Source organism: Chlorocebus sabaeus, chromosome 25, assembly GCF_047675955.1.
Source record: "Chlorocebus sabaeus isolate Y175 chromosome 25, mChlSab1.0.hap1, whole genome shotgun sequence".
NCBI lineage: Eukaryota > Metazoa > Chordata > Mammalia > Primates > Cercopithecidae > Chlorocebus > Chlorocebus sabaeus.
The window spans coordinates 66,095,646-66,239,824 of NC_132928.1; the positions used below are offsets into that span (position 1 = coordinate 66,095,646).

The 144,179-nt window shown below is 37.4% G+C and overlaps 2 protein-coding genes and 1 pseudogene across 4 annotated transcripts; 1 reads left to right on the forward strand and 2 right to left on the reverse strand.

Annotated features, from left to right (window-relative positions):
- Positions 1–11,859: 11,859 nt before the first annotated feature.
- NUF2 (NUF2 component of NDC80 kinetochore complex) lies at positions 11,860–43,038 on the reverse strand. 3 transcript variants are annotated; one of them, XM_007989720.3, is made up of 14 exons: positions 42,909–43,038; positions 38,504–38,646; positions 37,093–37,167; positions 36,140–36,216; positions 35,546–35,607; positions 30,148–30,245; positions 28,904–28,977; positions 27,496–27,592; positions 26,548–26,610; positions 23,112–23,249; positions 21,181–21,321; positions 19,048–19,223; positions 17,927–18,062; positions 11,860–12,265 (listed from the first exon to the last, which is right to left on the reverse strand). In XM_007989720.3, exons 2-14 carry the CDS (start codon positions 38,624–38,626, stop codon positions 12,131–12,133), a joined length of 1,395 nt encoding a protein of 464 aa, XP_007987911.1. In that variant the 5' UTR covers positions 38,627–38,646; positions 42,909–43,038; the 3' UTR covers positions 11,860–12,130. The 3 variants fall into 3 exon arrangements, with proteins under 3 accessions (XP_007987911.1, XP_007987909.1, XP_007987910.1); XM_007989718.3 differs by having other exon boundaries at positions 42,767–43,022; XM_007989719.3 differs by having other exon boundaries at positions 42,849–42,955.
- LOC140710172 (uncharacterized) lies at positions 42,349–72,309 on the forward strand. Its single transcript, XM_073011407.1, has 4 exons — positions 42,349–42,421; positions 42,774–43,355; positions 58,520–58,616; positions 71,726–72,309. Exons 1-2 carry the CDS (start codon positions 42,349–42,351, stop codon positions 43,226–43,228), a joined length of 528 nt encoding a protein of 175 aa, XP_072867508.1. The 3' UTR covers positions 43,229–43,355; positions 58,520–58,616; positions 71,726–72,309.
- Positions 72,310–120,857: 48,548 nt separating this feature from the next.
- LOC119619744 (CCA tRNA nucleotidyltransferase 1, mitochondrial-like) lies at positions 120,858–123,737 on the reverse strand (annotated as a pseudogene).
- Between the last annotated feature and the right edge of the window lie 20,442 nt (positions 123,738–144,179).

The window sequence follows — 144,179 nt, forward strand, 5'->3', positions numbered from 1 at the left end:
AAACAAACAAAAAGGAAACCTGCAGAGCAGTATCATTTCACATCCATCACACTGGCAAACATTAAGAAGCCTGTAGTCCCAGCTACTCGGGAGGCTGAGGCGGGAGAATGGCATGAACCCAGGAGGCAGAGCTTTCAGTGAGCTGAGATCCGGCCACTGCACTCCAGCCTGGGCGACAGAGCGAGACTCCTCTCAAAAAAAAAAAAAAAAAAAAAAAGAAGTCTGATTATTCCAGCGATGACAAAGATAGGAAGTAACTTAGTGCTGCTAATGTAAAATTTGGCAGACTACTTTGGGGACCCCATAATTCTACTCTTTGTTATATATCTCAAAGAAACTTTACCATGTATGTGCAAAAATAAAAATAAATGTTAACAAATTTTCATAGTGCACAACATGTTTATAATAGCAAGAAAAAAAAGAAAGATAAAAAGCAATCTAAACATCTTTCAAGAGAAGTATGTGGCATAGCCATGCACTGAAATACCATTCAGAAGTAAGAAATGAGACAGGATGAGCTACACATATAAATAGGAAAATTGGTCACAAATATAATGCTTATTTATTCAAGAAATACTTGAGTTCCTCCTATATGTCAGCCACTTTTCTAGGTTCTCTGGATATAGCAGTGAACAAAACAAAGTCCTCACTCTTAACTTGCTCCCATTAAGCAAAAACAGCAAGTTGTAGAATGTATAAAGCAAATCATTCAAAGTTTAAAACACACAAACAATACTATATATGGGTAGAGTTACTTCACAGTGTCAGTAAAATTCTAAAAAAAATTCATGGGAATAATAAATTTATATTTCAGGATACTGGTTACCTGAGAGCAGTGAAGGGGCTTGTAATTGTGGAGGGCTATAGAAAGGGCTTCTGTTGCAATGCTAATGTTTTCTTCTTTAAGTTAGGTAATAGCACATAGATGTTTATCATTATTCACAATGTGGTAGTCTTGTATAATTCTGGAATAATTCTGGAATATACCTATCTTAAAAGAAAACAGAAATGTTTTCAAAACCAATCATTATGTAAAGGTTTTGATTATTAAATGTTTCAATCAATTTTTTTTAATTCAAAATTAACAGTCCCTTTGATATTCTGAAGATTTACTTCCAGAATAGGAATATTTGACTAGCTAATGATAGATGAAGTACATAATGGGTTTTTATTCCATTGAAAAGAGTGTTGGTTATTGTGGCTTGGTAGAGTATCAATTGATGTGTAGACTTCACTTCTGTTGTATCTGAATTTCTGGACTGAGACCCCATGTCAGATGTCTATCATTTCTTAGAAATTTCCTTTTAACCAGGAAAAAAAAAGGATGGGGACCTCAGGGAAAATAAAAATGAGGAATAATTTTAGCTAGAAGAGTTAGGGAAAACGTCACAATGGGCAATTAAAGGTCTGGACCTTAATTCCTAACCCTCTTTCACTGCAGCAATGATACCGGCAAAAGAGTTAACTTTCCTCCCAAAAGTGACTGCCGATCACCTATTATGAAGACTTTCAGGCAACACGCCCCCCGGGGTTGATGGAAGCAGGGCTGACTTGGAAGGCCTAGCTTATTCTGCAGTCACTTTTGGGAGGAAAGTTAACTCTTTTGGACGTAGTTTTTACCTGTCAAATCACTGGAACTAGTGTAAAATAGACTGGTCTTGAGTCCTCAAAGAAAAATTGCAATGAACAGACATACATAGTGCAAGGAAGTTGGTGGTAAATCTCAGACTGCTACAATAGAAATGACAGTGAGAAAAGATTCATGTTTGTCTTTCTTACATAGGAGTCTGAGCAAAAGAGCTAAATTGGTCTTCCCCAAATTTTCAGATTAAATCTCTAGAATTGCACCTGGCTTGTAGAGTTTAGGATATGGGTCCCTGAATTCTGGAAAAGTGACTAATAAATGTCTGATTTCTTTTATTAAAAGTTGGAAGGTGGTCAGATCCTATTTGGAAGCAAGCAACTCATGATATTGTTCTAATATATGTTGAACTCAATAAGGAAACATTTGATGAAAAAAAATATAGGTCCAGTTTAAAGAGGACTTGAATGCCAACTAAGTAGTTCAGACTTGAACTAATGAGGTCATTGGCAGTCGTTTTAGGTTTTTGGGCAAGTGAATCAACTGGTTGCCACTAAGAACCTCTTTGAGCCAAAGTTTCCCATCTGTTTCACAGGAGATAATGAGTGCCTCATCTACTAAGTCGTGCTGTGATCACATTAGGCAAGTGTAACGTTCCAGTCAAGAAAAAGGTACATTGTAAGAGATGCACTAGCGTATTGAGAAGATATATTCAGCAGTGTGAGTAGACCAGTCAAAGGAATAATTCCCTAATTTTATATTACCTTAAAATATTGTCTACATGCTGGTGGTAAGGGTATAGAAGTCCCAGTCTCCAGTACAGGGATTGGGAAGTGTGGTAGCCAACTCTACAAGGTGGCTCCCAAAGAGCTCTGCCTCTTGGTATTTATGCTTTTATGAAGTTCCCCAAAACATACACATTGTACCATAGTTGGTCTATGTGAAGAGTAGAACATGGCAGAAGTGATGGTATGTCATTCCCAAGATTAGGTTATAAAAGACATTGTGTCTTCTATCTTGGTTGCACTCTCTCTCTCTCTGCTATCTCTATCTGCAATCATTTGCTTTAGGGAAAGCCAGCTACCATATCAAATAGCTGTTTGAAGCCTGTATGGTGAGGAACTGAGGCCCCTTGCCAGAAGTCATTGGATTAAGCCATCTCGGAAGCAGATCTTCTATCCCTAACCAACACTTCAGATGACTGCAGCCCTGAAGGCCAGATTAACTGCAACCTCATGAAAGTACCTAAGCCAGGACTAGCCAGCCAAGCTACTTCTATATTCCTTGACCCTCAGAAATTGTGTGAGATAATAAACTTTTTGTTTTAAGCTACTAAGAGTTGGAGTAATTTGTTACACAGCAATAGATACAGGGATTTTGGCCAAAAGAAGGACTAATATACCTGGACGAAGAGAGAGTCATTAAGAGTTTACTTTGTCCATGGATAATTCTTGAGAGCAGGAATTCTCTTTTTCACCTTGGCTTTTTCCAACACACTCAGATTGGGCCTGTGTGTAGTGCACTCTTAGAAATATCTATTGAGTTATTGAGGGAAGAAGACCAGGCCTAAATACAGTGAAAGTAAAAGAAGCCTAACCATGGGTATAAGAGGAAGGTTGGGCCAAATAGGAGCTTCATGTAGAGCACATGTCCAGAGAGATCAACCATCCTGGTTTGCCTTGAATGAAGGGTTACCTTAAATGTGGGTTATTTAGTGCTAAAACTGGGATAGTCCTTAAATGTGGGTTATTTAGTGCTAAAACTGGGATAGTAAGAGGACAAAAGGAACTCATCTAAGAAAAACAGAGAAAGTTCAAGGGATACACTAACAAAAGACAGCCTATTATTTCTTTGAATATGGTAGGGTTTCTTCATGCATTTGTTCAGCACATATAATTTTGATTCTATTACATGCTAAGTTCTGTAGGTACAAAATGAATTATAATCTCTGGCTTGAAAGAGCACGGATATAGAGTTGTCCTGATTATATAAGAATAAATTTGCCCTCCCTGCTAAAATGCAATTCCTCTCTAAAAACTTTTGAGAAGATATTGTTTCTGTAACTCTTTTTTTTCTACAAATCTAGTTTTAAATGATGGTTGTAAATTTCTCAGTACTTTGAGTCCTTTCTCCTTTGATGGGTGATACAACTGCTAGCAAAAAATGAACATTAGTATTCTAATGGGTGCCATGTGATTTTTTTTCTTCCGGGTAGAGTCTATCTCTTTCAAACAGTAAAAGCTCACATAACACCTGTTGCAGTCATTTTTGTCGCTTTAATTTCTTCGGTTTTACTAGCAAAAATGGCCATTTCCAAAGAGTGCCAAGTAGTTTACATTTATTATCTGATTTAGTCCTTACAACAGTCTTGTGAAGTAAAGACTACTAAACTCCTCAATTTGAAAATAAGGAGCCTAAGCCTCAATGCCATTTTGTTTCATGCCCCAGTTTACAAAGCTGGTAAGTTGCAAACATGGAATTCAAATGTTTGTCTCTCAAAAATCCACATTCTGAACCACTGTACTAAATACCTCCACATAATAATTGCTAACATATGTAATGTGCTTGACCATGCACTGGGTGCTGTGCCAAGCATTTTACATCTCTCATCACCTCAGTCTTGAAGGGTAGAGAACTTGGTGATGTAAAGGTAGAATCAATGACGAGAAGCAGGAAGGCTATTCAAAGTGTGGTTTGTGGTCCAGCAACCTCAGCGTCTCCTAGGAGATTTTTAGAAATGCAGGATCACAGGCTCCACTCCAACTTACTGAATCAGACTCTTTGTTTTAACAGGATTTCCAGGTGACTTGTAAGCACATCAAAGGGTAAGAAGCATCGCTATGGAAGACCTGCGAAGAATCTGACCCCAGTTGTGGTTAGATTTCTCTAATGCAGTGCTTCTCTAAATGTTGATCCCTGAACCAACAGCATCAGTTTCACCTGGGAACTTGATTGAAATGCAAATTAGAGTCCCACCCTAGACCTACAGAATCAGAAACTCTGGGGCAATAATCCGTTTTACTCCTCCAGGTGATTCTGATAAATCCTGAGGTTTGAAAATCCTCTTTCTAATGTCCTGCAATCTTTACACCTATGCTCAAACAGAAAAGAGGAGTTAGCAGTGACACCCAGTGGAGCCAAGCGAAATTTGCAACTTTTAAAAACGAGCATACCTGGTTCTTTTTTACCCTGGTAGGATAAAACTGTCATGATCCTTGTTCTTTGCACTAAAAATACAAGGCTGACTTCTTTTCCTGAAAACTCCTTGCTTTAGGGTCTCATTCTCATTTTGTATATGCAGATATATTCTTTAATTCAGCAAATATTCATTCACCACTAACTAGGTATAAAGAATTATGGCAGAAGTAGTGCAGAAGATATAAACCATACCAAATTGGCCCCAGAGCAGTCTAACAGCATCACCTACCATTTGAGTGTTTGAGGTGTGGCAGGCACTTTGCTAATTGTTTTCCAGAATTCACTCAGTATTTTCATGCTTGAGATACACATTTGACCATTGAACAACATAGGGTCGAACTTCACAGGACCATTTATATGTGGATCTTTTTCAATAAAAGTTACTCCTAGATTGCCTGCCTCCCCTTTCACCCCATCCACCTCTTCTGCCTCTGCCTCCCCTGAAACAGCCATACCAACCCCTCATCTTCCTCCTCTTCCTCAGCCTACTCAACATGAAAACGAGGATGAAGACCTTTGTGACGATCCAGTTCCACTTAATAGTAAATGTATTTTCTCTTCCTTATGATTTTTTAACATTTTCAGTTCTCTAGCTTTATTATAAGAATACACTATATGATACATATAACATATGGAATATGTATTACTTAACTGTTTACATTATTGGTAAGTCAACAGTAGGTTTTTAGTAATTTTCGGGGAAGTCAAGAGTTATACGTGGATTTCCACTGTGAGGAGGGTTGGTGCCCCTATCAGTCACATTGTTCAGCACTCAACTGTATTTGTTATTCTCGTATTTGTTATACTAGAAGTAGTGTGAGGACTTATTCTAGTTTATGCTGTTAGTCACACAGCAGTTCTTAAAATAATCTCCAAGGATTATTCTTATTAGAATCATTTACAATGTTTGTTTCATATGTAGAACCCCAGAAACCCACCAAATCAAATCTCTCGGGGGTGTGGCATATTTAGCAAGTTTCCCAGGAAAATTTTACACACACTACAGTTTGAGAACTGCCATACCACACTATATGGTCTCCATCAAAATACTGTGCTTCAAAGTATTATGCGTTAGCATCAAAGATTTGTAGAGCAGTGAGGAGAGATGATCAAGTTTGTATTTTAGAAAGTTCTATGTCATGGCAGTAAGAATGGATTAGAGGTTGGTGGTGGTAGGAACTTACTTTATAGGATTACCAGAAGGAAAGAATGTTACACAGAGAATCCCAGGTGATATTCTAGTTTCATTTCCTAAGAGACTTGCTTGTGGTATGAAATCTCAAATTCTTGTCTCAGAAAAATTCAATTTTAAGAGTTACACGGAATCTGAACTAGAAATCCTGAACCAATTACTAAGAGGATGATTTAGACCAAAATATATATACACACACACACACACACGTAATCTTTAAAAGATTACATATGTGTATCTTTAAATTACATATGTGTGTGTGTGTGTGTATATATATAGAGAGAGAGAAAGAGAGAGAGAGATGGAGTTTCACTCTGTAGCCCAGGCTGGAGTGCAGTGGCATGATCTCGGCTCACTGCAACCTCTGCCTCCCGGGTTCAGGCGATTCTGCTGCCTCAGCTTCCTGAGTAGCTGGGACTACAGACGCATGCCACCATGCCTAGCTAATTTTTTGTATTTTTAGTAGAGACGGGGTTTCACCATGTTAGCCAGGATGGTCTCGATCTCCTGACCTCATGATCCACCCGCCTCGGCCTCCCAAAGTGCTGAGATTATAGGCATGAGCCACCGCACCTGGCCAAACTAATTTTTAAATGATAATAAACATAAGGTCAGAATTGCAGCCTTGAGATGAGTCATCCTTTTAGCAAAATTTTAAAATAATCTTAGGATATGATTTAGAACCTATTTCAACTTTAAACAGACTATCTCTAAATTCTGACACACTTGTTTTTTGCACTGTTACTATAATTTAAAAATTTTCAGCTTTTAAGTTTCAAACCTTAAAATCCACAGCTATTTTAGCATTGGTTATGCAAGTTATGTTATGCCCCCTGGTGGCAATATGGAGAGGAAGATGAGAAGCATATTTCAATCAAAGGGAGAGAGTGCCAACTTAATTCAAATAAGTGGCAGGCCCAGAATTTGAAATGGAATTTCATATAAAACTTTTCTGGTCTTACTAAAAATAGGAAACATCCCGTTAAACTAAAATCAGATGTATTAACTTCAGCCTGCAAGGTGCATATTTCAATTTCCCTTGCTTTGTCATAAAATGGATTAGCTCCTTGAAATATGTCAGTTGAACTTGAAATTAAATATTTGCTCTACATATAGCTAAGTACCTGAACTCATAAATGATAACTAAAGTCTGTGTCTGCACAGTATTTCCTTTAAGATCAGGCTTCACCACATGCCACATACCATGAGGCCACTTGCTTCTGCAGAGTATTGATTTTCCCACATTAATAAACTTTAAAAGATTACATGGTCCAAGCAGTCATTTTCAAGAAGGTGCTGGGGAAAATCCTAAATTTACTCAGTTATTCTTTAGTCAAAACAGCCAAATGTGGATTATACTGAAGACCTCTTAAATAAGGCTTTTTACCTCTTTGGGGGCAAAAATAGAAAGTGAAAATATCAAACTGCTGAAATACATGTCGTTACTCGGCATAAAAATATGCCTAAAAGATAACGTTTCTTGCTGGGATAAGATACACCTGGCCTCAAGGTTCTATGCTTTGGTCATAGGAGAGAGATGGCTATTCCTTAAGTAAACATTCAAGTGACTACCAGGTGCTTGGTTCCATGCTAGAGGAGAAATACTAAAACAGATGAGTCACTGACCTTAAAAAACATGAAGTCCAGCAAGGTGTAACATGTGTAAAAAGAATACAATGATACAGATTACAGTAAAAATAAAAGGAAAAAGGAAAAGCTGACAGTTAAAAAAAGTATTAGATTTGGCCAGGCACGGTGGCTCACGCCTGTAATCCCAGCACTTTGGGAGGCCAAGGCAGGCGAATCACTTGAAGTCAGGAGTTCAAGTTCAGCCTGGCCAACATGGCAAAACCCTGTCTCTACGAGAAATACAAAAATAAGCTGGGTGGGATGGCGTGTGCCTGTAGTCCCAGCTACTCGGGAGGCTGAGGCACGAGGATCATTTGAACCTAGGAGGCAAAGGCTGCAGTGAGCCGAGATTGTGCCACTGCACTCCAGCCTGGGTGACAGAGCAAGACCCTATCTCTCTCTCACACACACACACAAGTCTTAGACTTGAAAAACAAGTATTTTCCAGTTGAACAAAGGAAAGACATTATAAACTATGGCAAAAAACAAAACAAAACAAACAAAAAAACCCAAAAAACCACCACGTGTAAACACATTAAGTGTGAAGTACTGTGAATGCCAAATAGCTCAGTATTGCTCAAGGACAAAGTTCAAGTGAGAAGTGACAAGAGAAAAGGTGAGAAAGTCTAGATTATGAAGGGTTTTCAAATTCCTGCAGGTTTACTTTATCCTATAAGGGAATGCTCCTAAGCAAAATAATTATCGTTCTGTTTACTAAGTAGTTAGGTCCAGAAAACTTAATCAGCATTTATGTCCTAACAATGTTTTAAAATAAAGCACAAACTGAAAGAATATTTTTATTATTTTTACTCTTAACCCGTTACTAATTGGCTATCTGTGCCTATTGGGCACCGTACTACTACTCGAACCTTGGAATCAGAATGAACATCGTTATCTTCATTTCCTATTCTATGATTCTAATGTGATACTTGCTTACCTCCTCAAATTCCAAACCCAGCTCCACAAAGATACTGTGTCCAGAACTGGTGGGTTCTTGGTCTCACTGACTTCAAGAATGAAGCCACGGACCCTCGTGGTGTTATAGTTCTTAAAGATGGTGTGTCCGGAGTTTGTTCCTTCAGACGTTCAGATGTGTCTGGAGCTTCTTCCTTCTGGTGGGTTCGTGGTCTCGCTGTCAGGAGTGAAGCGGCAGACCTTCGTGGTGAGTGTTACAGCTGTAAAAGGCAGCGCGTCTGGAGCTGTTCGCTCCTCCCGGTGGGTTTGTGGTCTCGCTGGCTTCAGGAGTGAAAGTGCAGACCTTCCCGATAAGTGTTACAGCTCATAAAAGCAGCGTGGACCCAAAGAGTGAGCGGCAACAAGAGTTACTGCAAACAGCAAAAAAAAAACCAACTTTTCACAGAGCCGAAAAAGACCCCAGCAGGTGGTTGCTGCCTGGCTCCGGCAGCCTGCTTTTATTCCCTTGTCTGACTCCACCCACATCCTGCTGATTGGTCTATTTTACAGAGAGCTGATTGGCCCATTTTGACAGAGTGCTGATTGGTGCGTTTACAATCCTTGAGCTAGACACAGAGTACTAGAGGGAAAAGTTCTCCAAGTCCTCGCTAGGTTAGTTAGACACAGAGTTAGCTAGATACAGAGTACCAATTGGTGTATTCACAAACCCTGAGCCAGACACAGAGTGCTGATTGGTGTATTTACAAATCCTGAGCTAGACACAGAGTGCTGATTGGTGCACATACAATCCTCCGGCTAGATATAAAAGTTCTCCAAGTCCCCAGTCGGTTCAGGAGCCCAGCTGGCTTCACCCAGTGGATCCTGCCCCAGGGCTGCAGGTGGAGCTTCCCGCCAGTCCGGAGCTGCACCTGCACTCCTCAGCCCTTGGGCTGTGGATGGGACCGGGCGCCACAGAGCAGGGAGCCGCGCCCTTCTCGGGGAGGCTCAGGCCGCGTGGGACCCCACCGCAGGGGGAGGAGCTCAGACATGGTGGGCTGCAGGTCCCGAGCCCTGCCCCGCCCGGAGGCAGCTAAGGCCCAGCGAGAATTTGAGTAATTTGAGTGCGGCGCCGGCGGGCGGCACTGCTGGGGGACCCGGTGCAACCTCCGCAGCTGCTGGCCAGGGTGCTAAGCCCCTCACTGCCCTGGGCCGGCGGCGCCAGCCGGCCGCTCCATGTGCCGGGCCCGCCCAGCCAGCGCCCGCGCACGCCGGAACTCGCACTGGCCCGCGAGCCGAGCGCTGTGTGCAGCCCTGGTTCAGACGCAGGCCTCTCCCTCCACACCTCCCTACAAGCAGAGGAAGGCAGCTTCGGCCTCAGCCCGCCCAGAGTGGGGCTCCCAGGATGCCATGGCAGGCTGAAGGGCTCCTCAAGCACCGCCAGAGTGGACGCTGAGGCCGAGGAGGCGCTGAGAGGGCTGCTAGCACATTGTCACCTCTCAATATGATGTCATTGAAAGAAATGTAGCATGCTTTAACATTGTAATTTTGAATGACCTTGAACTAGTAGTTTGTGACGGCATCCCACAAATATCAAATATGTTGTTTCTTTTGGAAATTTAAAATATTCTATGATTCCCCTGTGAGTTCACTAATATACCCTGGCAGGACAATTTGAAAAGCTAAAAAACTGCACAGATCACAGACACTATCTAATTTGCATGACGGAATACTCGAATGCCTTTATAGAAATGGGTTGGAGACTGAGAGCCTGGTAAGATTATTGTCAGTACAGTAATGATGAGGATGCAACTTGCAACGTAAGCAAAGGAGATGTGAAAGGGAGATTTGGGTACATTAATCTGTAGTTCTTGCTAACTAAATGGATATAAGGGAGTGAGGTGTAGTAGCATAAGAAAGTGGATGAGTCCCTTTCCCAACATGGCACAAGTGTAGCTAGTGATACTAGTAACCATAATATGTTTTTAAATATTTGATAATCATATTTCAATCTAATTGGTTTCCCTTTTTATCCTGTATTTTATATCATGTATTAAACCCATTATTCTGAAAGGGTCCATTATTAAGCTTCATCAGAATGCCAATAAGTTAAATACCCCTACTGGCCATTGGATATGCAAGTCTGAAAATCAGGAGATATGATAAAAGAAACATAAATGTAGTTAAGTTTACAGGTGTTTAACTTGTGCTGGAAGCTGTGGGTATAGATAAAAATTTTCAAGGAGGAATATAGAGGTTACAATAAGGAGAGGCAAGGGTGGAAGCACAGAGAACAGAAACACAAGAGGTGAAAACAGAACGAGGCTCTAGGGTGGAAAAATTAACAGGGAATTAAGAGAACCAACAGAGAGGTGTTACTGAGACAAAATGAAAAAAGCACTGGATAGGTAGAATTTGAGGAAAGCTTAAAAAGTATGCATGAAATTTTGGTAACTAGGAATTTTTTGGTGACCTTAGAAAGTTCAGAAGATTAGCATGGATAGAAATAACATTTCTGTGATAAACAAGGAATGAAACTAATTCACAAGTATAGATTAGGTTTTCTAGAAATCTGGTTGTGAAAAAAGGTGCAGTAGTTAAAGGTGGAGATAGGTCCAAGGGGTCAAACTTTTTAAAATACAAGAGATATTTGGTGATGTTTATACCTGTTACCTTGCCTTAGAGGCAGCCCTTTCTCTGAAGGAAAACTCATGAATATTTAAAGAGCAGCTAGGAAGGGAAAAGGCAATAGCTCAATTTTGTATCCCCATCTGTTCTTCCCTGCACACCCAGTTTTTGCTGCTCCTTCCACTCCAGGGCTTTCCCTTTCATTGAAAGCCTGGTCACTCCCTAAAATAACATTTTATTATCTCTGACAAACGAAAGTACCTAGAGCTTCCATGACCTTAAATACTAATAGATAAGAGCTATCGAGTGTTTACCATGTGCCAGGCACTGTTTTAGTCACTTTACACATATTAACTCATTTTTCTTGAAAAAAATGCCAGTCGCATCAATGAAGAAATTGACTACTAAACTCAAACTTTCTCTTTCAATTAACTACATTGGAAAGTGTGGTACATTGAAAACATTCTAGACTTCAATATCATACAGAGTAGAGTTCAAATTTTGCTTCAGCTATCTGATCTTTTAGGACCTTTATAATTACTTTATCTATGTAGTAATAAAAATATCTACTTAAGCAAAAAAATTGCTTAAGTAAGGATCAAATGATATCTCAACCACAATGCTGAGGGCAATGTGGACTCAATAATGCCACAACTCTCTATGTCAATAAACAAAACAACAGCCATTACAGTAACAGAAAACATATATATATATATATATATATATATATATATATATATATTTCAAAGGTAACTAGTTTTTACTCAAACTATTTACAACAAAGGGCAGAGTAGAGACATGAATGGCTGCACAAGTTATTTTAATTATAAATTAATAAAAGCCTACATTAAATTCATCTTATTAACTACTTATGAGAGTGTATAAAAACTGATGAAACCAACATTTTTTGGTACTTCTGTTACTTCCATTCGCTTCAACTTAACTATTCTTTCTAAATAGAAAATTAAAAGATGGCAAGCCATTTGTAAAAAGACATGTAATTTTGTTAATCAGGTTGACATTTTGAACATCTTCCTCTTCAGTTCAGCTGTCTTCTCATCTATCTTAGCATAAGAGTCCTCTGCTGCCTTTTCAATACCGTCGTGGTATTTCTCCAAAGCAGTTTTCAAGTTTAGAAATATTTCCTAGGTAGAAAATGAAACAGAATAATAATTATTCCATGCAACAACCTAAACTACAAATGAGTTATAAGAATTCCAAGTTTATGCATATTTATTAATATTTTAAAGCCTAAACTCCTATGCACACACATACAAATGTGCATGTCCATGTCTGCTTTGATTAAAAATTCATTCTATAAGCTCTACAAACACATCAAAAAAGTTTGCTACTTAAAGAACAAAGGAGAGACGTGAGACAAATGGTTAGGATTATAATATATTAAGAACAAACATATTTATAATTATCAAGGAAAAATTTACTTTAGAGCTTTCCATGTTAAACATGGAAAATAACTACATGACTGTAGATAACGATACTCTCTGCATTTGACCCTGATTATCATTTAAAAGGTATGCAAACAGATTTAATAAGCAATCTATAAGACTGAAAAATATATTAATACCTTTTAGAGCTGTTTGAATAAACTGATCAGATAGTTCAAGCCTATATGGATGTGCTAAGAATTTTAAAAAATAAAAAAACAATTTTTATAGATTAAATAAGAAGCAAATTAGCCTGTACACATTTTCTTCTATTTCATACTTGTCAAATATAATATTGATCCTCCTTTCATTATTTATTTCTCTTAGACAAAACAATTCTCAAACTATAATATACATAATACCACAAGAAATTGGTATTTTACAAGGTTACAGGATGTGTTTTGCCACTGAAATAAAATAGCCATCTTTTTCCAGTGGGGGAAGAAAAGCAGTATATGAATACAATGTTCTCAATTTTAAGTGTCTCTCCCACTAAATTTTTCTTAAGCCTATAATTTTGGCTACTATTTATCTTAGTTTAAATTCTAGCAGAGATACTATCTGAATAAATTACATAGATTATAATTTGATATAGTATAAATTCAGTGTTCCAAAAAAGAACACTATTTCCAGCAACTCTGCCACCTATGCAAGTTTGAGAGCTATTACTACAGATTAAGTGAATGTAAATATAGCTTAAGACTAAACATTCTCCAAAAATCCAAACATAGTTATTAAATCCTAACACAAAAATAGAAGAGTGTGTTTATATTTCTGAGATCTAAGCAGGTATCAAATTACTACAACTATGATAGAATATGAACCAATAGGAAAATAAATCAAAATTTTTGAAGGCTTTATTTCTTAAATCTTGTAGGAAAAATAAGGTGAATTAGTTGCTAGCTTGTGTGAATGCCATTATAAAAAAAAAAAAAAAAGCACATTCAGCAGCTATAAATCAATTTAATTTTCTAGTTCTATATGAGTATATGTTTATTCATTCCAAAAAAGAAAGCTGAATAAATTTGGTAGAAAGATATTACTTATGAGAAACTATCAAAACTAAGTGTGACTAAATTAAGATATACAATCTGTACATATCTGAACCAACCATTTCAAAATACCCAAAGGAATACTTTCCTTCTGAGAACAAATAACACTCTCAAGGAGGAGCAAAATCCTGCTGGTAGAGCCACAAGTGAATGAAACATTAAGGCCCAATTCCAGTGGCACAGGCACAGAGACAAAAACATTTGAAGTTCTAAGCCAACCCTCACAAGATGTTTAATGGTGACAGATCGTATCCCTGACAAATACTATGTATTTTAGCATTTTCAATTAAATTCTATATCCAAGTGGAATTTTATAATATTAATCCACCCTAATTCACATATAATAAGTCTTACTGTGATGGCCTCATTGAAGCTAAATATTTTTAAACTCAAAGGCTAGTTCTGTGCTGTCGAATATAGCCACCAGTAGACATATGTGGCTACTTAAATTTAATAAAAATTAATTTAATCAAATGAAATTAAAAATTCAGTTCCTCAGTTGCACCAGCCACACGTCAAGGACTCAACAGCTACATGTGCCTACTGGCTACAGTATTGAGCAATACAGAAGAACATTCTCATTACAGCAGAAAGTTCTGTTGGACAGTGTCAGTCTAGATAACTATCTCACTTTTCAAATCAGAAATATTTAAAACTATACACTATCCATGGAGTCTTATAGCCAGTGTAGCCATTTATCACATACGTATAAATTAACCCAATATATTATTGGGTACTTTGTATAAGTAGCACTGTAAATAGTACAATAGTACAATGAAAGACGCCAGTTATGCTTTCTTCCCTAAATGAACATATAACCAGAACAGACTGGATATTGAGCACCTGAAATATACCTAGTGCAAATAAAGAACAAAAACTTCTTATTTTATTTCATTGTAATTAATTTAAATGTAAATGTAAATAGCCACATATTACTAATAGCTGTCCACTGGACAGCACAGATCCAGATTATTTGAAATAGACTGAGAGTGCTATAGTATTTGAGAGAGGAGAGAAAGATACTTCAAAGAAGTAAAAGAAAGTTATGTGGAAGACATAATTTCTACTGGGCCTTAAATAATGGAAATGATTAGCTTAGACAGACAATTTTAAAAGTCCTAAGGTGGAAATCATTCCTGCCTTGTTCACAACTTACTCTCCGAATCCAGTGTGAAGCCTGACACCTAGCAGATACATTGGCCATTTGTTGAAATACTGACTGGGTGAATGAATGAACTGAAGGAAAATGGCCCTTGTTTTGAACAAGAAAGTGTAGTATTGAGAATAATATTTTAGCAGGATAAATGTGGTAGTACTTAGTATTCAAGGCATATTTGATGCAGAAGAATCTAAAATCAAAGAAACTTGGCAAATGTTGCTGTAATCCATGACTACTACAAAATTATGTGATAGATGTATAATAGTAAGAGCGCTATATGTATGAAGGGCTATGTACATGTATGAAGAGTACCACCATGTAAAAGCAATCATGAAATTAACTTGGTGATTATCTGGATGTCAGGATTATCTAAAGCAAGTCCAAAATTTCAATGTTTTGTGATAGAAAATGATGCCATTGAGAAATACAAAGAAATTTATGAAGAAGTTGAGCAAAAGAGAGAAAAAGAAAAGGGAAAGACAGAAAGTGAAGAAGAGGTCAGATGTGGGAAAATGTTGAATGTAATTTTAAAATATTATTTTTGTTGTGAGTGGCCAGAACAAGAAACAAAGATTTTTGAAAGCTATTTTTCCAAATGAAGATAATAATTAAAACTAGAAGAGATAAATTATCTATGGGAAAGAACATTTAATGAAAAAAGACTATGATGATCACAAAATGCAACAGAACTGCACAAAGAACAATTTGGCAATCATAATATATCCTTTTTTCTTTTTCAAGGATGATTATAAAGTAAGTTAAGGAGAGTTCTTTGACACAAAGTATTTGATTTTACCAAAGTATTTAGAGATCTTCTCATTTGTGTAACAAATAGATATCACAATGTAGCCTGAATCAAGGTAGGTAAGAACAACTTAGCAAGTTGAACAATTGTACCCACAGTTTTGATCAATAGTTCTATGCCTCTAGGATGAAAAAATTGCAATGCAGCAAAGGACCTTGTTCTAGTAAACATTTTTATTTTGAAGAAAAATGCATGCAGATCAAATCTGAGGTGACATTAAGCAATGAGAAATAGTTACGGTGGAAGATAGAATGATAGATTTAAACTAACCTTGACATTTTGAAATCTAGGTTGAAATAAATAAAATAAAACCTAAAATAGTAAAATTCTGAATTAACAGTAACAGTTGCACTAAAGTATGGTGAAAAACTCTTAACACGGCAGAACTGTATGTGGAAAAGACAGGAGTCCTTTAGTTGATCACAGGGTCAATATGAGTCAAAGGAAAGATGCTGCTGCTAAAAATCCACCCCAATATTATGCTTTATTAAAAATGTGCTTTGGGTCTTGTTGGTCACATCATTATTTTGGAAGATTGTGTTTAGCACTGGGTTCTAAATCTTAAGCAGAATAATGACAAATAGGAAATAGAGATGACAATAAATAGGATAGTAATAAATCTGAAAATGAAGCTATATAAAGAATGGTGGAAAACTGGGACTAATTATCCTGACTATGAGAAGGCTGAAAGAAACCATGATCATTATCCTCAAATGTCTGAAGGGTTATTAAGCAGAAAAGGGTACACATTTGCTCCACAGAGAAGATCTGGGCTGACTACAGAGTACAGAAATAAATATTTTAAACTCAAAATAAGAGGCAGAATTTTAACAATTAAAGCTGCCCTAGTAGAACAGCTTGGGTGACCACACCCATTGAAAACTCTATACCACTGAAAACCATTAAGCCAAGCCTATCAGTGGTTCTCAAATGCCACATTAAAAAACACAATTTCATGGGCCCCATTGCTGGAGATGCTAATCAATGTGTTTGGGTTAGGATTTGTTCATTTTAAAATTCCTCACTGAATTCGAATACACAGCTAGTTTTAAGAAACACCATGCTAGATGACCTTTCAATTCTATAAATATTTATGGAAAGCATACTACCCATAATGCAGCATTCTAGGAATGGTTTGACATGATATGCTAAGGTTAACATTAGACAGTTGCTACTGTTAAGAAATGGAAAATGTAACTGGCAAGACATACAGGCATAAAACTCAAAGTAATATAAGGCAGGCATGGGTATCTCATAACTGACAGACAAAGATGCCTCGAATTTGAGTTAGTAACTAGTTACTAATTTGTTAGTAACTGGTTCACTAACTGTTCCTAGACCACATTATAACATATAAATATTTGTTGATTAGATTTGGTTAAGAAGCAGGATTAAATATCTGCTAAGTCTTTCTAATCGCCATACTAGACAGACTGACTCTTGGTGAATATCAAGTTAAGAGGCAGGAAAAAGAAAAGTAGTTGAGGTATACAAAAAAAAAGAAAAAAAGAAAAAAAAAAGAACAGAAAAAAGCAGGCCAATGTATTGGGAAGACCATGGAAGTGAAATCCCAACCATTTTATTTCTTTTACTTCCAGTTTCCCTCTTCCTTTCCTTGCTCCATTCCCTTTTCTTTCCTTCCTTTTAACATAGCCTTAAGATAATGCTCACATGTGCAAGTGCTAACAACACAATTTTTCTGGGGGATAAGGTACTGAGAACAGATAAGGGAATTGTCTATTGTGGCTCTGTTAGTATTAAGAATTTTTACAAATTGGGTGTGGATAGCAGAAAGTAATGGCAGCAGATGTTTAAATATTTATCAGGTATCAGCGGTTTTAGAAATCTGGATGTAAGTTGTCAATGTAGACAAGGTAAAGAATGAAAAAAAAAAGAGGCTAAGGGATTTTGCATAATAAATAGCAATTTTTTGTGATTTCTGGCAGAGCAGTTTGAATTATTGTTCTGGTAGAACACTCTTGAAGATATAAATCAAACTTCAAAAGATAAGGAGAGAATAAATATATAATAAATATATCAGAAATAGACTACTTGTTAGAGACACTGGCAGTTAAAAGGATAGAAACAGGTAAACCTTTTATGTTTAGCATTGTACTAGCATTTTTGAAGATAAAAATGTAGGAAATGAGACGTCTGTTCTCATTAAACTCAGGACTGTTTATGAAGCTTTATGGTAAATATATTCAAAACAAGAATAAAGAGTAAATAATTTTAGGTATCATTAAAAGTCTCATTACACACAGAGACCAAGTAAGCTGTTTTGTTTAACAACTCAAATACATATGAGATTATCTGAAATTAACTTCTTATGAACACATATTTACCTGGGACTTCAGTTTCTCCCTTTCAGCAGCATCTTTTAGTTGTTGAATTCCAAGTTTAATTTTTTGGATTTCTTGATTAATTGTGGTTACTCGTTCATAGACAGCACCTCTTTTTTCTTGAACTTTATTGCAATCCCTAAAAGAAAATCAAGACAGCTAATATTTAATCCTCTTCAGTAACTAAAAAGGCAAACACAATTCTAGTTTTGATTCCAAAGTGATCATGTGTATTTGTTTGACAAACCTAAAACTCTTCTCAAGATATAAAAGCAAAGGCATGAAAACCCCAAAGAGTGGTGCTATAATCACATCATAACATAGCATGAACTATTTCTCTCAATATATTAATGAGATTTTTTTTTCTCATTGGTGGGTCAGTGAATGAGTAAATAAACAAATAAACACATTTTTTAAATGAAGATTTTTTAAGTTACATTTCCCCAGTTGTACACACTTAGGTGTGAATCAGTTTAACTTTTCTACAAGGCAGTTTGGCAACAAATATAAAATCCTTAGGTTCTGCCCTTTTTCATCTGCATGAGGCAGTATAAGGAAACACTCAATGATCCCTAACATACCTTTTAGGAACTGAAGGAATGACATCATAGACATGTCTGGGGCAGGTATTTTAAAAACACATTCTTACAACCGACGGGTACTTCACCAATAAAGGACCCTAACACACTGGTTAAAAACATGCTTGCATACTTAGGAAAGTATTACTTCTTACCTGAATATAAGACTGTTTCTTAAAACACAAATGCTGTAACTCTACAGACCAGCTGGACTATAAGATAGGCCAGTCAGTTCATTCTGATGCAAGCTAAACCACTATCTCTAAAGTGCACTGAAATAATCAGTAGCATCGGAACCCTTCTGAAGAATGATGCAAAGGAATTGGAACTGTATATCTAGGAAAAGAGTAGCTAAGCCATCTCTATATCTAGACCTAGCAGTATAAGTTTTATAATTAACTCGTCTGTTTTAGTCAACTAAAGGTGAAATAAAGATAAAACTGTTTAAACTCTTTTTGAAAATAGAGGTTTTGAAATCCCGGGGGAAAATGTATTTGCTTTTCATAATTGCTTTCTAATACACTAAAATTGAAAACAACTTCATACTCAATTACTGTGCGTTTGTATTGCTTAACGTCTTCATGTTTCTTATTTATTTTGAATTGTGCTGTGGCAAGTTTTTCCTTCTTCACAATCATCAGTCTTTTGAACGAATTTTCTTCAGTCTTCAATTTCTTCAGTTCTGACTCATCACTCTCAATTTGGTCCTCTAAGTTCAGGCTCTGTATTTTATAAGAAGTATTTAAAGTCAACATAACCAATGAGGATTTATAAATAAAATGAAAGAGTATTTTCTAGGATGAACTATAATTAAACACAATTTTTAAAAGAGATAAAACTCTAAAGCCTGAAAGCCTGGCAGAAAAATGCAGACGAACCAGAAGAGACAACAGGGAGGCACCAGAGATATTGAGAAAGGATATGACAACTAGAGAGGTATTTTCATCACGTTATTTATCAGCATAGACTGAAAGGGAGACATGTTAAGAAGATTAGCTAAGAGACTAGAGTTGAGGGGGTTAGGATCTGAACTAAAGTAGTAAAAATAAAGGGAAAAGGGTAGGTGTGAGAAACAATTCAAAGCAGTAGATACACATCTCTTTTGGGTGACTCGATGGCAGATGAGGGGACTATGTAGTTGGGAAAGAATACCTGGGGCAATCTCACCTTCTAATCCCTACTTATCTCAAAAAGGAAATTGTTTATCAAATGTAATGTTAGTTATCCTGGAGGCACAGTCTGGATGAAGATGATCAAGTTAAGAAGTAAAAAAGGATTTTCAAGCTTGTAGCCTGAGAAACTGCCATTAGCTCTCATTTCTTCAGTGCAGAGGACTATGTCATAAACTTTAAACTTCTCCATAGGTCCTAGATACAGTGTTGGGCACTAAGTTGGAACTTTCTTTCTGATGCTAACATCATTTCCAACTGGTAGAACAAATTTAAAATCCCATGACAGTAGTTCGTTCCCCTTATCCATGGCTTCACTTTCAATGGTTACAGTTACCCCTGGTCAACTGTGGTCTAAAAATGTTAAATGGAAAGTATTAGAAATAAACAATTCATCAGTTTTAAACTGTGTGCTGTTCTGAGTACTGTGACTAAATCTTGCACCATCCTACTCCATCCCACCCTGGATGTCTGTGTGTGTGTGCTTTTGAGATGGGGCTTTACTCTGTCACTCAGACTGGAGTGCGGTGGAACGATCATAGCTCACTGCAGTCTTGACTTCCTGAGCTCAAGTGATCCTCCCACCTCAGACTCCCAAGTGGCTGGGACTACAGACATACACCATCATAGCTAGCTAACTTTTTAAATTTTCTGTAGAGATAGCATCTTGCTATAGTGTTCAAGCTGGTCTCCAACTCTTGGTCTCAATGGTCCTCCCTCCTCAGCCTTCCAAAGTTCTGGGATTACAGGCTTGAGCCACCATGCCCAGCCCTGACCCTGGAAGTGAATCATCCCTTTGCACAGCAGATTCATGCTGTATACACTACTGGCTCTCTAGTCATCAACATCCAACTGTCAACATCATAGTGCCTTGAGGATCTAGGATCACATGAAGCAGATGATCCTTACTCTGATATATGGTCAGAAGGTTAACAGTAGCCTAGCAATATCTCACTTCAATTATTTATCTAGGCATTTTATCATCTCACATCATCACAAGAAGGGTGAGTTTAGTACAATAAGATATTTTGAGAGAGAGACCACATTCACGTAACTTTTATCACAGTATATTGCTATAAATGCTCTTTTATTAGTAATTATTAATCTCTTACTGTGCCTAAGTTTTAAATTAAACTTTATCATAGGTATGTACGTATAGGAAAAAACACATATATAGGGTTTGTTACTATCCACAGTTTCAGGCATGCCCTGGGGGTCTTGAAATGAATCCCAAGAATAAGGGGGAGCTACTGTACTATTTTCCAAACTATACACAGCAATGTGCTGGGTTAGTTATTACTAATTTCATCTGAAGGTTAAAAATTGGGTCTTGCTACTGCTATATTTAAAAAGAAAAGTGTCATTTTCATAGCATACACTGCCACATCTATTATATTGTAGAATGACCTGCTTTTCTTTAGGAAAACAGCAACAAAAAGTGAAAGCAAAATCCAAGGAACTATAGTAAACTGTATATAACAAAGACATAAAAATTCCATACAATACAAACCTCCTTTAAGATACTGGCTAATTTTTCCCTATTATCTGAAAGGTCCTGTATTTTCTTTTGATATAACTGCACTTCCAACTGACATGAAGGCAGGCAGTCAACTGAATCTCCATAGATTTCATATTTCTCCACCACTTCTTGCTTTGAAAGACAAAAAACAAAGACCACAGTTTGATATTCTTCTTAATGAAGCTGCAGTAATATCAATTTGTTTGCTCTTAAATAATTTCTGCATTTAATACTGAAACCTTAAGAGCAGGGAATAATTAAATTTCTAGGTCAGTAATACAGCACTATTATTGACATGTGTTTAAGCACAAATAATTGTTTTTTAATTGCCAAGTATCTTCAAACAAAGGAAAAGTGCCATAATTTTACTAAATTACTCGATGAAATACCTTCCAAAAGTTATTAATGATGATATTAAAATAGTTTATTTTGCTAATATTCAAACTATTTCTGATTACTCCTGGGCTATCAATCATATTACTCATTTATAATCTTCCTATTCATTTGTATAATAATGACTACTACAGTTAATTCTTTTAAAAAGATTAACTCCTCATCTAAAATTACAAAATGAACATATATTTACTACAACCATAGTAACAATACAAAGACTCCTTCCCTTATTCTCATTAGCCTACCCCTCGATCTACCTTATTTTTTTCTTTTTCTTACTAATTTGTGATCTTTGAAAATCATGGATATAATCCCTCTACCTGTCATATGCACTGTAATTATGTTCTAATATGTCTAATTTTCTCTATAGATTTTGTGTTTCCAATCTTAATTTTAAAAATCTATCCCAGTCCAAGATTATATAAATGTTCTCCTAAAATCAGTAAAACTTAAATTTTTTAAGGTAAATTTTTAATACATATAAAATTTATTTTTGTAAAAGAGCAAAGTGTAGGCCCAACACCCTTTTCTTCTAGATGAATAGCTAATTGAGCCAGAACTGTTTCTTAAATAAATCATCCGTTTCTCATTAATACTCAAATCTATTTCTGGATTCTCATTTCTGTTCTGGTGATCTTTGTCTATTCTTGTGTGATAATCTTAATTTTCAAGAAAGAATTGGATAACAAATTCAAAGACAAACCACATATGTTTTTTAAATTAATAGTTTAAAAACAATGCTTCACAAAAAATGGTAAATTATCTGCCCACTTCTAAGTTTGTATTACACCATGTCAATCCATCTCCTACATAATCCATAATCTTGAACATACCTTACTCCCTACTACCTCACAGAATTCACATATGCTGTTCCCTCTGCCTTTCATGTTCTTCCATACACAATGAATTGGGCCTTGGTACTGCTATGTTTAAAATGAAAAGTATCTTTTTTAATGCTAGCATCTGAAGAATGGTAGCATTCTTCCTTCCCTCTTCCACCTGTACTTCCAGCCCAATACTAAACTGGGCTCCCCTTATTACATTATTTCAAAGCACTCTATACTTCCTTTCCTCTTTCTGATACTATTAATAGATTTTAATTTGTCAAGCAGTTAGACATTCACAGAAAAATTAATCAAAAGGTACAGAGATTTCTCATATACCCCTATCCACACACATGCATACCTTATACTTTGTCACAGTATATATTATAATTTATAATTACAATTGTTTGTAAAATTACTTAATACTTTTCTCCCTTGTAATAAAGTAATTAAATCTCACAACCCAGCATTTCTGTTTTGATCTCCCAGAGCAAAGCCTTGTTGCATAATTGAACATATGTCTTGAAATTATAATTATTTTCCCCATATCCACTCTAGAGAAAAGCTACAAAGAAATAAGGTCAAAAAAAGTTTAAGAGGAAGTATAGATAATTCAGAAATCCAAAAAATAACACATAATTAAACAATAATTTGCTTTTTTTTTTTTTAAAGATACAAAAGCATTAAAATAAAAAGAAAACTCACTCTGGCGTTTTTAAGCTTCTGGACCGTATCTTTCATTTTTTCTTTATAATTTTTTAGCTTCTCTGGAGAATCTACAATTTTTGTTTTCAAACTCTCTTGTATTTCTTTCAAAGAAACCACTGACAATTTTAGTTCATTCTGTTGAGAAAACATTTTTATACATTAGATATAATAAACTTGGTGATTTACCATTCTAGTATAATGGGAAAGAACAAAGAAATTAGGTCCATGTTCTCTGTAATGGGGGTAAAAGTAAATTCTGAACACATCACTTACCTACTTAATTGCTCACATTTGTCTGTAGGCCAAAGATCAAGCTCCTCCTTAGCAGGACATTGAAAGCCTTTCATTACATGGCTCTTACTCTCATCCTGTCTAGTCTCATCTCCCACCAGTTCCCTACTGCACCCTACAATCTGGTAATTCTGATCTTATGTTTAGACAAGTATAAGTGATCTTTCTTTGACCAGTAGGGTCCTCCTAGAATATCATTATCCCACTCCTGTCTACCTGCTAAATTTGTACTGATCCCTGAAAATCCTGCTCCCATTTTCTCTACGTTTCTTCTTTAAATAGTACAATTTTTGTACGTGCAACTCTATAATTACATACTTAATATGTGTTTCATAAGACTGAGCAAATTGGAGTTGTGAAAATGTATCTTGGTTTTCCAAGTACCCAAATAAAGTTATAGCACTGAGAAGGTGCTCACTACATGCTTGCTGAATGAAAACAAATTCCCTTCTCCTGAATTTCAAAAATGAATGTAACTATTCAAAGAATCGAAGTGAAGGGTGGCTGGAAATTATCTTGAAAGTTCGTTGTTTTAAGTCTGAAATTATGTCAAAAAAATTCCTATGAATTTTCTTCTCAGATATTTGTTGGTAAGTTGTATTTACATTGTCTGGGGACCCTCTATGACTCTATGTACTAACAGGAAAGATTTTCCAGATATATTAAGTGAAAGAACCAATTCACAGATCAACATATAAGACATAAATACATTTCTATAAAAACAGAACAAAATAGTGACACATGATTATGTGCCTCTATATGTGTATACATATGGTGTCAGAAAAAGGAAGGGAATAGTATTACCCCAAGGTGAAATGGGCTGAGAGGAGGGCTTTCACATTTCGTACCCTTCTCTCTCTCTCTCTCTCTCTCTATATATATGTATACTCCTCTCTCTATATATACATATATATACGTGTGTGTATGTGTGTATGTAAAGAGAGAATATTTCATAACAAGAATGTATTACTGTATTGTGTAATTTGTCTAAATATTTTTAACTTAAAAGAAAAGATTCTTACTTTTTGATCAGCTAACTCAGAGGCCAAAACTGCATGTTCGATATAATGTATTCCTGTAATTTCTGTATATTTTGTTATTTTATTCTTAGAGTTCTGCAAATCACATTATCTACTCTCTTTTAATGCTCTACAAGATTAGAGGTTATTTTCCTTACAATAGTGTTAACTTTCATCACTTTTCTCCTCTTTATAAAAGGTCTAAACTTGATAAGTACAAAGTGTTTGTTTTAACTTGGATTTAAATGGGAAAGAAAGAAGTAAATAATAAAATTGAGCCATAGTAAGTACTTCTCAGATGAAAGCATTTCCCAATTAAAAAAATGATAGAAAAATAAGGGAAATATAATACTGCAGTAAGTTTCTCAAGGATCTAAAGTATACATGTTAAAATAATAAGGAAACTATAAAAGTACAATGAGAAAATATAGTATTAAAAAATAATCTGATGAATAGGGCAGTCTTTTTTATGTACATAATTAAAGCCAAAAACCATAAAGGCCTTATCTATAAATTTTATTACATAAAAACATAAACCTTTTAATGGGCAAAAAATATATAAATTTGACAGATAAATAAATGGAGAGCTAAAATCCCTAATTCATGGAGTTTATTGAAAAATAAATAAGTGGCCAGGTGCGGTGGCTCACACCTGTAATCCTAGCACTTTCGGAGGCTGAGGTGGGTGGATCACTTGAGGTCAGGAGTTCAAAACCACTCTGGCGAACATGGTAAAACTCTGTCTCTACTAAAAATACAAAAAAATTAGTCGGGAGTGGTGGCGGATGTCTGTAATCCCAGTTACTTGGGAGGCTGAGGCAAGAGAATCCCTTGAACCTGGGAGACAGAGGTTGCAGTGAGCTGAGATCATGCCATTGCACTCCAACCTGGGCAAAAGAGTGAGACTCCATCTCAAAAAATAAATAAATTAATTAATTAATTAATTAAATAAATAAGCAAGGTACACAAACAAGTAACATACAAAATAAGAAATTACAAGAAATCACTAAGCAAGATGGCCAAAATCACTAGAATTAAAGGAATTGAATTAAAATAAGATTTTTTTGGCCTGGCGTGGTGGCTCATGCCTGTAATCCCAGCACTTTGCGAGGCCAAGAAGGGTAGATCACGAGGTCAAGAGTTCGAGAGCAGCGTGCATAATATGGTGAAACCCCGCCTATACTAAAAATACAAAAATTAGCTGGGCATGGTGGCACGCGCCTGTAGTCCCAGCTGGTCAGAAGGCTGAGGCAGAATTGCTTGAACCCAGGAGGTGGAGGTTGTGGTGAGTCAAGATCGCGCCACTGCACTCCAGCCTGGGTGACAGAGTGAGACTCTGTCTCAAAAAAATAAATAAATAAGATAAATAAAAATAAAATGAGAATTTTTTTTTCAATATAACAGTAACAAAGATTTTAAAAGCCTGAAAACATCCAATTTTGGCAAGGGTGTAGGGAAAGGGACAGTCTCTTGTTCTACTGGTAGTAATATAAATTGGTATCTTTCTAGAAATCAGTTTGGCTGCATTGGTCAATTTTACATGTGTATTTCCTATGACCCAAAAATCCTAACAAAAAAAATTATTTTAAATAAAAGCAGTGTGTTGCAGAAATGTATGTATGTACATATGTATGCATATGATACACACATACATATATTTCTGTTTAATAGCAAAAAATTAGAAGCAATGTGAAGTCTATCAGTAGGGGATTAAAAGGATCTACAAGACAGCACATACATATAATGCACAACTAGAAGCAAGCATTAATATAACAAGGATCTATTTAAAACTCATACCTGTGTTATATTGCTAAATGGGGAGAAAAGCAGGTAAGACGTATTGAGCCTAATATCATTTATGTAAAATTACACACGTATATTTACATATACATAGCTCAGATTGTATAGTGAGCTTTCAGGTGATTTTTACTTTCTTCATACATTCCTGTGTTTCGGTATTTTTAAAAACAATAGTCATCTATTATATTTAAGTTGAAAAAGATTGCTTCATTTTGAGGGAAAAAAAGGGAGAAACATTTGACAATAATAACACACACAGCTAAAATACTCCTCTACACAATATATTCAAACTTTAAATGCTAGTGAAAAGAAAAGATGTTTACCAAACGCTTGGTTTTCTCTGAAATATTTGACTTCTTTTGGGAATTTCCCTCTTGCAGCACTATCTAAGGGAAAAAGCAAACACGTGTTTTATAATGATTCAAAACATTTAGATTTAGCCACTCACTGCTGTCTCATAAAATTAAGGTAACAAAGGAGTTAAATGTGTTAGATCAGATATTCTTTAAACTTTCTCTGTTCATGATGCTCCTAAGCCAAAAGAAATATCTAAGAGCTCCTTTACTAAGTAGTTAAGTCCAAATAACGGCCTAAGTATTTATGTCCTAACATTGTAGCCCTTTGAAAAATAATACATATAAGTTGAAATAAAAATTTTTTATTTTGTTTTTAAATAACCTCGAGTACTTCCTAGTTAGATGTATGTACCTACTGGGCACTGCATACATTCATGTACCTTGGAGCGTATATTTCAGATTAGATATAGAATTCTCATTTCCTGTGTCACAGTGATTTTTACATTGTACTTGCTTTTACCACAGCAAATGCCAAACCCCAGCTTCACAAGGATATGAAAGGAATGTGACCAAAAATTGAAACTGTGAACTTCCTTGAATTCAAGAAGGATATGCAGATGCTGAGTACTACAGTGGTTCCCTTGAAAATTCAAGATACTTTGAGGCATTCTTGAGAGTTTACTGCAGTAACCAGGGCGCCACAGTACATGGTTTGGAAGCAGCAAAACTAGACCTAAGAAAACCCTAAAAAATTCTATTCAATAAGACAACAAAAAACTTTGCCAACAAAACCCATCATGGTTCTAGATGGTTGAGAGAAGTATATATCCATTATAAGGGGCACAAATAGGCACAGAAATATATTCTATTTCTTTGGAAATTGAGAAAGCACCTGCTGTTACCTCCACTATATGTCCCACCACATCTACAAACAAATTTTATTTTTTAAAGTTTAAGGTGCCCCACAACAGATACCGTTTTCTGATGAAAATCCTGATTTAGTGATTGTTGTAGCTCCTGAATACCATCTGAAAGTTGCTTGAACTCTTCTTGCTCTTCAACTGGAACAGAACTTAACACAGCAAAATAGATTAAAATACCGCTCTTCAGTTTTGAAAGGCTAAAATGAAATACTTGTCCTCAAATAACTTAGATGAAGAAATCGTCTACTTTTATGTTTCTGAATTACACCCTTTCATGTGGCAACCATTTAAAATGAATGATCTGGCCTCTACTACAGGCAAAAAATAAAAATCAAGTGAGCTCCTTCAGTTTTCTACTATCAAATCTATGGATCCATCCACATACATACCTACCCTTTCTAACTTCACTCCTAATAAAATGCATATTGTATTCCTTCTGGTAATGCTGATTTCTCTACCTCTGTACTGGCTATCATCGCCTCACATCTCTTACTCCCGTATCATCCATTCTTCCACTACTAGTCCTTCCTTACAACACTTACACGTGTTCAAGTCTCTTCTATATGAATGTTTTCAAATTTAGTTTTTGCCTATCTGATATATTAGCTGGTTTTATATAAACTCCCTGTTTAAAGCCTTTGTCTATTTTTTTTAAAGTTATACTTTTTCCTATCAGTTTATAGGGCTGCTTTATAGTTTTGTATATTATATTTGCATATTAGGAATATTACATGGGTTTTGTTATTAGAGTTGTAAGGCTTTGTGGCATGTGCTGCAAATATTCTCTCCACTTTGTCATTCTTCTTTTGATTTAGTTTGTGGTATCTTTTACCCTGTTACAGTCTAATGTCTGCCTGTCCCCAGTCTTTTCAGCTTACTGCTGCCTGTAAAGGCAATTTTAACCAGGGGCAGGTTAGAAAATCTCTCACCTAAAATAGATAACCTCAAAGACATCTCTATAAATTAGAAGAGATTTCAAAAATCCTGCTCAAAATCAATATATATATGAGGAAGGCCAAGAAATCACAACTGTTGAGTGATTCTTTTCCCTACATTACCTATAAGTCAAAAACAAAACAAATAGACAAAAAACTCTGTGGTAGGAGTAAACATTTGATGGAATCAACTGATCTGAAGGAACATAGTCCAGGCAGTTACTGCTCACTTACATAAGACGATATTCCAGACACAAATTAGAAGAGTAAGCTAAAGGCTTTAAACAAATCAGGCTAACACATCAACAACAGAAAAAGCCAAAGGATGTATCATATAATTAAGAGTTAGAAGAAAAACTAGTTTTTCTTTTTTCTTTTTTTTATAAAAGGCAAACTCAAATACCCTGCTATTTATTAAGGGAGATAAAAGAGACTTAAGGTGGACTATAAGGTTGTAAAATACTACTTACAATTCATTTTGCATTTTGAAATTGCATTTATTTTACTTGTAAATCTCCCACTTACTCAAGTCTCTCCAGTTTCATTAATGCCTCCTGGTGTGCAGCGTTTAACTGTTGCATTTTGTCCGCAGAGGATTTCTATTAAAGCAATTTTAATCATCTCATATTAGTGCATTTCAACACAATCAGAGTGTCCAAAATGCTTACTCATACTATAGTTTGAACCATCAGAAATAAGAAATTTAAGATAGAGTTAGGCCTTCATGACAAATGAATTAGGAATTTCTTTACTCAACACAAATGTCGGGCTCTCATCATAGACACTGAGCTCAGTACTGAGAATTCTCAAGAAGACTAACTTATAGGTCTTGAACGTAAGTAGCTAAGTCTCCTTGAGGAGCCAGATACAAGAATAAAAACCCACAAAATAGCTTGTTGTTTTTAATATAATGGGAACCAACAAGAGTGACATCTAACCCAACTTGGGTAATGGCTGGGAAGAAGGGTGATAGGACATCATAGAGGTGATAGATGTCTGAGGTGTGTCTTAAAGATAGTGGATACTTAACCAAGCAAAATTATGAGTGTGTGTGTATGTTGGCACATGAATGTGGTAAGCTTTGAAGATTATATGATGTTTAGGAGGTATAAGCTTAGCATGATTTGTGCAAAGAAGTATGGATCCATATAGCTCAGTGAAGCTGAAGCCTAGGGTCTAAGTGTTTGGAGTTACTCTGGTGCTTTTCTAAGAGTATGGTACCCCATTACCGAAGACAAATGGGAAAAATCACACAGATGACTCATAATCTTCCCAAATTCTCTAAATTGTTGATGAAAGGAAAATGAGTTTCTGTCTGTTAAAGAGATTGCCTTGGACTGAATCTGAGCAACCATGATAAACACCACCACAAACAGTCCAATTATGCCATTATTTAAAAGGCAATATAAACCTCAAATATGTCCATTATTTAATAAAAGCTACATTATGCAAACTTCAAAGAAAAAAATGTAAACATATCAATATTCCCTAACATTTCCTCATAAACGAAAACAAGCCTCAGCTACAAGATTTTAAAACAAGCAGAACTCAGCCTCTCCATAATGTTACCAAATTTCAAAGAAAATCCGATTCTGAGATATGCTTTCCAATAACTAAAATCTGCAAGTTTACATAAATATAAAAATGAATTCAATTCTAAAGGCAATACAGCAATTTGCTATCTATGGCAATCATTTCAAAACAGATTATAAGTTCATAAATAATGTTACTGATCTGGCATGTAACCCCAAAACATATTTAAATCTTACATATTGCCAAAGAAATTCCATATACGTCTCACGGCATGCTTCTCTGAAGTGAATAAAGTTGATAATGCCACTTAAAAACCGACTCGTCCGTTTTGCTTCTAAAATAGAAAGCAACACTCTTTAAATAAACCTTTGAACTAACATAACATGAAAATGAAAATTCATCCTCTTCCACTATATATTCTGCTCATAATATATAAAATAAAACTGTATAGGTTATAATAAAGTGTAGGAAATCTGCTCAAACTTAAAGGTAAGAATTATCTTTGTATTAATAACTTAAAAAAAAAAGGCAAACCACTTTTGGTCATGAAGAAATAACAGAAACCAGAATTAACCCTCCCATATTAAAAAACTAGAAAAACAAATAAAAATACATGAAGCAACAAATTTTAGATGCTGGACAACAGGCAATACAGTATAGCAATCTCCAAGAGAAACAAATGAGGTGAACTCTATTACTGCACCAGCCTATGACTGAAGAGTTTTCAGGCTGTACTCCAGAGAAAGAGAACACAAATAAAACTTGTGAATCTTGCTGGATCAAGAAGACAGAGTTTAGAGTTAGTAGAAGCCAAAGCAACGAAGATTTATGGAACTGAGTATTGAGACGAGGAAGCTGTAAATAGAAAGAGTTCTGGAAATCTGTAGAGGAATCCCCTCAAGTTCTCAGTTAAGTACTAATTAGTTCATGAATAGGAAGAAACTACTGAGGCCAGGAAAACAATCAAAAATATTTAAAGGAATAAAAAAAATCCAGCAACTAACAATGTAAAATTCACAATGTCTGGCATGGGCTAAAAATAACCAGACACGCCAACAAAAAGGACAACATGATCCATAAGAAAATATAATCAATCAACAGAAACATATTAAAAAATAACACAAATAAATAGATGATAGATTTAGTAGATAAGAATGTGAAAACAGTCTTTATAAATAAATAAAGGGGGCAGAGAAAATAATCAGCCATATGAAGAAATAAAAGGAAAGATTTTTTAAAAAAGATCTGAATTAAGAGTTGAAAAATACCTGAAATAAAAATTACACTGATAGGAATAACAGATTAGACCTAAAATAAAAGGATTCATGAAATTGAAGACATAATAGAAGTCATCTAAAATAAAGGCCAGAGAGAAAAAAATGAATACAATATCTGAGCTGAGAGACAGTATCAAGCAGCATAACTAATGTGTAATTGGAATCCTACAAAAAGAAGGGACAAAAAAACTTTTACAGAATAGTTTAATGTTTTCCAAATTGTATAAAAACAATAACCATATCCAAGGAAGTGAACAAACCTAAATGGGGGGCAGGGGTGGAGGGGGAGGGAAGAAAGAACAGAAAAACAAACAAACAAAAACACCCAAAAGTCACATTACATTCAAACTGCTAATAACTAACTTAGAAGGCAAAAAAAAAAAAAAATCTTAGCAGCAGCCAGAGGAAAACAAAACACATTATAGAGAGAGAAACAAAGATAAGAAAAGCAACAGACTTATCAGAAACAATGCAAGTCAGAAGACAATGGAGCAATATATTTAAAGCACTGAAAAAACTGTCAACTAAGAATTCTATATTGTAGTCCCTCAGTATCTGCTGGATATTGGTTCCAGGATGCCTACAGAACCCAAGTCTGTGAATGCACCAGTCCCTTACACCAGGCACAGTGGCCGGGTGCGGTGGCTCACACCTGTAATCCTAGTACTTTGGGAGGCCGAGGCCAGTGGATCACGAGGTCAAGACATCGAGACCATCCTGGCCAACATGATGAAACCCCTTGTCTACTAAAACTACAAAAATTAGCTGGGTGTGGTTATGTGCACCTGTAGTCCCAGCTACTCGAGAGGCTGAGGCAGAAGGATCACTTGAACCTGGGAGGTGGAGGTTGCAGTGAGTCGAGACTGTGCCACTGCACACCAGCCTGGTGACAGAGTGAGACTCCGTCTCAAAAACAAAAACAAAAAAACCCGAAAAAACAAACAAAAAAAACACACAAAAAATGGCATAGTACAGTCAGCCCTCCATATCTGTGCATTGTGCATCTGCAGATACAACCATGGATTAAAAACTTGACTTTTCATATCCACTGAGTGCTTAAGAAAAATACCTTTTATTTATCCATTTTTCTTTCTTTCCTTCTCAAAAAGAAGCGGGTCTCACTGTATTGCTCAGGCTGGGACACAGTGGCATAATCATAGCATAGCTCCCTGCAGTCTCAAATTCCTGGACTCAAGTTATTCTCCCATCTAAGCTGCTGGAATAGCTAGGATTACAGGTATCCATCACCACACCTGGCTCATTTTTAAAGTTTGTTTTGTAGAAAAAGGATTTTGCTATATTGCCCAGGCTAGTCTCAAACTCCTGGACTCAAGCAATTCTCCCACCTTGGCCTCTCAAAATGATAAGATTACAGGTGAGAGTCACTACACCTGGCCTCAAGAAAAATATCTTTCAAAAATTAAAGTGAAATAAAGGCTTTTTAACATCACTACAAGAAGTGTTAAATAAAATGCTTCATGTGTAAGAAAAATCATACCAGATGGAAATTTGGTGTACTTAAAAGAATGTGAGTTAACATAAAAGACATTTTTCCTCATATAAAAAAATCTCTTTAAGAAAGAAATCCTATCAAAAAAATGAATGCACTTGTATGTTTATTGTAGCACTATTCACAATAGCAAACATATAAAATGAACCTGTGTCAATCATTGGAGGATTAGATTTTTAAAATGTGGTATGCATATACCACAGAATACTACTCAACCACTAAAGAAATAATGTCTTTTGCAGCAATATGGTTGGAACTTGAGGCTATCCTAAGTGAAATAACTCAGAAACAGAAAGTCAAATACTGTACATTGTCACTTATAAGTGGGAACTAAACAATGGGTACACATGGACATACAAAGTAGAACAGATATTGGAGACTCCAAAATGTGGGAAGACAGGAGAAGGATGAGGGTTGGAAAACTACTGATTTGGTACAATGTTCACTACTTGAGCGATGGGTGCACTAAAAGCTGAGATTTCATCACTACACAATATATGTATGCAAGAAATCTGCACTTGTACCCTCTATGTGTATTTTTTAAATGTCAAAATAGAAAATCCTTTAAAAGATAACTGTTTCACACAAATCTAATATCAATGAAGGGGTTTATGATATCTTTAAAAGTAAAATTTATGACACAATAGCACAAAGACCAGTAGTGGAGAAAATAAAAGTGTATTATTGTAAGGTATACTATATTTGAAGATAGATAATGGTATGCTAAAGATATATACATATATACTAAAACTTGGAGCAAATACCATTTGAAAAAGACATATAGCTGATAAGCCAACAACAGACAAGGTAGAATATCTTTTTCATATATAGTATTACATAAAATAAAATTTATTTTAATAAACCAAAATAAGGCACGAAATGGAGAAAACAGGACTAAAGAACAGGACAAAGAGAAAACAAATAGTATAAAGGTGGATTTAAGCCCAATCATATCAATAATAACATTAAATGTAAATGGTCTAAGACTGATTAAAAGACAGCGATAGTGATGTTGAATTTAAAAAGCAAGACCCAACCATATGCTGTCTACAAGAAACCCATTCTAAATATAAAGACACAAGTTACAAGGATGATATGGCATGGTAACACTAATGAAAAGAAAACCTGAAGTAGCTATGGTAATATCAAATCAAGTGTATTTCAGAGCAAAGACTATGTCATCAAGAGGATATAGCAATTCTAAATGTGTATGCTTCTAAAACTAGAGCTTCAAGGTACATAAAACAAAAATTTAAAGAATAGACAAAACAGACAAACTCACAATCATAGCTGAAGATTTTAACATCTATCAACAGTTCAATAGAACAACCAGCAAAAAAAAGTCTGTAAGGACCCAGTAGGCTTGAACAACGCTATTAACCAACTGGATCCAATTAACATGTTTAAAACACTCCACTCATCAACAACAGTGCTCATGGAACTCTTACAAGGGTAGACCATGTGGTGGGCTGAATAATAGCAACCAAAGATGTTCAGGTCCTACTCCTTGGAATTTGTGCATGTTACCTTATTTGCAAAGTGGCTTTATAAGTATAATTAAAGATCTTGAAAAGAGAAAATTATTATAGAATAACTAGGTGGGCCTTAAGTGCAATCACAGTGTCCTTATAAGAGGAAAGTAGAGAAAGATTGGACTATACACAGAAACTAGAAAGCAATGTGATCATGAAAGTGCAAAGAGATTTAAATATGCTATACTGCTGGCTTCAAAGACAGAAAGAAGTCATGAGCTGAGAAATGCAACCCTAGAAGCTAGAAAAGGCAAAGAAACTGACTCTCTCCTAGAGCCATCTGAAGGAGTGCAACCTTAGTAACATCTTGGTTTTGGCCCAGTGAAACCAGTTTTGAACTTCTGACCACTAGAACTATAGGAGAATAAATGAATGTTATCTTAAGTCACCAAGTTTGTGGTAATTTATTACAACCACCATAGTGAACAAATACAGACCATATTCTGGGTCATAAAATAAGTCTGAATACATCTAAATGGATTCAAATGATACAAAGTATATTCTCTGATCACAAAAGAAATAACTTAAAAATCAGTAACAGAAAAAATTGTGGGAAAATCCCCAAATATTTGGAAGGTAGACAACACACTTATAAATAACCCGTATATGAAAAAAAGAAATCAAAAGGGAAATTAGAAAATATCTTGAACCTAATAAAAATGAAAATACAACATATCAAGCTTTGGGGGATGAAGCTAAAGCAGTGCTAGAGGTAAATTTACAGCAATACATACTCATTAGGTAAGAAGAAAGGTATCTAATTAATGGACTCGGCTTACTGCCTTAAAAAAAAAAAACTAGATAAAAAGAGTAAATGAAACCCAAAATAACCATGAAGAAAGAATAACAATAAGTTCAAAATTCAATAATAATAAAAAGACGTATAATATAGAAAAGTCAATTAAGTCAAAAGGTGGTTCTTTGAAAAGTGATAAGCTGAAAACCAGACTGGTTAGGAAAAAAAAAAAAAAGAATAAAGAAACAAATTATTAATGACAAAAATGAGAGGGAAGATGTTATTACCTACCACAATGACATATTGTTTGTACTCATATTCCCAAATTTATAGAACACTTTTTAAATGGAAAGAGTTTCTAAAAAATCAGAAAAACAGCTTTTCTGTGGCTCTTAAAAGGAAAAAAAAAATCCAACATGATATTAAAAATTCATACTTAAAAATGGGATATACTTTTTAAAGGCAATTTCCTTGAAGTTGTTTTTCTTTTTTTTTTTTTTTTACATTTACTGATGGAAAGGTGAAGGTGAAATGGTAGATTGAAGCCAGACATTAAAACTGTTTTGAATTCTCACTTACTTGGACATAGAATATCAGCAGTCTCAAAGTCATTCACCCGACAGATGGGCAAAAATGAGTCCCTTGAAGATGAAGTACAAAAAGACTATTGAAAAGTATTTCGCACATTAAATACTAAGCCATAGGATATAAACATCTTATTCTCAGAAAGAGATTTCTGGATATACTTCTTAAGGTCAGGGGATGAAGCCAGAAGTCTACTATAATGTATAACCCTACAGCACTGAAATCTATTTTTTCTGTATATTAATCACATAGTCATGCAATACTATAGTTATAGATTCTAATAAACAGTACATAAACTTGGTGACACTAAGACTCTTTTAAGAACTCAAACCTCTTCACAAAGATGGTAAACAATTTTAGACTTACAGTATCTTACAAGTTCAACTGAAAATATGCTGAGAAAGTGGCACAGTTGGAGGTAGTTCTGTTTTGTGGCAGTCTACAATTTTGAAATTTTGAATGCATATGGGATGAAATGAAGAGGAACATAGTAGGTATTCCTTCCCAAAGAAAATTATGTCTTTAAGAAAACATAATGCAATATAAATATGAATGTAGACTAAGACAATAAAATCACTCTTTACTCACAGATGAGTAACTAAATTGCTGAATGGTAAGAAGCCTTCCATTAAATGTGGATACATGACTTCAGAGTTCACTGGCATCTAAATGCAATAAACCACAAAATCAACTGTACACATTGATTAGACAAAATGAGAAAAATCTTCAGCTAAGATCAAAATATATTAACTTATTATCATTAAAGACCTTAATACATATTCTAGTATAAATACAGAGTTTTCATTATTATTAATGCTAGGTTCATAGTAAGTGCTTAATAAAGATTTTTTTTTTTTTTTTTTTTTTTTTTTTTTTTTTTTTTTTTTTTGCCGCCACCTCGCCCGGCTAGTTTTTTGTATTTTTTTTAGTAGAGACGGGGTTTCACCGTGTTAGCCAGGATGGTCTCGATCTCCTGACCTCGTGATCCGCCCGTCTCGGCCTCCCAAAGTGCTGGGATTACAGGCTTGAGCCACCGCGCCCGGCCCAATAAAGATTTTTAAATGAATTTTTAAAATGGAATAAGGTTAGCATTTACTAAATATCAGGTACTATGCAAATACTTAATTTGCTAAAAGCTCAGTTGCCTCATTTCACTTGTTTCAATCTTACTGCATATCTTCTACTCTAATTTGGGAGTTCTTCCTGAGAAGAGAACAATATGAAGACTTAGCTATTGTTTATTATAGTCTCTGAAGACAAACCTATAAATCTGTAACAACTGCATAGCATCAATAATCTGTGTCATTTAAGTCTTTTACTATGGTTTTCAATAAAGCTATGGATATAAACCATTATTATGCATAAGATCCCAATGTAACTGACACTAATTGTCTATGTCTTTTAATTTGTTAAAAATAAAGTCAATAACTTCCCATCATAAAAGCCAGTATGCATTGTAAGCAGAACTGCAGCAAAACAAAAAAACAAACAAACAAACAAACAAACAAAAACCCCATAATTTTGCCTCATCTTAAACTCACCATGTAAAAATGCTCCAGTCGAATTCCATACACTATTTGTAAGGCTCTCATGTAGATCATGTGCAAGACTTCAGGCTACAGCAAAAACAACTTTGAATATTCTGATGCATAACTCTAAAGTTTATCATAATGATGATAAACTCATACTATCATCATTACCATACAATATTATAGTCAATGAAAGCAAAGAAGAAAAAGGCAACAAAATTACTCCATTTCCCTTGAAATACTCCTTAATTTTTCCAAATTTAACACAAGATGCTTAGTTTGCTCATACATAAGTGGTCAAGGGATCAGCTGTTTAAGAAGGAGAGGGCAAGTATATCCAAATCCAATCCAAGCAACCCAATCCACCTTAGGAAATGGAAGAAGAAGAGTTAGTCTTTCAGAACAGGCTGTCAGGCATGTGGCAGAAATAATGGCACATTGAAAATGTGTGTGTGTGTGTGTGTGTGTGTGTGTGTGTTTTAAAGAACACAGGAAACCTTGTTTTAAGATTTTAAAACAGATATTAAGGTTTCCTTAGATGTGAAGTTTAAGGGAACCCTTCATCAGGAGGTATAAATGTAATAGGGTTATATATGATTTTAAAAATTGGATCTTCTAAAACAGCAGTTCCTAAATGCAGGCGTGTGAATCTGTTCTGATCCATGTAGTAATACAACTGTATTGGGTGAGCAGAAAGACGAGAAATATAGGGAAAATGTGGTAATCTTTTTAAGAAAGCTGAATTTACTCAGTTTGAAGACGTCAGTTATTCTAAAAGTATTTCTTCCATTTTCAAGAATCAAAGGGGGTAGCGATGTCAGAAAGTTTGAGTTCTACATCATTAAACCAGGTTTTACTATGTTATCACTTCAAGTCCAACACAAGAAACTGGAAGGAGACTTTGGGATTTTCTGTGACACATAAATAGTTCACTTTGCATTTAATAACTAAAGATAGAAAAAAAAAGTACCTGTCAAAACAAGTCAGTTCCCCCTGGGGCATAATACATGAAAATTAATCTGTAAGCTTCCAAAGAGGATTATTTCTAAGCATTTTTTTTGTGGTTGAAAACCACTTGGAATAAGTTCCTTCAACCCCTACCAATAAATGATACTCTCAGACCACCATTCCAATAATAATAAAAAATTTAATATACTTTAATATGTTTTAGAAGCTGTTTTTTGTTTTTTTTAAAAAAAGAAAACGACTATATTAAAGAGTTGAATCCTAATGGGAATGTAGAAGTCACCACACATATAAACTTGGTGTTATTTTTAAATTACGCTAGGTGAGAGATTCTCTCTCGATGAAAATGGTCTCCATCAAATAGGAGGGCATATCCCTTTCTTGCCACACTATAGACCTAGTAGCTTACTTTTTTCTTAAATACCATTATCCACATGCAAACATAACCACCTTTTACCTTTGGATTCGGATAAAGATCATTCTTGGTGAGGTTTTTACCATCAGCTCCTGTTAAGATCTTATTGCGAATATGAATCACAATCTCAGCTACATTGTATCTGGGGAAAGACAAAGTTTCCATCTTGGAAGTTTCCTGTTAATCTGAAGGAAGAAAAAAATATTAGAAATATCACATAATCAGTAGCTCTCATTATCTGAAAACTAATAAATATAAGGACAAAATGAACAAGCCAAAGTTGAACTATTCATAGTAGTGTTAACTATCATCAAATATCTTAGTAAAATAAAGACAAGTATTTATATATGTATCCTAAAATTACTTTTATTCTAAGGTGACACAGTTATTTTCTACTCATTTTCCTAGTGTTGTTCTCTTCTGTAGGAAGAGAAAAACACATTTGGGAAGGAGGACTTTGGTTGAATACATAGATGGGAACCATGTGCTTTTCTTTTACATGTGAGGGCCAAGGAGCTTAACAAGACCAATCCTAATAATTAATTCTCAAAGCAAGGCATATAGGCAACATTATCGGAAGAAGCTATATATAAACAACAGTAATATAGGGCATAAAAAATTGTATTCAGTTTTGACATCCTATTCAATACATATATAGTGAGATGGCTAATCAGGTTGTAGATGCAAACAGAAGAGAGAAAAACAACTGAATAAGAATAGATTATATAATTGGTAGCAATTCCTATCACCAGAGTGAGAACTTCAAGAAAACGAAAAACCATATCTCCTAATGTCTTCACGTAGTAAGTTATTCCTATCTGTGTGCCCCTAGAGTAGTAGTTCTCTAACTTTATCCTCAAGGGCACATCTGGCAATGGCTGGAGACGTTTTTGGTTGTCAGCACAGGAGTGTGGGTGCCACTAGAATCTAGTGGGTAAAGACCAGGGATGCTACCAAACGTCCTGTGATGTATAGGGTGGCCCCCACAGCAAAGAATTATCCAGTTCAAAAGGTCAATAAATGCTGATGTTAAAAAACCTTGTACCTGTAATCTCAGCACTTTGAGGGGGACCAAAGCAGGTGGATCGCTTGAGCCCAGGAGTTTAAGACCAGCTTGGGTAACATGATGAAACCCTATCTCTACAAAAAACCTAAAAATTAGTCAGGCATGGTGGCCTATGCCTATAGTCCCAGCTACTTGGGAGGCTGAGGTGGGAGGATCACTTGAGGCTGGGAAGTAGAGGTTGCAGTGAGCAGAGATTGCACCACTGCACTCCAGCCTGGGTGATAGAGACCCTGTGTCGAAAAGGGAAGGGGAGGGGAGGGGAGGGGAGGGGGGAGGGGGAGGGGAGGGGGAGGGGAGGGGGAGGGGAGGGGGAGGGGAGGGGGAGGGGAGGGGGAGGGGAGGGGGGAGGGGAGGGGAGGGGAGGGGAGGGAAGTGGAGGGAAGGGGAGGGAAGGGAAGGGAAAGGGAGGGGAGGGGAGGGGAGGGGAGGGGGGAGGGGAGCAGAGGGGAGGAAAGGGAAGGTGAGGGAAGGGAAAGGGGGAGGGGAGGGGAGGGGGGAGGGGGGGTGGGGAGGGGGGAGGGGAGCAGAGGGGAGGGGAGGGGAGGGGAGGGGAGGGGAGGGAAGTGAAGGGAGGAAGAAAGAGAGAAAGAAAGAAAACCTTGTCCTAGAGCCTTGCATTTAACCCTGTTATGATACTAGTTGCAACGTACCAAAACTATGTTTAAAGAACTCTGACACTACATTGTGAGATTCCAGGATCTTTTCATTTTCTTTGTATCTCTCCCTGTAACCACAAAAATAGCAGTAGTAACAGCAAGAGGGAAAGAGGGAAATGAGCAGCAATAGCAGCCACTGCTCAGCCACTCCCTTAAATACCTGTTGTGTTACCTTCAGATCCCCTACTCTCCAGTGAAGCAAAATGATCTTAGAGACCCAATGTGAATATATTCAATTTTGCAAACACATTGAAATGGCCCACAATTCTGAGAATCTATTTCTTTAGGTTCCTAATGTTTTTCAGCATTTTAGGGTTAAAAAGGGGAGCTTTGGCAACTTGCCAAACCTCTAATAAATGGAAGCCATTCTAAACAACGATTAACAAATAACTTCCCAATTCAGCTTGAACATGTGACATCATCACAGAATTCACTCTCAATGCAACTTTTTCCCACTTTATGATGATTCCAAATTAAATAACTCTTCCTTACAGTGTGTGGAAATATGTTTTGTTGTAATTTTACCTCCCGGTCCAGTCACTGCAACTAAATAGAATATATTAATCTCCGTTTACATGACACCATTTTCAAAAATGTGAAGAAAGCTATTACACCTCTGCTAAGCCCTCCCTTCTTTAAAGTAAGTATAATTTGTTTATGTTTGGCTATATGTAACTTTAAAATACTCCTTATAAGGACATTGTTTTAGAAACTACCATCTTATTCATCTTCCTGTAACACACAGTATTTTGTAAATGTCTTCTTAAAATGTAGTGCCCAAACTGAACACGACATGGTCTGCTAGGGCACAGTATTAATGGCCTCTGCTGTAGCACTTGTTGATCAACTGGAACTCCAAGAACTTCACCATGACCCTCCTGTATCAAGACGGCTTCTCCCTGTTCTTTTTTCCCCCCTTTTCCTCTTTTTTGGTCACATCTGCTGGGTCACTTGTGTTCTTGTTGTATAAACTGATCATTTGAACCTTAAGCAAGAATTTGTACTTTCTACCATTAAATTTCATGATTGCAAGCTTTCCTGTTAGAGCTAGGACCTTTTGTCTAATTTTTTTTTCTTTGAAGCAGGGTCTGTTTGTCACCCAAGCTGGAGTGCAGTGTGGCACAATGACAGCTCACTGCAGCCACGACCTCCCAGGTTCAAGCTATCCTCCTGCCTCAGCCTCCCAAGTAGCCAGGACTACAGCAGGCACACACCACCACGCCCTGTTAATTTGCGTGTGTGTGGAGATGGGGTCTATGTTGCCCCGTCTAGTCTTGAACTCCTGGGCTCAAGTGATCCTCCCACCTCAACCTCCCAAAGTGCTGGGATACAAGCATGAGTTACTTTGCCAGGCCATTCAGCTGGGATCTTTTGGAATCCAGATTCTGATGCATCACATATTAGATGTCCCCTTCGGCATAAATATGCATTCTACATTTTCATGTAAGTCATAGACTTAAAAGCTGTTCATAAAAGGACTGGACCAAAGAAAGACTTCAGAAAAAGTCACTTTTCCAAAAAACCTGCATCTGAATCACAGAATATTGCAATAGAAAGCGTAGGTGTAAAGTATCTTCAAAATTATTATCACTCGTTCCTCTCTTCTCTAATATTTGGCCCTCTACTATCAGATTAATCCTTATAAAAACACTTAATGCATCATATAATATTTGCACGAAAATACTTCAATTACCTTACCCACATCAAATTCAAATTTTTCTGCTAGGCTCCTAAAACCTTTAATAATTGAATGAAAGTTGTGCTCCAAGTTAGTCTCCTAACTTTCCCAAACTTCCAGTATTTCCTTTTGGAACCTCCTCCAATATCCAAATTCTATCATTCTTTCGGAGTACCATTTCAGTTACAATTTATTCATTAACGAGAGATGAAGAAAGACACTTTCCAACTACACAGTTTGAGCTCCTGGGTGGCATAAAGTATATAAATGACTTAATATATACGCAGTAATACTCTGTCTAACGAGTAGCAGAGATTAACTGCTAATTATTCCTCTGGTTTCTCACTTATTTGCAGCACCACGATGCTGAGCAGAGTAGGTACTAAAAGTATTATCTGTTAAATTTTACACACTTCGTTTTGTTAAAATAAACTATTTGTGGACATCACAGTTCCAGGAGGCAGAGATTAAACAAAAATAAACAGAAATGACTCCCAACTTCAATGAATTAAGTAAAACGTTCCTTGAACTTTTAAAGGGAAAAAATGATCGCGTTACGCGTGCGTAGTGCTATGTATACGCTGCTCTCTTCCTTTGAATTTTGAACGTTGCATTGAGAGTGATATTTTTGTCCTTTCATTCATGGTTTTGGATTTGGTTAAGAAACGTTTGGCAACAGAGATGTGTAAAAAGCTGACAAGCATCTGCAGCCAAATAAGCCACATCACCACCACCTTTCCAAAAATCACACATAAATGTATGCCTAAGTTGGACAATTTCAGCTCAAGCTCGTCTTCTTTGGTCTATGCTGCACCAGAAAACACCCATTAGTTTCGTAGGAACTGAACTCTGGTTGTTTCTGGGACTAAAATCCAATAAAAAGTAACGATGGGCCCGCCCCTCACCTCCCAGGCGCTGGTTTCTTCCGCCTCCTCCCACCGCTGAGCACAACAAAAACACCGCCAGGCCCTGCGTCCCGACACTTGCCCGCGCCTTGGGATGGCGAAGGTGTCCGCAGGCTTCCTTCCTCCGTCCTCTCGCGCTCACCTACAGTGCCGGCCGCCGACAGGAAGGCGGCGAGTTCGAGGAGCAGCTACAAGCAAAGTAAAAAATCAGCAAACATCGACCGTTGTCACTTTTCAAACTTGCCGCCTCCTACTGGAAGTCCCGCCCCGTTCCGGCAAGCCCACGTCCAACCGCGACGGATACCGGTTGGGCTCAAGAGACGCCAGGCAGGTGGGGCTGGAGTTGTCATGGAAGGGGCAGGGCGCAGCGCGGAACCATTGCTCGCGGAGCTGGCGCCGAGTCGGAACCTCGGACTGCGGGAAGTGGAAGCGCCGCGGTTTCGGGGAAGAGACCGGGGTTGAGCATATATAGCCCAGCTCAGCGTGACTTCCGCCGGCGTTGAGCGCGTTTTCGGGGTCCGAGTTGAAGAGGAAAACCAAGTGGAGGAAACTTCACTAAGTTCAGGGTGACAAGGGAGGAAGTGCAGAGGTAATTTATAGAATTCCAGAGTAATAATAATTTGTTGAACATTGATTATGTGCCGGGTTCTGTTAGATGTTTATAGGCATCATCTCATTTAGATTTCATTAAAGGGGAGGAAAGGGAGAATGGAGAGATGCTATCATCCCCTGAGGTGAGGGCTCTGAATCAGAGAATACAGTTATCTGCGCACAAGTAGCATAGCTGGGATATGAACACACATCCTCTGACTCTGTGCTCATAAGCACGACTTCAAGAGGTGGAAGGAACGTAACATTCATCTGGTCAAATCCTCTCGCTTTTACAGACAAGAAAACTGGACTCAGTGAGAAGTGATTTGTTAGAAGTTATACAGTAGGTGGTACTGTCTAAAGTAGAAACCAGGTCTCCTGATTTTAGCTTCTCCCTCTTCGATCAGCCCTCAGGAGGAGCCAGGAACCTGAGGTGCTTTCCACCACTGAACTGTTCCCCAAACTTGCACATTCCTGAGTGAGTTGCATTCTTCAGATAAAGGGCCCTGAAATCTGTATTTTTTTTACATGGTATTTTGTTTGTTTTGGCAAGAGTGGAAACACTGCACTTAATACAAGTTAGGAAACCACGGCAGGCCTAGTTATCAGGGGAGAAAGCCATTAAGTTTTATTGAGGTTTGGGACACGAGAGAACGTAATAGAACTTATATCTGGTCACAGGCTAGAGCATCATCTGGTGACAGTCGTGTGTTGGATGGGGAACCTGAACTGAATTATGTGAAAAAAGTGCTAGAAAGGTTGTGTTGAATGTAGACACAAATACCGGTGCTTTGTCCTGTGGGTTGAAGGACTAAACCTACTGATAGTGAAGTCTATACCAATTTTAAATAAAAATATATTTCATATTCATTAGTTCAGGGCTTTTGTCTTTCCTTTCAATGTCTATTTACTGATGTAAGTCTCAAAGTCGGAATCTAGTAAGACTCAAAAGGAGGTAAAGAAAATCGATTTTTAAAAAATATTAGAGTCAGTGAGGAAAGCAGAAAAAGGAGACCTGTCTCGTTGACACTTGCCAAATCAAATTGATTACTTATACGTGCATAACTTCCACCAAATCATATGTCCTTAGAGGCAGGGAAGGGAACCATAGTGTAGTGACTGAGAGCACATCTCTATGGTCAGAGGGAGTTGGATTGAAATCCCTGATTACACCATTTACTACCTTGGTGGACTTAGGCGAGCTATTTAACCTAACTGGGCTGGTTTCTGCATCTTTAAAATAGGGATAACAGTTCTACATTATAGGGTATCATGAAGATTAAGTGAATTAGTTCCCGTAGAGTGCTTAATTAAGTGCTTGGCAAAATTATGAGTACTTGATAAATATTAGCTGTTATTTTGACTGTTATTATTTATACATGGTCCCTAGTAAAATATCTTGCAAGTGGCAAGTGCTTAACAAATGTCTAAGTTGTTGTTGAGAATCGAGACCAAAAAAAAAAGCGATTTATGTGAAAGCCAAGATTAGAATGGAACTTGGAGAAAGAGAAAAATGAGGCAAAGGAAGAAAAGAGCAAGATGACCATTTTGTTGTATCGGCAATAAATATTGTTTATTTGGGGGTTAATATTACTATTGATGTGATAAATAGTTATATTAGAAGTACATTATTTGTTTGAAAAATGAGTGTTTATTCAAATTAACTTAATTAGAAGGTTAAATCTGACTTTTAAAAACTTTTCGTTGCCTGATACTGGTCAGTGTAAGGTAGAAGGTGGAACATCAGAATTCTCACCCTAGACATTACTCTAAGAGTTTTGTTATCACCCATAAAAACACTGACAATTGCAGAAAACTTCAGTGTTCTTTCTGATTGTAGCATCATAATTTTATACCCTCACATGTGCTACATTTGCCCTTCTATTTCATTTTCCCTGCCAGCCCTCCTGCTAATACCTCCCTTCACAGCCTGGTCTGCATGGTTTATCAGCATCTAAACTTCCTGTGTCTGATGCCTCTGACCAAGGTGCCTGTCAAAATCTTGTCCCTGAATCTTGTCTATAAATCCTTAACTGGAAACACTGGAGAAAATGACACAAAGTGACATATGACAGATTGTCAGTCTCTATCTTCAACTCTTTCCCTGATTCCTGACAAGCCCTTAATTTATCATCAGTAATTTCCCTTTCCTGTAACTTTCAGTGATTTCTCACAAACTTTACCCTTTCCTCATTCCTCTTCCCAGCCTAAATTCCTCTCTTTAATAGAAAGTGACCAGAGTAGTCTTAAAGGTATGTTTCAAGCATATAACACATTCGTATGCATCTGCAATTTGTTGTGTCTATTGCCTTTCTAATTTTAATTTCATGTTCCTTTTCTAGACTGCACTTTAAATTCTGGATGACAGACCTATCAGGACTGAGTGGACCTTTGAGTGACAAGATGGGGGGTGTTCCAAAGAGACCATGGCAGCCTGCAGCTAGGACTTTATCTTTAATGCAAATGGTGATGCCGTGATATCTAGTGCTTTAAACAAATCTCTTTTTTTAAGTGTCAGGGTTTCCAAATTGTTATATCTACTTTGTTTAACAGATCAATAGGGACAAAAGGTTGATTCACTTGGTCTAATGTGGTAGGAATAGGTGAAATACTAAGATTGGGTCCTACACTCTACTTACGATCAGGCACCCATTCTTATGAATAGAGATTCCGTAGGGGCCACAGACAATCCCAGTACTTTTTTCCCAGTTAATTGAGAAAATTAAAGCCATCATACAATATATAACTTCCTCCCTCTCCACTTCTGTCAATGCCACATATATCCACCTGTCTTATTTGTCTGTCTCAGAAAATGTAACGTACTTCCTCCACCAATGTATGACCACTGTTTCTTGTTCTAGACCTCTTTTCTGCATTTGGTGTCATTGATCAAACCCTCCTTGAAACTCCTTTTGCATTTTTCCCATCTTTTTCTACCTGTCTCATGCTTCTTGGGGGTCTTTTTTTCCTCTGCCTACCCATTAAATAGTATTTCCCAAAGTTCCAACCTTGAGTTGTTTTCTGTCTGTGTCTTCCCTGTGAGGACTATCCACTCATTGTTTTAACCTATTTGCTCATGGATTCTAAAACTACTGCTATTCCTAACCTCTTCCTTGAAGTTCAGACATTTGGGAGGCTCATGAGCCCTTTAAACTCTAATTTGTCCTTTGCTTTCATTTGTACTCCCAATTCTCTCTCATCTCACTGCCTCCAGCTGTAACTACTACTACCCCCACCTACACCACCAAATCCATCTTGTAAGTAGCAGCCAGAATGACCAGTCTCAAATGTAAATCTGTTTCACTTGCCTCCTTAAATTTCTGATCTCCCTCCCCAGTCACCTTCAAGATAGTCCACCTCCATGGCCTGGTGTGCTAGGGTCTTCGTCATCTTGCCACTCTTTTCCTTCCCAGTCTTGTTTCCCTTTCCAGTACCATCTCCCATCCTACCCACTTCTCATTCATGAGGCTGCTTTACACCTGAGACCTTTCACATTCTTGTTGACGTTGTCTGGACTGTCTTTGTTTTCTTTGGCTGACTCTTCTTTATCCTTACTAATTTTTTAGGGTTCTTCCAAGAAGTCTTTCCTTATTCCATAGTCTGAGTTAGTTGACTTTTCTCTGCTTTCTTGACATTCATGGATTCATTCAGAAAATATTCATTGAACCCTTATTTTATGCTAGATACTAAGCTAGATACTGTAAATGTAATAATGAAAAAGCAAATATGGCAATAACCAATCTAATAATTTCCTGACAGAGTTTACGTTCTCATAGGGAAAAAAAGAAAAAAAATCAAAAAAAGGCAGTTCAGTCTTACTGGCTCCATGCTTGAGAATAGCTAGGAATTGAAAGGGTAAAAGACAAGTGTTCTAGATAGAGGCTAACAATGTTTATGAAGAAGAACACAGTCTAGGAACTGAGAGATTCTAGACAGGGGTGGAGAGGTAAATAGGGACCAGATCATGAAGAGCATTAGTGATGATGTAACAAACTTTGGACTCCTTCTTAAGGCTAATAGTACCTTTGAATGGTATCAACATGATTAGGTTAGTATTTAAATGATGAATCGCTACTCTGAGAAAAAGTACTCAAAGGGTGGCAATACCAGCAAGAAGGAAACCAGTTAGGAGATAATTGTAGTAAACCAGGGAAAGAAAGATGGCAGTTTATACTGGGGCATTGCCAGTGTGGGTAGAAATAGATCTCAGAAGAATTTTAGGAAGTAGAAATGGCAAAACTTGGTGACTGGCTGAATTGTGAGGGCAGAAATGGGATAAATCAAGGACAGAGTTTCAACAAGCTTTAGTGAAGACAGGGACTACCCCATTTGCTATCATGTATTCACAGCTTAGCACAAATCTTTATACGCTGGAGATGCTTGATAAGTACAAATGAAATTTTCTGGCTTGAGTACCCAGATAAATGGGATGCCAGTCTCTGATTTAGGTAACATAGAGGCAGACTCAGTTGGGAGGTAACTGGTGATTCAGTTTTGAATATGTCTAGCTTAACATGCCTGTGAAACATACCATGTCCAGATACACGGCAATTGGATAAATGATTCTGAAACTCAAGAAGAGAGGTCTGAGATGGATTCTTTGCATACTTAAAAAAATAAAAGTTTATGTTATATTGAAATGATCTGTTTTGTGCCTGTCTCCACTATCACACAGGTCTGGTTCTTAATGACCTTTGATGTTCTAATGCCTAACACCATGCCTGGTACAAACTGCACACCCAATCAGTGTTTGTTGTTGAACTGAACTCCTTTTGAGACATGATGCATCTAACAAAGTAATAGTAGTAGCCTCTGAGGAGGGAAACTAGCAGGTCAGAGTGAAAAAGAAATGTTCATTTTGTTGAATATATTTTAGTTCCTTTTGCCTTTTCCTCCAATGTATTTCTATTTCATGAGAAATAAAAAGATGACATAAAAATTGTTCTAGTAGATTTATATGGACTTAATACCAAAAGCAATACTCCAACTATGTTCTAGTCACTATACAGTAGAATATTAAGATGCTATCTGATATTATATCATATTAGCTTTTTTTTTTTTTGAGACAGGGTCTCAGTCTGTTGCCCAGGCTGGTGTCATCATAGCTTACTGCAGCCTCAAACTCTTGTGCTGAAGCACCACATTACGTTATTGATTGGTTTACAAATTCTGTGGTTGTATTATTGATGCCATCATTCAATTCACTTATATGAATTAGGAATAGTAATGGCAAGATGTAGTGAAATTATGAACACACATTTTATAGTAAGGGCATGAGACAGAAAATCTTTGAAACTATGTACTGTATTATGAGATATATATAAAATCTACAAAAGCAAACAAGTGCCATTGTTTTATACCTGCCTAACATTTCATACGAGAGGAAATAATGATAGGTCTCTCCTATCGGCCAGCATTTTTGGCTTGCTGACATAGGTAGCAACACAGGTAGCATTTAATATTCAAAACCCTTTAATCACGAGTATCAGAAAGCACATCTTAACTGTAGTTATAAATGGAAAAGTAAAAATGCATAGTGCTTTTATATATTTTTGAGTTAGTATTGTGTATAATTTTATATAAATGGTTGAGGCCATAGATATTTTGAAAGTACACATTAGTATTTAAAGAAAATAGTAAATTCTAGTAACACTTTTGAATATACAGCATATTCACTGGGTGGCGCTGTTGCATTAATGTTAACCTTACATATTTTGAAAGTTTTATTTTATTTTATTTTATATAAGTAAATTAGAGTGATAAACATTGAACACAATGTTCTGGATTAAAAAAAATGGATTCTAAATTTATTGGCATTAGAATACATGTTTAGAGCCCAGGCTTAAGAAGAAAAATAGCATTGAATTCAAAATAGCTATCTGCTTTTTATTACCCTTTAATCATTACAAGCCTGTTAATCCACTTGACTTCTCAGCTGTGTTCATCTTTTTTAGTGGATTTGAGAACTGAGCTGTACATTTGTAATACAGTATCTTTGTTAAGGACTCACATGGAATTCTTAGTTTGGAACTATAAAGTACCTATTCTTTGCTAATTTGTGATGAGCTCTAAATAAGATCTGAGGAAGCAAAAAGTTGCTATGTTATACTCTAACCTCTCTAGTATCATTTTCCCAACTTTCCCAGCAAGTTCTATTATTTTAATATAGTTAGTATAGAGAATCTTAGGAATTATCAGCTGAAACAAATTAAATATTCTTCAAAATTTTTGTTCAATGTGACTTTTTAAAATTCAATTTTCTTTTGCAGAGATGGGGTCTCACTATGTTGGCCAGACTGATCTCGAACTTCTGGCCTCAGGCAGTCCTTCTGTCTTGGCCTCCCAAAGTGCTGGAATTACAGGAATGAGCCAACTTACCCAGCCTAAATTCAATTTTCATATTCTGGATATTTTCAATATCCATATTATAATATCTAGTGCTATTTTTCAGTTATTTCAAAGGAGTTAATGAGATTCTCAAGAAAAATACTGATATTAATGTATTCTAATTTTTTTATTTGAATAGTTTTTGGAGTACAGGTAGTTTTTGGTTACATAATTGAGTACTTTATTAGTGATTTCTGAGATTTTATTGCACCTGTCACCCGAGCAGTGATTGTACTCTAATTTTTAAATTAGTCAGTTATAACACATTTTAGAAAGGTGTCTTAGTTCATTCAGGCTGCTTTAACAAGCTACCACAAACTGGGTACCTTATAAGCAACAGAAATGTATTTTTCACAGTTCTGGAGGCTAGAAAAATCAAGGCTCTGGCAGATTTGATATCTGGCGAGGGCTTGCTTTCTGGTTCATACATGACATCTTCTAGCTGTGCCCTTGCATAATGGAAGGCATGAATGAGCTTTGTTGGACCTCTTTTTTAAGGGCACTAGTCCCATTCATGAAGGCTCCCGTCATGAATTAATCATTTCTCAGAGGCCCCACCTCCTAATACCACCTTGGGAGGTGGAATTTCAAAATACGAACTTTGGGGAGACACAAACATTCATGCCATAGCAGAAGGGGAATTTTTAAACAATGAAACCCATAATAACTCACAAATCAGAAAAGTTTGGGGATAAGTAGGTGTCTTTGTTGTTTTTCTTTTGTTTTGTTTTGTTTCGTTGGTGTTTTGTCACAGTTCTGGTGCCATGTTATCATTCTCATGAATTCTTTATGATAGTGATTTATATTGTCTAGAGTAAATTTTCTAATACGGACCCTTAGGAGAAAATCGCTTCTAAGTTCTCTACATCTTTTTCTAATCCTGTTTTCTCAAAAAGGGATCTGAGTCTATGCATTTCTATATAAGTACCAAGTAATATTATCTCATTTCATCTTTAGTCTTTGGAAAAATCACCTGCCAGTTTTTCTTTACTCTTTATTAAGCAAATTCAACCTGGCAAACATAGGTTGACCATATATATTCAAAATTAATACCTGAATATTGTTCCTAGGACAATCTGTTAAGATAATTTACATTTATTCACCTTTTATACAATATTTTATAATAATGATAGTGCATATTTACAGAAGATGTACCAGGTGCCAGGTCTTCTCCATGTATTACCTTACTTAATTATCACAACAACTGCATGAAGTAGTTTCTCTTACCATTCCATTTATAAACACACACACACACACACATATATACACATATATCATATTTACTTTAAGAAGACTGGAAGAACTAGCTGAAGCTCATATATCTAGGAAACCAGGAAGACAAAAGTTGAACCCCAGTAATTAATGTTAGAAGCTCTGTGCCTAGCTCCTCTACTGTGCTTCCTAATCTCAAACCCTTACACTGGAGGAGGCAGTGTTAATTTTTGTAATCTGTGCAGCAGACCCTTTTTATGTTCTACAGATTTTATCCCTGAATCCTTCTAGAAAGGATTGTATGCCTGGATACCTACTATTCTACCACTTCCCTACAGTACAACACAAAATACATAGACCTGTGAAGGGTTCCTCAGTTCTGTGGGGAAGAATTTAGTTGATTGGACACTTTGAATTTCTTTGCTATGCTTTGTTGTTCAAGGGATTATGTGTCTCTCTCCCTCGATAAGCCTTTAGGTGGGTTGGCAGTCTCACATAGACCTTCTAGGCCTTCAGAAATGTCCTACATATGTATTTTCTCATTCCTGACTCTTACATTCTTCTGGCAGCCTCTAGGGTCTCTCCTATCCCTTTCCTAGAACCTGTCACTCCAAAGAGAGAATAAAGTTCTCAGTTTTCTTCCTTTGTCTTAAACATTTCACAGTTTAGTGATTTGTTGATTGCTAGTTGCCTCTTGTTCCATTCATTGACTAGGGCTCGTCTAAAGGTTTTCTCCTGGAGTTAATATTAACTAAAACAAAACACATTTAACTATTTATTCTACCCTGATGATTAATTTTTTAAAGAAAATAACTATTTTTCTACATAAGGAATTTATAATAACATAATTGTGACATTATTTCTTTAGAATAAACCAGACTATATTGTGTTAAGAGCCATTTCTACCCTGATTGATATTGAACTATTTATCTGAAGTCACTGTTGATCCCCTTACCACAGCCTAGGTGTAACGGGGTATGGGGAATTAGTACATTTTATTTCACCCTGTTATATTTTTATTTTAGGTTGAAAGACAGAAAGCAGAATGGGAAACAATGCAGGTGGTTAGCTAAGTAGAAAGTAGAAATTTAAACTAAGTTTCTAATCTCAAGATAAATCAGACTTGGCAGGTATTGCAGAGATTTTGTGTGGATTACAAATACAGTAGCCATCGTGCCATCAACCAGACTTCATGGAATACTTGCACTTGTCAGACCCTGTGTTTTCACAACCAAAAGTTAAGACACATTACTTACCAGTACAAAATAATGTTTTCACTTTGGATTCTTCCCTGTGTGAGAAACTATAATGCTCTTATATCTGCTTGAGTCCAGATTCCTGTCTAGTAATCCATTTTTCACATCATTACAATCTACCTTTTTTATCTGACATAATCATCCAGTACTGTTTAAAATGTATTCTCTGCTTTAATCAGGCTAGCTTCCTTACACAATCCTGGTTCATATCACTGTTGTTTTTAGTAGCTTACTTCTACTCTGTGCACCTTGCTCCTTTTCCATTTAGGATTCCCTTTGCCCTCTTTTCAACCTAGCCAAATTTAGTTCGACTACCACTTCTTTCACCAATCCTTTAGTTTCCACTTCACTTCATACAGATCTTTCTTTTACTTAGTCTCCCATTATATATAACTACTATCTCTTCCACATAATTATTGTATTAGCCGTTCTAAACACTGCTATAAAGAACTGCCTAGGACTGAATAATTTTTAAAGAACAGCGGTTTAGTTGACTCACAGTTCTGCATGGCTAGGGAAGCCTCTGAAAACTTACAGTCATGGTGGAAGAGGAAGCAGGCATGTCTTACATGGCAGCAGGTGAGAGAGCAAGTGAAGGAAGCCAAGGGGGAAGAGCTCCTTATAAAACCATCAGATCTCATGAGAACTCACTATCATGAGAACAGCATGGGGGAAACCACCCCCATGACCCAGTCACCTCCCACCAATTCCCTCCCTCAACACCTGGGATTACAATTCAAAATGAGATTCGGGTGGGGACACAAAGCCAAACCATATCAATTATATATAAGCAAGTCTTGTTTTATTACACGTCACTTTATTATGCTTTGCAGATACTGTGTTTTTGACAAATTAAAGGTTTGTGGCAACCCCGCATTGAGTAAGCCTGTTAGTGCCATTGTTAACAGTGGCATGTGCTCAATTTGTGTCTTTGTCATGTTTTGGTAATTCTCTCAATATTTTAGACTTTTTAATTATGTATCTCTTATGGTGATCTGCAATCAGTAATCTTTGATGTTACTATTGTAATTGTTTTGGGGCACCAAGAATCACACCCATATAAGAGAACAAACTTAATAAGTAAATGTTGAGTGTGTTCTAACTGCTTTATTGACCGGCCATTTTCCCATCTCTCTCCCTCTCCTTGGGCCTGCCTATTTCTTGAGACACAACAATATTTGAATTAGGCCAATTAATAACCATATAATGTCCTCTAAGCCTTCAAGTGAAAGAAAGAGTCAAATGTCTCACTTAAAATAAAAACCAGAAATGATTAAGCTTAGTGAGGAAAGCATATCAAAAGCTAAGACAGGCCAAAAGCTAGGCCTCTTGTGCCAAACAGCCAATTTGTGAATGCAAAGGAAAAGTTCTTGAAGGAAATTAAAAGTGCTTGTCCAGTGAACACACAAATGAAAAGAAAGCAGAACAGTCATATTGCTGATACGGAGAAAGTTTGAGTGGTCTGGATAGATCCAATCAGCCACAACATTTTCTTAAACCAAAGCCTAATCCAGAGCAAGGCAGTAGCTCTCTTTAATTATATGAAGGCTGAGAGACAGGAAGAAGAAGAAAAGTTTGAAACTGTCAGAGGTTGGTTTATGAGGCTTAAGGAAAGAAGCCATCTATCATAAAAGTGTGATATGGTTAGGCTTTGTGTCTCCACCCAAATCTCATCTTGAATTATAATCCCCCTAATCCCTTCATACTGCTATAAAGAACTGCCTGAGACTGGGTAATTTATAAAGGAAAGAGGTTTAATTGACTTACAGTTCAGGTTGGCTGAGGAGGCCTCAGGAAACTTACAATCACGGCGGAAGGCAAAGGGGAAGCAAGGCATGTGTCAGGGGAGAGACCAGGTAGAGGTAATTGGACTGTGGGGGTGATTTCCCCCATTCTATTCTGATAGTGAGTTCACATGAGATCTGATGGTTTTATAAGGGGCTCTTCCCCCTTTGCTCGGCATTTCTCTTTCCTGCCGCCTTGTGAAGAAGGTGCGTTGCTTCCCCTTTGCCTTCTGCCATGATTATAGGTTTCCTGAGGCCTCCTCAGCCAAGCTGAACTGTAAGTCAATTAAACCTCTTTCCTTTATAAATTACCCAGTCTCAGGCAGTTCTTTATAGCAGTATGAAAATGGACTAATACAAAGTATAAAGTGAAGCAGCAAGTACTAAGGTAGAAGCTGCAACAGATTATGCAGAAACTCTAGCTAAGATGATGAAAGTGACTACACTAAACAACAGATTTTCAATGTAGACAAAACACCTTCTTTTGAAAGAAGATATCATTTAGGACTTTCATAGCTAGAGAAGAGAAGACAATTCCTGGCTGCAAAGCTTCAAAGGACAGAATGACTCTTGTTAGGGAAAATGCAACTGATGACTTTAAGTTGAGGCCAGTGCTCACTGAATATTCTGAAAATTCTACAGCCCTTAAGAATTATGCTGAATCTACTCTGCCTCTAATCTGTCAATGGAACAACAAATCCCGGATGACAGCACATCTATTTAAAGCATGGTTTCCTGAATATTTTAAGCTCCCTATTGAGACTCTGTTGAGAGCAGGAAAAAAAAAAAGATTTATTTCATATTACTGCTTGTTAGTAATGTACCTAGTCACCCAAGAGCCCTGATTGAGATTTACAAGGAGATTAATACTGCTTCTTGCCTGCTAATACAACATCTATTCTGCAGCCCATGGATCAAAGAATAATTTCAAACTTTAAATCTTATTATTTGAGAAATATATTTCATAAGGCTAGACCTGCTTCAGTGGTTCCACTTATAGATATGGCAAAATAAGCTGAAAACCTTCTGGAAAGGATTCACCATTCCAGATGCCATTAAGATCATTTGTGATTCGTGAGAGGAGGTCAAAATGTCAATTTATCATAATAGAAATTTGGAAGAAGTTAATTCCAAGCCTTATGAGTGACTTCAAGACTTTAGTAGAGGAAGTACATGAAGATGTGATGGAAATAGCAAGAGAACTAGAATTAGAAGTGGCACCTGAATATGTGACTTAATTGCTGCAATATTAGAATAAAACTTGAGTGGATGAGGAGTTGCTTCTTGTGGATAAGCAAGAAAAAAAAGGTTTCCTTAGATGGAATGTATTGCTGGTAGAGAGTCTCTGAACATTGTTACATTGTTGAAATGACAGCAAAGGATTTAGAATATTACAAAACTTTGTTGGTAAAGCAGTGGCAGGGTTTGAGAGTACTGACTCCAATTTTGTAAGATGTTCTATAGGTACAATGCTATCAAATACCATCACATTCTACAGAGAAATCTTTCATGAAAGGAAAAGTCAATTGATGTGGCCAACTTCATTTGTTGTCTTATTTTAAGAAATTGCTGCAGCCACCTAAACCTTCAGCAACCATCAGCCCCCGCTTTTTTTTTGTCACCCAAGTGGGAGTGCAGGGGCACTACCATAGCTCACTGTGACCTCTATCTCCCCAGCTCAAGTGATCCTCCTGCCTCAGCCTCCCAAAGTGCTGGGATTACAGGCATGAGCCACTGCACCCAGCCTATCGACCACCACCCTGATCAGTCAATAGTCATCAATACCAAGGCAAGACCCTCTATAAGCAAAAGATTATGACTCACTAAAGACTCATGAGCATTAGCAACTTTTAGCAATAAAGTATTTTTAAATTAGGATTTGTATATTTTTAGACATAATATTATTGCACATTTAACAGACTATAGTGTAGACATAACTGTTTATGTGCACTAAGAAACCAAAAAATTTGTGTCATTCCCTTTTTTGTGATACTCACTTTATTGCAATGGTGTGGAACTGAACCTACAATATCTCTGAGGTATGCCTATACATAATTATATACTATTTTATATTGGTTTTGAGTCATTTCATGCGTGTAAATTTGAGTATCTTAATTAAATTGCATACCTTTAAAGTCAAAGATTGAGTCTTCTTTGGACTGTGTATTCTCATGACAGTGAACTATTGACATGGCTCAAGACGTTGACCCGTTTTGGTTCCTGATGAAATTTTGTTAATTTAAATGAGAAAAAGAAGGACAGTGAAGTAAGTTTTTTTATAAAACTAAATTTATTTGGTTTATAAAACAGTTTAATATTATACCCTTCCTATATTTTTTGTGTCAAGTTATCTCTTTTTCTAGATGATTATAATAGATGATAATTTTTAAATGTTTCTATTTGTCAAAGTATAACATTGTCAATCCTGTGTCAATGTCTAACTTTTCCTTGTACTCATTCAAATAATCTCATAGTCGGAGCTTATTAAATACTTATTGTGTCACACAATATCCTAGTAAACACTGAAATGGGGAGGGATTACTTTCATTCTATTTTAGAGTGGCACAGTTTCTATGGTATAGTGACTAATCTGAACTAATATGTAAAAGATTAAGAATCCTTGAGAATCATTTTCAAAGAATAACTTTTTTAAATGTAGCACACTGCTGACTTGTGTAAAAATTAAGTGTGTTGCTGAACTTGTTTGAAACTCAAATTTTTGGACCCCACCCACAGACCAACTGAATGAGGATCTCTGGGTTTAGGAACTTTAAACTCACACTTTAAAGTAGTTCTGCAAGTGATTAGGATGCAGATGCTTCACGGAGTTAAGAACAACTGCTATCCTAGCAGGCTGATAGAGATGTAAGTTTCTATCTCATTTCTGCCAGTTACTGGTCATTGTTTCCTGGATAAGGTTTCTAAACACCTTTAAGTCTCAGTTTATTCTTCTATAAAATATGATTACTAATAAGGCTGCTGTGGTGAAGGTTAAATGAGATAATGGATATAAACTAGTGTTACAATGAAGGTGGTCAATAAATATTAATTTACTTCTTTTCCTTCTTTTGAAATGCCGTTGTACTTCAGTGATGAGTAGTATAAAGAGTTTCTGATTCATGTACTAGACATTGCTTTTGGCCGCAGATCTCATCACTGAACCAATCATGTGTTACTAAGGCTCCTTTTCTTTTTTTCTTTCCTTTTTTTTTTTTTTTAAAAATTACTCTTGAAGCCAAAGTTATCTCACTTGCTATTAAGTTGCAGAAGTACAGTACTTTCCTAATCCCCAGGCTTCTGCTTCTCCCATCCTTAACCGGCATGGGACCCAGTGGAAGGATTAATGGACTAGAAGTCGTTTGGGTATTGATTTCCTACTTAGTAAAATGAGGGACTTTTTCCACATGATTTGATATATCCTTTCTGTTAAAAAAAAAAAAAAAAAGTTCTCACTTTTATGTCACGCATAAAATTGAGAAGACATTATTAAGTTCTCCCACTATTTTACCACTTGCCAATGTAGGCTCCTAGATTTACGTGGAAGAAAATTGTTTCATTTTGGAGAAGAAAATAAGCAGAGAATCTACTAGAATCAGTTTTTACTTGACATTGTCATCTCTTTGACTTAGAAAAGGGATGTGGTAGAGAGAGATAGCAGCTAGAGATCTAAGGGCAGGAAAACCATGCTTTGAGGAACCTTATCCCATATCAGAATCTCAGTAGCTCTTCCCTCTGTTTCAGCCTCACCTCTTACAGGAGTTGTTCCCAAGTGGGAGATGAGCTCTTTTTATATATTCAGAATATATATAATTCAGAAATTGGGAGATTCGAAGTAAGGTATAATGCATTGGTTTGCTAGGGCTGCCATAACAAAAGATATTGGAGTGGTGCATCTACAAGCCAAGGAATGCCAAAGATTGCCAGCAAACCACCAGAAGCCAGGGAGAGGCATGGAACAGATTCATCCTCACAGCCCTCAGAAGGCATCAACCTTGCTGATATCTTGATCTAGTACTTTTAGGCTCCAGGACTGTGAGACAATGAATTTCTGTTGTTTAAGCTACCTAGTTTGTGGTACTTATCTTCACATGGCATTCTTGTGTGTATTTGTATGTCCAAATTTCTTTTTTTTTAATAAGGACATTGATCATATTTTATTAGGGTAAGACCCACCCTAGTGACCTCAGTTTAACTTGATTTCCTCTACAAAGACCCTATTTACAAATAAGATCACATTCTGAAGTGTGGGGATTAGGATTTCAACATATCTCTTTTGGAGGACACAATTCAACCCATAAAACATGGTTCACAGCATCATGAGCCAGAGGCCTTCCTGGGCAGGATCAATATAAATAGCCTGAGGGCTCAAACCAGGACAAATATACCAGCTTGCCTCAGAACAAAATGCAATTCCTGGATTTTTACCTCCTTTGAAAACTGAATACTAATTACTTATTTTTATATTACCAATGCTCTTTGAGTGCAACATGCTGAGTATATGTGATTCATTTTATTTTTCTTAGAAACAGAGCTCTTAAAAAGCACTGTCTGGATATCTTCAGAGGGAAAAAGGAGAAAGTTAATTGAATCGGTGACACTTCAGGTCTCTCACAGAGGAAGGTAAGGTTTCAGTCAACAGCACATAGAGGATTATCCTCATTTACCCAGGACTGACAGTGTTTGTGAATTCTAAAACTGTGCATGTAGTGAATATACAAGATAAAATTGAAATAAGAATAATGGAATAGCAGTTTAGAAATGATTAAAATGTGCCCAAGCCCTGAGTTTTCAGATAACATGATAGTTTTCTAATAGTGAAAATGTTTAAGATGTATAGCCATAAAAAAGATTTAAAAAAGAAAGAAACAGATGTATAGCCAACTTTTAATAATCTGTGCTATACACGCCATAGCAGGTCTGAAGGTAGCTATATACCAGCAGCAGAAGGTGTACCCCTGGAGCACAGTTTTTTGGCAGTACTCCCAGCTGACCAGCTGAGGACTAGTGACCCTACTTAAGAACAGTTGGCTAAGAGGATAGTCAAGTGAGGGGAATGTGCTACAAGAGAATCATGGTAGATAGAGATGCCTACAAAAGGGAGTGTCTGTCTTCTTGTTTGTTTCTGATCTGTAGAACCTGCAGGTTCACTGTAGAACTCCCATTGGAGCACAGTGGAGCATGAAGAGAGAATCCTTAGGAGAGCTTACCAAGGAATTTGGGGGAAGAGTGTGTTTACAAACATGGGGAAAAGTACTTACTTCTCATTTAGATGTTCTGCAGGCAGAAAGCTTACTAGTGTAGCCTGTATTTGTAGGGCTGCAAGCCACCAAAGTAAAGACTACTTGTAAGAGAACCAATCTTTTCTGAAGCTCTGTGTGAAAAGATACAGTGGTCGGGATGGGGTGCAGAATCTCTAGGGCAGCTCATACAGCCACAGGGCAAAGAGAGGGAACCCCTACACTGAAAAAAAGATTGCAGCAGGGACGGAGGGCTAGTAGTTTTAGGACAACTAGACACTTCTGAAAGTGAGGACTCTGTCCTTACAGAGACCACCAAACCAACAGAAGCCACCAGGACAGCACACAGCCATTCCAAAATTCCAAACCAGGATCATTCCAGAAAAGCTTTACATCTCAGTCTAGTATATGGATGGTTTTGTAAGATGACCTATGATTTTTCTGTTCCTCCTTCCTGCCCCTAACTTCAGAGAAACAGACCTGGAAAGAGGGAAGGGAGGAGTGAAAGAGTGTGCTATACTTTACCTTCTCCCCTTCTATTTTAAACCGGACAAATCTATATTTTAATTATTAAAAGTAACCAGAAAGTTATATGGTCTCTCCAGGATGGCATTAAAGAAAATGAGAGAGAAAAGTTTAAGATAGCATGGTTGGAGACAATAATTGGAAGAAACCAAGTACTTCAAGTTATATAACACCCTGTCTTATAAACACTCTCGAACCAGTAATAATCCTATTACTGGAAGACATCTTCAGGGTTGAAATGCTACACATAACTGAAGACTACTTGTTAGACCAAGACCTTAAGAACTTCTTTACTGACTATTCCCAACATGTGGTGCTGGTAATCATTAAAGAATCATTGTATTGGCTGTTAAACATCTCGGGATCCCCTGTTTAAATCAAATTAACAAAACACTTATTTAACAAATATATATTGATTGCCAATTATGAAGTAGATGCTATAGTAGGTGTTGGCAGTATAAATATGAAGAAGACATTGTGTGTGCATATTAATATACAGCGAATTAAACGTCAGCCAGAGAAGTACTATACTAGAAGGTTGATAGAAGTGTGGTGGTAGCTCCCAGGAGGAAGCAGTTGGCCTCCTTGGAAATGAGTAGTCTTCACAGAAAGTATGACATTTGACCTGCTTCTTAGAGGAGATGCATATTAAACCTATTAAATCCATATCAGCCTTTAACACCTTTGCTCAGATTAGTTTCTTGAGCTGTTTTTCTACCTGGTGAGCAGATAAGAGCAGGACAGGAAAGTTCTGATGAAAGGAAGAAGTGCCACAGAGGGAATGCCTTGCAAGGAAAGAAGCCTGGCAGGCAGGACCCCCTGAGTATCCTAAGGAGAAGTACCAGCGATTTAGGGAAGAAAATTGCTGCCAGAAGGACAGGAAATAAAAATTATGACCTAGATCATTTTACTTACGTCTTCTCTGGTTCTATGAATATATCTCGGGTGTCCTTTTATAATCACATTTCATTAACCAGGCAAGATTAATCAGTGACCAGATAGGACAGTCACTGACTCTTAAGACTTTATGCTTTGAAACAATGTGTACAAATGTGTAGAGAGACATGTAGACCAGCAGTCTCCAACCTTTTTGGCACGGAGAACTCATTTTTGGAAGACAGTTTTTCCATGGGATGGGATGGCGGAGCAAGAGTTTGTTAGGGACATTGGATGTGTGGGGGGTTGGTTTCAGGATGAAACTGTTACACCTCAGATCATCAGGCATTAATCAGATTCTCATTAGTAGTGTGCAATCTAGATCCCTCGCATGAGCAGTTCACAATAGGGTTCACACTCCTATGAGAATCAAATGTGCGGTTGATCTGATGGGAGGCAGAGCTCAGGCAGGTTGTAATGCTCACTGACCGCCACTCACTTCCTGCTGTGTGGCCTGATTCCTAACAGGCCACAGACCAGTAGCTGTCTGCAGCTAGGGGGTTGGGAACCCCTGATTGTATACCAGTAAAACAAGGGCTGATAGAGCTGCTAATGCCAGCCTCAGATGAGTGAAGGAGCAAATACAGAAGTACAGTTCAAGTATACAGAAGTTCTCTTCATCCTTGTAGCTCTTTGAAGTTTTGACGATTCTACTTTGTATTTTTAAGTTCCAATTTTAATGCAAGGTGTGTAATTGAGTGCTAGTTGTGTGATTTGGAGCAAGTCTCTGAGAGATCTCTTTTTTAAAAAATAATCCAAAAACTAGAAGATTGGACTAAATTATCACTATGATTCTTTTCAAAGCTATCTTAATTTACGACTATTTGAAGTTACTTCAGTCAGTGCTAATGATACCGTAGTCGCAGATTTGAACCACTGAGATGCAATTCACTTATTTAAAAACTACTTGATGAGGGTTTGTTGGGAGGATTGCTAGATAAAATATGGGACACCTAGTTAAATTTGAATTTCACATAAAGAATGAAGATTTTTAATGTAAGTATGTTTCGTATAATATTTGAATATGTAAAAATATCCAAATATACTTAAAATTTATTCGTTCTCCATTTGAAATTAAAATGTATGTGTTCTTTCAAAATCTAGCATTCTTACATCTATGTTAGCCTCAATATAGAAGCTACGCTCTGTGGAAGACAAAATGGTGTATCAGTCATAGATCCTTCACTCAGTCTAGAGGGGCAAATGAGAGTCAAATATTAATAATGATATTACAAAATGAGTTCATGAGAAATATACTTAGAGAGTGCGATAAAGGTTTTGCAGGAGGGACAAATTACTTCCAGCCACAAAAGCAAGAGAAGAACTTGAGCTGGGCTGAGAAAGATGGCAGGATCAAGGCTTCTGAATGTGGTGTGAGGAAGGGGTAAGGTCATTTCCAGTAGAGTGAACGGCTTGAGTAAAAGCATGGAGATGGGAAAGCACAGAGGAAGAGAGGAGAGCTAGTCATTTGGTTTGACTGTGGCTTGATTGGGTAAAGGTAAATTAAAGCAGAAAATATTAGAAAGGGAAGGCAGGGCCATACCAAGGGAGCCAGAGGTAGGAGGAATGAAGGATAGAAATCTGAATAAGCAAAGGCATTTGATTTGATGCTTGAAGGTTTTTGATCCAGGATGACACTGCATGCCAATAGCAACAAGGGAGGGTGTAAAGAATCATCCCAAATGAATCACTTCCAAGAAAAACTTGGAAGTGTAGTTTTTAACACATAGCTTAAGAAACATATTAGGTGAAAAGGAAATATAGGTAAGTGGGAAAATCACAAGCTTAGGTATGAAAAGATTCTGGGTTCAAATCCACATTCTCCTTCTGTATGATTGTAAGTTATTTCCTATCTGAAACTCAGTTCCTTGCATATACAAAAGACTACAAATGCTCTCATTATGCTTGGAATTTATAAGTACCACTGTATACCTGGCATATATTAGGAGCTCACTAAATACTAATTGCCACATGAGTTATTATTTACTTATTACTTATTCTCCTCTAGTCTTCAGAGTATCTTATTTTATTGTAGCAGGTGAAGATGCTCCCAAGAGATTAAAAAAATGTTTTCCAGAATATTTTTATTTTTATGAAAAAAATCTTTTTCGTAAAATGAAAGACAACATATCTATCTGAACTAAAAAAAAAAAAAAAAAAGGAAAAATTAAGAAGCCAATATTTGGAAAATTTGGTCCAAATACTTACTTTAAATTGATTTCTTCAATACTAGAGAAAGCAAGATTTTCTTCCTAATTGAAATATCACATGGTTAAACCAGGAACCCTGGGAAAATCTGGGGTATCTTTCGATAATTATGAAGTGAAAGCAAGAATTTCTATTTAATTATTTACAGCCTGACCAAATAGTATAGAATTTAGGTCAGCAGGTGAACCAGGGAGTCTCAAGGATCCTGTGTACTTAAAGGAATAACAAAGCAGGGGGCTCATGGCCCATGAAAGCCAGAGTGAAGGGGAGAATTGAGCAGTAATAGGCTCATTTTTTTTTTCTTTATAAAGACTCATTCTGGGCCTGGCGTGGTGTCTCACGCCTTTAATCCCAGCACTTTGTGAGGCCAAGGTGGGAGAATCAGTTGAGCTCAGGAGTTTGAGACCAGCCTGGACAACATGGTGAAACCCTATCACTACAAAAAGTACAAAACTTAACTGGGTGTGGTGGCATGCACCTATAGTTCCAGCTACTCAGGAAGCTGAAGTGGCACGACCACTTGAACCCAAGAGGCCTGGGCTGCAGTGATCTAAGATGGTGCCACTGCACTCCAGCCTCAGTGACTGAGCAAGACCCTGTCTCAAAAAAAAAGACTCATTCTGATAATTGCCCTTGTTTCTGATTTTTTTCCTCTAGGATTCTGATTTTTTTCCTCCATCTCAGTTGTGTTTTTGTCCATTAAAATAGGCCACAATGATTGATGATACATTTGTTCTCTGAGATAGCACCTAGAGGAACGGTTACCAAAGTGTCCTGTGCCCTGTCAAAGGCTGAAATAACCACCATTGCTGAAATTATGTGTTTATAGATAACACCTCCCTATTTTGGCATTTTTCTTTCAAAAATGAATTATCACCAGTACCTGCCTTTATTCATATATTTTCTCCTCAACCTCGTTGCTGAGTATCTAAAATAGATTTGCAGCTGAAGAACTACTCATTCCCTTGTCTTCCCATACCAGGCCTATAGCCTGCTTTCAAACTTATTCCTATGCACAGCACAACGTGAGCTATATCTTAGGTTTATTCTCATACTTTGTATTCGGAGTCAATAAACTTGGTAAGTGCACAGCTGTGACACAGTAGGATTCCTACAGGCTTTAAGCAAATGTACGTGATTTTATCAGTCCCAGAAGACTAGCCCTTGAGTGATTTGCTTGGGTAACATTTTTGGCAGTGCTTCTTTCTTTGTTTTTGTTAATATTCTGGATTCATGTTTGTGAGACTCTCAAATTTATTTCAGATTAGATGAAGGTGACCTTCCCCTTCGCCAAGCAGAATCTCCCATGAGACTCATGAATCCTCTTTAGGCCAATTATAGCTATCACTTGTTAACTATTGGAGTACCTTCAGTCTTAAAAGAGCTGCTAGAAAATTAAGACTGCAACATGAAAGAAGAGCAAATGGTCAGGCATATCACACGTTTTTATCAAGTGATTTGGTTTAGGACTTGATAACCTGGTTAGTACTTGAGCACTGAGAGACATTTTGAATTTAAAGTCAGATGGAGAAAGTGAAGGAAGCTAAATTACAGAAGATAGAAACACAATCAATCATATTCAGAACAGAAACATCTTGGGCTTGATGTCTGGGAACAATGAGAAGATTAGGCTGCTTTAGAACTTAGCTCTTATTTGTTGTGGTGACCTCCACCTGCAAGAGGACACTCTCCCATCCCAGTGAGACTGAGGTGAGAATCACAAGACCACTGCCCTCTATCTCATCTTTTCTCCAAGCCTTAGGCCATCATGGGATTCACTAACATCATTCACACGTCAGGAATGATATATCAGAGTGATCCCCTCTTTCCTGCTCATCTTTCTGCCTCTAGAAAAGACAGAATTTCACTGTTTACCTCGGGAAACATGAAAGTTAATGATAAATATAAATGATAGATGAAGCAAACATTGAAAGCTATAAAGTTGAAAGTAGGACCTAATACCTTGTGGTAATGTGTGCTCCTTTTTTTTTTTTTTTTTTTTTTTGAGGCGGAGTTTCGCTCTGTCGCCCAGGCTGGAGTGCAGTGGCCGGATCTCAGCTCACTGCAAGCTCCGCCTCCCGGGTTCACGCCATTCTCCTGCCTCGAGACTCCCGAGTAGCTGGGACTACAGGCGCCCGCCACCTCGCCCGGCTAGATTTTTGTATTTTTTAGTAGAGACGGGGTTTCACCGGGTTAGCCAGGATGGTCTTGATCTCCTGACCTCCTGATCCGCCCGTCTCGGCCTCCCAAAGTGCTGGGATTACAGGCTTGAGCCACCGCTCCCGGCCTATGTGTGCTCCTTTTTAAAAGAAAACACACATGAGTCATTTTAGAAAGGTTAATTTGTGCTACCTGTCCAAAATATTCTCAGAATAATTGCAGAGAAAAATTGTGACAAAACACTAGAGGCACCATTGGTGAAAGAAAACTGTATATTCTTGTCTTTCAATCAGGAAAGAATAATATTTACTTGACCAAAATGATTTTTTTCCTCAGAAACTGTAGTACTGGCTATTAGAAAACAGATAATTTAAACTATCATTTCTCAGAATGTTTTATCTCCATGACTCAAAGATAGTTTCCCTCCGTGAGGAAATATCCCAGTGTTTGTTTTTGAGTTGTCATCAATACAAAGCAGCAGTACCTTCACATATACTGTGTTTCCAGCTTTTCAAAGCATTTTCACTTGTTTCTCAATTGTTTATTACAATAATAACCCTGTGTTGACATTATTATCTTCATTTTACAAACAAGGCAGCTCAGATTCAGACATTAAGGGACCTTCACAATATATTTAGCTGATGGTGGCAGAACCAAGGCAAAACCCAAAGTCCTTGCCAAAGACCACCTCCATTTGTCTTCAATGGACTCCCTGAGTTTTTCATTGTTGTTCTTCTGTGGTATGGCTGAAGCCCTCCAAATTTGGAAAAGACAAGCAAGTACAAGATAGGCACTTAGATTATCATTCCTCAACTGGCTTCTCCACAGGCTTTTCCTCCTAATATATAAAAAACAGCAATAAAGGACAGAAGACTAACATTTTAAACACTGAACTGTTGCTCAAATTTACTCCTCCTGTATAATAAAATTTGTTCTTATAAGGTTGTAAAACTGCACTGCCTCCTTAAATTGCTTGTTTCACATGTCTATACTATTCAGCTCCTTTTCTCATCTCTGCAGTGCCTACCCCCAACATACTACTGGCTTAACAATTCCCATGAAACAGTGTTTGAATTTAAGAGGCAGGATTGTGAGAAACACGAATGGCCATCCTCTCATATATGTGCTTCTATCACAGAAATTTGATTGTTCTCTAAAGGCAAGCATGGATTTTTTTTTTTCTTCCAGCAGCTTCAAGGTAATTATCTACTTAACCTGCATAGTAGCAGTTGCTGGGGCTCAGAAAACCTGAAAATGTACCATTTTGGTATGCTAATTATTTAAACTGAGGGCACTTGGGAAACAGCAAATACAGGAAACGGCTCTCTCTGAACTCCCTAAGTGCCTGAAGATAGAGCCTCCAAAAAGTAACACAATTGTCATAGGTATCCTCCTGGGAGTCTCATCAGTGAAGGAAGATTAACTCACAGGAGACGCCACCCTCCAGAAAGACTTTGTCACAAACTATCCATCACCTCTTCTTCCGATGAGATCCTTGGAGACAATGTTTATTACCTGAGAGATGTTATCTGTATAACAAGACAACCTTTGTTCTCCATGCATTCCCTCCTCTTACTCCCCTGCGACTTGTAGAGACACCACTCCCCATAAACCACCAACCCCTACTTCTTTCTTTAGCTCAGGATTCTATAAAAACTTCTATCATCTGGCCCCTCTTCAAGTCCTCTACTTTGTGGGACTCCTATGTGTAATTAAAATAGCTTTTCTCCTACTAAACTGTCTACTGTCAGTTTATTTCGTAGATTCAATTATTGAACCTTCAGAGGATAGAAAATTTTCCCTCCCCTACACAATTATAAGAGTAATTTGGAATTTTACTTGTTGTTTTATATCATTAGTTATCTTTATTTATATACACGCATATGTCCTCTCACTCTATCACTCCAAATGAAGTGATATGCACATATATATATAAAATACACATTTCTTATTTCTATGTCCTGTTTTCCCTCCATCCCTTGCATTTTGCCTTGTGTATTGTTAGTGTTCAAATAAATATTTGTTAAACGAAAAGGAAATGAAAGAATGAAAAGTTCTACAAACCTATCAATAGTAAACAATAGTGGCTGTACTTTTCTTTCAGAGAAACAAGTCAACAGTTTTCAAACAAAATCAGTCGTGGAGATATTTCCTAATGACTTAGCAGTCAACAATTCCCAGCTCAAAAAATTAAAAAAAGATAAAACAATACATTACCTTTATCGTTATGAATGTCTTCAAAAATAATTTGTTCATTATATATTTAGTTATGATTTAATTGTTTTGTGAAACCATTGGGAATATATTTCATTTTGTTTCTTGTTCTTGTAGAGAAGAAAAACTAATTTTCTCTGTACTCTGTAGTTCTTAACTGCAATTCCTGGTAACAAAAGACAAATCAACAAGCAGAAGTTTGTTAAAATGTATACTTAATGTTACATGTTACATGGGAGAAGATCCAGAGAAATGAGTACATCTGTGCAGCAAATCTCAAAGAAAGTTTAAACTTTAGGATAAATGCCATTGTTTTTTGATACAAGAAAGAAGGATGCAGGGAAAGACCCAGCTCAGAGGAGATGACTAGGAAAAGTATCTTAAACAAAGGTAATAGGGAATCCTAATTAGGGAAAGGGAGTCAGGCTGGTGGGACCAAGGGAAAGCAAAAAGAAAAAGCAGATAAGCTATAACTCTGCCTTTCTTCGTGGTCCAGAACACAGCTCTCCTACACAAATAACTCACAATCTTCCTGTGTCCAGCTATCACCAGACTCTGTTGATCAAAAAATGCAAGTTAGCTCACTGCAACCTTGACCCGTTATCTGGGTTGCACAAAGCCCTCTTCAGCACACAGCACAAGCACCATGCTATAAAATCACCAACAAACCTTTGTTTCTTTGTAGTCAGCTCCTCTCTTGCTGATTTGCCCGCGGCTGTCTTACACTGTGTTTTCCTACTTTCTCTAGTAAATCTGCCTTTCTTTACCTCCAACTGTGTTGGTAAATTATTTTAACCACCCATCTGGCACCAGCCCCAGATAGTCACCATCTACAACAGATAAGGATGATTATGCAAATTTAAGTCAATACCTTTTCCATTTTATTTAAGAGTCATTAGTGATTTAGTGTCCTTTTCTTCCTGATGCAGGGAGAAAGACCCTTACAAATAAAGTTTCCTTTTACAGATGTAAATTTCTCTTTCTAAAAAAGTAACTTTTTAGGGCCAATTCTGTGTCTGGTATTTCTCAAAATAACTCATTCAAAATAATATGTCAAAGATTTAGGGTGACATATTCTGTTCTTCTACAGTCATATTTTGGGGTAGTGTACTTTGAGCACTGCCATATTCCTGTTTAAAACTTTCCCGAGAAGTTTCACAATCCAGAAACTGAGTTGGTAGATTATCCCATGACCTAGGGCTTTTTTATGAAAACAAAAGGAAAAGGTTAATAGTTAGAATAAACTATAACCTAGTCTTTTAGTTTGGAGTGCAGACAGTCAAGAAAGTTTCTAAATGTTTGCCTTAAAGCATCTTTTGCAGTTTGAATACCTCCAGTGATGGCTGAGTGGCCCACAGCAACAAGCATGAAGGTTGTCCATACATGAGCTGTTACGATGATTTATCTGCAGTTTATATCAAGTAGTCCAGTTTTTAGCTCACAGGGCTTTAGTAAAGGGGCAGTCTTTATTTTTAGTGATTCCATGTCAGAAAGGTGGAAGAAAATTTGAAATGTTAGTTTTAAGAGTTTTGTAAAGTCTTAGCCAAATATTAGAAGAATTCAGGGTCAGTTGAAGTTTATAGGTAGATAGCAAAACCTCAGAGACAATAAACAGGAGTAGAGTCTAATAACAGGTGTACCATAGTTTTCTATTGGAACATAATTTTTCTCTCTACAGCCACCCCCACTTCTGCCAAAGATAGTTGCAGTAAGAATAATTAGTTTACAAAATAAGTCTACTGTTGTCATGTCCTGATTATTTAAGTAAGTATAGCAAGAGTAGTGATTAACCATAAAGGCTCTTTTTAAGTTGGCGTCACTGGAACTTTAATAAGAAATCTCAGATTGGACTTTTTAAAGCATCATAAGACTAAGATGCCAACCCAAGAACTTGCCATCAGATATTGTAGCAGGATAAATTTTTTTTCCTGTCACTCCTTTTTCTGTACTCTGCCTATTTCTGTGAAAAGAGAGAGTTGATTTTAAAAAAAAGATTGATATTCAGCATAGTAACAGGCAGTCAATATTAGCAAGAGTAAGGGGTTTTGGTCTAATAAATACCATGTTTTAAAGAAATTAAGACTTCAAAGCCTCACTTGAAGGTTCACAATATCAATCTGATGTCACCCCTCAGACTGAAGCCAGGATATTTGCTTAAAACCTTGATGCCTTTGAAGATTCCACTTCAGGGTGGATTCAAGTACTTGGCATTGGGTGTGGGGATAAACAGAGGATAGAAAAAGTATAAAGAACCTTGGAAAGAGAGAGGAAGACCAGAGGGAGAGAGAACAATGTGCATGTACTCATCTGGGAACCAATATTGTGTAGTGGTTAATGTCAGCTTCTCTGGAATCAGATGGCCAAGGTTAAAATCAGCCACCTTGTTAAATGAGGAATATAATAGTCATAACATCAAATAATTATTTTAAGGGTATAAACTTTCCCAAGAAGTTTCACAATCCAGAAACTGAGTTGGTGGATTATCCCATGACCCAGGCCATTTTTATGAAAACAAAAGGAAAAGGTTAATAGTTAGAATAAATTATAACCTAGTTTTTTAGTTTGGAGGGCAGCCAGTCAAGAAAGCCTTAAACATCTTTTTCAGTTTGAATACCTCCCCTGCTAATAAAGATTTCTTTTATTAGCAGTGTGAGAACAGACTAATACAGTTAATTGGTACTGGTAGACTGGGGTGCTGCTATAAAGATACCCGAGAATGTGGAAGTGACTTTGGAACTAGGTAAAAGGCAGAGATTGGAAAAGTTTGGACAGCTCAGAAGAAGATAGGACAATGTGGCAAAGTTTGGAACTTCTTAAAGACTTGTTGAATCACTTTGACCAAAATGCTAATAGTGATATGGGCAATAAAGTCCAGGCCGAGGTGGTCTCAGATGAAGGTTAGGAGCTTATTGGAACCTGGAGCAAAGATGACTCTTGCTATGCTTTAGCAAAGAGTCTGGCAGTGTTTTGCCCCTGCCGTAGAGATCTGTGGAACTTTAAACTTGAAATAGATGATTTAGGGTATCTGGAGGAAGAAATTTCTAAGCAGCAAAGCATTCAAGACGTGATCTGTTTTTTTTCTGAAAGTGTGCAGTTATATGTGCTCACAGAGAGATGGTTTGAATTGGAACATATATTTAAACGGAAGCAGAGCATAAAGGTTTGGAAAATGTGCAGCCCAACCATGCAGTAGAAAAGAAAACCCCATTTTCTGGGGAGATATTGAAGCCTGCTGTGGCATAAGTAGCAGAGCATAAAGATTAGGAAAATTTGCAACCCAACCATGTAGTAGAAAACTCCATTTTCTGGGGAGAAATTCAAGCCTGCTACGTAATCAGCAGCCAAATGTTAATAGCCAAGACAAATGGGAAAATGTCTCCAGGGCATGTCAGAGATCTTCATGGAAGCCCCTCCCATCACAGACCCAGAAGTCTAGGAGGGAAAAATGGTTTTGTGGGCCAGGCCCAGAGCCCTGCTGCTCTGTGCAGTCTCAGGACTTGGTGCCCTGCATCCCAGCTGCTCCAGCTCCAGTCATGACTAAAATGGGCCAAGGTACAACTTGGTACAACAAGGTACAACCTGTGGGTACGCAGAAGACAAGAGCTGAGCTTTGGGAACCTCTTCCTAGATCTCAAAGGATGTATGGAAATACCTGGATGTCCTGGCAGAAGTCTGCTACAAAGGCAGAGCCCTCATGGAGAACCTCTACTAGGGCAATGCAGAAGGGAAATGTGGGGTTGGAGTCCCCAGACAGAGTTCCCACTGGGGTACTGCCTAGTGGAGCTGTGAGAAGAAGGCCACCATCCTCCAGCCTCCAGAATGGTAGATCCACTGACATCTTGCCCCGTGCACCTGAAAGTACCACAGGCACTCAATGCCAGCCTGTGAAAGCAGCTGTGGGGGCTATACCCTGCAGAGCCACAGGGGCAGAGCTGCCCAAGGCCTTGAGAGACCACTCCTTGTATCGCTGTGTCTTGGATGTGAGACATGGAGCCAAAGGAGATTATTTTGGAGCTTTAAGCTTTAGTGAGTGCCCTGCCAGGTTTCAGACTTGAAAACAAAGTGCCTATGACCCCTTTGTTTTGGCCAATTTTGCCCATTTGGAACAGAAACATTTACCCAATGTCTGTACCACCATTGTATCTTGGAAGTACCTAATTTGTTTTTGATTTTACAGACTTGTTAGGTGGAAGGGACTTGCCTTATCTTGATGAGACTTTGGACTTATACTTTTGGGTTAATGCTAGAATGAGTTAACACTTTGGCGGACTGTTGGGAAGGCATAATTGTGTTTTGAAATGTGAAAAGGGCATGAGATTTGGGAGGGACCGGGGCAGAATGACATGGTTTGGCTCTGTGTGTCCGGAGCTGCGTGGCCCGGCCATAGCGATTATAACTGACGACTGACACCTGAGCTCTATACATTTCCACTTTATGCCTCCTCCGTAGATTTACTTTCTTCCTTGTTCTGCTGTCTCATACGCCAGTACAAAATGGCGCTCTTCCGGGTTCTTCATCACCCATTTTCCCGCGCCCGGGAAAATGATCAACTTACAGCGCAGGCGCCATCCCGCGCCCGGGAAAATTACCAACCGACGGCGCAGGCGCAACATGACGTCCGACCGAAGAAACCAATACCTACCTGGCCACGCCCACTGCAGGGCCGCCATCAACGCCCTGGCCCAACCTCCACCCTTGCTGGTCTATATAAGGCATTACACTGCCACCAATAAACGAGACTTGATCAGGATACTGTCTTGTCTCCATTTCTCGTGTCTCTTGTCCCCCAGAGTTCCCACTCCCTCTTCTAGGGCCTACATTGACGATCCCGTGGGTCGGGACATCTGTGTCGCCACCCAAATCTCATCTCGAATTGTAATTCAAATTGTAATCCCTAGGTGTCAAGGAAGGAACCTGGTGGGAGGTTATTGGATCATGGGGACAGTTTCCCTTACGCTGTTCTCATGATAGTGAGTTCTCACAAGATCTGATGGTTTAAAAGTATGGCAGTTCCTCCCCTTGCTCTCTCTCCTGCCACCGTGTCAGATGTGCCTTGCTTCTCCTTCACCTTCTGGCATGATTATAAGTTTCCTGAGGACTTCCCAGTCATGTGGAACTGTGAGTCAATTAAGCCTCTTTTATTTATAAATTACCCAGTCTTAGGTAGTACTTTATAGCAGTGTGAAAATGAACAAATACACTTTGCTTACACCATATACAAAACTCAAGATGGATTAAAGACTTAAATGTAAAACTCCAAACTATAAAAACCATAGAAGACAACCCAGGCAATACCATTCAGGACATAGACATTGGCAAAGATTTCTTGATGAAGACACCAAAAACAATTACAACAAAGCAAAAATTGACAAATGGTATCTAATTAAACTACAGAGCTTCTGCACAGCAAAGGAAGCTATCAACAGAGTAAATAGACAACCTACAGAATGGGAGAAAATTTTTGCAAACTATCCATTTGACAAAGGTCTAATACCCAGCAACCATAAGAAACTTAAACAAAGTTACCAGAAAACCAAAAAACCCCATTAAAAAGTGGGCAAAGGACATGACAAAACATCTCAAAAGAAGACATACATGTAGCTGACAAACATATGAAGAAAAGCTCAACACCATGATCATTAGAGAAATGCCAATCAAAAGCACAATGAGATACCATTTCACACCAGTCAGAATGGCTATTACTAAAAAGTCAAAAAGCAACAGATGCTGGTGAGGTTGTGGAGAAAAACGAATGCTTTTACATTGTTGTTGAGAATGTAAATTAGTTCAACCATTGTAGAAAACAGTGTGGTGACTTTTTAAAGACTTAGAGGCATAAATACCACTTGACCCAGCAATCCCATTACTGGTATATACCCAAAGGAATATAAATCATTCTATTATAAAGACACATGCATGTGTGTGTTCAATGCATCACTATTCACAATAGCAAAAACATGGGATCAACCTAAATGCCCATCAATGATAGACTGGATAAAGAAAATGTGGTACATATACACCATGGAATACTATGCTGCCGTGAAAAGGAATGAGATCATGTCTTTTGCAAGGACGTGGATGGAGTTGGAGGCCATTATCCTTAGCAAACTAACGCAGGAACAGAAAACCAAATACTGTATGTTCTCACTTATAAATGGGAGCTAAATGATGAGAACAAATGGATATATGTTGAAGAACAATACACACTGGGGCCTGACAGAAGGTGGGGGGTAGAAGAGAGAGAAGATAAGGTAGAATAGCTAATGGATGCTCAGCTTAATACCTGGGTGATGGGATGATCTGTGCAGCAAACCACATGTTTACCTATGTAACAAGGTTGCACATCCGTCATATGTACCCCTGAACTTAAAAGCTGAAAATTAAAAAAAAAAAAAATCATTTCTATTTGGGCTTGAAAAGTAATTATATTGGCACATCCATGCCTTTTATCCCAACAGGTTCTTCCTACCCACTGCACAAACAAAATCAATTGCCACAGAGACCATGTCATTGCAGTGAAGAAAAATTTAATTAACACAAGGCTGGCCACACCACTCAGGAAATGGAGTTATTACTCAAATCAACCTCCTCAAAGACTTGGAGAGTTTTTCAAAGACAGTTTGGTGAGCAAGTGGCTAGGCTATGGGGAGTGCTGATTGGTTGGGTCAGAGATGAAATCATAGGGAGTCTAAGCTGGCCTCTTTCACTGAGCCACTTCTGGGTGGGGCCACAGGAGTTGTTGGTGCATCCAGATGGAGCTATCAGTTGTCAGACATGCAAAAAACCTGCAATGCTATCTCAAAAGACCAACCTTAGGTTATGCAATAGTGATCTTACCTGCCGAAGTAATTGGGGAAGTTGCATATCTTGTGACCTCTAGAATCATGGCTGGCTATCATTTATATCTACGCATTAGCAGAATTCTGGCTCCTCTATCTTCCTAGCCTGGTGGTCTGTCATTAACTTCACAAAGGTGGTTGAGTTTGGGGTAAGTACTATTACCACTTAAACTGTAAACTAAATGTCTCCCAAAGTTAGCTTGCCATAGACCCAAAATACTAAGGGCAGCTTGAAGGGTAAAGGCATGATGGGGGTTGGCTAGATTAGATCCCCCCCCGGCCATAATTTTCTCACTTATAAATTTTGCAAAGGCAAAAATTCACAACACATTAAATAAAATAAGGAAACTTCATTAGAGATTTGACATAAAGTAGCATAGAGATTTTATGATTCTACAGAGAACCATTTTTTGGTTTTGTTTTTATAAGTGGGCTTATTTATCTTTCTCAGAATGGATGCCCTGAAATGATGAAACTGTCTGCAGTACTGGGAATTCACATGATATAAACAAAATCTTTTGATTCAGTTAATTAAACCAGTGAAGTCTATGTAGTAGGAGAACAGTTTGACTGAACTGTTCTGTTATTTTAAATTATTAAACTCCTATGGTTGACATTTACAAATAATGTTGGCCTTTCTCTCTCTAATGCTAAATCCAAGGAATTTACTTCAAATAATATTTCTTATTATAACCACCAAGTTTAGGATTGTGTTATAAATAAAATACTTTAGATTGGTTGATCTCATATAGTATCAAATGTATCCTCTATTTAGTGAAGATATGAAACAGGAATCAAGAGAAGCACGTTTTCTGATATTTGAAATCCAGTCTTTTTTCTTCTAACTATGGAAGCCCTAAAGTGTGAGATCTTTGAAATATTCTTCTTTTTTTTTTTTTTGTATGAGCTGCAGGTGTCTTCTGGATAAGATAGCTAAATATGGACTGGTTGCCATGAGAGAGAAAATGTGATATTAATGTAGGGTTTATTTTGAGAGAATAAACCCCTGCTGGCAACAAATAAAGGCATAATTTGATTATTCTAAAGAAACTTCTCTATAAACACACTGAGATGTCTTAGTAAACAATGAAGAAATGTTATGCAATAGTTTTGGCAAGAATTATACAGAAAGCAATAATGGTCAAATATTGTTTGTAAGATTAAATATTGAAGAGTTGTCATTTGTGTGGGGTAATACCCAAGGTTTGTTGCCTCACACCAAGGATATCGAGGACGTGGACACAAACAAGGAGTGAGTTTAAGAGCGGAGGATTAATAGGCAAAAGAAATGAGAAAAGCTCTCTCTACTGCAGAGAGAGAGGGGCTCCCAGCTGTGTCTTGCTCTTCTGTGGTGAAATGCATGGGGTTTTATTGAGAAGCTTGAGGAGTTGGTGTCTGATTTACATAGGGCATGAGAGATTGGTCAGACCTGGTGTGCTGTCTGCATAGCGTACAAAGAAGCTGGCCATCCCACCCTAATCTTTTATTGTGCAGATGGGGGTCTCATGTTGCCTGCTTTTTTTTACTGCACATGTGGCAACAAAGAAAAGGGGAGAGGGAACCTCCATGTTGAATATACCTGGCTTCCAGATATCCCTTTTCTATTGGCATAGCTGCCAGCATTTACCTATGCAAGCTTTGAGCTTGCTTACCTATGCTTGCAGCTTGATTTCTCAGGCTGCTTTTTGTTAGAAAAGAAATAATTTAGGGGCTGCTTTTTATAAAATGGAAACCTTACCGAGGACTCTCTTACCCTCAGTATCTACCTAAATAATTTCTAGCTCCTGTATCAATGTGAAATGGCTTATATTTGCACTGAGCTAGAAGATAATGAAATTATATAATCAGAATTTTATATCAAGAAGGGACCTAAAAGATAAACTAACCCAAACATAGCATTTTAACTATAAAATATAAGATTCAGAAAGATTGACTTTTTCAAAGTCAGATTAGTTTGGGTCATAGTCAATATCACAATTCAGTTTAATGGAACAGAAATATATTGAGCACTTACTATGTGACAGGTTCTTAGAAATTCAGGGAACAAATATATTTAAAAAGGTGAATCCTACCTTTGATCTTACTGTCTCATTAGAGAACTATTCCTTACATGTGTTCTCTAGATTTGAAAACTTAGTATGGTATTATAGTACAATGGTAGAGTATACAAAGTATCTGATTTGCTGTTTCTAAAAAGCCTTTCTGGAGGAGATGGCACATAAGTTGGACACACCAAGAAGGGTAGGAAGGGCATTCCAGAGAAAGATAACTGCAGGAGCAAAGGTGTAGCAGTATTGTGTATATATGAACAAACAAGCAGAAAAGGGTGGAGGCAGGAAGTGGCAAGAGCTTTGCTAGGTAGGAACTAAGTCTTATAGGGCAACACTGACAGGCACTTGGGTTTTATTCTGTAGAACAGTAATATATGACATTCAAAGGATTTCAAAACTGAGAATATAAATGTGAATTTATTTGATATTCTGGTTGCAATATGGAGAAAAGGCGACTGCTTAGGAAGTAACTAGAGTAGCCCAGGAAAGAGGTGATGAGGCCAGATCTAGAACAGTGGTCATACTGGAATATGCTAACATAAAAATGCCAAGGAGGGGAAGATTCAAGAAAGATGAGAATTGTCAGAGTTGAGGAGTCTATTATTACTTTTAGATTTATAATTGAGTGGCTGTATAGATGGTGTTGCCTAAGTATTGGAGCAAAATAGATTTGCATTTGTAATAAAACAATAAATTTCATTTGAACACAGTGAGTTTGAGGTACCTGTGTGGCATCCAAGTTGATATGTGCAGAAGGACATGTGAGGCTAAAGTTCATGATAGAGTCAGACTAGGGCGATATATGCGGGAGTCAGCAACTTAGTTGAAATGATGAGAGTGAATGAAATCGCTAAAAGATTATATAAATAACAAAGACTATTGGCCCTGCTAAAAGCCTGCAACACACATACAAACACATACTTCCTGAGAAATGATCAGAGAGGAAAAAAAGAATCAATAGAGCATTTGTATATGTGCTGAAGAGAGAATTCAATTTCAAGAATTGAGTGGTTAACATCAAATGCTTCAGGGAGATTCAAAAAGATTTTGAAAATCATAGTTGGATTTGATCATAGGGGCATGTTTGGTAATCTTTGCAGAACCGTGTGCTGCACATCACGTCGCACAGTGGAACAATAGATGACTGGCAGTGACTCCCAGTCCAGAGCTCTTTCCAGTGTGCCACATTGTCAAAAGTTTATCTTAAGCTCTTTCCTCTCTACTCTCTGCCAACTACCTGAAGTCCATTTGCAGATTATTATGTCTTTTTGTTTAAATACAATAGAGAATTATTGAATGTAACTTCAGAGCTTTGTGTTCCGTACTTTTTTGGATCTAAATTTGTAGGTTCTACAGTATCCATTACCTGAAAAAAAAAAAAAAAAAAAAAAGTGAAAAGTACCAAGGTCAAGAAAGACCTTATAAAAACTGTAGTGTTCTTTTAAATTTAATTTCTAGAAAAAAATTAATATGTTTTCTGGCTGTATGTTATACAATATGCTCAACTATCAAGATTATTAGAAATATTAAAAATCAGTTTTGGGACTTCCAAGTTACAATGACAGACTAAAGGCCTCCCTTCAGGGAATGCAGTGCAAATTACAACTAAATTGTGGCATAACTGAAGAAAAGTCTGTAAGGAAACCTTAAAATATAAAGGCAATCCACTCAATGCTGGAACATTAGGACAAATTAATGAGAAAGCTGTGGTGAAATGTAATAAAGTTCATGCAAAGTGGCTGCCCAAATATGACACCACCAGCAGAATTATGCAAAGATGTAAATAGGTTGAATGAATATTCTGTTAATTTAGGTAGTATTGGAGGAGTCATATTAAAGACAAACATAATGTCTTACCCATTCAGAAAGCATATGGAAGAAATTTGGCAGGTGGACCTTTGGCCCAAAAGGACTAATAAGTTTATCTCAGAAACTTCATGCTTTTAGCCACCAGTTGCAACATACAATCAAATGGCATGGGCCAAGCAAGTCCATTGCACAGGCTGAGAGTGGGTAATGATTATTTCAGACATCTCCCAGTGTATAAATTTACTTAGGAAAGGAATGGCATGGTCCTGAAAGCTCATGGTGATTCTTTAATGAACCAGTGAGAGCCAGGAGTGTGAATGCATGAAGGAGCATGAGTAGCAGGGGTAGGGGAATAGGCGAAGTCCTGGGAGTATGTCTATAAAGCCCGGTGTCCAGATAAAGGCTATAAGGAGAATAAGGCTCAAAGGGGAACTGTTCTGCTATTTTCTTTGTCCTAGCATTCTACAAAGAGAAACTGTCTAGTGTTGAGGCAGAGTAAAGGTAAGAAGGGAAACACAAACAATTTTGCAGTTGTTGACCAAAAATCAGAAAATTTATCCATAGGAAAACTTTGGAATACATAGTTTCAGTATGAACAATATTGCTAATTTTTTACTTATTGCACAGGAAATAAATGAAAACTGAGAGATATGTTCCGAGAGCAGAGGAACAATGAAGATCTTGTGAAAAAGTGTTTTGAAATAGTACCTACATTTAAGCTTTTATCTTCCCCAGATTGACCCCACTTCACACACTTTGCTTTCACAAAATGCATTTCCTGTTCAAAGATAAGCTATAAACAGCACAGGGAATATGTATAATTACCATGAAGAAAGGAATGAAAGTAAAGGATAGAATAACATTATCCCCTCTCAAAGGAACAAAAACTTTTAAAAAAAATTGTTTTTCTAAATGTACCAAAGAATTTGCATATGGTACTGCAAATATGAACTAAAAATAAGAAGTTAAAAACAATGAGTATTGAGCTGGCAGAGATTACAGAAAAAAATGGAAGATAAAGGTAAAACATTACCAAAAAGGAAAGTAAGAAGCATCAAAAAGTATCCAAATTATTTTTGAAAATATGATAATTGATAAAAAGAGTATGCTTGATAAAATACTATAAAACAAAACAAGAAACAGTAAAAGGAAAATGAGATTAGGGAGATAATCATTTTATAGAATAGACAAATGACATCAAATATAAATAAGAAAAAGATAAAACAGGAAAAAATAATGAGAGACTTTACATATACATGTATACTGTATATTATATGTGCATAAATTAATTTACCTATGTAATTAAATGATATTTACATGTATGTGTGTGATCATCCTCAGTATCTGTGGGAGATTGATTCCAGGACTTTCCCTACTCCCCACTCCCTGTGGATACTAAAATCTACTAATGCTCAAGTCCCTTATGTAAAATGGCAGTATTTACACATAACTTATGCACATCTTCTTATATATTTTAAATCACCTCTACATTACTTATAACACCTAATACAATGTAAATGCTGTCTAAATAATTATTGTACTAGTTTTTTATTTGCATTATTTTGTCATTGTTTTATTAGGGTTTTTTTTTCCAAATATTTTTGATCCATGGTTGGTTGAATCTCCAGATGCAGAGCACGTGGATACGGAGGGCTGACTGTATATATATAGAGAGAGAGAGAGAGAGTGGAGTGTGTGTGTGTGTGTGTGTGCGTGCGCACGCATGCATGTGTGTGTGCATAAATACTTGTATGAGTCTGTTCTCACACTGCTATAAAGACATACCTGAGACTGGGTAATGTATTAAGAAAAGAGATCTAATCGGCTCATGGTTCTGTGGGCTGTACAGGATTCCACTTCTGGGAGGCCTCGGTAAACTTACCCATAGCAAAGGCAAATGGGAAGCAGGCACGGTCTTTACATGGCCTGAGAAGGAGAAGGTGCTACAAACTTTCAAACAACCGGATTCCTTGAGAACTCTATCAAGAGAACAACAAGGGTGAAGTTTGCCCCCATGATTCAGTCACCTCTCACCAGGCCCCTCCTCCAACACTGGGAATTGAAATTCGACATGAGATTTGTGTGGGGACACAGAGCTAAACCATATATATGTGTGTGTGTGTATATATATATGTGTATATATATGTGTGTGTGTGTATATATGTGTGTGTGTGTGTGTGTGTGTATATATATATGTATTTTGTTGTTGTTGTTTTTTGTTTTGGTTTTGAGACACAGTCTTGCTCTGTCGCCCAGACTGGAGTGCAATGGTGCGATCTCCGCTAACTGCAACCTCTGCCTCCAGGGTTCAAACAATGCCTCAGCCTCCTGAGTAGGTGGGATTACAGGTGCCTGCCACCACACCCAGCTAATTTTTGTATTTTTAGTAGAGCCAGGGTTTCACCGTGTTGGCCAGGCTGGTTTTGAACTCCTGACCTCTAGTGGTCCACCTGTCTTGGCCTCCCAAAGTGCTGGGATTACAGGCACGAGCCACTGTGCCCAGCCCATGTCAATACTTTAAAGGGGATTGTCCTTGGCAACTTGTCCAAGGAAAAGTTAATACAGAATAATTTACTGATATGGTTTGGTGGTGACCCCACCCAAATCTCATCTTGAATTGTAATTCTCATAATTCCCACATGTTGTGGGAGGGACCCAGTGGGAAATGATTGAATTACGAGGGCGGTTTCCTCCATACTGTTCTTATGGTAGTGAATACGTCTCATGAGCTCTGGTGGTTTTATAAGGGGTTTCCCCTTTCACTTGGCTCTCATTCTTTCTTGCCTGCTACCATAATTGTGAGGCCTCCTCAGGCACGTGGAACTGTGAGTCCATTAAACCTCTTTTTCTTTGTAAATTACCCAGTCTTGGGTATGTCTTTATCAGCGGCATAAAAACGGACTAATATTGTTACCATGGGACATATCCTAGTGAAATAACTTGAACTTGAAAGAAATAATGAAACAGAGAGGGGAAGAGGGGGAGGGAGGGGAGGAGAGAGGGAGGGACAAAGAGAGGGAGCTGGAGAGGGTAAGAGGAAAGGAAAGAGGGAGGACAGATTCTATTGGAGATACATGATGTCTTGCCCATCCAGAAGACATAGATTGCCTGCAAAGTAGAAACAAAAGTTACCTACAAAGCAAAAAAATAGGGTTGGCCCCAGGATTCTCTAAAGCTCTATTCACTATGAGAACATAGTAGCAGTCCATAAAGGGTCTGAGAGAAAGAAACCAAGACTTAAGAATGTTATATGCATTCATGAATTTTATATCCCGGTAATCTCAATGGAAAAGATATGCTCACAGTAAGAAGAAAAAGACATTTAAATAGTGTCTGCACTGTGAAACTGAAACAACAAACATTTAAAATGCACATCTAAATAAACAAGTAATTGAACAGTATCTTAAGACTTAGAGTAAGTGACACTGTAGCCATGAGCATTAATAGATAACTATGAAAAATAATCAAATAGGGACTTTATGAATGAGGCATATGGTTGCTGAATGATAACAAGAGATAGGCTAACAAATCTAATGGGTACGGTTGGTGAATAAACTGGTAAGTGAAATGTTGGGCCAAGGAGTTCACTTATTATGCAATAACAAAAGAGTTATAGGCCAGATTCTCTCAAAACAGGGATTCAGGCTACTATTTAATCATAAAGAAAAAGATCCAAAACACACTGTGACATTTTTTAAGCCCATTGCAGAATGCTATCTGTATTAATTTTGTATTGCTACATAACAAGTGACTGTAAACTTAGTAACTTAACTAACACATGTTTATGATCTCATAGTTTCTGTTGGTCAGGAGTCTGGATATGGCTTAACTGAATTTTCTGTTTAGGGTCTCAAAGACTGCACTCAAGGTGTTGGCCAGGCTGCATTCTCATCTGAAAGCTTGCCTGGAAAAAGAATACCTCCAAATACACTTGTTGGCAGAGTTTCATCTCCTTGCAGTTATGGAACATAAGGCTTTGGCTTCTTATTACCTCTAAGCTGGAGGCTGCCCTCAGCTCCTAAAGGCTGTCTTCAGTTCCTTGCAATGTTGAGTTTTCACAACATGGCAGCTTAATTTATCAAGCCTCTAGATGAATTAGGAGAGTCAAGGAGTCTCTAGAGTGAGTCTGCTAGAAGATCAAGTCTTAAATAATGTGATGTAATTATGAGAGTGACATCCCATCACCATTGCCATATCTTATTGTTTAGAAGCAAGTCACTGGATTCTACATACACTCACGGAGTGGAAATTTCATGGAGGTATGAAATCAGGATACAGTAATGATAGGGGAGACATCTTAGAGGCTGCCCATCACAGAATCTGTACTATTATCATGATCATATATAAAAAGATAATTATTATTCCGTTTTAAGTGACAAATAATTGTACATAGTCATGGGATGTAGAGTGGTATTTTGATACATGTTTACAATGTGTAATGATCAAATCAGGATAATTAGTATATCACCTTGAATATTTATCATTTCTTTGTGTTGTGAACATTCAAAATCCTGTCTTCTAGGATTTTTAACACATACACTAAATTATTGTTCATCATATTCTCCCTACAGTGTTACAGAACACTAAAACTTATTCCTCCCATTTAGCTATAACTTTGTAGCCATTAACCAACCTCCCTGTTTCCTTTCACCCAGTTATCCTTCCCAGGCTCTAATAACCACAATTCTATTCTCTAGTTCTATCTCATTTTTTAAATTGCAACATATCAGTGAAAACATGTGGCATTTGTCTTTCTCTGCCTGGCTTATTTCACTTAATGTACTCCAGTCTCATCCATGTTGCCACGAATGACAGGATTTCATTTTTTATAGCTGAATAGTATTCCATTATGTATATATACCACATTTTCTTTATCAGTTCATCTATAGATGGTCATTTAGGTTGGTTCCATATCTTGTCTATTGTCAATTGTGCTGCGATAAACATGGGGGTGCAGGTATCTCTTTGATATACTAATTACCTTTCCTTTGGATATGTACCCGGTAGTCTAGTAGTAGGATTCTTGGAAAATATAATAGTTCGGTTTTTATTTATTTATCTGTTTATTTATTTAGGGACAGGTGGGTCACATTCTGACCCCAGGCTAGAGTGCAGTGGCACCATCATAACTCACTGTAGCTTTGAACTCTTGGGCTCAAGTGATTTTCCCACCTCGGACTCCTAAGTAGCTGAGACTGCAGGCAAGTGCAAACATGCCAGGCTAATTTTTTTTAAATGTTTTTGTAGAGACAGGATCTCACTTAGCCTTTACTTGTCTTGAACTTCTGGCTTCAAGCAATCCTCCTGCCTTAGCCTCCCAAAGTGCTGGGATTACAGTCATGAGCCACCACATCTGGCATATTTTTGTTTTCTGATGATAGTTATCCTAACTAGGGGGAGATGATATCTCACTGTGGTTTTAATTTCCTGATGATTAGTAATGTTGAACATTTTAAAATATACTTGTTGATCATTTATATGTCTTCTTTTGAGAAATGTTTATTCAGATCTTTTTCCATTTTAAAATCAGATTTTTGTTTGTTTGCTGTTCAGTTGTTTGTATATTCTGGATATTGATAGTCTCTTGTCAAATGAATAGTTTGCAAATATTTTCTCACATTCTACAAGTTGTCTCTTCATGCCATAGATTGCTTTCTTTGCTGTACAGAGCTTTATAGTGTGATATAGTCCTATATGTCTATTTGTGTGTGTGTATGTGTGTGTGTGCTTCTGAAGTCTCACCCATAAAATCTTTGCCTACAACAATATTCTAAAGCATTTTCCTTTTGTTTTCTTCTGGTAGTTTTATAGTTTCAGGTCTTATCTTTAATTCTTTAATTCACCCTGAGTTGATTTTTGTATACGGTTAGAAATAGGGGTGTAGTTTCGTTCTTATACATGTGGATATCCAGCTTTCCCAGCATGATTTATTGAAGACACTGTCCTTTTCCCAATGTATGTCAATGATACCTTTGTCCAAAATGAGTTGACTCTACAAACATGGATTTATTTAGGGGTTCTCCATGCTGTTCCATTAGTCAATGTATCTTTTTTTATACTAATGCCATGATCTTTTAGTTACTATAGTTCTTGATATGGTTTGGATGTGTGCCCCCTGCAAATCTCATGTTGAAACATGATCCCCAATGTTGGAGGGATCTAGTGCGAGGTGTTGACTCATGGGGATGGATCCCTCATGAATGGCTTAGTGCCATCCCTTTTGTGATGGGTGAGTTCTTGCTGTTAGTTTACATGACAGCAGGTTGTTTAAAGGAGCCTAGCTGGCCCCCTCTTTTCTCTTGCTCCTGCTCTTGCTATGTGATATGCAGCTCCTTGTTTGCCTTGTACCATGCTTGTAAGTTTCCTGAGGTTCTCACCAGAAGCAGATGCTAGCACCATGCTTCCTGTACAGCCTGCAGAACCATGAGTCAAAATAAACCTTTTTTTCTTTATAAATTACCCAATGTATTAGTCCATTTTCATGATGCTGATAAAGACATACCTGAGACTGGGCAATTTACAAAAGAAAGAGATTTATTGGACTTACAGTTCCACATGGCTGGGGAGGCCTCACAATCATGTCAGAAGGCAAGGAGGAGTAAGTCGCATCTTACATGGATGACAGCAGGCAAAGAGAAGGCTTGTGCAGAGAAACTCCCATTTTTCAAACCATCGGATCTCATGGAGATCCATTCACTATTCCAAGGACAGCACAGGAAAGACCCGCCCCCATGATTCAATCATTTCCTACCTGCTCCCTCCCACAACACATCGGAATGCGAGCTACAGGATTAGATTTGGGTGGGGCTGCAGAGCCAAACTATATCACCCATTTTTAGGTATTTCTTTATACTAATGCAAATGTACTAACACAGTTTTGTAGTATACTTTAAAGTCAGATAGTATGATGCCTCCAGTTTTGTTCTTTTTGTTCAATATTGCTTTGGCTATTCAGGCTCTGTTTTGATTCTATATAAATTTTAGGATTTTTTTTTACTTTTGTGAAGAATGCATTGACTCTAGATTACTTTGGGCAGGAATTGCACTGAATCTGTAGTGCTTTGGTAGTATGATCATCTTAACAATGTTGATTCTTCTAGTCCATGATCATGGGAAATTTTTTTTTCACTTTTTTTGTGCTCTTAATTTATTTCCTCAGTGTTTCACAGTTTTCATTGTAGAGATCTTTCACCTCTTTAGTTAAGTCTATTTCTTGGTATTTTTTAAAGCTATTACAAATGAGATTCCCTTTTTGATTTCTATAGCTAATTTTTGAGAGTTTTTAACATGAAAAGGTATTGAATTTTATGAAATGCTTTTTTATATATATTAAGATGATTATGTGGGTTTTGGCCTTCATCCTGTTGATGTGATTTATCATATTTATTGAATTGCATACATTGAAACATCCTTGCATCCATGGGATATATTCCACTAGGTCCTGATGTATTATCTTTTTGATGTTATTGGGTTTCATTTGCTAGTAATTTATTGAGGATTTTTACAGCTATGTTCCTCAGGAATATTGGCTTGTAGGCTTTTTTTTTTTTTTTTTTTTTTTTTTTTTGGTGCCTGTCTGGTTTTGGTATTAGGATAATGCTGGCCTCCTAAAATGATTTAGGAAGAATTCTCTCCTTTTCAATTTTTGGGAATAATTTGAGAAGAATTGATATTAGTTCTCCTTTAAAAGTTTGGTAGAATTCATCAGTAAAGCCATCTAGTCTTGGACTTTTTCAGGGAGAAGGGAAATTTTTTATTACTGATTCAACCTTGTTATTCATTATTGTTCTGTTCAGAATTTCTATTTCTACCTGGCTCATTCTTGGTAGGTTATATGTATCCAGGAATTTATCTATTTTTTTCTAGGTTTTCTTATTTGTTGGTGTGTTTTTTCATAATACTCTCTAATGATCCTTTGTATTTCTCTGGTGTCAAGTTGTAATCCCTCCTTTTTCATTTCTGATTTTATTTGTGTCTTCTCTTTCCTTTCTCAGTCAAGCTAATGGTTTGTCAATTTTCTTTATCTTATCAAAAATCCAGATTTTCATTTTGTTTATCATTTGTGTTGTGTTTTAAAGTCCCTGTTTTGCTTAGCTCTGCTCTGAACTTACTATTTCTTTTCTTCTACAAATTTTGGGGTTGGCTGCTTCTTGCTTTTCTAATTTCTTGAGGTGCCTTGTTTATTTGAAATCTTTCAGTTTTTTTGATGTAGTTGTTTAGTGCTATAAACTTTCCTCTTAGGACCGCTTTTGCTATGTCCCATAGGTTTTGATATGTTGTGCTTTTGTTTTCATTTGTTTCAATACATTTTTAAAATTTTTAATATCTTAATTGACTCAATTGTTGTTCAGGAGCATATTTTTTTTATGTTTCTATTATTTGTACAGTTTCCAGAGTTCCTCTTTTTATTGACTTCTAGTTTTATTCCATTGTGATCCAAGAAGATATTTGATATTATTTCAGTTTTTTATATTTGTTAATATTTGTTTGGTGACCTAACGTGGTCTTTCCCATAGAATGTTCCATGTGATGATGAGAAAGATGTGTATTCTGCAACTGTTGGATGAAGAGTTCTATAAATGCCTACTAAATTTATTTGGTCTATATTAGACTTTAAGTCTAATGTTTCTTCATTGATCTTCTGTCTAGATCGTCTGTCAAATGCTGAAAGTGGGCTGTTGAAGTCCCCAATTATTGTTGTATTAGGGTCTAGGTCTGTCTTTAGCTCTAATAATATTTGCTTTATATCTCTGGATGCATGTATTTACAATGTTATAGCCTCTTGCTGAATTACTCCCTTTATTATTATATAGTGACCTTCTTTGTCCCTTTTAACCTGAAGTTTATTTTATCTAGTATAAGTATGGCCACTGCTGGGTGTTTTTGGTTTCCATTTGCATGACATGTTTTTTTCTATTTCTTCACTTTCAGTCTATGTGCATATTTACAAGAGAAGTGAGTTTCTTGTAGGCAGCATATATTTGAGTTTTGTTTTTTAATTCACTTAGCCAGACTATCTTTTAATTGGATAATTTAAACCACTTACATTCCAGGTTGTTATTGATAGGTGAGGACTTACTCCTATCACTTTATTAACTTGTGTCTAATTGATTTATTTCTTATTCCTTTCTTACTCTCTAATTTTTTGTCATTGTGATTTGGTAGTGATAACATTTGATTTTTTACCCTCCTTTCATTTGTGTATCTGCTTTACTAGTTAGTTAATACTTTTGTGTTTTCATGACAATAGAGATCATTCTTTTATTTTCAGGTCCTGAAAATGATCTCCCTTAAGCATTTTTCATGGCCAGTCTAATGATGAATGTTCTCGGTTTTTACTTGTCTGAGAAAGATTGTATTTCTCCATTTTTGAAGGATAGATTTGTTGGGTATAGTATTTTTTTCCAGCAGTTTTCTCTTTCAGCACTTTTCACAGCCTGTAAGGTGAGAAATCTGTTAGTTTGATAGAGATCCCCTTATATGTAACTTAATGTTTTTCTCTTGCTGTTTTTAGAATTTTATCTTTGTCTTTGACTTTTGACTATAATGTGCCTCAGACAGGACCTTTTTGGATTTAATCTATTTGGGAATTTTTAAGTTTCCTGTATCTGGATGTCTATATTTTTTGCAAGACTCAGAAAGTTCTCTGCTATTATTTTATTAAATGGGTTTTCTATGTCCTTTTCCATCTCTTTTTCTGAAATTTTAAACATTTGCATGTTTTTTTGCAAATGTTTAAAATTTCAGAATGTAGGCTTTCTCTATTATTTTTATTTTTTTCTTTTTGTCTGGGTTATTTCAAAAGACCTCTCTTCAAGTTTAGAAATTCTTTCTATTGCTTGATCTAGTCTATTGTTGAAGCTCTCAATTGTATTTTTAATTTCATTTATTGAATTTTTCAGTTCCAGGATTTCTGATTGGTTTTTTAGTGATATCTATCTTTTCATTGAATTCTCATTTGGATCATGAATTGTTTCCTTGATTTCTTTGAATTATCCATTTGTGTTCCTCTCATGTTGGACCCCTGTTGATTCTAATAGGGATGGCACCATGTCAGAGAGGCCAAAGAAGAGACCCAGAGACAACAAATGAGACACAGGACTTACTAAGTTGGACTTGATTGAAGGTGCAGTGGTTATGGGCTTGGCAGAAGAACCATTACCATTTGTAAAAATCATCCAGTTTATGTAGCATTTTCACTTAGCTTTCTTCACCCTGCAACACCCATTTAACCCAAAACAAAAGGCCTTAATCCTCTGTATGTCCTACATTTTAAAGGATGAGCCAGGGGTTTAGTTGTCATTCATTGTGTGAACCAAAAAGTATCTGACACAAGTATCAATCAATTTAGAAAGTTTATTTTGGCAAGGTTAAGGATGCACCTGTGACACAGCCTTCAGGAGGTCCTGACATGTGCCTAAGGTGGTTGGGGCACTGCTTGCTTTTATGCATTTTAGAGAGACATAATGCATCAGTCAATACATGTAAAATGTATATTGGTTTTATCTGGAAGGGTGGGACAACTCAAAGCAGGAGGTTCCAGGTCATAGGTAGATTTAAAGATTTTCTGATTGGCAATTGGTTGAAAGAGTTAAGTTATTATCTAAAGACCTGGAATCAATAGAAAGGAATGTCTGGATTAAGGTAAGCAGTTAGGGAGACCAAAGTTTATCATGCAGATGAAGCCTCCTGGTAGCAGACTTCAGAGAGAATAGATTGTAAATGTTTCTTATCAGACTAAAGGTCTTCGTTGATGTTAATCCCGGTCAGCTGTTTCTGAATTCCAAAAGGGAGCAGGATATAATGAAGCATGTCTGACTCCCAATTCCTGTCATGACCTGTGTGTACCAGTTTCTTAGGTTAATTTTAGAATGCCCTTGGCCGAGAGGAGGGGTAGGTTCAAAAAGTTGGAATTTTATTCTTGGTTTACAGTCTTCCCCTTCTGGCCAAGATTTGCCAGAATCAACATTAATAGCCACCACATTTTTATTTTGTCCCATAGCATTGCCAGGGTGGCATAGCTGCTGGCCTCAGGTTCATCTTGTCCCTTGTTGGGATGCTTATGGCCAAGAGACTTAGAGTCAAAAGATAGCCAATTTAAATGTTCTAGGTCAGACAGGAATGGACATGGACAGCCATTCATTAACCTTTAAAAATGTCTAAGTAACATAAAAACCAACAAACAAAAGTCAAAGCAAAGCTACAAAATTGGCTTATCTTTAACTTCTATTTGTTGAGCTACTATAATCTTGGTTTTAGTTACAGACTTATAGCAATTAGATATGCAAACATAAACATCATTATGAAAAAAATTTTTAATATATATTTATCTGCACAACTCATAACTGGGAGTATTATACCCAGTAAGTATTGTCATGAGTATCTTTATCCTCTCAGTAATTATTTTTTTAAATTCTACAGGAAGCAGGAAATTCTTTATGGCTGAGATGGATAAAAATGTGCCTCATAGCCGGGTGTGGTGGCTCACACCTGTAATCCCAGCACTTTGGGAGGCCTAGGCAGGTGGATCACCTGAGGTTGGGAGTTTGAGACCAGCATGACCAACATGGAGAAACCCTGTCTTTACTAAAAATACAAAATTAGCCGGGCATAGTGGCACATGCCTGTAGTCCCAGCTACTCTGGAGGCTGAGGTAAGAGAATCACTTGAACCTGGGAGGTGGAGGTTGCAGTGAGCCAAGATTGTGCCATTGCACTCCAGCCTGGGCAACAAGAGTGAAACTCCAAAAAAAAAAAAAAAAAAAAAAAGAATGTGCCACATAATAATGCAGGAGGTAGACTCTTATTTTACCAGCTATTTAGGCATGTGTGTACCCATTCTTGATTTAGAGGATTTGGAGGCTCTGAAGGGCCTGAACTAATTCTATCCCTCAGAACCAGCCCTTACAATTTCCATACGTATGGTTTGAAAATTGTACTTATTTCTTTCCTTACTTCCTTTCTTCCTCCCTCCCTTACTTATTATATATCCTGAGCATCTATTTTCTTTAAAGTAATCTTTATTCAAATTAGCCCTATTTCTGCCATGATGTAGTGAGATTAACATCCTCTCCTGAAAAAGCAATTATAAAGCTAAAAAGAAATGTAAAAAAATAACCATTTCAGTTCTCTGGAAGTAACCCAAGTTTCCAATAAACTGAATAACATTTAGTCTTGACATTTATTCTTGAAAATTACTATATCAGCTTTGTTGGCATAGTAATTCAACCAGAGTAGGACAGGCTGTGAAAATCAACAACTTAGCTGCCACTGCTAGAAGGTGTCCCCCCTTAATCTGGACTTTACTATTTAAAGTGTTGATCTCATACAATCTCATATTCATAAGAGTGAACAGGATGAGCCAGCATCTTCACTAGGCTGATGTTATAGCCGTGTTTGGGGACCATGTGATGGACTAGCAGATTTGCCAGACATTTAACAGTGAAATCTTGGACATGAGCTAAACATGGGGACACTAAGAAGATTTATTGCATGTCGTAGGTTGATTGGAGGCCATGGGTAGCAGGGACTGGAATGGGCTCAAGCCTACCATACATCCCTAGAAGACAGAGCCATGCACACAGACAGACGAGATGTGTGAAAAGTTAGGGGTTTATAAAAACCAGAGAAGACTTGAGAACAGCCTAAACTTTTTTGGTTTTGTACTTGAGACAGGGTTTTTCTCTGTCTCACAAGCTGGAGTGCAGTGGCATGATCACAGCTCACTGCAGCCTCAACCTCCCAGGCTCAAGTGATCTTCCCAACTCAGCCTCCTGAGTAGCTGGGACTATAGGTGTGCACTACCATGCCCCGCTAACTCTTTATTTGTTGTAGAGATGGAGTTTCCCTATGTTGCCTAGACTGGTCTTGAACTCCTTGGCTCAAGCAATACTTCCACCTTAGCCTCCAAAAATGTTGGGATTACAAGTGTGAGCCACCATACCAGGCCACCTTGAACTTTGAATGCATCTCTAGCTCTGGGGCGTTTTTTAACACTAACCAATTCAATTATCTTATTCTCACAACAACTTGATATCCAACAATTCAATTCAATTCGGACACTATCTACCTGGAGCTAGCTTCAGATGCTTCACTTAAAGGGCTCAGTCCCACAAGAGTGCCCCCAATTCAAATGCCAGTTGCAAGTTTCAGGCCAGGTGTCCTGACAAACAAGTTATAAGTTGAGAGTTCCCACATCCATCCCCAGGTTCAATAATTTGCTGTAACAGCTCACAGAGCTCAGGAAAACACTCTACTTACATTTGCCTGCCAGTTTATTAAAAATAATACAAATGAATAAGCAGATGAAAAGGTGCACAGGACAAGGTCTGAAAGGGATCCTGGCACAGGAGCTTCTTTTCCCTAAACTTGGGGTCTACTACCCTTTTGGCATATGAATGAATTCACCAATATAGAAGCTCTCTGTGTCTTATTGCTCAAGAGTTTTATAGATTCAATCTCCAGCTCCCTTCTCTTTTCCCAGGAGGTCAGTGGGTGGAGCTGAAAGTTTCAACCCTCTAGTTTCTTGTCTCTCTGGTAATCAGCCCTGTTCTGAGGCTATTTGATAGTCTCACTCTGTCACCTGATTAGCATACACTCAGGTGTCATTATCAAAATGGGCTCCTTATGATAACAAAGGCACTTCTATCACTCAGGAAATTTTAAGGGTTTAGGAGCTCTGTGTCAGGAACCAGGGGCCAAGACCAAACATATTTTTATTTCCATGCCAATTCACACACAAATCCATCAGCAGAGACTAGACACCTTACTGGCTCTGACCAATCTTTGGCTAAACATTAAGCTATGCAGACACAATGGTGACCTTAGTAAGCCAGGCTTAACTATAAAAATAAGAAAAAACCCAAAGACATTATCAACCATACATTCCAGAGAACCAGATTTCCCAAATTTAATCCAGGCAAGTTACTAAATGAGCAAAACATTAACTACAAATCTCAGAGGAGAAAATAAAGATCCCAAGATACTGGTATACAATATATTATCTGAAATGTCTTGTATTCAATAAACAAGACAGATGGAAAGAAGCAAGAAAGTGTGGCACATACTCTGGAAAAAATAACAGTTCATATGAACTGTCTCTGAGTGGTCCTATATGTTAGATTTAGAAGAAAAAGTCTTCAAAGAAACTATTCAAAGAACTAATGAAAATGATGTTTAAATAATTAAAGGAAAGTATGATAGCAATGACCCCAATGATCGAATGAAGAGAAAATTTCAGCAGAGATAAAAATCATATAAAAGAACCAACTGGAAGTTCTGAAGTTAAAATATTACTAGAATATTTCATAAAAATAAAAAGTCAAAGAATCAGGAAGATATAATAATTTTAAGTGTATTTCACCTAAAAACAGTGTCCCAGAATATGTGAAGCCAAAAAACTAAGAATTGAAAGTATAGACAGCAATAATAGCTGGAGATTTCAATACCCACTCTTAATAATTGAGAGAATGCCTAGACCATAAATTGGCTCGGGTAAAGAAAATTTGAGCAGTGCTATCAACCAACTTAATATAACTGACATTTACAGAACGTTCCACCCAAAGAGTTCAGAATACACATTCTTTTCAAGTTTATTTGGAAAATTCTGCAGATAGATGACATACTGGGCCACTAAATACATCTCAATGCATTTTTTGAAGAAAATTATTCATATAAAGTATGTTATCTGACCACAACAAAATTGAATTGGAGATCCATAATAGAAACAAATCTGGGAAAATGTCAAATATATGGAAATCAAGTGACATACTTATGAAAAATATAACCCTCATGATTCAAAAAAGAAATCACAATGAAATATTTTAAAATATTGTGAATGAATGGAAACAAAACCACAGCACATCAAAATTTATAAGATGCAGTTCAAGCCATATTGAGAGGGAAATTTATAGCTTTCAAAAACTGTATCAGAAAGTAATGATTTGAATGTGCCCCCTAAATTCCATGTGTTGAAAACTTGATTCCAAAATTCATATGTTGATAGTATTTGGAGGTGGAGCCCTTGGGAGATAATTAGGATTAGATAAATTCATCAGGGTGGGTCCCCCATGATGGGACTAATTTCTTTTTTTTTTTTTTTTTTTTTTTGAGACAGAGTCTTGCTCTGTCACCCAAGTTGATGTGCAGTGGTGCAATCACTGCTCACTGCAGTGTCAACTTCCCAGGCTCAGGTGACCCTCCTACCTCAGCCTCCCAAGTAGCTGGGACTTCAGGTATGCGTCACCACACCTGGCTATTTGTTTGTTTGTTTTGTATTTTTGTAAAGATGAAGTTTCACCATGTTGTCCAGGCTGGTGGCCTCCCAAAGTGCTGGGATTACAGATGTTAGCCACTGCGCTTAGCCTGGGACTGCTGTCTTTAGAAGGAGAGGAAGAGCGACCTGAGCTGACAGGCTCTTGCCCTTCTGCCTGTCCACAAGATGGCCCTTACTAGATGCTGGCATCATGCTGTTGGGCTTCCCAGATTCCAGAACCATGAGCTAAATGCACTTTAAAAAATAAAAATTACCCAGTCTTTGGTATTCTGTTACAGAAACAGAAAATTGATTAAGACAGTATCATGTCAAAAACTTAAACTCTTACCCTAAAAATTAGAAAGGTGGAATCAAATGCAAAGGAAATAATAAAGATCTGAGAAAAAAAACAATCAATAGTTTTTAAAAATAAAGAAAAACAGTAAAACCAAAAATGTATTCTTCAAAAGACCCACAAAATTGACAAATTCCTAGCTAGAATGAAGAAGATAATAAGAGAGAAGCACAATTTACCAAAGTCAGGAGTGAAAGATCAGCATCACTACTGATCCTAAAAAAATGACCTGTACAGTAAGGAAAAAAATTCAAAAGAAGGGAATTTAGAATAGCAAGCACGAAGTAAAACCTGCCTTTCTCACAGATGACATAATCTTATATGTACAAAATTCTAATGAACACACGCACACACACACACACACACACACACAACTGTAACAAATTAAGAAGTATAATAAGGTTGCAGGATACAAAAGCAACATAAAAATTGGCATATTCCCTATGTCAGCAAAAAAATCTGAAAATGAATTTTAAAAAGCTTATTTACAATTGCATCAGAAAAGATACAATACTTAGGAATAAACTGAAGAAAATAAGTACATTATTTATACACTGAAAAAGATTGCTGAGAGAAATTAAGGGAGATATATATATATATGAAGAAACATTCTGTCTTCAAGGATTGACTATCTCAGTACTGTTAAAATGCCAATTTTCAATAAATTGACCTACAGATTCAACACAATCCCTTACAGAATCCCAGCAGTCTTTTTATTGTTGTTGTTTTAGAAAATTTCTGGCTGATCCTAAAATTTATATGGAAATGCAAAAGACCTACAAAAGTCAGAACTTTTTTTTTTTCTGGTGTTGTGGGGGCGGGGTTAACATTTGGTGTGTCCAAACAACAGAATATTACTCAGGAATGAAAAGTAAAAGAGTGACACATGCTACAACATAGATGTCATTTGGGGCTGATTTAATAAGACACCATAGACTGGGTGATTTAAACAACAGAAATTTATTTCTCATAGTTCTATAGGCTGCAAAGTTCAAGATCAGGATGCCAGCAAATTCTCTATCTGGTGAGGGCCTTCTTACTGGTTTGCAGATGGCCATCAACTAGTATCCTTACATGGCAGAGACAGCGAGCTCTAGTCTCTTTCTCTTTTTCATTATTAAGAACACTAATTCCATCATGCGGGCTCTACCTTCATGACATCATCTAAATCTAAGTAGCTGCCAAAGGCCCCACCTTCTAGTACCATTCCATTGGGGGTTAGTTTGCAGGAAACACAAACATGCAGTCCAAAACAATTAGTTAACTTTAAAAATATTATGTCAAGGGTGCCAGATACAAAAGACTATGTATTCTATGGTTCCATTTTTATAAAATGGCCAGAAAAGGCAAACTTATAGAGGCAGGAAGAAGTGCTTGATTGGAGACAGAGGGTATGGTGCACTTCAAATGGGCTTTAGGAAAATTTGGAGGCAATAACAAATGTTCTAAACTGGATAGTAGTGATAACGCAAAACTATAACTCTACTAAAAATCATTACATTGTATACTTACAGTAGATAAAATATTTGTACCTCAAAAAAGCTGTATGTATTTTTAAAAGCTTTAAAAAACCCCAAGGAATGGGAAAGACCAAGGCCTCTGGTCAGGTCTGGCTCTGCGTATTTAGATAAAGACTGAGCTGTACAGTGATTATTTTTCTTTCTCATTGTCTGACTTGATTAACTCTACTTTCAGAAGGAAAAGTTCATGGGAAATTTAGATGCCTAACTCCCTAGAGAATTTTGAATTTTCTGTTATGTTGGAGGAGAAACATCCAAATAACAGATGCATGAATTTCATTAATAATGAAAACTGTAGAATTGGAAAAAAAACTTTTGTAGGACAGATTATCAGTAATTTTATTTAATTTCCCAATAATCTCTCTTCTCAACAGGTAAGTTCATTTTGCTTCCACAAATTGAATTAACTACAGATTTATAAGGTCCGTGTGTACTCTTTTCCCCGCGGCCCCCCTGCCCCACCTGCCTTTTTAAAGAGAGGGTCTCTCTCTTGCCCAGGCTGGAGTGCAGTGGTGCAATTGTGGCTCCTTGCAGCCTTGACCTTCTGGGGTTCAAGCAATACTCCCACCTCAGCCTCCCAAGTAACTGGGATTATAGATGTGCACCACCAGGCCTGGCTTCCCCCCCCCCCCCACCCCCCGCAATAGAGATGAGTTCTGCCTATGTTGCTTAGGTTAGTCTCTAACTCTTGGGCTCAAGCAAGCCTCCTGCTTCAGTCTCCCAAAGTGCTGGGATTACAGGTGTGAGCCACTATGCCCAGCCCCTTGCGAACTCTTCAGGCAAAGAAAAAGAACTGTGTCAAGAATTCAAACATCTCTGAGCGATTAGGTGAAGTGACCCCAAGTACATACATGCTGATTCTACATTCATGAAGTTATAAATAGTTATATACTACTTACGTAAGGAGGTCAAGGCTGCAGTGAACTGTGATCATGCCACTGCACTCTAGCCTGAGTGACAGTGAGACTCAGTCTTAGGAAAAAAATGAGTTAACAGGAGCTGTGAATTCTTTAGAGTTTAATAATAGAGATCTTCTATTTAATTGCTGTGTTTAAGTTTATGTCTGCCTTTTCAGTTAGATTTGACAGATTCTGTATAATGTCAAAATAAATGGTTTATTCATTGAGTTTATTGAGGGAAAGAGATGATTCTAGAAAAGACAGTCAATTCAATTTTATATGCATGCAGATTGGTGGTTATTCTTTTGTCTTCCAAATAGTTTTTTAAAAACAAAACCAAATGAGGCAAATAACAGATCAGAAGTCAGAAAACTGAAGCTTGTTTTGTTAGTAATAACTGATTTTTAAATTCTAGGCATTTAAAATCTTTAATTCCCTTTTTCTCTTCATATATTAAATGGATTTAGTAATGTAATAGTTGCATGGTCCTACTTTGATGATAAGACAAGAAAACTAATAAGTAGCCAATCTCAAATAACATGTCTCCTGGTCCTATAACCAACCCTAGAGTGCATAAAAATGAACATAGAACTTTCTTTGATTGTCCCAACCAGAATTTTTTTTTCCCCACTGAATCCTGTTGTGTCTTTTCACTTAAACCCCTCGGGCCCTGCTATGTCGGAGAGATGCATATGTGTTATCTAAACTGAAAGCTCCCATAGAAAATAACTGGGTCCATTGACCTTCTGTTTGCAGCTATGCTTAGCACCATGCCTTACACAGATACCCATTAGCTAAGAAATAAACACAGATGGGCAAACTGAGGTGCCCTTCTCTAGCACCAGCCCAATTTTATATTAACCCCTTTTCATATATGTGTACACTCATAAATATTTCCTAGATTTCTTTAGATGGCACCACAAACAATTGTAATATACTATATTTGCATAGAACTTTAAAAATTATTTTCCAAGAGCAATTTATCTTTGTAAGCAAATTTGGTTCTCTCCAGAGATGCAATCCCTGGTCTTTATTCCTTTCAGGACTGCAGGAGAAGATACTACATGGGAGTAGTCGATAGTACAGCGGTCTAGCAATCTGTAGTCTCTGGTCATAGCCATTTAACTTTTACAACTAACGTATTTGACCTTATTCAAAATGTACCTAAGATTTGTTTTAATCAGGTGTGGTAAAACAGCAAACATAGAAATGATTGTCATGAGAAAGAAGTATACTAACAAATTCCTAAAAATAAGAGATAAACCATACCATGCAGGGTCACAAGCGAGAACACCCAGATCAGTCAGAAAGCAGAAGGAAGAGAGGGGAGAGCATTACCCAGAGGCTTTATTAGTGTTTTCTCAGGAAGGAATGGGCAAGGAAACACTTTAAGATTGGATAGTTTGAGTAATTTTGGTAAGTTGTGGGCTGTAGTAGTGGTGCCTAGCTGTCAGGTATGTGACCCTGAGGTGATTTAGGACAGGGGGAATATTGGTATTGGTTTGGCATGTGAGAGTTTGATAAAACATAGAGTTGGGGATGTGGATTCTGGATTGGTAGGTTTAAATATCCAAGACACACATGCTGGGGAGTTTGCTTTCTCTAGGAATTAGCTAGCCCTGTGTGGGGCAGTCGCTCCAGGATCAATGCCTTACATGCCAGAGCATCAAGAATACAGAAAACAAGACATAGTCAACACAGATTTTAGTCAAATCACTTCAACTCTCACACCTTTTTTCTAGTCTGTGAAATGAAAATATTGAATGAAGTCACCTCTAATGTATGTCTCTGACTGTAGGGAAAAATCCCATGGCTCTGGGTTCTGTGCTTCATGCTACTTCTCATGCCAGTGAGTAATTGCTACAGTTAAAATACTGCTCTGTCCCGATAAGGAGGGTATTGTTTTTGTCTGGAACAACTGTGTATTTTTAAAAGGAGATGGGCTAATAACCCAACCACTAAAATATTTAGTGTCTCATTTACATGTGTTTTTCCTTATTAGGAGCTGAGCAGATAAAACGTTTTAGTTACCTAGTAAAGCCACAGAAACCTTAGGAGGTGGGGAAAGTGTCAGCCAAATCTCATTCATATTTGCTAAAAGAATGCAAACCAATTGGGTCAGATACAGTATAGTTATTTATATATAAATCACCTGGGAGCAAGCTATTATTTTTAATTGGAGAAAATTTATTATTCAACTCCTTGAATAATTTGCCAAATATGGTTACAAGCATGTCTGTGAATGAATGAAATTTATGAAGGGTAGGCATCACTTAGGTAACTTAAGAAGTATCCTTTTCAGACTACCATCCACGACACAGAAAAAAAAGTTCAAAAAATGTCGTTTTCACTTCATGATTTCTATTTATGACCTATGCCCCTGAATTTGTATTCCCACTCTCTAACCCTTATAAAACTCAAATGATCTCCCAATGACACTAACCTGGCTGTATATATTGCAACTGTGGAACAGACTCACAATAGGAGTGCCATGTGTGGTATATAGATTGTCAGCTGCTCAACTCTAGGGTGCACAATTTATAATCAGACTCAATCCTGGGCCTCCAGATGCTTTCAATTTGGATGACATATAAATGTGAGGGGAAAAGCATGAGAGAGTTGCATAGGATGGATATAGGCAAGAAGATGAGATGCCAGAAAAGGAAATGGTTATTAAGGTAGGCATGATTATGTAGAAGAGTTCTATAGAAACAGTGAGGATAAGTGAATTGAAACCTGAAAGATCCTTTCAGTTTGAAATGAGTCACAGTTTCCGAAGGGTAATGGGAACAGAACCCTGAAGGGTAATTGAGAGGTTTAAATGCATTGACAAAAGAATACATAATCTTTTGAACAGTTGAGTAAAAGGAAGGAGAGATATAGGGGTTTAGTTAGAGAAGTATGCAAAGTTCAAAAAGAAGATTTATTGTTATTACTACTACTATTATTTATAGCCTACTTGAAAGGAGTTTAAAAAGAAAATAGTAAATGCAGGTTAGAAGAGGATGATAAAGGTATAAGTTGCCTTACAAGACGAGGAGATCAGATGTAGGAAATATGGAAATAAACTAGCATTGAAGTGAAAAGAGAAACCTCTTCCTTTGATATAGAATTGAAAATAGTGAGGATGAATATATATTTAAGTAAATGTTAAGATTGTAGGATCAAAGGTAAGATGGTAAGGGGGTTCATATCTACTGGCCTTTTTTTCCCTGTGAACTTAAGGGATATGATCATCACTGAAGTTGCAGCAGAGATGGAGTAGGGATCCATCTTTACACTTAACAGTTTATGAAGTTTAAAGAAACTATCAACTAACCTTTGTGGGAGAAAGAAGAGACACTGGAGCAGTGATGGTGAAAAGTTTGTCAAACATTACAGGGCATACTACTGAGTTGGAGTCCACAAATTTCTAGGGGCAGTAATATACACAAGTATGTAATGTGCTTTTGCAATGTTCAGCATTCCAAGTGCACAAGTGGTGAAACCATGTGTCTGGGTTTACTATGGAGGTAAATTCACAAGGTGGATTCAGAGGGGTAAGGGTCTATGGATTTTGAAGTGCTGGTAAGTATAAGAGATACACCATGGATCTAGATTGGTTAGGAAAAAAGAGAAGTCATCAGGAGAGTGATGAACTGGGAGAAGATAGGAGGATTTAAAGAACTATGTCTCAATGAGGTTAAAGAGCAAGTTGACATAGGGAAATATAGTGACTCTAAGGATAAGAGATCATAATCCGATACTGAAGTATTGGAATTTACCATTTCAGAGATGAGGGTACTCCAAGGTCAAGATTCAGTCATGTGTTTAAATTATTAAAGTGGAAGAAGGACTTTGAAGTCAAAAAGTTTAAGATAAGTTTGTTGGATAGTCATGCATGTGCATGATACAATCATGAATGATCTTGGCAAGAGTTGGGACAGAAATGCAAATTGAGTCACACCAGAATGCTCAAGGATGAAATGTGTGGGGTGTAGGATAGAGGGTAAATAATGAACAAAAGAGCTTTTATTCAACTTAGAGTTTACAGCATGGTATTCATAGATATTATTTCACTTAATTTTCACAATCTATCAAGTAGACATGACTATTAGTCTAATTTTATAGACAAGGAAACTGAGATAGGAATTGGGACTTGCCAAACAAACATCACTCAAGTTAGTAAGTGACAGAGCTGGAATTCAAGCCCATACTTTCTGACTGCAGATCTCATGTTCTTTCCAGGATAACACACTATCTTAGCTGAGATGAAATCGTACCCCTTGGGGCACACATTTAACAGAGGGTACTCTTTAGAGTACCCTTAAACCAAACAAAAAATAATACAAATGTGAAATTTAAGACCTCTTACTAGGTAAGGGTTGCTTTCCCGGAAGCAATGGTTGAAGAAAAGAATTTCCCCCAGTTTGTGCCAAAGAAAATGAAAGGCTTACATACGTACATCAGTCAAAACCTGTCCTCAGCTGCTCCAAGGTAAAGAGCAGAACCGACTCTCAGCCATACAGCATAGGTGCTTCTTAATATTCAATTTAACTCAATTACACCTGGGCAAAAATGTCAGGTGAAGGGATCAGGAAATAAGGCATGGAGCATTTAATATCCTCCTTAAAAACAACATAAAAATGGATGGTTCAGGTCTTATTGTTCATATCTTTCATGATTCTCGTTTCCTCTCAAAGACAAAAGTACTGATAATAATTTAAACAAAATATTCCTGAAGCACCAAATCTTTCTGGGAACAAGAATCAGAATCCCTGCTTTTAGACAACATTATGGTAAGTTCTTTCTTCTGTTTGATTTAACATAACTATTAAGGCAGGAAAACAAGATTTAATACTCTTTCCCACTTTCCTATAATTTTTGCTACTAGAGTTCATACATTACAAAAACATTGAAGGAATGAGATTGGTCTTTGGGAGATGTTGGGGCTCCTTTCCTACCCAGTAATAGTAGTTAAAATATGGCAGGTGTTAACAAATGGTAAGTAAGTTATACTTAGCCTAATAATTAATTGAGGGCATTGACCATTAGAAGAGAAAACATTCCAACTGTGGGAGATTCAAATACTCAAAAAAACATTTTTAGAGAGCTTTGAAAGGGAAAAGAACCTAGTTCAAGAATCTGAAGAAGCAACATTCCTTCTTGAATATGGACAGAGGTGAGTATTTGGAAGAATCAGGAAAGGGTCCTCTTTTAGGGAAATGCCTAGTGGGCATATTACCATGAGTTTAGATAGAGTGGGCCCATAGATGGCAAGCCAGGAGAAAATTGAAATTACATAAGATCTTTTATAAGATCCAAAAATGTTAAGCAAGTTACAGCTGCCCAGATTGCTTGAAAAGGGTTTAAGCTGTAAAGCCCAAGCAATGAAGTCCCTGAGGTTCTTTATTTCATAAGATGTGGGTTTGGGTGTGGGTAGGAAGTGACTTAGCTGAGAGCTGAACTCCAGTCAGATGCTGCCCGACCAGTTTGTGAAATTAATTTCACCTCCATGCCCAGTAGAGAATTTACCACTACTCAAATAGATGCAGGAATCTCCAGCCCATGGAGATGCCTAGGGTCAGAAAGAACTTTGATGGAATAACAGTAATGCAAAAAGTTTCAAAACTCAGTGTGATCAGTTCTTCTTCCGGGACATAGACTGGTTTCTCAATTCCAGTACTAAGCATGTCAGCCAGTTTGACTGCTGCCTCATTGCCTCTAGATTGTTGCCTCCATTATGGAGTAGATTATCTGATATTGTGTGGATTGCTTTGCTCAAGAATATCATTGTCCTAGATGCCAATTTGTGACACAGACCTAGATCATCTCACCTTGAGGAGGGAGGAGAGGTTGAACAACTGAATGAGAAATACTTTTTTTAAAAATAGGAATGCAAAGATTTACTAAAAGAAGAATATAATAAAATAACGTTTTTTGAAATATTATCCTTCCCCTCCATCATGTGTCGCCATTTTCTTTACAAGTTAATAGTTCTATATAAGCCAACAGTTGTCAGTGTTTGTCATTCTAGGAATGGACAAAAAGCTTGCGAGCCTCTTGATCCTGGTTTGTTTTTCAAAGGCCTTTCAGGAAAGAATGGAGAGGATCCAAAATGTTTGGGAAATGTATAGATTGAGGGGTCAGGCATTTCCCACTGCACACTAGAAAAATATTCCTCCAGGTTTGGGAAGGGAAAGAGTACTAGAAGGGAGTTGTTGAGAACAGAGAGTTCTGTGGACCCAAGAAAGAGAAAGACCCTCTTCCTTTATTAATCTGATATAAGCCCAGGAAGGTGGTTTGAGGTCTGTGGTGGTCTCGAGATCAGAGGATGGACCTAGTTTCCTAAATGAGGATGCTTAGACTATGCAGGGAGGACCACAGGCAATCTTTAGAAGATGGCTGAAAAGTAGCACAAGAATTCTTGTGTCGTTATGTATGAGAAGGAAGGGGCAGAGAAAACTGCCATACCTAGAAGAGCCACTGAGAGAGGACCATGGGCATCACAGTGATGACTGGTGTGGATGGATACATGAGGTCCAGACAGCATCCCTACCAGTCTTGGCCGATATAAGCTCCCCAACTAATCTTAGATTCAAACTGGGGAAAGGAGAGGAAGCACACAAATTTTGTACCATCCCAGTGGAATGTGAGCTTGAAATCCAGTTTAAGTCAAAGCACAAAAGTTAAATTTCAATCACATCTGAATTTGAGGCCTCAGATTTATGCAAGCTTAACTGCCGCTGTGTTGTAAACTTCATTCATTTGTATCTTGAGTTTCCAATTAGATGCATACCCTGAGACCAAATGCCTTACACATTCTTTCATTCCTTTCAGCACTTCATGGTCACACAGCCATTTAAACAGATACTTGTAGAGAAACTATAAGTTTCCAGGACTACTTAGTTTTTGAAGACACATCTTTGAACAAAACTGAGACTGTTCTTGATCTCATAGAGCTCACAGTCTAGTACAGGAAACAGACAATAATCAAAAGAACAAATACATGACATGTTAGGTAGTGGTTAAGTGCAGTAAAAAATATGAATCAAAGCAAGTGGAATATCTAGATTGTTCATTAATATTGATTTTTTTTCATTTTTATTTCAATAGTTTTTGAGGTACTAGTTTTTTTTGTTATATGAATAAATTATATAGTGATGAATTCTGAGATTTTAGTACACCCATTACATTATGGTAATGTCTACATTATACCTAATATGCAATTTTTTATCTCTATGCTACCTCCCACCCTCCCCCTGCTGAGTCTACAAAGTTCTTTATACCACTCTGTATGACTTTGGGTTAGAGTGTGCATTCATTTTGAATCCATGATATTTGCTCAATAAAACTGTGGAACTGAATTGACTGGAAGTCATACTCTTTAAAGCCCTGGCGATAATTTCAATAAACTAAGACCATTTTCTTAAGAAAGCCAAAATAGGCAAATGAGAGAAACAAATATTTATATAGGATTAAAAAATGATGCAAACCATCCAAGGATTTCATCAATTAACTGCAAAGCAAGAGAAGTAAAAACAAAAATCACTCAAGAACTAAATTTATTTTTATTACTTCAAATTCAAATTAATTTCAAACTCAAGGTTCATGCAGTGTTATGGCATCATGAGAAAAAAGCATAGGCTTTGAAGCTGAATTCTGTATCCCTGTATTACATACAACACTGAAGATGGAAATGATTTATATGGATTATCATTGCTTATGATCATAGTGGAGCATGGGATATTTTGAATATCTAGAGGGTGCCCTCAGGGTTCTCTTTTGGAATTTGTGTGTGGCCTTCTTTTTCCAGCACTTAACTTCTGAACCTTGCCTTCCTGGAAGAGGATACAGTCAGTATGTTACCTCAGTACCCAGTGCCCAGAACTCCTGCTCCACCTGCAGTCCTCTCTAGCAAGTCTCTGCCCCTGCTGCCAGCCACTCTGGATTTTCTGATGCCATGTTCTTTCCCCTTTCCAACTTTTGAGACTTGCTTTTCCTAATGTCTTTTCTTCTAATCAGGCTACTTGAAGTTTCTTAATAGATTCCCAGCAAATTATGTAATACTAGTGAGTGATGAAAAACTTCTGTAGCACCCAGAAATCATGTGATAATAACCCCTTCTGGCTTTTAGGAGTTACATATCATATGGTCCCTCCCTGTCTCCAGCTGTACTGATGTTCTTTTAACATACCTGTGGTTCCTTCCATTAAAATTGTTTACCATACTGTATTGTGAGTTTGTTTATGGATCTGTCTTTCCTCAGGGACTGTGAGGTCTTTAAAGACTAAGACTGTGTAGCCGGGTGTGGTGGTTCATGCCTGTAATCCCAGCACTTTGGGAGGCAGAGGCAGGCGGATCACAAGGTCAGGAGATCGAGACCATCCTGGCTAACACGGTGAAACCCCATCTTTACTAAAAAAAAAAAAAAAAAAAGATAAAAAAAAATTAGCTGGGCATGGTGGCAGGCACATGTAGTCCCAGCTACTTGGGAGGCTGAGGCAGGAGAATGGCGTGAACCTGGAAGGTGGAGCTTGCAGTGAGCCGAGATCACATCACTGCACTCCAGCCTGAGCAATAGAGTGAGACTCCGTCTCAAAAAAAAAAAAAAAAAAAAAAAAAAAATTAAGACTGTGTCTTATTTTATCTTTTAACTACAAGCTTGATGTGAACTGGGAGGTCAGGTACCTTGTTCAACAAAATGAAGAAATAAACTAGCATCATAGTCATGTTATGTACATGGAACACCTTGACTCTTTGCCTAGCATTATGTTAGTGATCTTACATGTATTAAAATATTCATTTTGGTGGAGCATGGTGGCTCACGCCTGTAATCCCAGCACTTTGGGAAGCTGACATGGGAGGATCACAAAAGCTTAGGAGTTCAATACCAGCCTGCACAACATAATGAGACTTTGTCTTTACTAAAAGTTAAAAAAAAAAAAAAAAAAAAAAAAAAAACTAGCCAAGCATGGTGGCACACCTGTTGTCACAGCTACTAGGGAGGCTGAAGCAAGAGGACTGAGGATTGCTTGAATTTGGTAGATCAAGGCTGCAGTGAGCTATCATTGCACCACTGCACTCCACCCCAGGCAACAGAGAGACAGACTGGCTCAAAAAAAATTGTACACACACACATTTTAGCATTTTCCTCTTGAAGATAAGGGTGTGGATGTTTTGGTTAAATAACTTATGGTGAACATCTAATAGACAAACTTACCAGGCCAAGCCACAGGAAGCTTCAGTGGAAAGAGAAACTTTTTAGCAGATTTTTTTTTAGCTTTTAGCTTTCCCAAATCACATGTAAATGTTTCCGCCTCTGTGTACAATACCAGTTTTGGCTCTGGGATCCTGAATGAGTCATTGTACAAAGGCAAAGACACAGAAGGGGAAAGGGCTTTGCCACATTTAAGCATTTCTATTTACTCCAGATCTATATCCATATTCCATCCACCCACAACTAAATTCTAAAAAGGGCATTGTTTTGACAAGTTGTTTCCTTGAGACGATGTGGAATACTATCTTCATTAAGCTGCACTTTTCCCAGAAGAATGCCCTGAGAAACTAGTTGGGGTTCTTCTCTAATAACATTCAAAACCATCAACTAATTCTTCTATGAACAGATTCAAACCACAAAGATTGTAAATGACATTGGAAGAAACCAGACCAGCTACAGCCATTCATATTTTTTTCAATGTAGGATGAAACTTGCTTGCATCCTAGCCGTGCTGAGAGGGCCTGAGCTGGTGGGAACGCAGCAGCTGAGGCCCAGCAATCCTGAGCCCTTCATCTCTCGAGGGAGCAGTGTCTTTTAAGGTGCCATAGGGATCAGTTAATTAGGTCAGACTAAGGTTCTTGGGTCATGTCTGAAAGAGGAAACGACAAAATCTTCATGGGAAAATTATGCAAAAATGAAAATAGCTGGAATATACAAGTATTATCTGGCACCCTAGGGAGATTGTAAGTATAGCCTGAAAAAGAAGTAGGCGGCAGAGATAGTGGAAAAAAGAAAAAAGAACTGGATTAGAAGTTTAGACCCAGCTGTGTTACAATATTCCAGTGTGTGTTGGTATCTTTCCCTAGGCCTCAGTTTCCTTCTAGGAAATGTCATTTCTAGTTACATTCTGTGAGATACTTTCTAGTGTTGAAATTCTGTGGTGCTGTTTTCAACTAAAGTCCCCTGGATTAAAAGCAAAATAGATACAAAAGAGAACATAAAACAAGATTAATTTTAAATGTGTGAAAAAGTAGTAACACGGAAATAGAAAGAGGGAAAAATTTGCAGGCTGGGAATCTGGGCTTCTCTATCCACCTCACTTCTCACCCTACATCCAAGCTTTGTATCTCAGAAAGAACAAAACTGGTGATGTTAGATCCTCAAATGGGACCCTTAAAATCCTCTTTGACTATGAAGAACCCAAAGAGGACCCTAGACTTAAAGAATCCTCTTTGACTATGAAGCCTTTTCTGATCCCACCCTCCCCAACCCCAGGTACCCCTCCTGTGGGTTTTTCACTTGCCCAGATAGAAATAAGCATTCTTCCTTTTTGCTTTAAATCACCCCTAGTACATATCTGCAAAAAACCACATCTTATTCTTTAATAACTACTTCTTTAGTTGTCCTAACTAGACTAGCCTGGACTAGAATGTCAACTACTTGATGAAAAGGATGCTGTCTGAATCACCTTGGTGTTCCCCAGACCCATGACGATGCTAAGCCCATAATAAAACCTGAAAAAATATACGTGCTGAGTAAATGGGAAAGTGAATGATTATGATGAAAAAGAAATTTGAGCACAGATAAAAGGGAAAGGTGGTTGACAGTAGATTACCTTTCAAATCCTTTGCAAATCTGAGATTGTTAAACTTTTATTGATTCACTTAACCAAGTGGTTTTCTAAATATCTGTGATTTTGTGACTATCCTTTTCCCTACCCATCCTCACCACTGTGTTCTCAGACACGCTTACCTCTTTCTTGCACTTACACTTCTGCCTCTCTCTCCAGCACCCAGGATATCAGCATTCTTTGGCTGACTACTACATTCATCCTTCTGTTCCCTCTGTATCTATAAATGATTGCTTGTTCCCTAGTCTTAGGATGACAGATTAGGAGAAAAGCGTCTTTTAAACTGATTTCCAAATTGCCTAGGAGATGTACTTTTCTTTGTGAAGTTCCTTTTAAGCAAGGGTGCTGTTGCAATTAATTATAACCCAGTGTTAATGATATTCTTCTTACTGGATTAATGTGTATCTGCCAATTGATTAATAAATCATCACAAGTCTATTCATCAGCTTCTTCCTCCTTCTTTCTCACTCCTCCTCCCTTCCTACCTCCAAACCCCACTTAACTTTAAGAAAAATGGTCTTGGCCGGGTATGATGGCTCAGGTCTGTAATCCCAGCACTTTGGCAGGCCGAGCTGGGTGGATTGTCTGAGACCAGGCTGGTCAACATGGTGAAACCTGGTCTCTACTAAAAATACAAAAAAAAAAAAAAAAATTAGTCGGGCATGGTGGTATGTACCTGTAATCCCAATTACATGGGAAGCTGAGGCAAGAGAATTGCCTGAACCTGGGAGGCGGAGGGTGCAGTAGGCTGAGATCATACCACTTCTCTTCAGCCTGGGCAATGGAGTGAGACTGTCTCAAAAAAAAAAAAAGAATAAAAATGGTCTTGTCTGTCTTAGTTTATTCCTGATCATGAACACAGATTTTCAGTTTTGATTGAGATTAGAAAGAAATGATCAGAGAACTGATATGTAGATTTCAGAGTACTCTGACACAGGAAACCTGGAGCAGTGGAGGACTGCTTCAACACTTTGATTCTAGAAAAAGCAGAAAACACCTTGTGTTTTTATTAGGAAGGTGTTGCAAAACATTGGTTCATCCTAGTGAAATTTTCGGGATCATTTAAACACACTCAGTGCTCAAATCATACTTATTGTTTGGTGTTCCCAATCAGAATTATGCAACACTTTCATCACAGATGAGATTCCCATCTGCAACTGGATAGAGTACTGATATGAGTTAGAATTATAGGATGTCAAATGTGCTCCAGATTCTTCATTTTTACAGATGATGAAATTCGGGCTCAGGATAGAGTGGCCTATCCAAAGTTATACAAACAATTAATGGTAAATCCAAGGCTAGAATCCAATGTCTAGTGGCCATGTGTTAGCAATATAATGGTGTTTTCCAAACAGCTCCTATGAAGACTAAAATTCCCACCCTTAAAATCATTTCTTATTTGTTTTACATTTGTCCCCAGAAAACCCCAAGCAAAGCATCAATATGCAAGTCGGAAGAATGGTTCATTCTTATAGCATTCATTGCCATAAATTTGGTTCTTAGAGTAGTTTCTGATCCTTAGTAGAAAGTAGAATTCTGAGAGAATTGAGAACACTTGGATGTTGGGAGTGAAAGGAACTTCCTAGAACAATATTTTCAGGTATGTGTTTTGCAGAACATTTGTGATCTATAAGATGTGAATTATGGACCAAAAAAAGAGATAATCTTGGTCAAATCAATTGAGAAATGTCAAAATGTAGTTAAATTAATTTTTTAAAGACTTTTGCTCTGCAAAAGACCCTGTAAAGAGGATGAAAGAACAAGATCAGATGGAGAAAATCTTTGCAAACCAAATACCTAACAAAAGACTTTTATGTAGAATATATAAAGAACTCTCAAAAGTCAACAGTAAAATTTGGAAAATGAGCAAAAGACAGGAAAGACATTTCATCAAGAATATATGAATGCAAAATTATTAATGATGTTCAACATGCCCACTAGAATGGCTATAATCAGAGAGACATGCAATACCAAGTTTGGGAAGGATGTGGAGAAACTAGATATTTCATACATTGCTGATGGGACTGTAAAATGGTACAGCTACTCAGGAAGATAATTTGGCAGTTACTTAGTAAACTAATATATATTTAAGATACAACCCAGCGATCATGTTCCTGGGTGTTAATCTCAGAAAAATGAAAACATACATCCACAAAAATACATGTATATGAATATTCGTAGAAGCTTCATTTGTAATAGCCAAGAATTGCAAACAACTCAAATGCTTTCCAATGAATGAATGTTTAAATAAATGGCAGTATATACATAGCACAGAAAATGCGTCAATTGATATGTGTAGCAACATGGATGGATCTCAAAGGAATTACGCTGAGTGAAAATAAGTCAATCTCAAAAGATTATACATGATCGTATGTATGATTCCATTTATATAACATTCTCAAAGCGACAAAATTGTAAAGCTAGAGATAGTGATTGCCGAAGACCAAGGGCACAGCTCAGTGTAACTATAGGAGTAGCACAATATCTAGGTTGGAGTTATAAATCTGGGAGTCATCAGCATACAGATAGCATTTAAAGCTATGAGACTGGATGAGATCACTTTGGGATAAGTGAAGATAGAAAAGATGAGAAGTCCAAGGACCAAACTGTGGGTTCTGATACATTAAGAATCCATAAGAAAAGGAGGGATCAGCATAAGATATTAAAAGACATGGCCAGAGAGTATTAGAGTGGTGAGATTTGGGGTGATTTTTCTCTTTACATTTTCTTTACTGTGGCTTTATTACTTGAAAAATTTTTTAAAAGATCCAAATATATCTCTCTTCTTTGATGTGTTTGTAAACTCCTTGAAGACAGAGCAAATCTATGTCTTTATTTGGGATTGTTTATATACTTCAACTCCACTGAGAAACCAATATTCTTCACAGAGAAAAAGATTGTTAATTTAAGGAATACATTAGCTAAGGCATTTAGTAGGCATGATAGAGGATCGAGTTCATCTCGTATAGGTTTGCATTGTCTTACATAAATGTAACTTGAGGAAAAAAGAAAAATTATAAAATGTGTTACCAGATAACCTTCAGGGTTGAATTTTCCCTCTTCCAGATTCTAAGCTTCATAAGGTCAGGAACAGTATCTATCCAGTTCTTTGCACAACGCTTTCCATTTAGTAAAGTTCCATAAAATTTGAAACATGTTTGTCTGCTAAAATCCCCCAAAACCCAAATGCTACATTTAGGAAAAACTCTTTTGCCAGTAACTGAGCTCTGTGCAGAACTTGCTTATAATTTTTATATGTTCAAATTTTTTCCCTTTTATGGATGGAGTTTTATAGATCATAAATTCAGCTGCTCAGACAACCCTAGAAGTTATTTATTCTTACTCTCTCTACCAATCCTCTTATGTTGAATTACTGACTCAACAGAGCTTAGCTGAAACTGGCACTTTTCTAACACTAATAATATTTTCTATTTTTTGGGAGTTTTTCTGCCAAGAGCTTAAAAAAGTAATGAGGTAGGCAGTAAAAGGCATTTCCTCTCTGAAGGCCAAATCTTGAAAGTTCACATCAAGATTTGCATCAGCCAATGTAAGACTTTCTCCATTCCCACCATACCTGACTTTAGTAGCTTTTCTTTAGCAGAGATTTAGGGAATGTGGGTTCTGCTCGTAGACAAATCATTTAATCTCAAAGCTGTAATGACTCAATTATAATGCTATAATCACCACATCACCTTCGCATCTCATAATTTTGCTGTGGGAACATCTGAGACAATATTCACAAGTGGGTTCAAGACATATTGATGGTTAAAGGCCACTGCCCTAAATACAGATGTTCTTTACATATTTGTCTTTGGCTCTCTTTTTTCTTTGCACTCATTTATGATAATTGCAGTGATTGCTTCCAAAAGATTAAATCTGCTACTTGTATCCCCAGTCTTCCTCTCTCTAATGCTCAGTTCTGGATAATCAGTAAGTAGCTCTGTACCAACAAAGCCTAGGCTATGTTTTAAGAAAAGCGCAGGGACCAACTGGAGAACCCAATGATCATCTTTGGGGCCTTGTGTCCTGAGTCAGCCCAGATTCATTAGGTGGTATTAAGTTAAATGAATTAGCTGAGTACTTCCAGCCTCAAGCCCATATTAATCTAAGAACTGTGGCAGTGATGTACCTAACAACAGGAATACCACGTACTGAGCCAGGGCAGCTGAGAGAAGGCAGAGAAAGATAAATAGATGAGAATCATAACTAGCAATTATTAGTGCTTTATGATGTTAACTCATCTGTCACCAAAAGCTTGCATGGCAATTACCATCTTCCCCATTTTATTTTATTTTATTATTTATTTTGAGATGGAGCCTTGCTCTGTTGCTCAGGTTGGAGTGCAGTGGTGTGATCTCAGCTCACTGCAACCTCTGCCTCCTGGCTTCAAGCGATTCTCCTGCCTCAGCCTCCCAAGTAGCTGGGACTACAGGCGACTGCCACAATGCCCGGCTAATTTTTGTATTTTTAGTAGAGACAGGATTTCACCATGCTGGCCACGCTGGTCTCCAACTCCTGACCTCAGGTGATCCACCCGCCTTGGCCTCCCAAAGTGCTGGGATTACAGGGGTGAGCCACCGTGCCTGACCTTCCTCATTTTATTAAAAAGGAAACAGCAGCATGGAAAGAGTGAGTGATTTTCTCAAATAAATATTAAGAGTTTGGCAGAAGGTTGGAGTCACAGTTTAATAATCTTTCATTTTGTGAAAAACATAAATAGAATGATAACAAACACACTAATTAAGAGACTATTGCCATAGCGCAGGTGGGAAGATGATGGAGACTTAAAAGCTTCTATATGGAAGAACTTATTCTTTCTTCCTTACATTTCCATAAAGGAGACACTTCTACTGTACTCCTCATAGAGAAGATAATATTGAAGTGAATACTTCCAGTCTCTCCATCTTAACCTATATTTATTCCAACTCAGGGAGCAGAGATAGCTGATTTGAAATTTAAGCACCTCATGCCCTATAGGGTGACTTCACTTAAGAAATGTTTATTCAGTTGAATGGCAATATGAGCACATTTCTCTTGTACCTTTTTGTGTTTTCTGCCCTGGGTTTTATAAGAGTGAACAGGGCTTTCTCACCTCTTCCTCCCATTATGAAGCAGGCAAAGGGGCAGTTTTTCTCCCACTTGGTTGAGGTGGGCTATTCTTCAGCTTCCTCCTTGACTTTTGGATGAGTAAATTGGGCTCAAATGTTCCCACCCATTGGTGCCAATGTCCACATTTAGGGTGAGGTATAAAGATGGTCACAAGTCAACCCCAGTTACAATCTCAAATCCTGCTTCACCAAGAAGCTGTCTATTTTGTTTTACTGACAGCCAACAATAAAGCTGACTCTTTCTTCCTTCTATCTTTCTAGACCTGTTAGGGTGCTAAGGAGAAGACGAGTTATTAGCACCCAAGAGAAGCACCAGTGGGGATGGAAATACAAGGTTCACATTCACTGAGCTGTGGTTTTTTATTTTTTATTTTTTTATTTTTCCAGGGAAATGGGTATTCTTGATATTTAGAGCAAACTCTGCTTCTCTGTTTAATCAGTGCCCAGAACAAGGAAATGGGTTAGTCTCTCTGAGCCTTAGATTCCTGATCTGTAAAATAAGGATTAAGGATAGCTCATTTTAAACAAGAGTAATGCTATTTTCTACCGCCTTAGGCTCATAAGAGGATATGTACAGAGCCTGGTGAGTTTTATATCATCTCATCTTGAATGACAATCAAAACTCCTTCTGGGCCTCCAGGACACCCTGATGGAGTGTCAGCAGTTATTAAAGTAAAAGAGCAAAGATAAACAACAGGAGTCTTTGATCCCGGGGCCTGGTAATAGTCCATTAAAAAAAAACAGAGGATGAGATCCAGTTATGCTGTCTAACCCTATTAAAACCTAGGCAGATCTGACTCTGCATGTTTCCTGGGCCTGCTGACCTTACCCAGATCTAATAAAGAAAGTGGTTTTATCTTTGCTTTTACTGACATGTCACTCTCTGTACTAAGGGAGGTAATAAGGGTGAGAAGAGAGTGGGATCTGGAAAGTTGAGCACCAGCTGTCCAAACTACGTATTTATGAGATACCCTTTGTGTCTAATGTCTCTTTTCCATGGAAGAAACAGTCAAGGCCCATTGAGATTGATGATATGCTCAAAGTTACCGAGCAAGTTGGAGTAGGAAAAACTAAGAAAATGAGTTAATTGATTGAAAGAACATTCATTGATCATCCACCATGGGACAACATTGTACTAGGCTGTAAGAGTAGGATTAAAAATATGAATAAACATGAGTCCTTTCTCATCCCTTAGGAGGAATAAAATATTGAAGGTTCTATTAGAGAACATTGTAAAAGATGTAACAAGATCACTGAGTGGGAAGTGCCCATTTTTCTAGAAGAAAAGATTCAGAACATCACTATCAAAAAGTTATATGTAATATAAATTATATACCAAAAATGTTATATATAAAAGCTATACATATTCATATATGTCATACATATACATATATATATATATATATATATCAACTTTTACCCAATTCAATTGCAATGTAATTTCCATAACTGGAATATGGCATATATAGGTGATTTAAAGTGGCATATATAGGTGATTTAAAAATACTTTTAGTAGAGTTAAATGCAATTTAATTGGATTTGTTTGCCTGATAGTGAATCTTAATAGTTACTGATTGCATATTAAATTGATCTAAATTAGCAGCTTACCCCGTCACAGATAATATGCTTAGAAACATACAGCTTAAGAATGGCACCATCACTGGGCTGAGAAAAACCTTGAAAGCTCAACAATTCATTTGACTAGAACAAAACTCACATTTTCTTATCAGTTCTTTTCTTATAATTATTCAGATGATTATTTTCTTTCCAGCTTTTATTTTAGATTTAGGGGGGACATGTGCAGATTTGTTACATGGGTAAATTATGTGTTGCTGGGGTTTGGTATACAGATTATTTTCTCACCTAGGTAATGAGCATAGTAGTATCCAATAGGTAGGCTTTCAATCCTCGTAGGCTTTCAATCCTCACCCTTCTCCCACCGTTCACCCTCTAGTAGGCCCTGGTGTCTATTATTCCCTTCTTTGTGTCCATGTGTACTTAACGTTTAGCTCTCACTTATAAGTGAGAACATGCAGTATTTGGCTTTCTGTTCCTACATTAATTCACTTAGGGTAATGGCCCCCAGCTGCATCCATGTTGCTGCAAAGGACATGATTTCATTCTTTTTATGGCTATGTAGTATTCCATAGTGTATATGTACCACATTTTCTTTATCCGGTCCACTGTGGATGAGAATCTAGGTTGATTCCATGCAGATGACTATTTTATGTATATTGGAATGACTTTCTAATTTTTGGAAAGTTTATCATTGCAATAAATTCCAGAGGAATCAGCAGGTAAAACTAGACTCATCATAGATTGCTCGCAGACACAAGTGGGTTTTGTAACAATATATCACTGTAAGAAGAACTGTTCTTCCCAGTGGTTAGAGTTGTAGTAAAGTGCTTGGGGTTTTTTTGTTTGTTTGTTTGTTTGTTTGTTTTCTGAGACAGAGTTTCACTCTGTCACCCAGGCTGGAGTGCAGCAGCGCGCAATCTCGGCTCACTGCAACCTCCACCTCCTGGGTTCAAGCAATTCTCCTGCCTCAGCATCCTGAGTAGCTGGGACGACAGGCGCGCGCCACCATGCCCAGCTAATTTTTTGTATTTTTTAGTAGAGATAGGGTTTCATCGTGTTAGCCAGGATGGTCTCGATCTCCTTACCTCGTGATCCGCCCTCCTTGGCCTCCCAAAGTGCTGGGATTATAGGTGTGAGGCACCACACCTGGCCCTGTGCTTGGGTATCCTTTCTCACAAATGGCTGCTTGTTTTTAACTGATGGCCAACTTGAAGGCATAATCTGAGTGATGTATCTGAAGAAGATTATTATACCTCAACTCCACAGAACGAAGTGGAATTATTTTTTAAGCTACTTTATTTTTTAAGCTACTGTTTATTGAGCACACACAATGGATCAAGTGCCATTTTAGATGCTTTTTATGTATTATCATAAGTAATCCTCATAAACCTTTGAAATTGGTATTATTATACCCATTTTTACAGATACATAATCAGAAATTCCAAGAGGTAAAATAATACATCTAAATTTACACAGGTACTAAGTGGTAAAACTAGGATTTGCTTTTGCATTCTCAATTGTGATACAGTAATCACTATGCCAGGCATTTCGGATGATGAGGCAATACAAAAGCCTTGGTTCCTGATTTTTAAGATCTTACAATATGCTTGGAAAATCAGATATTTATGAAAGCAAAATGATGTCAATGCTAAAGTTTTAGAAGTAAAATCTTAAAGCAATATTTAAAAAGAAAAAATATAGATAGGTTTCTTGGAGTTTTGTGAAACTTCAAAAGGAAATATTTTCAACAAGTTCATGGGGAAAAGAGAACTCCAGGCAAGTGTTCTAGTACAAGTATGTGAGCTTTGCTAAGATGTCCATGGGTAGGTGGCTGAATAGAGTTCATGGTGCAGTACATGAGGGATATAGGAGAGGATTAAGCTGGAAAAGTGGAAGTAAATGAAAAGAGCAAGACCACAGACTACCTATCCGGCAACACACACAAAAGGAAGAATTTTAAAGCTATGAATATTCTGGTGTATTTCAGGATTTCTTAGTGGGAAAAAATCTTTTTCATTGTTGTTTTGAGAAAATTTACTCAGCAGACTATATTCAATAATGTAACCTAAGATTTTATTTCTCAGACCTTCTCTTTCCAGTACCTCCTATCTATCTAGATAATATGGAAGCCAGGGAGAAGAATGGGAACCCAAGATCTATGAGCCCTTATGGCATATGAAAAGTGATTGTTATCTGAAAAGTAGAACTCTAGATGAAACCAGGCCTTTCCCAACAATGGAGCCCAGGACAATGCTGTCTTCAATGTCCATGCCATTAGACTTGTTATAGATGAGCTTCTATAATGATGGCTTTCTGGTTAATTAAACCCTCTGAATGATTCTGTGTAACACTGACTTCTGTGATTCATCACAGAACAAGTCTTCATTCTTTCGTGGATTATTACTGTTTTCGGTGACTATATTTGGTTGTTTACTCTTTTTGGCACCAATTACCCAGTGAGTCAACAACCATTGTGAACAAATTACCCTCATTGTCTTTTCTGAGTCCCTTAATGTACTTTATTTTTCATTTGTTGCAAATGTCATTGTTTCTGCTAATGTTGTTTTTTAACATCTGTCAAGATAAAAAATAAAATATCACTTGTAATCCTTGTAGCTTGTTTTCTTCATGAGTCGTAGACGCTACTGTATGATAAACTTCAAGCAGTTGGGAAAAATATGTTTGCTAAACTACTGTGTTAAATGCTTTGGAGATCATTCCTGAGCAGGAGTAGCATAATGCATTAACAAGTATATAGTGAAACTTCAGGAGAGATGGAAAGTGTTTACTCATTGAAGTAATTTCTGGGAAAGAAACTTGGAACAGACTTTAGAGGATTCTGTGTTCTGTTTCTGGGTCTTCTTTTGTTAAAAAGGCAAAATTATAGCTTTGGAGATGATGGGCTTTATCTTCTTGACTCTAGACCTCAAGCTGTTTCCAGTAAATGCTATTACCAAATTACTCATTGACTTGAAGTACATCTCAAATTGACAACAATAGTGAAAATGGCAATGGTAGTAATGTTAGCTCTCAGCTATTGTGTGCATACAGTAGGTCAGAACTATACTAAATCCTTCTCATAGGTTATTACATTTAATGTTTAACAAAACTTTAAACATTTTAACTCCATTTTATATTAGAGTTTAATTATCTTAAGCAAAGTTACACAGTGAAGGAGCCAGTCTTTTGTTTGATTCTAAGGCCTGTGTCCTTAACCAATACAATATTCTATCTCTCAGATTCACTGAGTCTTTTCTAAACCAACACGTGTATATGTGTGTGTGTTGTGTGAATGTGTGTAAATGCCTCCTCCTTCTTTTTTTTTAAAATATTACTTTAAGTTCTGGGATACATATGCTGAATGTACAGGTTTGTTACAAAGGTATACATGTGCCATGGTGGTTTGCTGCACCTATCAACCTGTCATCTAGGTTTTAAGCCCTGCATGCATTAGGTATTTGTCCTAATGCTCTCCCTCCCCTTTACTCCCAACCCCCAACAGGTCCCAGTGTGTGATGTTCCCCTCCCTGTGTCCATGTGTTCTCACTGTTCATCTCCCGCTTATGAGTGAGAACATGCAGTGTTTGGTTTTCTGTTTCTGTGTTAGTTTGCTAAGGATGATGGTTTCCAGCTTCATCCATGTCCCTGCAAAGAACATGAACTCATTCATTTTCATGGCTGCATAGTATTCCAAGGTGTATATGCACCACATTTTCTTTATCCAGTCTATCATTGATGGGCAGTAAATGCATCCTTCTATGTATAAAGACACCTATACAAATGTATCTTTGCACTTCTGAGTATAGAATGTTTGCAAACATGTAGTAGAACTATTACCACTCACAGTGAGCTGCAGCTATAGAGACTCCTTTTATTCTCTCTTCCCTACAGTCCAACCAGTCCAGCTTTTCAGAAGTAACTTTATTTTAAATAGATCTGACGATGTCACTACTGCCCTCAGAAAACTTTAGAAGTTCCCTGTAGAAAATATAATAAAGCCTAAACTCCTCAGCCCTCTGTAACCATTTCCCCTGCTGAACTTTCTAATCCTATATTTCATTACATCTTCCCTCCAATTCTAAGCTCTTCTTATAGTAGGCTACCATCATTCCCACCAATATACACACAGTTTCCTGACTGTGTATCTTTTTTTCATGCTGTCCCTTCTGCCTGACATTCAATACTTGTCCTAAGTCTTAAACATCTTTTAAGACCCAGATGAAAACACTTAAGAACAGAATCTGCCTTATTTTCTCATTAAATATTACATTTGATTATGGTGTGTTTTAAAGTTTGCCTTAGAGCATAATACTCATTTGTGTATGCATCTATCTTATCTCACAACTCTCTTCCACCTGTGCTCCTTTCAAGCACGAGAACACCTGGTTTATTTTGTATTTAGAATTTCTTGCATAATGCTTAACACATGCTCAGAAAATGTTGGTTAACTTGAAGCAAATATTCACTAATGTTATTTATTTTTATAACTACTTCATTCCACCAGTGCAAAGAATGTACCTATGCTATGAAATGGCCAAAATGTAAATATTTTTCTGACATATTTAAAAATATGCCATGTTTGATCCATTATCTCTCTATCCTCAAGGAGCCACTAACTCAGATGTTTATGTCAAAACTTTTATATATCTCATCTATAAGACATGAATCAAAAATTTTTTTAAAAAGTTATTATTTTAAGAAAGCTCTTTCTATACAATGAAGAGGTTTAATTCAATGCCTCACTTCCTTTATTCCAGTGCTAGCTGTGAAAGATGAAGAAGTAGCCTGAGGTGCTTGAGATTAATACTCTATGGACAATTAATCTAGTTCAATCTTGAGCATAGAATACTTAATGCAAGTACTATACTTATGTAGCCATTCATTTTCCTAACAAAGACTGATTATATCCCCAGGAAGTCAACCACAGTTCTCCATCACTTACAGTCACTGGCCAAAACTTCATTACCAGTGAAAATAGTGTGTCTTTTTCTATTTTAAATATTTATATATTATTTTTATACATGAATATCTGTGTATGTCACTGTTCTCTATCTTAAACTAAACATTTAAGAATGAAATGGCCATGCCAAAGTCTGGTCAGCCTGATCATAACAGTCATTTTAATTTAAAGAATGAATTGGATCAGCAACTGAATGATCTGAGTTAAGCTGGTTTGGAAATCAGATAATGTGAGAATAAACGACCATGGGTTGCATAAGTGTGATCCATATCTACCTGGAAGGAAACCGCAAACCAGAATAACCATAGTCTGAAACATGGGGTGGAAAAACAGTTTTATCACAAGAAAATATTTTACTCCCAGTTTCTTAAGGTAGGGGAGGCCCTTCTAGAGAGAGACAAAATGCAACTATACCTAACAAGAGTTTAGAGCAGTGGAAGGGAATCTCCCAGCTATGTTCAGACCAGAAGATAATATATTTCAAGTAAGCCACAGAGGTCTTCATTCATTCATTTAACAACGCCTGCTCTGTGCCAGGCACCATTTTAAGAACCGGGGATACAGTTAAGAACAACAACAACAAAAATCTGCCATTATTAAACTTACATTCTAATCTGAGAAGAAAATAATCAAATCAACACATAATACAATATCAGTTATTATAGAAGAAAAGTAAAGTAGGGTCAAGACATCTAGCATTTGGGGATAAGTCAGATAATAGATAGAATTTCAGAGAGAGTGGTCAGGGTCTCTTACCTGAAGACAAGTAAGCAGAAACCCAAAGGAGGCAAGGAAGCAAGCCATGAAGAGATCTTAGGAAGAGTGTTTCAGGCAAAGAGAACAACTGGGTGAGAGTGGTTGGTGGGTTTGAGGAACAACCAATAAAATCATAGTGCCTGGGGCACTGTGAGCTAGGGGTAGAGTGACTGAACATAAGATCAGAGAGGTAGCCAGGAAGAAGATCATGTTAGACCCAAGCACAGATTCTTTTTTAATTGAGGTAAAATTTACATACAGTGAAATGCATAGATTTTAGGATTAGATAACTTTTTTAAAATTTAGGAATAGGATCTCACTTTGTTGCCCAGGCCAGAGTGCAATGGCTTTTCCTAGGAATAATTGTAGAGAACTATTGCCTCGATCTCTTGGGCTCAATAGATCCTCCTGCCTCAGCCTGCTGAGTAGCTGGGGCTATAGGTATGTGCCATTACACCTGGCTGAGATACATTTTGACAAGTATATTCATTCATGTAACCATCACCTCAAACAAGGCACAGAATATTTCCATTTTGGCCTGGTGCAGTGGCTCACCACCTGTAACCTCAGCACTTTCAAAGGCAGAGGCTAGAGGATCACTTGAGTCCAGAAGTTCAAGATCAGTCTGGGCAGCATAGCAAGACTCTGTCTTGACAAAACATTTAAAAATTAGCCAGATGCAGTGGAATGCACCTGTGGTCCCAGCTGCTTGAGAGACTGAGGTGGGAGGATCACTTGAGCCCTAGAGTTTGAGGCTGCAGTGAGCTGTGATCACAACACTGCAGCCTGGGTGAGAGAGTGAAACCCTCTCTCTAAATTTTTTTTTTTCCAATTATCCCTAAGAGTTCCTTCATCTCCACTTCCAGTCAATCTCCACCCTGTCTCCTGATGCATATGGTCTAGTTTTTCTTTTTCCCACCACGAATTAGTTCCACCCATTCTAGAACTTCATATGAATGAAACCATAGAGTATACATTCTTTTGATAAGGCTCTGTTTGTTCAATATGTTTTTAGATTTATTTATGTTTTTGCGTACACTATTAGTCAATTCTTTTTTTAACTGCTGATTAGTTAATATTCCAATATATGACCATTCCACAATTATTTATCTATTTTTCTGTTGATATTCATTTGAATGTATTCTAATTTCTGACTATTAGGAATAAAGATATTATTTTATATAACTCACTGTGTTGACATATCTTTGTATTTCTCTTGGGTAAATACTTAGAGTGGAATTGCTGGGGCATAGGGCAAGTGTATTTTTTCCTTTTAATGAAAAAAAAAAAACCTGCGGAACAGTTTTCTAAAATAGTTGTACCTTTTTTCAAGTTCTTTTGAGGCATTCATTTATTTATTTTGGAATTCAAATAAGAACAAACACATCATAGACAGTCATTGTACAAAGTAATTTAGTTATCTCAACTGCAATTAATAAACATTTTTTCTTCAAGACAGTTAACACTTTTTCAGATCAATCTGAGTGCCACCTTATGCAAAAGCTAAATTAAAAAAAAAAAGTCTAAATAGATTAAGAGAGTAGAAGCCAATTATGCTTTTCTCAGTTGGAACTATTTCAACAGAACTGTTTCAGTAATATAAATCAGATCAAGAGGAAGTGAACTTCAGTTTAATTCCTGAAATACAATTCATAAAATAAGACCTTTATGTTTAAGAGGTCCTTTAAACTGGCTTTTATTGTACTGTCATTTCTAAAATCTCACTAAGAGGGAGAAGGAAAAAATAGCCTTATTTAAAATGTTCTGACTTTTAGTAGCCACCAGTTTTATGTCTTCTTTATGCCATTTAGAAGGGAATCTTTTTCCATTTGGTAACCACTTTTCTTTTTCTTTTTTTTTTTTTTAGAGATGGATTCTTGCTCTGTCGCTCAGGCTGGAGTGCAGTGGTGCGATCTCAGCTCACTGCAACCTCCGCCTCCCAGGTTCTAGCAATTCTCCTGCCTCAGCCTCCTGAGTAGCTGGGATTACAGGCTCAGGCCGCCACCCCCGGCTAATTTTTTTTTTTTTAATATATTAATAGGGATAGGGGTTCACCATGTTGCCCAGGCTGGTCTTGAACTCCTGAGCTCAGGCAATCCACCTGCCTCGGGCTCCCAAAGTGCTAGGGTTATAGGCATGAGCCACTGTGCCCGGCTGGTAACCATTTTTTTCCCCACTCTTCTCCCAGCTGTTGTAACAGAGCCCCAATTTCTTTCCCTGAAGAGACCCCCACTTTCCTGATGTCGTGACACTTGCAGGAAATGGGATTCACCACTGCTGCGTTTCCTTTCAGAGGCAGTAGCTCACATACACGAGTAGCTCACATACACGAGTAGTTGCATCACGTTCCCTAGAACCTATAATGAAGTCTTGATTGAGTTTTAATGGTTCTGAACTATCTGTTGCTTTAACTAAATCTTTCATATTTTTAACCATAAATAATCCAAGGCTTTTCTCTTTTGGTGCAGTCTTCGACCTCAAATCCACTTTTGCAACATCATCCGATCATTTGAATAATGAGGCAAAAAAAGTCATTGACTTTGGTGAAAAACTTTCAACATTTTTACTGACCTTATTAAACTCTTCTAAACTTTAATTAGCAGGTAAACCTACATAAGGAGCCACATCAAGATCACAGATAAGGGGAATCAAATGATTTACATGGTTACCAACAATTTTTTCAGTTCCACCCAAATCGTCATTCCTGATATTCCAGCCAAGCGTTCTGCATTTTCTGCAATTGTTTACAAAGTCTCAGGACCATGGTCACCAGGTTGCTCTACAATTGTCCCATAAAAGTGTAGGAAGGTCTAGCTAAGTTGGGAAGAATATTAAGAGGAAAGTTCAACCTGTGCTAAGTGGAAGCTCATGAGTTTCTTATTTTAATTTAGCAATCAACACTCTGAGAGTTTCTGCAACTCCTGGAGCATTTTGGAAATTTGAACTTGAATATTGCAGCAATTTTCATTTTTAGTTAAAAGAAAACATTTGGATTTTGTTCTAACTTATCCTGTTCAGATTGTGGCAATTAATATGATTTTGACACTGAATTCTCTAAGGTGTTTGGACCTTTCCAAATAATGTTATTTGCAGTTCCTGTTATTATTTTCAAGGATATATGTAAATAATTATAAGATTTAATTAGTAAGAATATTTATCAGCCAGTCATGATCTGTACAAGTATTTTTTAAAAGCCAATACTCTTATAAAACCTGAAATATCTTAAAAGTATAAGATAATCCTCTTTTATTTCTGTTTGGCATGTCCAACAAATCTGACTTTCTTATTTTTTAAATCATAACCATTAAAGTCATCAAATAAGGTATCATTAAAATCGTAAAACAGAATTTACAGGGACAGCCTTGTGTTCAGCATCTTTCTGCCGGTCAGTTGTGACTTCGACTTCAGCATATCATCCGTCAGTGGCAACATCAATCTCTAGTGTAGTAATCTTAACGTTTTCTTTGTGAAGCCTGGCACTAATTGTTCTGCGCTCTTCTCCTTTGTTGTTTATCATCCAAATCCTGGCTGCCTGAAACATCGTCTTCATCTGAGTAGGAGTGGCAGTGTTGGCAAAGTCTACATTTCCAGGCTTTACTCCATTGAATAAACCCCTCATTGTTCCTGCCCTCCTGCTTTTTTCTTTTTTTTTTTTTTTTTCTTCTTCTTCTTCTTCTTCTTCTTCTTCTTCTTCTTCTTCTTCTTCTTCTTCTTCTTCTTCTTCTTCTTCTTCTTCTTCTTCTTCTTCTTCCTCCTCTTCTTCTTCTTCCTTCTTCCCTCCTCCTCCTCCTCCTCCTCCTCCTCCTCCTCCTCCTCCTCCTCCTCCTCCTCCTCCTCCTCCTCCTCCTCCTTCTTCTTCTTCTTCTTCTTCTTCTTCTTCTTCTTCTTCTTCTTCTTCCTTTCTTTCTTTCTTTCTTCTTCTTTGAGATAGGGTCTCTGTCACCCAGACTGGAGTGCAGTGTTGCTATCTTAGCTCACTGCATCCTCCACCTCCTGGGCTCAAGTGATTCTCTTGCCTTAGTCTCCTGAGTAGCTGGGACTGCAGGTGCGTGCCACTGTGCCTGGTTAATTTTTGTAGAGACAGGGTCTCGCCATGTTGCCCAGACTGGTCTTGAATTCCTCAGCTCAAGCAATTTGTCCATCATGTCAGCCTCCCGAAGTGCCAGGATTACAGGGTGAGCCACCACACCTGCCCCCTCTGCTATTCTTAATTCATGATTCTCTTTCACAAGTAAATTGTCAAACTCTTCAATCCTTCTGAGAAAAGTGACTGGAATTATGGAGATTGCCACTTCATTGTAAATAGACGTTGCTTCAGAAGGCAGACTACTACAACTACAGCTCAACGCTGGCCTGTGCCAAGGATACACGGGTCTCAGCATCTGGAGAGAATGTCAGCAGGCTTACAGGGACCCCGCCAATGCTGCACCCGTGTTTCATTCCCTTCAAAATGTTCCAGAGTTCTGGTTCTTCCACATCCTATGCAACATTTAGTGTCATCAGTCATTTTAAATTTTAATCTTTTTTTGTAAGTGCATAGAACCATCTCATTGTGGTTTCAATGTGCTTTTTTTTTTTTTTTTTTTTTTTTTTTTGACATGTAATGATGTTGAACCCTTTTTCATGTGTACATTGGCCATTTTTTTTTTTTTTTTTTTTTTTTTTTTTTTTTTTTTTTGACACGGTCTCAGTCTGCCGCCCAGGCTGAAGTGCAGTGGCACGATCTCAGCTCACTGCCACCTCCGCCCCCTGGGTTCAAGTGATTCTCCTGCCTCAGCCTCCCAAGTAACTGGGATTACAGGCATGTGACACCACGCCCAGCTAGTTTTTGTATTTTTAGTAGAGATGGGGTTTCACCATGTTGTCCAGGATGGTCTCGATCTCTTGACCTCGTGAGCCACCCTCTGGGCATCCCAAAGTGCTGGGATTACAGGCATGAGCCACTGCCCCCGGCCCATTGGCCATTTTTGTATCATCCTTTGTAGAGAGTTTGTTCAAGGGTTTTGCCTATTATATTACTGGTTTGTAGGAGGTATTTATATATTCTTTATAGATCCATGTAGGTTATACAATTTTCTAACTCTGAAGGAAAGCCATCAGAAGGTTCAGAACAAGGCAAAGCCAGTAGTTTAGTTATGCAGAATTTGCACTGTGCAGTTTTAGGGGCTGCCATTCACATTTATAGTCATCATAGGTATGTATATTTGTTACAGTTTTCCTTGATATAACCGTATATTTTGAGGGAGAAACAATTTTTTTCTAATTTGCTCAGAAACACCACTTGAGGTAATAGTGGACCACTGCCATAGATCTTGATAAGGATTATTTTGTCATTTGTATGGATAATTAACTGTGAGGAGGCAAGGAGAAGAGGTCATCCAAGTAGAAGGTTGAAAGTGTCAATGAGGTGTTTTGGGAAATTTTGTTGTACTTTTTGTTTTTGACTGAATAAGGTATGAGAAGAAAGAGGCAATTTAAAGTAGTAGCTATTCAATTTATAAACAAAATTTAGAAGAAATATGAGGGGCCCCAATTATGCTGGATTGGAAGATGAAATTTTTTCATATCTCCTATCTCTCTAACTGATGTAATATTCTCAAAGTAAGAAATAGCCTCAGAATCTAGATCAAATCAAGGGCAAGACTATAAACCTTTTGTTAAAATCCTTGAAAAGATTTATGGCTATGCTTGCTAGACCCTCTTAGCTTGGCAAAAAAGCTCCTGAGAATTTTAAAGGCATTATCCTGACACGATGTCTAAAGTGGAGAGAAACCTGCCCGAAAAATGAATTGTTGGAATGGATTTTGTCTTGTAAAATGAACTATAACCTGATAGATAATAGAACCCCCACAAAGTTTTAAGAGAGATGTATTATATTAAACTAAAAACATCAGAGATACTACAAAATGAAAGAGACTTCTTGGCTTCTAACTTTCCACAGGCTGAAAGTTTGCTGAGAGAGCTACTCAGCTGCCAACACAGCCATTGCTTATGAAAAAGATGTTCCAGAGGGTAGAACCAAGACCCGGAGCGAGAAAGTCCCAGATAGGGAAAAACAAGAGATGAGAAGAACCATGGGTTAGGGGACTATTAATACTTTCAGGGATTAGAACTGGGCCCTAATCGAGAAATAGTCCCTACTGTGGAAGGTGAAATTAGCAACATGTCCATGGCTGGAGGTAAGAATTGCTACAGACCAGTTCTTCCATGAGTTTCTTGTCCTTCACCTTTTGAATGGGAGTGTTTGTAGCCAATATCCTACTACTTTTTCAGCATTACATATTGTAGGTATTGGAGGAGATGATGTCATTTTTGTTCAGAGGTGTCTAGATTAAGAGGAGTGGTATCAAAGATGTGCTTGAGAAACTACATCCAAAGTGCCTCATCAGTATCTGGACCAGATTTATATGATGAGATCAAGAATTTTAAGCCCGATGCTCTGATTGAATGAGAATGTAGAAGGGATATGAATTACTCTGGCCTGAATTGGCTGTGGTAGATTGTTTTCAAAGATGGTTGCAACAACTCCGCATATTCTTCGTGCCCGTCCTCCTATTTGGAGGCAGAATTTGTATCCCGTGTCCTGAATCTGGGATGTCTCTGTGACTCGTTTCGATCAACAAAATGTGGCAGAAGTGATGGTGTACAATTTCTGAAGCCTGGCACGGTGATATCTTGTATCTTCTACCTCCAATCTTTTTGAACAGTTTCCTGAGGTTACCTAGGATGAAAGAAAACACAGAGAGAAAGTCTGAGCCATTAGCCAGAGCCAACTGACAGACTTGGGAGTGGGGGCATCTTGGGGCTCACAGTTCAGCCAACCCTCCAGGTGAAGGCAGCCCAGACAAAACCAGCCAATTCATAGAAGTGTGAAAAGATAATAGATTGTTATTGTTATAGGCCACTAAGTTTTTGTGTGTTTTATTACACAATAATAGATAACGAAAGCAGAGATTGACTTCGTTATAAAAAATCTTTCATCAGAGAAAACTGGTTTGATGGCTTTACAAACAAGTTCTATGATCTTTATGGTGGAATAAAACCATTCCATATGAACATTCCCCAAGATAAAAGAGGAAGGAACACTTAAAGTCTAGTTTTATGAGATCAGCAAAACTGTGATGTAAATAATAAACAAGTACATTTCTTATAAGAAAAAAAAAGCATTAGTTCACTATTCCTCATAATTATAGGTACAAATATCCCTAAGAAAATATTGAAAAATTGAATCAGGCAATAAATAAAATGGAAAATATTTCAGTACCAAGTGGATTTTATTCTAAGAATAAATACACTATCCCTGCCCTTGCGATAATGTATGTTGAGATATTCCCCTGCCCTTGTGAATGTACTTTGTACGATACACTCTCCCCACCCTTGAGAAGGTACTTTGTAATATCCTTCCCTGCCCTTAAGAAGGTACTTTGTAATATTCTCCCCGCCCTTGAGAATGTACTTTGTAAGATCCACCCCCTGCCCGCAAAAACTGCTCCTAACTCCACCACCTATCCCAAATGTATAAGAACTAATGATAATCCCACCACCCTTTGCTGACTCTCTTTTTGGACTCAGCCCACCTGCACTTTTTATTTAAATAAAATAAAAAGTTTTATTGCTCACACAAAGCCTGTTGTTGGTCTCTTAACATGGATGCATGTGACACTGATTATTGATTTAAATATTTATTTTAAAATAATGTGTCTGTTTAGATTGAAATTTCCAAAGAATCCTACTCCCACTGGAAATTTTTAAAGCAAAGGAATAGCCTGCTCAATGAATGGGAAAGCTATTTGGGGAAAGTTTAATGAGGAACAGGATGCTTACATCATTTTAAAACATCTCCTATTATAGATCACATTAATTACAAAGAGAAAAATGGGAAAACCCCATAGATCTCATTTTAATCAGGTGGTCAAAGTAACGTCATCAATGACTGGACACACAATGACACAAAGTTAATGTCATTAATCATGTACCTCCTGATATGATGCACAGAGAAGAAAAAATATCACTGAAGTAGTGCTCCTGTTCAAGATTCATAATTAAATCTAACCATGGAGAAATATTTTTTAAAAATCCAAATTAAAGGAAATCCTAAAAATTGACCTTTGGTCTCCAAAAATGTCAACATCATAAAGGTTGAGGAATTAGAGTCATGACAATAATGAAATTGATTTTGGATTGGATCTTGAATAAGAGGAAAAAAATTATATAGAAGACATAAAATTTGAACATAGGCTGAATGGTAAATAATATTATTCTCTTGATGTTAAATTTTCTAAATTTGATCAATATACAATGGTTTTAAAAGAGATACTCTGTTTTTTTAAAATTTTGGTCTATGCTATCCTTCATACTGGAAAAATCATTCTTATTTTCTCCATCTATATATTTTCTGCTTATCTTCAAATTCCTTGTAGAATTCTCTCTTCTCTGAAACCTGTTCTGATGACCCTAGCCCACATGCACATCTCCCTCTGCAGAATTCTTACAATATTTAATGTATGTAACACACTATTATATTGATTGGTAAGTTAATGAAATAGAAGGCACATCATATTAACAGATTGAAGAGACAGGGTTCTGTACCTGGGCATGTCTTCTGTTTAATAACATTCATTTCTGCCTGTTACTTGACTCCCTTTCCTCCTTGAGACATTTCCTCCTTGAGACATTTCCTCCTTGAGAGATTTCCTAATCTCTGAAGAAGCAATCTACACTAATATATATGCAAACTTCAAACCACAGCCAATATTTCACCCAGACTTAACGTGTATATAACTACATCTCCTATGAAAAGTTTATACTTAACTTTAAGAGTGCGGTGAACAGAATGCCAGAAATGTATCAGATATACATTATTTGCTTCAGAAGGCACAGGAAACTCATTGACTATGAACAATGAATGAAGAGACACTAAGGTTGTGTGTCTCTGCTCATCACAAGGAATTCAGAAAATTGCTTCTACTTTAAATGGACAATTGACCAATCTTCATCCCATAGCCTTCTAGCAAAAAAAACTCTCAAAGAATTAGAGTGCTATATCAAGTATAAGCAATCACTTAGTTCACTGCCCATCCTTCCCCACCCCCGCCATCTTTGCATTTCACAAGAAAACAAAACAAAGCAATGGAGTACTAATAAAAGTAAATTAATCACCCAAGGGTATACAATTAGAGGGAAAAAATGTCTCTATAATCCAGGTCTCATAACTTCTGGGTTTTTTTGGTTTATTTTCTTTGCATATCAGCCTCTCCGATTTTACTCTTAAATACAGAAACTACATTATTTGGGTTCTAGCAACTACTGTAGTAGTGGGAGTACTTTACTTCTGCACATACAGTGATAACAAGGAAAGGTGGAAGGCCTGCTATTTCCCAATTGTTTTGAATGAAGTAACAATTTTAACCCTGAAGATAAGAAAATGTCCTATTTAGCCTTTTTTTTTTTTTTTTTTTTTTTTTTTTAATTTTTACCACTTGTTTCTTCCCAGGGCACCAAATAAAGGAGGACTAATAAGCATAAATGGTCCTGGGGACTCTAGGACAAGGGCTTGGACAAAAGGCAACAGCACCAAATAAGTTCAGTTTATTCTCCATCACACAAAACATTCCTTCAGGCTTACTCTAGCCTTGTGCATACCACTGGACTAAAAATAGACCCAATGTTTATTCCTGGAACATTGTTTAGTTTACTATTGTTAAATTCTCCAGGCAAAGTGTTTTTCCTAGGAGATTACTTCTGGGGATCACAAAAGCTAAGGTTCTCCTGGGTTACTCCCCCAAAACATACTGCTCTCCGAGTCCCTCCTAACATAAACACAAACTCTTGTCTTTTTCCAATACACAAACTTAACCAGCCAACTCTCATTTCCATACCTCTGTTTTCTTGCCTGTAAAATGGGAATAATAACTGCTCTGGTTATTTCATGGGTTTTGTGCAGCTCTAAGTACATAAATGTGTGCGAATGCACAGGATTATTATAGTTGTCAGAGTCTGCTAAGAGGTAATTTTTTTCATTTTTTAATTGTAATTTAATATTAAAAAGATTAAAATGTGGGAAAAGTTTCTCTAAATGTCATCTCTGTACTTTTAGCCTGTCCCTCTGGTCTCCCACAGCTTCTGACATTTATGCAGTTTCTCTTACTCCACCTCCACTCTGCTGTATTGGCCAGAGAATGGAGACTGACTTGACTTTGCCAGACAGACAAATGTCAATCACTTGTGCAAAGTCCATTTAAAGTCTACTGTTGCCATCTTATAATCAATAATGGGAAAAGTGACTACAAATGGAAATGAATTTTTTGTAATGTGTCTTTGTGGATTTTTTTAAAAGGACATCTGATTAACATATCCTGTTGTGCCTCTTATGTGGCATATAGAAACTTGTTACAAATAATCAGATAACTGTCTTAAGAGGACCCTATTCTAACTAGTCAATGTATTATGCACTTCTTTTTATATAAATCCAATATGCTATGAGCTCCCGAAGGTTAATGATCAGGTATTGTAAATCTTTTAGCCTTTACAGAGTTAATTAATGGTAAAAGTAATTTAGTGGCAGAATAGTATCACTGAATGAATTGTCATCAGATACTGAACTTTAGACTGCTTTTAAAAGTAGTACGAGAAAGGCATGAGTTGACACAGCCTTCATTGATAGTCAGGTATGGCCAAGGTGTGGGTAGAGTCAATGAAGATGAAACTGAGTTAAACAAATCAGCCTATGTGTACCATATCCACCAAAAGCTTAGTATCTTACAACTAAGGTAACCACCCAGAGACAAAGTAGGAATAGCTCCTATTGCTGTTGTTAGCATTATCACTATAACATTTTTTCTCTTTTTGGCCTGGCTAATAGGGGAGAAAATAGGATTTAAACAAATATTGACTGTATACCTACTATGTTCTCTGCTCTCCTTCAAAGTTCACAAAAATCTTATGAGGTAGAAAGGGAAATTATGGTTATGTTAATATGAAATGCAAAGATCTCTTTTCCATGTCTTCAACCGAGGTCTTTTGACTCCCAGATCAAAATTTTGAATTTTTTCTCTAATTATAAACATCTCCTCTCTCAATGCTTTTGATTAAGAAATGTCATGAATTCACAATCAATGGTGAAAGCCATGAGTTTGATGGAGTATTATGACCTTTGTTTACAGGGGAATAAATCAAGTAAAAAGAGATGAAGAGAGGCTTGTTTCTAATCAGCCAACAATTAGATATAAAGTCCAGGTTTATTTTATTTATATCATTAATTCATGTAGCTATTAATTTGGTGAATATTTGTTAATGACCTACTGTGAACCAGGTATCTGGAAGATGCTGGGAATCTAGAAATGAATAAAAGGAATGGAAATCTCTGCCCTTAAGGAACCCAAATGTTAGTGGGAGGAATTAGACAATAAAGTAGGAAGGACATAAGGAGAATATAGTGTATGTGTTGAAATTTTAATTAGAACCATAGGAAAAGTCTCATTGAAAAGACAATATTTGAGTAAAAGTCTGAAGGAGGTGAGAGAGACAGCCATGTAGCTGTCTGAGGAGAGCATTCCAGGGAGATGGAACTGCAGGGGCAAATGCCCTGAGTTACAGCAAAGAAACTAGTGTGGTGAGGACAGAGTGAGAGGAAGGGAAATAGAAGACAGAGTCAGAGAGGTAGCAGTCATTGGACCTAGGGATGGAGGGAGCATATGTCAGTCTTGAGACCTTGAATGTTATTACTCCAACTTTGCCTGATGATATGGTTTGGCTCTGTGTCCCCACCCACATCTCATCTTGAATTGTAATAATCCCCACTTGTCAAGGGTAGAACCAGGTGGAAGTAATTGGATCACAGGGGAGGTTTCTCCCATGCTGTTCTCATGATAATGAGTAAATCTGAAGAGATCTGGTGGTTCTATAAGAGTCTGGCATTCTCTCTCCTGCCGCCCTGTGAAGAGATGCCTTCCACCATGATTGTAAGTTTCGTGAGGCCTCCCCAGCAATATGGAACTGTGTGCCAATTAAGCCTCTTTCCTTTATGTATTACCCAGTCTTGGGCAGTTTTTTATAGTGGCATGAGAATGGACTAATACGGTAAATTGGTATCCATAGAATGGGGCGCTGCTGTAAAGATACTAACAAATTTGGAAGCGACTTTGGAACTGGGTAACAGGCAGAGGTTGGAACAATTTGGAGGACTCAGAAGAAGACAGGAAGATGTGGGAAAATTTAGAAGTTCCTAGAAACTTGTTGAATGATTTTGACCAAAATACTGAAAGTAATATAGACAATAAGGTCCAGGCTGAGGTGGTCTCAGATGGAGATGAGGAACTTCTTGGGAATGGGGGCAAAGGTGGCTCTTGCTATGCTTTAGCAAAGAGACTGATGGCATTTTGCCCTTGCCCTAGAGATCTGTGGAACTTTGAACTTGAAACAGATGATTTAGGGTATCTGGTGGAAGAAATTTCAAAGTGGCAAAGCATTGAAGAGGAAGCAGAGGAGGAAAGTTTGGAAAATTTGCAGACTGACGATGCAATGGAAAAGAAAAACCCATTATCTGAGGAGAAATTCAAGCCTGCTGCGGAAATTTACATAAGTAATCAGGAGCCAAATGTTAATCATCAAGACAATGGGGAAAATGTCTCCAGGGCATGCCAGAGATTTTCACGGCAGCCCCTCCCATCACAGGCCTAGAGGCCTAGGAGGGAAAAATCATGTCCTGGGCTGGGTCCAGGACCCCCTTGCTGTGTGCAGCCTTGGGACTTGGTGCCCTGCATACCAGCCACTCTAACCACACCACGGCTAAAAGGGGTCAGAATAGAGCTCAGTCCACTGCTTCAGAGGGTGAAAGCTCCAAGCCTTGGCAGCTTCCATGTCGTGTTGGGCCTGTGGATGCACAGAAGTCAAGAACTGAGGTTTGGGAACCTCCACCTAAATTTCAGATCATGGGTGGAAATGCCTGGATGTACAGACAGAAGTCTGCTGCAGGGGCAGAGCCATCATGGAGAACCTCTGCTATGGCAGTGAGGATGGGAAATGCAGGGTTGCAGACCCCACAGAGAGTCCCCACAGGGGCACTGCCTAGTAGAGCTGTGAGAAGAGAGCCACCATCCTCCAGACCCCAGACCCCAGAATGGTAGATCCACCAATAGCTTGCACTGTGCACCTAGAAAAGCCACAGGCACTCAGTGCCCCCTGTGAAAGCAACCTGGAATAGGGCTGTACCCTGCATGGCCACAGGGGTGGAGCTGCCAAAGGTTGTGGGAGCTCACCTCTTGCATCAGTGTGACCTGGATGTGAGACATGCAGTCAAAGGAGATCATTTTGGAATTTTAAGTTTTAATGACTGCCCTATTGGATTTCGGACTTACATGGGGGCTGTAGCCTCTTTGTTTCAGCCTATTTCTCCCATTTGGAGTGGGAACATTTATGCCGTGCCTTTACCCCCATTGTATCTTGGAATAAACTAACTTGCTTTTGATTTTACAGGCTCATAAGTGGAAGGGACTTGCCTTGTCTCGGATGAGACTTTGAACTTGGACTTTTGAGTAAATGATAGAATGAGTTAAGATTTTGGGGGACTGTTGGAAGGGCATGATTGTGTTTTGAAATGTGAGGACATGAGATTTGGGAGGGGCAGGGGTGGAATGATATGGTTTGGGTATGTGTCCCCATCCAAGTTTCACCTTGAATTGTAATAATCCCCATGTTTTAAGGATGGTACCAGGTAGAGGTAATTGAATCATGGGGGTGGTTTCTCATGCTGTTCTCACAATAATGAATAAGTCTCATAAGATCTGATGGTTGTATAAGCATTTGGTATTCCCTGCCTTGCACTCATTCTCTCTCCTGCCACCCTGTGAAGAGGTGCCTTGTGCCACGACTATAAGTTTCCTGATGCCTCCCGAACCATGCGGAACTGTGAGCCAATTAAACCTCTTTTCTTTATAAATTACTCACTCTTGTGTATTTCTTCACAGAAGCATGAGAACAGCAAATACACCTTATATTCAGCAAGATGGAAAGCCATCAGGAAGTTTTGAGCAAAGATGTGACCATACAGTGACTTAGCTCTTCCCATAACATGATCACTCTGATGAATGTGTTAAGAATAGACTAAAAAAGACAAGTGTGTAGGAACGGCAAACATTTAGGAGGCTAAATCATTAACTCAAATGAAAGATGGTGATATCTTGGGCCATGCTATCAAGCATTGGAGGTTGTGAGAGTATTTTTTTCTAATTGTCACTTAGGGCTATCACTCCTCTTACTTTGTTATATCACTTTTAAAACTGCCCAATGTTTAGAATGATAATCCTTAAAAACTCAAGTGGATGAGAAATGCAAAACAACTTTTGGTCTTTAAGGGTACTTATGGAGTAAAGAAGCTATGCACAGATAAAAATAAAATGCTAATTACTTCAAACACTTTTTTCCCACTGGATATAATAGCAATCATCTCCAAAGACTCACACATCACATAAAACTTAGCCCTATTTGTAATCATGCTTCTATTGTTGATTAGAAAAGATGATTCTCTAGTTAGTTCTTCTTTGTACCCATAGTCGGCATTTGCTTTATGAACAAAGTCAAGTTCTGGAACATTCTTTGGTTAATATATTGAGCATCCTTATTAGGGTGGTGGTGCATCTCAAAAACCACAACAGATTTATGGAACAGGTTTGTTTTTCAGAGGTCTTGGTCCCAATCCCAACATGCCCCTTTTTGGAGACTAGAGACTCTAGCCTCAGTTGAGCTGTGCTTCCTCCTCAAAGGTGTGGGCTACAGGTCCAAGGGGCCACTCATTGAAACTTTTAAGTTTAACTCCAACCAGATACCTTATTTCCCCAACTCTAGAGGTGGTAGCTGCTTCCTGCAGTTTCTACCCTAGTGATAATTTTGTGTTTACTTTTTTGCTTTTAAATGTACCCAGTGAACAATTTTTATACCTAATTGACAGTTTTTCATATTGAATCCTTTCTGTTAAAATTACTCGTGATTTTGACCTCTGGTCAGGCACAGTGGCTCATGCCTGTAATATCAGCACTTTGGGAGGCCAAGGCAGGCGGATCACCTGAGGTTGAGAGTTCAAGACCAGCCTGACCAACATGGAGAAACCCCATCTCTACCAAAAATACAAAATTAGCCGGGCGTAGTGGTTCACGCCTGTAATCCCAGCTACTCAGGAGGCTGAGGCAGGAGAATCGTTTGAACCCGGGAGGCGGAGGTTGCAGTGAGCCGAGATTGTGCCATTGCACTCCATCCTGGTCAACAAGAGCAAAACTCCATATCAAAAAAAAAAAAAAAAATTACTTGTGATTTTGACCTTCTGACTGAATTGAATCAGAAATTGGAATCAATATTGTCTCAGGACATAGTCCTTTGAAGATGGAATTTTGGCATTGGTTTGGTAATTCCTTGGACTTGAATTCAGTGCTGAGATTCTGACCTTGGGAAATGAGATGCTGGTAATTTATGAAATTCAATGTCATCATAGTAAAATTATTATTTGTGATTGATTGAACTGGTGTGTCTAGTGCAGCAAGTGCCTCAGGGTACCAAGTGTCTCATACACTTAACTCTATGGCAGTAACTTAGTAATAAGTTCTGCAAGGACTATGATATGTGTGTGGAGGGGGTGGGTAGGGGCTGTGGGTGGGTGTATTCAAGCAGTTCAAGAGAATGACAAACTCAGAGGTTTAAACACTAAGCTTGAATCATGGTGAGAGAGCCCTTAAAAAGTCTCTAATTTTGTAGCCAGAAGGTTCATATTTTCAAAAACCAAACACAAGATTTAATTCTATAGGTTGCAGAAGTGTCATAGCCTCCCCAAGTTTCTCATGTGAAACTTTGAGCCCCCATGGATCCATTGGGAAGTAATGGATCCATGAGGATTGGTAAATCTCAGCTATCTCAGCGTATTGAAACCTGACTCACTGTGACTCTTCCTTGATAGTGGGAACAGTCTTCCCTTTTGTATCTGAGGAAGCTAGTCTTCTCTTGCTTGAAGAAATTTTAATAACCTTAATTAGATGCTCATTATCCTCAAAACCCACCCCAATGGAAACTATGAAACATAGAGGAAAAAAACATAGGGGAAACACTTCATTATTTTGATCAGGCAAGGATATTTTGAACAAGACCCCAAAAGCATAGGCAACAAGAGTAAGAATAGACAAATGGGATTTCATCAAACTAAAAAGCTTCTGCACAGCAAAGAAAGCAATCAACAGAGTGAAAAGACAACCTATAGAATGGGAGAAAATATTTACAAACTATGTATCTGATAAGGGGTTAGTATCCAGAATATATAAGAAACTCAGAAAACTCAATAACAAAAAAATAAATCTGATGGGCAAAGTATCTGAATATATATTTCTCAAAAGAAGACACATAAGGCTAAAGAATATATGAAAAAGGGTCCCACATCACTAATCATCAGGGAAATGTAAATCAAAAGCAGAATGAAATATCGCCTCACTTCAGTTAGAATGACTGTTGTCAAAAATAAAAAACAACAAATGCTGGTGAGGATGTGGAGAAAGGAAAACTCTTATATACTGTTGGTGGAAATGTAAATTAGTACAGCCATTACAAACAACAGTATGGAGGTTCCTTTTTATAGAACTACCATATGACTCAGCAATCCCGCTATTGGGTATATATCCAAAGGAAATGAAATCAGCATGTCGAAGAGATATCTGCACTCCCATCTTTATTACAGCACTATTTGTAACAGCCAAGATATGGAACCAATGTAAGCATCCATCAACAGATGAATGGATACAAAAAAATGTGGTATATATGCACAATGGAATACTATTCAGCAATTAAAAGGATGAACTCCTGTCATTTTCAACAACATGGATGAACATAGAGGACATTATGTTAAGTGAAATAAGCCAAACACAGAAAAACAAATACCACATGGTCTCACACATGTGGAATCTAAAAAGTTGATCTCATAGAAGTAGAGAGGAGACCAGTGGTTACTGGAGGCTGGGGAGGGGAGGGAGGAGGAGGGCGTGGAAAGAGGTTGGTTAACAGTTAGGAGGAATAAGTTCTGGTGTTCTATTGCACAGTAGGGTGACTGTATTTCACAGTAATGTATTGCATATTTCAAAAGAGTTAAAAGAAAAGATTTTGAATGTTCTCACCACAAGAAAATGTCAAGTGTTTGAGGTGATGGACATGCTAATTACCATGATTTGATCATTACACAACGTATACATGTACCAAAACATTACACTATACCATATAAATATGTGCGATTATTATGTATTCATTAAAAACAAAATAAAACTCAAAAAGTCTTACCACCATGACCTTATGTTGCTCCCAGACCCATAAATAGACTTCAATCTCAGCAAATTTGGATGGCAGCAAGTGTGAAGTCTGACCTGGGAAGAAATAGCTTATACGCCAAGATAATTGCAAGGTTTTGCTAATTTATGTAATTCAAATTGGCGGAATGTGTAGATCAAGAAGTATAGAATATAACCTTGGGTTGTGTCTAATTTATTGATGAGTTCTCCTGCCAGATACTCTACAGTACAGCTGGAAGTAGTGATAAAAGTGTATTTGGTGGATTGATTAAAACTTGGGCTATGTCTTATGAGGGTGAGATATTAGATCTTTCCCAGCTTAAAGAGAAAGGAAGCCAAAGGTTTGGAGATATAGGAATGCTGAAAAAGATTTATCATTTGCGCCTTACACACCCACCAACCCCTACACTTCATCCCTTAATGGGGTTCAGGTAGCAATTTCTTCTTCCCCGTGGCATTAATACATTAGTGGGAGGAGCAGCAGCATCCTTAACAGCTTGAACTATATCTGTACCCTATCACCCTGTGATTGCAGTGGGAGATGCCACCATTAAGATGGGCTCTCTGATTTCATTGAGATTGTTGAGTCCTGGGATAGAAGTGGTCAACTGGCAATGCTTTATCACATATGACAAGGTGGTTACTTTTATTGTAATGGGCAACAGGGACACAGTGGTGGCCAGAATTCTTCTGACTCAGAAGACTTTGTAGTAGCCAGTTAATCTTGAAGAAATCAGTAGAGGCTGGGCACAGTGACTCACATCTGTATTCCCAGCACTTTGAGAGGCTGAGGTGGGAGGATCACCTGAGGTCAGGAGTTTGAGACCAGCCTGGCCGACATGGTAAAACCCCGTCTCTATTAAAAATACAAAAATTAGTGTATTGGTGTGTGTAGTGCACATCTGTAATCACAGCTACTTGGGAGGCTGAGGCACCTGGGAGGCAGAAGTTGCAGTGAGTCAAGATCATGCCACTGCACTCTAGCCTGGGTGACAGAGTGAGGCCGTCTCAAAAAATAAATAAATAAATAAAAATATAAATATAAATAGAGAAGCAGCTCACTAAAATTTTGCTTTACATAACAGGAAAAATTCCAGTTCTGTTGGTCGGAAACCTGACTTTGGTCATCTCAACAAAGACAGGGGTCTTTAACCTAGTCTCCACACCTAAGCCAGTTCACAGTCCAAGTCCTTTGAGTGCTGAGAGGTCAGGTCTCCTTGAGAATCTTCTCTGTTGCTCTGTCACAAGTATATACCGTAAAGATTCTTCTAAGCTTTCTGTAAAGGGACCTGTGGCTATTTAATAAGATAGCTATACATGGAGAAAAGGAGAACCCAGATCTTTTAGGAATTACTAAATACTGCCTGTTGAGGATCCAGTCACCACTTTGGTTCACCAGTCATGGTAGTGGCTTATGTAGGTCAGGTGATACAATGGTCCCCAATCTTTTTGGCACTAGGGACCGGTTTCATGGAAGACAATTTTACCATGTAAGTGGGGTGGGCGGTTGGTGGTTTTGGGATGAAACTGTTCCTCCTCATATCATCAGGCATTAGATTATCATAAAGAGTGTGTAACCTAGATTCCTCGCATGCACAGTTCACAATAGGGTTCATGATCCTATGAGAATCTAACACTGCTGTTGATCTGACAGGAGGCGGAGCTTTGGTGATAATGCTCACTCATCAGCCACTCATCTTCTGCTCTGTGGCCCGGTTCCTAACAGGTCACAAACTGGTACTGATCATGCCGCCTGGGGGTTGGGGACCCCTGAGGTAATATATTGAATTTTGGCCAAGTAAGTCCATCATTATTTCTCTGGTTCCTGAATAAAAAATTGAAAAAAAGATGTATTGGCAACTGGCAGATACCCCACATTGGATATCTGACCATTTGAGTAAAGATCATTATTATAGGAAGGGCCAAGTGAAAACCTATGGAATCTCTATTTTCTACTATGTTAGTAAATCATAAAAATACTGGGTTTCTGAGAGAACTGTAGAGGTTAACCTCATCATAAAAATCTTAAAAGATGTAGAGATGTTGACAGCTCTGTTATTCTAATTTAAGTCACATGATTGGCATTTGCAAAAGGATCTTAGAGAATGGCTGTAGATTATAAACTTGATCAGGAAGCAACTCCAATTGCAGCTGTTCTTCTAGATATAGTAACTTTACTAAAATAAATCAGCACAACTCCCTGATAAGTGGCATGCAGCTAGTGAGCTGGCAAATATTTTTTCTCTATACTAATTTGCAACAAACATCAGAAGCAAATTCTTTTTATCTGGTATGACTAAGAGTAAAACTTCACAATCTTGCCTCAAGGCTATATCAATTTGACTACCTTCGGCCATAATACACTCTACGGAGATTTTATTTATTTATTTATTTATTTATTTATTTATTTTTGAGACATAGTCTTGCTCTGCTGCCCAGGCTAGTGTGATCTTGGCTCACTGCAGCCTCTGCCTCCTGGGTTCAAGCCATTCTTCTACCTTGGCCTCCCAAGTAGCTAGGACTACAGGTACACACCAACACTCCCAGCTAATTTTTGTATTGTAGTAGAGTGGAGTTTCACCACGTTGGCCAAGCAGGTCTCGAACTCCTAACATCAAGTGATCCTCTCACCTTGGCCTCTCAAAGTGTTGGTATTATAGGTGTGAGCCACCGTACCTAGTCTCTACAGATATCTTAATAGTCTTCTTGTTCCCTACAACATTACACTGAGGAAAGAAGTTGGCTGATAGCCATAAAAGGTATCATTTTGCATACATATGTACAAATGGTGGGAAGGGCTGACACAGAGCATCTCCTGATGTAATTCACTAAAAAGAACCTATTAGTTTCCTACTACTGCTGTAACAAATTACCACAAACTTAGTGCCTGAAAAAGCACGGATTTATTCTCAGAAGTCTAAAGTGAATGTCACAACAGGGCCATGTTCCTTTCAGAGACATCGGGAAGAGTGATTACTGGACTTTTTCAGCTTCTAAAGGCTCCTTGCTTTCCATGACCCCTTCCTTGCACCACTCCAAACTTTTACTTCCATCGTCAGATCTCCTTCTACTAATTCTGATCCTCCTGCCTTCCTCTTGTAAGGACCTTGTGATGACATTGGGCCCACTGAGATAATCCAGGTTAATTTCCCTATCTCAAGATTCTTATTCTTAACTTAATCACCTTTGCAAAATCCATTTTACCATATAAGGTGACATGTTTACAGGTTCTTAGAACTAGGACATGGACATCTTTGAGGGAGGAGGGCATTATTCAGACTACCACAAGAGCACAGCATCAATTTTGTGGCTTGTTATAGAATTGGTCGTGTGGAAATATCGGATGGACTAAGTTTGAAAGTCATCATAAAGAATTAAAGAGCTGGACTTTTTGAAACAAAGACGTAAAAGAGAGGAAAAGAGGAGTTATTGCAGATTGAAGGAGATTCATAAAATATGATGACTAAATGCAACACACACATGATTCTGAAAGAGAAAGTTTGGATTCTTAGTAAAATTTGAATGGAGTCTGTGGATTGAATGAGTGTTATATCAATATTGAGAGAAAAACATATGATTATTTTAATGGATGCAGAAAAAGACATTTAAAAAGGAAAAGAACTCCTACAACTCAGTAAGAAAAAGGTACACAACCCAGCAGAAAAAGAGAGAGAATAACAGAACAATTTACAAAAGAATATTTAAATGGTAAATATGAACATATAAAGGTGCTCAATTCACTTGTTTCAGAGAAATGCAAATTAAAACCCTGATATAATACCACTTAACAAGCAGAAGAATAGCTAAAAGTATAAACAGTATCTAATGTTGATTAGAATGTAGAACAAGTGACAGTTTTATAGATTGCTGATGGCAGTGTAAATTGGTACAGACATTCTGAAAAACTGGTGGTATCTACTAGAAACTAAATATATACTCCATGTCCCAGCAATACCAATCCTAGGTATATATAGCCAACAGAAAGGAGTCCATATGTTCACCAAAAGACACATTCATAGAAGCAGAATTCATAATAGCCAAAAATTAGAAAAACCCAATGCTTATCAACAATGTAATGAAGAATAAATTGTGATATAGTCACAAAATTACAGTAATGATTTTCAAGCTTTTTGGTCTCAGGACATCTTTTTAAAAAATTTTTGCAGAACCCAAGGAACCTTTGTTTATATATTTTATATTTTGTTGCATCTATGGCATTTATCATATTGGAAATTAAAACTGAGAAAATTTTGAAAACAGGAATGCTTGAACACCATCTACATATCATGTAGCCTCTGGACAACTCCACTGTACACTCATGAGAGAATGAGAATGAAGAGACATATTATATAGTACCATTTTATAAAAATGGTTTAGATCTTGTGAACACACCAGAAAAGGTTGCAGGAATCTCAGGAGTCCCCAGATCACATTTTTTAAAATCTCTGCTTATACAACAATGAAAATGAAAAAACTACAAGATGCAAAAGTATGGATTAGTTTCCCAAGCTTCATGAAGAGGCCTGATACAAAAGAGTACATACTATACAATACCATTTATATGAAAATAACCAGGACCAGCAAAACTAAACTGTGCTTTTTACAGTCAACATACTACAGGAATAGGACAAAGAGGGAGAACAGGCAGGGCTTCTGGAGTGCTCTTAGTGCTGTTTCTTAATCTGGGTGCTGGTTGTACGAGTGTGTTAAATTTGTGAAATCCCATAGAGCTCTACACTTGTAATACATTTCTGTATGCATATTACACCTCAATAAAGAGTAAGACAAATAAATAAAATATAATAAAAATGTAGTGAGCTGCTGATCTATTTACTTTACTGAGAGCCATAAATTCTTTCCAGATAAGAGTCATTGAGTTTGAGAATTCCAGTCTCCCAGCAACAAGCTTTGACTCCAGCCCATCCCTCTGGTCCTCACACAATTATAGACAATAGTTTGGGTGTAGAAGCACTACCATAATCTGCTTCTTGATCCCCAGCTGTTTCCCAATTACATCTTCACAATAGATACATTTGGTCCTTTTGTCAGGTAGAGAACACTTCTTAGGAAATGCTGGAGAATATCCTGAGGCAATCTGTTTGTCTTTTACCATAATCTCATTCCTACATCTCCTATTTTCCCATAGTTTCTCTCACTCTCTCACTAATTTTACCTTGGGTAAAGATTCCTAAACTTTTTTATGCCACAGACACCTGGGGAATGTAGGTGAAGCTTATAGACTCTTTCTCAAAATAATATTTTTACATAAATGTTTTTTACTATCTTCTATATTTTTTATTTTTATTTTTACATATTTTATTTTGCATAAAATAAAATACATAATGCACAGAAAAAAATAAATTGAAATATAGTTGTGAAACTATTAAAAACACATGATATAATATAGGTGTCTATAATTCATGTAAATTAATATTTAAGATATGCAAAATTAATATGTAGCCATGGAGCTACTAAAATTTAAAACATAGTTTTGAATGTAAATGATATTTTAAGATATTTGTGACAACTATAATGTGACATGAAAATATCTGTGAATTCTGTTGGTGACAAATTACAAATATCCATCTGTGGGTTTGTTGGTTCCACGTTTATAATTATAGGAAATGCTAAATTTCAGTTAGAGGTTAACGAAAAGAAAGATATCACTTTTCACTCATTCAGGTTCACATATGCTTTCAATTTTATCAACAGGCTCTCAAAGCACCCAACACACGTGGAGTCCTGATGAAGAACTCATGGGTCACGCTCAGCTTTTCAAACCTGCATAGCTCCAAATTGTCAGATGCTTAGTTCACCTGGCTGCAGGTGGACTAAGTATGGCAAAACCATATTTCTCACATTTTTTTTTGTAGACAGGTCACTTTTAGCCCAAGCTTATCTCTATTCCAGGCATGATAAATGTTCAACACAAATCAACATTATAAATAGAGGGTTCCTCATGGCTCCGTGTCCTACCTCTTGCATCCAATCACTTCCGCAATTTAAAATCTGTTACTCACAGTACCCTAATCTGTGTACCAATTTTCTCTCTGCTAGTTTACGTGCCAAATAACATAAATCCCAATTCAAACAGTGTTAACCAATAAGAAGATTTAATAAACCACATATCAGAAGTTTCATGCAATGGTAGAATTCAGGTTCAGGATACTTTAATCAGTAGCTCAACAATGTCATCAAGGTTCCAGGTTCTCGGCTCTTCTCTCAGCATTATTTCCCAAAATAAATTCTAAGGAACACTAGCCCAGGAAAGAAGTGTCTGACAAAACAAAGTAACAAAACCTCAGTGAAAAATATCCTCAGGAAACATTTCACAGGGTATTCTCATCTTACAGATGCACAGTGTTCATTGGCATATCAATGTATGTACAAATATTAGTCTTAAATAATGGTTTTGTTTAATGTTATAATTTATAGGAAAGAATGTGCATAGTCATTTTGTGGAAGGATGCCAATAGTGCTCTGTTTTAGGGCCCAAACTCCTTCTCTTTGATGGGAGGAAAAGTGCCAGTGCTGATGTCTTTCAGGGACCATTCTTCAACAGTGTTCCTTCATGCAAAAAACTCAGAGTAAAGGCATGATTGTTTTGGTTCTGTTCCATAGGGGAGGTGAACTGAACAGTTGAATCTTTTTTTAACTGTTATTTTAGATTCAGGGATACATGTGCAGGTTTGTGATAGAGGTAAACTTGTGTCATTGAGGTTTGTTGTACAAATAATTTCACCACCCAGGTACTAAGCCTAGTACTCAATAGTTATTTTTTTTAATCCTCTCCTTCTACCCTCCTCCTTCAAGTAGGCCCCTGTGTCTGTTGTTCCCCTCTTTGTGTTCATGCATTCTCATCATTTATCCTCCACTTATATGTGAGAACATGTGGTATTTGGTTTTCTGTTTCTGCATTAGTTAGCTAAGGACCACACTTTGAGTGGACATTAAAAACCCAGTGGAGTTTATGAAGCCAACTGTAACGTGAACACTTGGGGGTTGTGAAGTTTAGTTGGCAAGGTCACTGTGAATCAAAATTTATTTCAAATTGAATTTCATCTAGGATGACTTTAAAGTAACTTTATCTACCCTTTCTCAGGGCCAATCACAAGCTGAGAACCCTGGAGCCCATAGCATGCTCACAATGGTCCTACAAAGTTATCTGCAAAATACTTGACACTTATTTGACTCTTACATGATAGTATCTTCAGTGAATTCAGTATTAGAGTTAACTGTTCTTATATTCAGCACAGTTTTTGTGATTGCAAATGACGACCTATAAAAAATCTCCTAAAAGCAGTTTGCTGACAGGTTATAAATCTCCACCGTGCTATCTGTAGCTGAAGTCAATCTGGCTAGTTATTACACACCATAGAGTTGATCTGTAATGAGACAAAATAAAAAATGTTTATTTATGGATCTTATTGATTTGTTTCCTTCACAAGACAGTGAGGGAAATCTGTGAGGGCTGGAGCCCATCTACTTTGTGAGTCTTTGCACTGTCACTTTTCACATGGTTCAAATTTCCCAGGCCAAGAGGTTTCACTAGGCCCACTAGGCTGCAAGAGAGTTGAAGCTCAAATGGTGCCTCATGTCCCCCTCTCCTGACTTTGCAAGTCTTCAGGATAGCAAATC

What these genes read in the sequence shown, in the direction of transcription:
- NUF2 (XM_007989720.3), bottom strand. Translation starts at nt 38,626, where the DNA reads ATGGAAACTTTGTCTTTCCCCAGATACAATGTAGCTGAGATTGTGATT. An exon ending in GACTGGAGCATTTTTACATG is followed by an intron (nt 36,217 to 37,092) that starts GTGAGTTTAAGA and finishes TATTGCATTTAG; the next exon opens with ATGCCAGTGAACTCTGAAGT. An exon ending in AGGATTTTCATCAGAAAACG is followed by an intron (nt 26,611 to 27,495) that starts GTATCTGTTGTG and finishes TTTTTCCCTTAG; the next exon opens with ATAGTGCTGCAAGAGGGAAA.
- LOC140710172 (XM_073011407.1), top strand. Translation starts at nt 42,349, where the DNA reads ATGACTCCCAACTTCAATGAATTAAGTAAAACGTTCCTTGAACTTTTA. An exon ending in AAAAAATGATCGCGTTACGC is followed by an intron (nt 42,422 to 42,773) that starts GTGCGTAGTGCT and finishes CTCACCTCCCAG; the next exon opens with GCGCTGGTTTCTTCCGCCTC.